Source organism: Chionomys nivalis, chromosome 5, assembly GCF_950005125.1.
Source record: "Chionomys nivalis chromosome 5, mChiNiv1.1, whole genome shotgun sequence".
Lineage (NCBI taxonomy): Eukaryota > Metazoa > Chordata > Mammalia > Rodentia > Cricetidae > Chionomys > Chionomys nivalis.
Window position 1 is genome coordinate 21,420,766 of NC_080090.1, and position 125,700 is coordinate 21,546,465.

The following is a 125,700-nucleotide window of genomic DNA, read 5'->3' on the forward strand; positions in this document are numbered from 1 at the left end:
GTCTCTCCCTCCCTCCCTCTCTCTCTCTCTCCACCTCATGCTTGCAGAATGAGATGTGAGCTGTCAGATACACTCCAGCGCTATGCCTGCATGTCCACCTGCCTGTTGCTATGCTCCCCAATGAACTCTGACCCTCTGGAACCACCATAAGCCCCAAATTAAACTTCTTATTTTATAAGTTATCTTTGTCATACTATCTTAGCATAGCAATAGAAAAGCAACTAAGACAGTCTCACACATATACACACATACAAGAATTAAGTCAAAAACCATTATCAATTAGAGGAGGGGTAGTTAGGACATGCTAAAGCCATTCCATTGAGCTTATGAAAGGGCAGAGAACAAAATGTAAAATAGAAAGTCTGTCTTTAGAAACTTCTAGTGATTCCAGTCCAAGCTCCCCCCACTACCAGCGCCAACTTCTTTCATGCTTGTTATTTTTATTATGCAATTAGCTTTGACTATATATTATCTGATTGTCAGATAATGACAATTGCTTTGGTGAGCAGTTTAGTACTTATTATATATTCTGGGAATAATTATATCTGTGTCTAAATCCCCCCAAGTATGTCATAAATTCCTTGAAGTAGGAAAATTACTAAAGCTTATTGCTCCCCAAAAACACATCCCTCAGCACACATCCATGTACTACCAATACACATATAACAGGGACAATGCCCATAACGACCAAGAAATATGGCCCTTTTACAAAAATAGTAATTAAATGGAGAACCTCATTCTTAAGGGAGAGACAGGAAAAGGACATCTGCAAGGCAGAGACCACCACCCCCCGCAAAAGAGGGAGGTGAGAGGGTGACAGGGGATGGGTGTGGCCACAGTGCTCTGTATGAAACTGTCAAAACGAATAGTTATAAAAGAAATTGCTTTAAGCCTCTTGGGAAAATAAAAGCATAAACTCAAAAAATAGTCAAATTAATAAGGAAAAATGTTCTTTATCTATTTTAATTGGTGGCTGTGTGAATATATACATGTGTAAAAATTCTCTGAAGTGCATATACGTGGCATGTTTTAGTGTGTGAATTACATTGCAATAAAAAGATGAAGTTTTAAAAGAAGTTGTACATAAAATCCAGCACAGTCCTCCCGCAATTAAGGAATCCACAAACACCCTGGAGACTCAGTGTCTTGGAGTATATCTTGCCGATGCATTCTGTTTATTTTTCCATCCATTTACTTAACATTTTGAACACCATAATCAGGCTCCAATTAAAATGAAAATATTCAGCAAATCAGTCCTGGTACCAATGAAACCAGGAAACCCGGCTCAACAAAGTAACTCCACAGTGGGAGTGAGAATATGCAGAGCCTAAGTCCTCCTGAGGTCCAGATAACTTCACTCTAATCAGAGTGAAGGATTCTGTCGGTGTTGTGTAAAGGGCTGACTTGGTTAGTTAGTTGCAAGGGACCTAGTCAGAACTCTGGGAGAGGCATTTCTTACAGAAACACTCAGCCAAGACATAAAATTAAATGAGGCCCCTGGCATTGGGACACAGGTGAGACAGGGACCCTGAGCCCTTTCCTCCCTGGAAGGAGAAACCGATGAGCAGGCAAAGGAGAGGAATGTTTAGGGAGCCAACTGGCCTTTCCATCAGGAAACCTGGGTGGGAATGAGGAAGATCTTTTTAGCCTTGCAGAGACTCACAGGAGAGAGCACACCGCCATTAGCCTTGCAGAGACTCACGGGAGAGAGCACTGCCAGCAGTTCAGGGGCTGGAGAGAAGAAACAGTCTCCCCAACAACTCTTCCCACTGGAGAAGACAGGCTTGGAGCTCAATAGCAAGGTGATAAGGGGTGGGCACGGAGATGTGTGGGAAGTTCTTCCCTAACCAGTGGAAGGAACAGAAGGAGAGAGAAGGCAAGGACCCGAGAAGTGATGCCCTCAAGGGCAGTTTGTGGACGTATCACTTCCAGAGGCAGCACAGCCTGATACCTTGAAGAACGTCAACTAAGAGAAGTGGGGTGACCGGGTGGCTCACAGGCTGCACAACTCAGGAGGAAAACTGGCCAGCTAGGGGATAGAGAACACTGAAGGCAGTACCAGCCGGGAAGTCTTTCCTTGGGACTCTAACGGAGTGGGAGATCTGGCGGCTCCCAACACCCGAGAGACCAATTGTCTGCATAGACTGTCCACTTTGGGGAAGAAGAAATCCTCACATTTTGCTGAAGCCATAGGGACAGAGGTGTCATAGGCAGGAATGAAGATATTCTAGAGACACTTGTGTCCCTCTAATGCTGACTCCAACATACTGGAATTTCCCCAGGAGTCTCATGTTGGGGTAGGGAAAGGCTGGCATCCTAATGTCTGCGAGATGAAGAACTTGTCTCCCAGCAAGATTTCTTGCCAAGTTCTGACAACTTATCTCCTTGTATGAGAGACAAAAGCAGAGGCTACAGAGATGGGCAGGACCACACCTTGTCCAGGAATGCTCAGGTATGCGCGAAGCCAGGACCCCAGAGGTAGACTTGGGGGAGGGGACCAGATCTCTTTTTCCCCTTACTAATGCAGCCACTGAATAAGCCTCCGCCTGCTTTCATTATCAATCTGTCTATTTAATGTAATTATTTATTTGAGGACAAGCAGTCACGGTTGGCTTGTCATGGCTGCCAAGCCCCAGGGTCTCACCCTAATGACTCTAGAAGCAAAGGAGGGAAGAGCATCTTCATGGCCAGATGCTGCGGGCTGAGGTCAATGTGTCCTTGGCCAAGCTGACCAACTTCTCTAGGCCTCAGGTTGCTGGAGTACAAAAAGGATACGAAAATAGCGTCCATATTTGGTTACTGAAGAAAGCATACCATACAGACAGGGCCCAGTACAGGGTTAACACAATAATTCCCACAATTACCTGCAGTCAGATTCGCCAGTGCTTGGTTCAAAAGACAACACACACTGCTGTGAGCCTAGGAGAGACACGGCTCAAGACCGAGGTCTGCACACACACCCCCAAGAACAACACTGACAAACCCTGTCTGACCTAGGCTAGAGTGGCTGAGGGAGGGGGACCTTATAAGGAGATGTCTGAACTGAAAATGAAATTAAGAAATACTCGGGGTTTTAAACAAGGCGGTGTTTGGAAAGGGTGCTAGGGCAGTTGTGTGGCCAGGATGGCATTTCCTGTTTGACTATAGGAAAGTGTTGTGTTGTTGAAGATTCTAGAGAACCTTATCCTTCTCGATGCCTCAGTTTTCTCATCTCTGAAATGGGGTTGCTTTGACCATCTATCTTGTGACAATTCATTACCATATTAAAGGTGCTTGCACAAGTACATACCACGAAACAAATGCTCAGTTATTGTTAGCTCTTATGATGTTGACTGTAATTACCATATGCGGCTTCAAGTTGCCACATGTCGGCCCTCCCCTCCCCCCACCGCCACACCCTTTTTTAACAGTCCCAGCAATAGGAAAATGAAAACAATAGCCCTGGACATAGTAATTCCCTCGTACTACAAGAACTCAAGAGGACATCAACAATGGCTGCTTAGTCAATTAAAGTGATTACCACTTAGTGGGTAGTGCCCAGGCGGAAGTAGTTTTGTCACCTATTTAAACCCTTGTGCATAAACAGTGGCGATTATGCCCTGAAGAGAAGAGACAGGGGCAGCTGGCCCACGGTGCAGTAACTACAGCACACCACCAGGGAGCAGCAGAGCCCGGCCCTAGGCTGTTTTATCTCCAGGAGCAATTAATTTGTCCCAGGTTTCCTTCCTGTATTCGCTCCCAGCTGCAAAGATCGAGCTTGTTGTTGATTATCCAACCTATCCACAAGGGCCCGGCTCCCGACCACAGAACTTCTGCTAGACAAGGAGCCGCCTTAGCCCCGCCCCCACCGCTCAGCCAACCCAGGGCGGAGGGGAGCGTCACGGGGGCGGGCCCCAAGGGACCACGTGGCTGGGGCAAGTGCAGAGCAAGGACCAGAAGCCAGCCCCAGGGGGTGACCAGGTCGTAAAGGCGGAAAAGCAAAGGCCAGCCTCACCCTGAGTGCCCTCCCCCCGCGATGGGCGTGCAGCCCCCCAACTTCTCCTGGGTGCTCCCGGGCCGGCTAGCCGGGCTGGCACTGCCGCGGCTTCCTGCGCACTACCAGTTCCTGCTGGACCTGGGCGTGAGGCACCTAGTGTCCCTGACGGAGCGTGGACCCCCTCACAGCGACAGCTGTCCGGGCCTCACGCTGCACCGGCTGCGCATCCCTGACTTCTGCCCGCCGGCCCCGGAACAGATCGACCAATTTGTGAAGATCGTGGACGAGGCCAACGCCAGGGGAGAGGTCAGGAAGTGTGAGCCAAAGCAAGAGGGTGGGGCCTGGAATGAACTGAGTGGGCGGGGCCTGGAGGGAGGGTGGAGTCAGAAGGGGAAAGGAGAGGCTGTGGGCGGGGCGAGAATGGATGGGGCGGGGCCAGGTGGGGCCGGGCTGGGCTGGAGTTAGATGGAACCCACCCACTGACCAGAGAGAGACAACTGTGCTGCTAGAAGGGAGGGAAGGTGATGCCAGGATTCTGGTCATTTTCTAAGGGCCATATGTCATGGAGATACACTTATAATTTTAAATTTTACTAGCAGCTACGTTTTTTTTAAAAAAAAAACGAAAAGAAGCAGATGGAGTTATTTTTTGCTACTAATCCAATAAGTCAAAAATATTATTTCAACATAGACTCGATATGAAATAAATTATTAATTAATAAGGCATTTCCAGTCTTCTTCACATGTCACATCTTCAGAGTCTGGTAAATATTTTACACCCCATCTCAGTTTGGACTAACACATTTCAGGTGAAAATACCACCACAGGTGGCTGGATGTTGTGTACCGGACAACACAGGTAGAAAGGGCAAGCGATGCAGGCTGAGAGCCCAACTTGGGAGCCAGCCACTTCAGAGGCCTCCTAGTCACCCAGATGCAAGGACAGTCCTCAATGGCTTTGAGGTCACTTGTCCTCTGAGGGCCTGCAATTTGGGGGAAGAACGATACCTTTCAGTGGGGCCAGGAGACGGTGCGGGAGGGCACTGGACTCCATGAATTTCCTCTTGACAGGCTGTTGGAGTGCACTGCGCCCTGGGCTTTGGCCGCACTGGTACCATGCTGGCCTGCTACCTGGTGAAGGAGCAGGGCTTGGCTGCAGGAGATGCTATCGCTGAGATTCGGCGCCTGCGGCCAGGATCCATTGAGACCTATGAACAAGAGAAAGCCGTTTTTCAGTTCTACCAGCGAACAAAATAAGAGATTCACCCGCTCTCCTGCTGCAGATGGGAAATGTGGCCAGGGAGGAAGGGAAGTGGGCTAAAGTACCTGCATCGTTCAGCTCCCTTTGCCTCCCGCTGGACAGAAGTAGTCTTTCCCTGAAGCCATAACCTGATTGACAGAGTGGCTGAGACCCCATGAATATGAGTTAATATCTAATTAGAACTCATTTACGCTACATAGAATTTACATAGCACTCCCAATACATCAACTCCATGTAGCCCTGGGTCATAGAAAATATAAAAACCATTCTGTTCTTTGGATGGGGTGACTAGAGCTCGGAAAGGCTTATGGTCACAATTCTGGAAAATAGAAGTATGGGCCAGGACTGCAACACACACCTTTGTCTCCTTGAAGATGCTGAAATTCTAGGTGCTGACCCCTGGTCTTAGGGTTTCTGGAGAACTGGTCAATGAAAGAGAGCTCCCAGTCTACGGCCACCCAGCTTCCAACAGTCTCAGGGCCCTACACTGCCACACCAGGGGTGCCCTTGTTGGTGTCACCTTTGTTCTCTCAGGGTACAGAAGACTTGGATGTCACAAATCTCCTTCCACACTCCCTCCTTCCCTGTCTCCCCCCAGAGCTGGCCACTCTTACCAGCCTTAGATACACTCGGCTCATCTGTTACCTCCAGCCCCTGTGTCATCCCCAACCTCAGGCCCAGGAATGCCGGAACTGCATCTTGGTGGTTATACAAAGTGGATATTAAATAATCAAATAAATAACTCCGGGGCTATGACTTTTGGCTGTCTTTCCCAGGTTAGCGCCACACTTGGGACTCTCTGAGAGATGCGGTGAACATCGTACATGAGCCCAATGGACTCTTGTATAATGTCAGTCTGAACTCTTGCCCTGTCTTCTGCCATATAGGCTGAGCTGAATGAGGGAAATTCACCCTGAGATACACATCGAGTGCCTGTGTGAACTTGGTGTGCCTGTTAGAGGAGAAGTGACTCAGCAAAGTGAGACATGTTCCTATTCTCAGGGGCCTGGCCTTTCTGGAGAAGATGGGTAATGACAGTGATAGTCCATTCCCACATGATGGATGCTAAAGGCCATCTCTGCTATTCCAAGCACAGGACAGAGTAGGCAAGAGTTCCCCTATAGCCTCCATCTCTCGCATCGAAGGCCAGAGCTGTGCCTCTGCCATCCCCTCCCCAGGACTTCTTTCTCCATCCTCTGCTGCCCCTAACTGCACATTATCCAGCTTACACAAAAGGCTTAGTTAAGATAGAAATGGAAGCTGCACTCACCCAGAATCCTTTCTGTATCTCATGTGGGGTATGCACTCCTTAACTATTTCCCTGGATTCTATCTAGCCCTCCCAGGGAAAATAAATCAGCCAAAGAGAAGAAACTCAAAAGTTCCAGGCATTCAGCCTGTGATGGAGGAAAAAGGAAGGCCTTCCTTTTAGTGGACTTCCTCCCACCAAAAGCGCCACCCACCCTGCCACTCCCACACCTGCCCATGATGCAAGCCAGACCACCCACCACACACAGGGTGTGTGCGTGTCTATGTAACGTTTTCCTGAGGAGGGCACGGTTCAGGAAGAGAGCGAAAGGCGCATTTCCTCCGCCATTGTCGTTCAAGGCAGAGCTTACCCACACAGGGAGGAAATGGGAGGCGGCAGCTGCGCCCAGAGTTGCGTCTCCTCACCAGCACTGATTGGCTGGGCCCTAGGACCCGCCCTCACCCTTTCTGAGGTCTGTTCCTCCTCATATCCTCTTCACTTCCAGAGCAGATTCTGCTCTTACCTTCCTCCCAAGGCTCCTTGGAAGGAGACAGAAAATTTTTCTAACCCCATTAAAGCCCTGTGTGCAGTTCCCTCCCCATAATTTAAGCAAGTCTCCTCTGCCTCAAGAGTTCCTTAGGGAAATAAACATATAATTATGTGCTTAAGGAAATCGCTTTTAAATAAGTACGAGTTGACTTCAAATGAAAAACTCTGCCCTTCTCCTTCTATCTACCTTGAGGGGTTAGCCAGGAACTCCATTTGTGCTCATTTATGCCCCCCAGAAGTTTTAGCTTTTTACCACCCTTTCTCCTGTATTTTTCGTGCTCATTTATGCTCCCAGAAGTTTTACCTTCCCACCACCCTTTCTCCTGTATTTGTCACCAATGAAAGTTCACACATCAGCCATGGCCCCTCCCTAGTACATCCTGCACTGGTGCCAGGAACACACCTCCTCCATCTGAGAAGCACATCTGCATTTGTACCAGACCAGGGTTCCTCATGCTCAACACTTCTAACATCATTTTTGAACTGGGACTGGATCATGGTGAGGGGAGTATCTATACCATAGGATGTTGAGCAATGTCCCTGGTTTGTACTCAGTAGACAGTTACACAACCCTCTCTGGCTATGACAACCAAAGACGCCCCTCAACATTGCCACATTTTCCCCATGGGAACAAAACCTGCCCTGGTAAGAACTGTTGCAACAGATCAACATGCAGGTCTCGTTCTCTCTGGAGCAGAGGAACAGATTGGGGTCTTATGTATATGCACACATCATGATAGGGGAGCAGAGACCAATCACATACTGCCACCTTTCCAACCAGTGACTAGAAGTCAAGTTATTCCTGTAGCTTGTGTCAGGTTGGCATACAACATCAGTCAGTATGAAGGAAGCCAAGGCAGGAATGGGAGCAGGAACTGAAGCAGAGATCATGAAGAGGCACTGCTTATGGACTTACCTTCTAGGACTTTCTCAGCCTTTTTTCCTTTCTTCCTTCCTTCATTTATTTATTTGTTCTTTAACCTTTTTGTTCTTTGTGGATTTCACATCATGCATTCTGATCCCGTTCATCTCCCCATGTCTTCGTATCTGCCCTCTGCCCTTGCAATCTCCCCTGCCCCCCCCCCACACACACACAAAAGATTTAAAAGAAAAATGAAAAGCAAAAGAAAAAAGTCTCAGCGCGGAAGCTGTAGTGCAACACAATGAGTGCCATGCTTTAGAGCACACATCCTCACTTGCAAGTGTGCATTCAGTAAGCCGTTAATCTGCTTTGAGGCCTCTGGCTTCTGCTACACTGCATACACTAGACCCTCACTGGAACTTCTCTTGGATGTCCTGTTGTTGCCTTGTGTCATGGAGATCCAGCTTTGGATCTGCAGGTCCGGCCCCTTCACATGTTCCAGATCACAGATAAGGTGGATGTTGGGGTGAACTAACTCAGAGCCTTGGTTCTGGGCCTAGGTTGGTCATGCTGCCAGGTTTCCCTCATCATCACCACCAGGGTGAGCTCTCCAGCACTGCCCTGGCTAGCTCACCCAGTGTGACAGACATCAAGGAGCTGGGAGTTCTCCAGCTCCCATGCCCTCAGGACCAGCTCCTATGCCCCCACACCACCGGACCTAGCTCTACTGATTTACCAGGTGAGGTGCAGGGCCCACTCTTCCAAGTGCTGCAGTTGGTGAGGGGTAGGGTGAGCTCTCCTGCTCTCATGCTTCTCCTCAGGACCACTCTCCTGCCTGCCACAGGGAGGGGAGGGGTGAGCCTGCTTTCTTAGACAACCCAGGACCACCTGCCCAGGATGGCACTACCCACACTGATCTGTGCTCTCCCACATCAGTCAGCAGTGAAGAAAATGCCCCCACAGACATGCCCATAGGCCAACCTGACGGATTGTTCCTCGATTGAGGTCCATTCTTCCCAGGCTGACAAAAGGTAACCCCTGTGTTTTTAAAGTTCATTCATGTTTATTCCCCAGTACATGACAGGGCTCTGCCGAACAGAGGATTTTCTTCTTGGAAACCTTTGTTCCTTGCTATCCTGGCTCTGCACTGACCACCTGGACCCTTCCCTGGGAAAATTGTTCAGATCCAGGAACAGCTTGCATCAAGACAGAAAGAAGCCAACCACAAGCTTGGTTGTCTGAGAAGATTTCTCCCTAGCCTGGTTCTCCTACCATCATTGCCCTTGCAGGATGCCCAAGACAGTGCACAAGACAAACTTATCCCTGCCCCCCACACTTCATCCAGCCCTAGATCGAAATGTCCGAAGGTGCTAAGGATGCAAAGCCCTGGTTTGATGCGCTCATACGTACCCCTTGTACTTTCTGAGTTCTGAGTCCCAAGACTGCATGAAAGGCCATGTGTCTCCGTTTCATACTGCAGAAGGAACCGCAGTGAGGTCGTAGGCCCACATCTGCAGGCCCGTGAGCCTGTTCACACCTCCTGTGGAGTTAAACTCAGTCCGTGCCTACCCAGTCTGCCCCTCTCAGCCTACCCTATTATAGAGCGATACCTTAGGAAGGGCAATTCACTGTTGACCTCCCCCTGCTGAAGAGGTCTGCTCCCCTGCACACCCTCCCACCTGCCCAACATTATCCCCAAAGTTGGTTTTCCTCAGAGAAATGATGGGCATGTTCCCTGGGCCAGAGAGTGGATCTCAACCGTAACTCCTTTCTCCGCGTGAACTACACCCGCTTGCCAGCCTTCAAGTCAAAGCTCCTGCTATCTATGGCTTATCATTCTTTGTGAGAGGGAAACTAATTTGGTCTCACAGGAATTTTTGTCACACAACAATGACAGCTACCACTAATGCATTTCACAGTTTGTCACACCCGAACTTTGCTTGCTTGTATAAGCATAATTGCCGTCATTTATGAAGCACTTACCATGTAGCTGGTGGTTTACATACCTTGCTTTATGTAATTTTATCACTGCAGCTCGGCAAGTCAAGTGATTTCTCCTTTCTATAGAAGGAGCCGAGATGAGAAAGGTGAATAATGTACCAAAAAAATATATATATCACAATTGCGCTAGAGTTACTTTTCCCATTATTGAGCCTGCTGACCTGACCGGAAGCAACTTTAAAGAGGAAGGGTTTGCTTTGACTTCAGTTCAAAGGGATACAGTCTGTCAGTCATGGCGACAGCAGGCATGACAGCAGGAGTGTCAAGTGGCTGGACACCGAGAGAGGACATGAAGTGGGGCTCGGCTGCTGAACTTCAAGTTCCACCCCATGGACTCACCTTCTCCAGTTAGGTTCCACCTCCCAAAGGTTCAGTGGCCTCCCAAAACAGCTCTACCAACTGGGGGCCAAGTGTTCAAACCCATGAGCTTGTGGGTGGATACGGAATGGGAGAGAGGCATTTCACATTCGAACCATTTATACCAAAGAAGCTGGGCCGTAAATCCAAATCATCTGTCCCTCCAAAGTCCAGAGGTCGTGTTTCTTTCACCAAATACCCTCCTGACAAGACTTACCGTGATTCTAGGGACACAATAGAGTCTGTCTGTATTTCAGAGCTCAGCCCTGCTGATTGTCTGATCCACAGACCCCCAAGGACCCATTTCTTCCTCCTCGGCAGCCGGAGAATAATCCTTGCACCTAAACCTAAAGTCAATTGCACCTGAATTATGTGTTCTGCTTCACAGAGTGGCCTGAGGCCAGCAGGATTTCTCCGTGGGTGTAGACACCTGATGCCGAGGCTGACAACCTGAGTTCGATTCCCTGGGCCCACATAGTGAAAGGAGAGAACCTTCTCCCCGCACACATCTTGTCCTCTGGCCTCCACACACACACACGTGCATGCACACGAACACAATAAAATTTCAACTGTAATTACAAACTAAGGATCAAATGCAGTGTGAGCATTGGACCAAGGACCAGAAAACTGTTCTTGTCACATCTATTGTTCTTTAACTCAGGGCATACAGATGTCCTCGCCCAGGACGACAGTCCTGAGGCTTGTGTGGCTGCCATGGAGCCCTCAAAAATGCCTTTTTTATGTCTGATGATTTCTTGAAAATCCTGCTACTCTTTATGGTTTTGTTGTTTGACCCCTTAATGTATGCCAGGCACTGTGCCAAGCGCTTTGCAGACATTATCTCATTCACTCTTCGAAGGGAAATCGTATAAAACTCCATGCACAAAGTACTACCCCAGTAACCAATACACAGCGAACACACTGACACCCCGAGAGTTTAATATTGTGCCCTGAGGAACTCACCAAGGCCAGCTGGCCGGGGACTGAAAAAGCATGGGACAAAACCGGTCTCGCTGAACATAATGGACAATGAGGACTACTGAGAACTGAAGAACAATGGCAATGGGTTCTTGATCCTATTGCACGTAATGGCTTTGTGGGAGCCCAGGTAGTTTGGATGCTCACCTTAATAGACCTGGATGGAGGTGGGTGGTCCTTGGACCTCCCACAGGGCAGAGAAACCTGCTTGCTCTTTGGGCTGAGGAGGAAGGAAGACTTGATTGGGGGAGGGGGAGGGAATGGGAGGTGGTGGCGGGGAAGAGGCAGAAATCTTTAATAATTAAATAAATTAATTAATAAAAAAAATAAAAAAAATTAAAAAAAAAATATTGTGCCCTGAGTCACCCCCCAGAACAAGACTGGAACCTGGAGTTAGCAATCAACCACCTTCCCTTCCATAAAGCAAGAAGGGAGACCATTGTAATGAGAAAACAGAAGTACCTTGTGCAGAATTGAGGCATTTGGTCTCCCAGGGCCATCTGTGATGCCCTCTGATCACAGGGTTTCAAGGACACTGCTGTCCAGCTAATATCCGCACTGCCCCCACCCCCGTCACCTCTAACAGCCTTCTGCCTCAAGTATCAAAACTGGAGTCCCCTGTTGATTGAAAACTTATTTACATAAGCACATCCCCCATGGTAGCCTACGTTTTTCTAGCCATTAAAGATTCAAGGCACACTTCTAAGAAGGCAGCATGCTTGTCCAAGCAAACAGAAATTTGAAAAACACTTTGGTGCACACCCATGCCTGAAACTGATGCCTTATTTGCCGCCTTGATAGCTGAGTCCTTTGTGCCAATAAATTGCTTAAATTGCTGCCACCACCCCCTTGCCCTATTTCTCCCTTGACTTATTCTGCCACCATGGATATGTGATCATGGAACAAATTAGCGATACCACCTCTGAATTTCCAATGTGTGGCACCGAGTACGGCAAACAGCTCTGGGGTGTGACCCCTCCAGCTTCTCTAACGACCACACTCATCTTCATTACTCATATACACTGAGTAGTGACTGTTGGGAATCCGCGGGGGCCCATGGGAAACGGCAATGGCTGCAGACATCCCCCAGGTGACACTGCTGATCTCTTCGGGTGTGTTGTCTACGCTACTGGTCTCCCTTATCCTCATCCCAAAAGAGTTCATTGATTTGCATGTTTTCTGTGACAGGGTATCACACCTTCATGATTCCTAGATAGGACTAAGTTCTCGGTAAAGCCACACTGGGACCCAGCCCACAGTCAGAACCCTGCCATAACTCATAGAGATCTAAAACATCCGATGGTTTTATGGAAGTTCAAGAATGCAGATTAAAATCTGAAAGTAGGGAAAGGCCCGTGGGACAGAGTCCCGGAGAGACCAGACACGCATTTCCAGTTGTCCTCTACCAGGGGAAGTCATATGGGCACACTTCTCCTAGCAACAATGTGTAGAAAAACATACAAAGTATTGCCAACCGCAGATGCTCCCTTGAGCTTTGGTGAGCAGAGTTTTATTGGGGTCAGTCATGCAGGCATGCAGAATGTACACTCGGTCTCCAGCCCCAGCAGAGGTCAAACTGAAGCAGCATGTCCCAACACAACTTAGATATATTTAAAATTACAAAACAAGTGTTCACCATAAGTCACACTGTTGGCAGGAACCATCTGGCCAGCCTGAGGTCTCAGGTATACAGAAATACTCTTATCATGCAGAGTATTCCAAAGGTTTGATGTCCATCTCACAGGAACTAAGCAAGGGAGGGACTGAAGATTTTTGGGATGTGTAGACCGGGCATCCCCAGCCTGCTGGGTTAACCTTAACTGCACCCCATCAGATACTTAGTGTATTAATTACTTCTGTTACTGTATAAAATACCATGACCAAAAGCTACTTAAGGGAGGGACAGTAGCTTGGCTTACAGTCCCAGAGGTATGGAGTCCATCATGATGCAGAAGGCTTGGCAGCACAAAGGTGGCTGATCACACTCATCACACATGGAGACAGAGAACAGGAAGTGAAGCGAGGCTCCAAACCCTCAAAGTCCAACACCAGCGATGTTCCTCCAGCAAGACTGGAAGTCCCGTAACCTCCCCAAGCATTACCACCAGCTGGGGATCAGCTGCTCAAGTACATGAGCCTATCAAACCCCCACATTCAGTGTTTCTCTCCATTTGATAATCCGGGAAGCTGTTGGTGTACTTTCCTTGGCTCTAACTAACCCCCAGTGGTCTCTATTTACCCATCACCCCTCAGGAAAAGGTTCCCAACATCCATGCCCATGTCCATACTCCCAAAGCATCTGCCCATATTTACCTATAATAGTCATTCAATAGCTTCATCTCTTGCGTGCAATCTCTCTCTCTCTCTCTCTCTCTCTCTCTCTCTCTCTCTCTCTCTCTCTCTCTCTCTCTACCAGAGACTAAGGACTTTTTAGCCCATACTTCTAACACTTGGCACAATGCCCATCACATAGCTATACAATTAGCATAGAGCAACTGATAAACCAATATGCTGTCATGTTAATGAAAGATAGAAAAGAATTAATCTAAGGGATGGATAATTTGGTGAAGGATTGTATGACAAAGGTACTCTTAAGTATAAACACAAAGATGGAAATATGCAGTGCACTGATACTTAAACAATGCTACAGCTATTAAAAACATAAGAAGAGTAAGTCTGCTAAAAAAAAATATATGTTTGATTGAATCTTTCAAAGAGATGTGGTTGTATAACCTGGAGAGACAAGTGTTGAATGTCGTTAAACATTCTAAGGTTATGTGCTGAGTGCAAAGTCCATTCAGGGAGGCTTGGATGAAGAAGAAGAACAGGACGTTGTGTATCCTCTGGGAAAGGAAAGATAAAAGACATCAAAGGGCATGGAAGAAGTAAAATCCCCATCCAGTGGGAAGTGGAGGATCCATGGTTAGGTTAAGCTAGTAAAAGAACAGCAGAAATTCTTGCCACAGGAAAGGTCCCCATCTGCTCCCCAGTGTGGACTCACCACGGGATTCTGAGCAGAGGACACATCACTGGGCTCCATTTTTCTCAAGTTCTGTTCTGACAGAATGGCCCCATGACTGAGTAGCTGTGCAGTGCTTCTGATTTAACTTTGTCAAAGGCAGACGAGGCCGCACGCCACTGGTTTCTGAGACTTCTCAGAGGATGAGAGTTGAGTAAGAACCCGCTTTCTCCTCTTGCTGGAAGTTAATGACGGTAATGCTTCGCCGAAGGAAGTGGAAGGTTGTTAAGTCAGAGAGCTCACCCTCTGGGCTTGCAGGTTATGATTTTTTAATGCTTTCGAATGGGAAAAGAACTCAAGTGAGTGTCATCCCTGTGTGCTGGAAATATGCCTTTCTCGTGGTGACTGGCTCAGGCTTCTGCAAGCCCGCTCGCTACTTTGCCAGGTTCTCTGAAGTCACGTTTTAAATCACACTATTGTCATATTCCAGTTGATAAGTCACATGTCTTCAGGAGCACCCGGCCCTGGGGCTTCACTCTGCCCAACATTCTGGTATTTCTCCCTGTAGCCCCAAGGCCAAGAAGAATCCTGAACGTTCCAGCCTTCTGCCTCAGTTGTCCCCCATACTCGTCAGCACTGCATGCTGTTACGTCTTAATTCAAGCCTGCTTTCTCCTTCAAATAATGGCCAATTTGTCAGTTCAGGGAGCCAGTCAGACATTTTTCTGTATATCTTTCCAAAGGCGAATGAGGCATCCTAAAGACTGCAAAAACAGTTTTCCTTGTTGGGAGTACGCAGGGTCCCTAGAGGAATCCATGTAGCTGCAAATGCCAGAACACCTGGATCTAGGACCCTCGTGCCTGCACCTGGCCTTCTTCAGCTGGGAGCCTAGAAATGGCAGCGTAGGTACCTGTAGAGCCCCATCCCAATCTTCATGAGTACCTTCAGAACTCAAGGTACACCTAGACAATAGGGTGGCCCGGGTCCCCCTGCTAAGTTCTTTTGTCCTGTGAGATCCCAGGTCTCTCCTGACACATGTGTTCAAGAGTCTGTAGGGAAAGGGGGAGGCCAGGGATGGATAAGGACCTGCAGTTCCACTGAGGAGTCAGGTCCCAGCCTTGGCAGTGTCCCTCACCCCACTTCAACCCTCTTCTGTTGATTTGATAAACTGGAAGCCACAGAAGATGTGAAGGGGAATACTAGATGAGGCTATCAGAAAGGACTTAATATAATACAAATTAAAACAATCATTATATAATTTTATATACAGCGGGGCTGGACATATACCCAATCTCAAACTAAATCTGGCAAAGCGGTGGGAAATTCAACCTCTCAAGGTGCTGATGATGTATGATTTAATACAGCATCCTTGGAGGGTGAGTTCACCCCAGAACCTAACATATAGATATATAGACATATATGCAAATACATATCCAACCACTACATATATATTTATGGACAAACTGCATTTGAGCAACTTAGAAACACATTGGAGGCTGTCCATTTATTTATTTACTTAATATATATTTACTGGACAGTTGCTATATGCCAGACACAATTCCAGGAACTTAAAAATTAAGCATGCGCAAACTCCAAGAATATCCACCTTGGCAAAGTGTATACCCACCATCGTTTAAATGGTCCCAAACTTCAAACAACCTAAAAGATACTCTTCGAAGAGTGGGAGAGCCGTGCCCTGCCATACTGCAACAGCAACGAACATGTGTTCTGGGATCCATGCTGGGTGTGCAGGAAAGAAACTTGTGCACTATTAGGTAAAGAATAAAAACAGTCCTGGAGATTCTTTATGGAGACACACATATAAAAATAAGTCATTTGGAGGCCCCCCAAACTCGGGAATCATAACTGAACCCAGAAAGAGAGGAGGGAAAAGATCAGCAAAGTTACTTTGTTTCTTAAACATCTACAACAAATAGATACGTGAAGTTAGCCCTGTGTGTACTTATATTGCATGTTAAGCACATGAATGTTTATCAATATGGGTCCGTTTTCCTTCAAGACGGGTACGTTTTTGCTTTTATCATTATTGTGGTTTTGTTTTGCTTTTGTGTTTGGTTAGGCCCCCATCTCTGAGCCATCTACAAACTGAAGTCTATCCTGTGCACTGCAGGGATCTTTCTAACAAGAGAGCAGGAGGCTGCCCAGGCAAGGTGCCTGACGCCCCCTGGCGGCACAGACCAGACCCGCAGCTCCTAGGAGTGTACGTGGAGTTCTGGAAATGCTGAGCTAGTTTAGGTCTGGGAATTTGTTCAACCACTTTAAAGACCAATGTGCCATTATCTAGCACAGTTGGGAAGGCATGTCCTATTTATTATTCAGGAATGCTGTTTTTAAAGGTTTACCCTAGAGAAACTCAAGCAGGAACGCAAGGAAATGTGTGCAAATGCCCTTGCAGCTTTGTCTACGATGGCCAGAACTGAAAAGGGCGCCATTATCCATAATCAGGAGAACATGTGAGTTGGACATCCACACCCAGTGAAATCCTCCACCACGGCAAATGACAACAGAAAACCACATGTGTCTGTCACATATCACAGCCCGTGGGGGAGCCCTGCTGGACCAGAGTTGCAGCCCGCCATGGTGGGACAACTCTTTCCAAGCTCAGCGCAAGATGGTAGTCTTCCCCCAGGACGGGCTTCCCACTCTCTGCCTGACCCTATGTGGAGACTGGTCCTGAGCCTGGATACCAGCATTGCCTCAGGCATGACCTTTGACACAGTTCCCTGCATGCACTCCCCTCTGCTGCTGTAATTAGGCTGTGTTCTGGCTGTTCTGATAGGAGCCTGCTGTTTAATGAAATCAGGTGGTGCCCCAGCCACTGTTCTCCTCCTCTGAAATAAAGTTGAGCTGCCTCCCCGAAGCCGTCTCCTGGAAAGCTGTTTCTGCAGTACTCACAGGCTGTACATAGCCCTGCACGCTGCCTCTGGTCCCTTTGTCCTCCAGGCCTGGTGGCCAACTGGCCATGAGGAAAAAGGAGACCCCCACAACAACCCATGCTGAGGAAATGGGGGAGCCTTGGAGTCTTCCCTCTCTCAAGCACCAGTTACAGAAAATTGCAGGTAGGCCAAACACTATTGTGGGTGGACACACACACACACACGTCATGACTGCAAAAACAGATGTGAGAAGAATAAATACCAGATACAGGAGTGGAGAACCACATGGGCCCTTGGCTGAAACATGGGACTTTATTGCTTTAAGAGAAAGAAGAAACAAGGTTAACTACAGTAACCCCAGAACTCAGGAGGCAGAGTGGACCACTGGGAAACTGAGGCCAGCCTGGGCTACCTTGCAGAAATGGTGAAGAAAGAAGGGAGGCAAGTAAGTAAGGAGGAAGAAAGAATTACCCAAAGTAAATGTGACCAAAATTTATAATTAAATAGCTGGGCGGTGGAGGCCTAGACACCCCTTGTAGTCTTCTATTGTTTTATAATCTAATGTTTTCATTTATTGTTTGCTGTATTTGATTTATTTGTGGAGGAAGAGATGGTGGATGGGGTGGCGGTGAGATCCATGCAAATGAAAGTTACAAGGAGTGTTCAAAGCCACTTGACTTGAGAGACAAGACCCATGGAGAAGGGGTGTGGCCTCAGGGAGGAGGGAAGCAGTGCTGCAGGATACTGTAAAAGGGGGTGCATGGATGGGATGGAGGCATTGTTCCCCGTGTAATGCAGAGACCTTGGGGCTTTAGGCAGAGGAGCCCTTATATTGGTCTGTTAGCACTATGGGTGGGTCACTCTTCTGTGTGAAGTGGGGGAAGCAGACTAAGATCAGGGTGAAAGGACACACGAAGATTTCTTTATAGTAATGGGTGCAAAAGGCTGGAATCCCAGTCGTGGTGCCTGGACATGTATCTGTGGTATCCTCTGAAAAAGGAATCGATGGAACTTGGCTGGAGATTCGATGTGGAGCATGTGTGAGCAGTAGGCAGAGAGGCCCTGGGATGAGAAAAGTAGTTAAAGAAAGGCAGTAAAAAGGGTGGGTCAGTGGGTGCTTCCCAGGATGAGGAATGTCATCTCATTGTTTGTCGACCACAAAAGTGGAGGGACAGAGCTGGCAATTGTGTGTTCAGTTCAGAAGTGCGTGGGAAAGGTCAAGTAGGGTCAAGAGGTATAAATTTAGGTGTCACCGGTGTATTCTTCAGAGCCATGCCATCAGACAGACAGTGTAACTAAAAAAAAAAAATAAAAAAAAAAAGGCTGGGACCAAACTCCAAGCACCCCACCATTTAAGAGTAGGGAAAAAAGACTTAACGAGGCAGAAGAACAAATGGGGCTGTTGGAGGCCATGAGAGATGCCAAGCCAAGAGTATGCTTCAAGTTGGAAGCCGTGATCAACTGTTGAAAATGCTACTGCATAACCAAATAAACAGAGCCAGGCAGAGAATCTCCCCCTCCCCCTTGGAGCTGCCAGTACAGGAGTCTTTGTGGCTTTGATAAAGCAATTCAGTAGAATGGGGGCACTTCAGGAGCACGGAGGCCAAGGGGCCTGTGATTGACAAGGGAGAGGACTAAAGGGTGTGTCTCTTGAGAAGCTTAACTCTGAGGAAAGGAGGACAATGGGGTGAGCACTAGGGACAAGGACATACAGGAGGAGATTATTTAGGATGTTTCTCGGCATCCCTATGCAGAGGGAAAGAACACAGGAGAGAGAGGAAAGGGAGCAGTGGGTGAGTGGATGCAAGAGGGACTTGGAGAAAAGGAAGGAGACTGGAATCCAAGCCCCACAGCTCACTAGACTGAGCTGGGATGCTCACGCTGTTCCATCTGCTCCAGGTCTCAAGCTGTTCCCCAGACAGTCATTACCTCTCCTATTGTTTGCCTGCTCATGGGTGTCACCAGCTCCTGGGGTCAGTGTGCTAAATCATCCACTACCATCTCCTCTGAATACACAAGTCTTACCATCTTCCTCGCCCTATCTAGGTTGTGCATCTACCCGGGGACCTGGAGTGGAAAATAAGCAAACTGAAGAAAATTAATTCTGGACTATTTTATACATTCTGTATAAATGCATGAAATAGATTATGTTTGACAGCAGTAAACAGAGAAGCCAAAAAAATCCAATTTATCACTTTAATTATATATGCTTTTCTTCCTCGATCTCCAGAGAAGAATAAGCCTCCAGCAGTATTCAGCCCCTTCTATGAAGCCAGTCCCAAATTATTAATGCTGCTCTTAGTAACTGCGTGTTCTTCATGACAGGTGTCCTATCCGAAGCACACAGGCGATGCTTAGCATGCTACCTGCGGAGTTGCACATGAGGAGGGGCAGAAAGGGTGCACAGAGGAAAAGTGAGGAACACAGAACTGTGAGTCCAAGAAGCTGCACAGGCGAAGTTCAAGTCCACTCCAAACAGGCGCTCTCCTACTTTAGTGATGGCAGCCTCACTCCCCAAGCCCCAACAATTTAGCAGCCATCCACACTGTCCCTATGCAGAAGCAGGAACGCAAAGAGGGAGTCTCTACATTAGCCATTGTTTTGCTTTGGTGAACACAAATTCTGCCAGACGTCGAGGTGCAGCAAGGACCAGGACACACCTGGTCTGTGCCTTCTGGAAACACACAGCCCTGAGGGAGAAGGAATTGCAAGAGGCGGTTGTACTAACAGATGTAGGTGCCAATTGCTAAGGTGGGTTATACATGCGCCCAGCAGAGGCAGTGGTCAGGACAGGAAGAGGCCTCTAGAGAGACAGAACAAATACAATGAATGTACAACACAAAGGGGATTTATTAGATTATAGTGTCTGGTGTGTTTGTGACAGCATTTTCGCTGGCTCATTTGCATTTTGATTATAGCCAAAATCAAGGCACTGGATTCCTGACTTTGGAATTGGGATAAGTGGTCCTGTTAGCTCACACAGAAAATTTTAGGAGAAAACCAGATTAGGAGGTATATTACTTGTATATTACTTTTCTCATTGTGGTGACGATATACATCACAAAAGCTACTTAGTGAAGGGAAAGTCTGTTTGGGCTCGTGGTTTGAGGATACAAGCCATCACGGCAAGGAAAACATGGCTGCGGAGGGCTGAGGTTGCCGATCACACTTGTCTGCCATCAGAACCATAAAAGTTTCCTGCCGCTCCATGCACTTCCTCAGGCTGGACTCAAGACCCTGGGACGGTGCTGCCAACTTTCAGTGTGGATATCCTTCTTCGGCTAATGTTTGGGGGAACATCCTCAGAGGCACACCCGTATGCAGATAGATTTCCATGTTGATTCTAAATCCAGTTCAGTTGACAGTGAAGACTAACCAGGAAGAAAGGATTCAGTCTCTATAGGTTGAGTCAAATGCCTGCATGCAGCTCTACAGAAGTAGCCGGACAGTCATATCTGACATCTGGTTAGACTTGGGACTAGAAAGACATGGTGGGGAGTCCCTGGACCACAGATAGTAATTTAATCTGTGGCATAGGAGAGACTGCTTAGAGAACATAAAACGGAAGGAAAATGGACCTGTGACCATAGTCTGCACAGCTCTTTCAAAACCTCCAGAGGAGGGAGGTTGTGCCTGCAGGGGATGGTGGGAAAGTTCCCTACAGAGATGGGAGACACGTGAGAAAACAATTGTGTCCTGGTCTTAAAGAAGGGAGCAACAATGAACGGGAACAATGTTGATGTTCCCTCAAATGACATGAGATCAAGGCTGATGACTTGATAGACTGGCGATGTGTGTGATGGAGACCAGAGACTGACAGACAGGCTGGGTTGACAGGGAGGCAGCAAAGACACCTAAGGGTTTCCCAAACATGCTTGCTCTGTGGCATATAAGACTGTCTTTTTAAAGTGTTTTCCCCTTCATTGTGTGTGTGTGTGTGTGTGTAGGTGTTTTGCCTGTATGTTTGACTATGCACCGTATGCATTCAGCACCCATGGAAGCCATTAAAGGGCATTGGATCCTCTGGAACTGGAGTTACAAATGGTTCTAGGCTGCCATATGGATGCTGGGAATAGAATCAAAGTTCTGGAAGACTAGCCAGTGCTCATCACTGCTGAGCCATCTCTCCAGCTCCAAGATTATCTGTATCACGAATAATAGAAACCCAGAGACAGATATTGGGGTTCAAGTTGAAGATCAGAAAAGCAAAGCAGTCTGCCACTAGAGAGACCTTTTACCTCTACCAAATCTTTAGATCAAAGGGTGAGATCCTGTCTCCACAAATCCTCAGACTCCACACTCCACTGAGTTCCTGTCTCTTCCCCTTTATGTTCCTCTCTCCGCCCAGCCATATCACTCCTGTTTCCACCTCGCTAGTTCTGGGATTAAAGGTGTGAGTCACCATCATCTGGATCTGTTCCTAAATCGATCTTGGATAACCCAGGGTAGCCTTGAACTCACAGAGATCCATCTGCATCTGTCTCCCAAGTCCTGGGGGATTAAATGTGTGTGCCACCACTCCCAGGCCTATAGTAGCTTAGCTTTGCACTCTGATATTCATGCAAGCTTTATTTATTAAAATACAAATAAAATATCACTAATAAATATAAAAATATAAAATATATCACAAATAAATTATCTTTAAATATAACATTTAGTAACTGAGTAAAGCTGACCACAGCTAGAAACATGGCCTTACCTAAATGCTCTGAGGACTGAGAGGACCAGGATCTTATAACACCTATAGTCATTTGAGGCATCTGGACACAGAATGGCTACATCTGGAGTGTCACAAATATGACAACAAAGAAAGGGCAGCTGGCTTGTCTGGAGTGCCCTTTGGGTGAAGAAAACATGAGCATCTTTCAAAAGCATCTACTGAAAAGATCCAGTTGAGATGGCATGACTGAATTCAGGGGAGGCAAAAGGTAGGGTATCCTTGGGCGTGTACGGCTCCTAAGGAGGCATACGAGAGTCCAGTTGCAGAAGGTGACAGGGACAGTGAAAATACAAGATATTCCATATGTAAAGTGAGTTCTCTGCACAATATTAAAAGCTGGGTGTCATTATCACCATGCTAAAAATTTTAAATCTGACCTTCAGTAAAGCTAAGCCACTGTCTCAGGTGCTCCCCGCTCTAAGCAGCTTGGCCGAGACTTTAGCAGATATGTTTCTGTCTCCAGCACTCCTAGGAACTACGCCTTGATGCATCTTGAATGTCACACACTGTGCTAGGACTAGAGACGCAAAGATGAATAGGATCCCACATTTGACTTTGAAGAGACTGAACATTAAGTAGAGGAAGATGACAAAACAGGTTCAATACCATATGGTGAACAGAATAATTGGGAAATGCCTTAAGAAGCACAAAGACTGTCTTCTAATATATGCCTGTCTTTTTCTGAGCTCAGGGAGGCAAAGATGGACTGGGAATAAGAGAAGATCTTGAAAAAGTTTGTTGGCTGGAAGGACTGTTGAAAAGACAGGTGGAAGGAAGGGTAGGTGAGTGGTTGAATGGATGGATGGGTGAAGAAAGCCATAGCATTTGGATGTTGATTTAAAAAAAAAAAAAAATCCTCCTTAGGGCAACTGTTCTTCAGGTAGCCACAAGAGGTTGCTGCAGACCTGACTCAAACACAGTTTTCCATTGGCCCTTCCAGGTTCTGCCTCGCTGCCTCAAAGGGAGGAGACAGGTGGAGGAAATAGAGGGAGTTGACCAGGTTCCAATCTGGCTCCTTCTTTAACCTTACTCTTCATCTCTCTGCTCCTACCCTAAGTTCTAGGCATTTAATACACGTCTCCAATTCATCCTGTCTGTAGAAGCTAACTCAGAAATGTTCAAGGGGGCGGGGGTCTTTCTTGGAGCTCTGCTTCCAGCAAGCCATGTGGTTCCAATCACAAGCTGAAAAACCGAGTACCTCCACTCAAATTGCTTCTTCTTTTTGGACCTCCCAAGAAGTGCGGTTTGGGAGGAAGTCTAGTAGTTCCAGACTGCCTGGTTCACTCTTCCTTTAACAACGACAGCCTTCATCGCGTTCTTCTTCCTCGTGTGGCATGGCGCTCGTCCTGTGATAATCAAGAAGGCAGCCAGCAGCCACATGGAACACTGAATATTGAATTAACTGAAACAAAAGCAAATACAATTGTTGTTCCTCGGCCTTGCCAGCCAATTTCAAATACTTGATAGCCACAATGCAATCAAATACTACTACAGGAAGCAGCCAGGGGACGTTTTCGGCATCTCGGAGCACTCCATGAGACAGCACTGTCTAAGCGCCTCCTGTTTTTTTTTTTTTTTTTTAATCTCAGGTAACCTTCTTTACACTTTTAGCGTGAAATATAATCATTTATTCACCTTAGAGATAAGGACCCTGAGACCCAAACTGTTGCACAACTTAGCCAAGATCTCTCAACAGATTAGGAATCAAAGCAAGGGGGCTGGAGAGATGGCTCCGTGATTACAAGCATTGGCTACTCTTCCAAAGAATCTGGGTTCAATTCCCAGCAACTCCATGGTGGCTCACAACCAAGTGTAACTCAAGTGCTAGGAGTCTAATGCCCTCTTCTAGCCTTCAAAGGTGCTTGACTGAATGTGGTACACAGACGCACACTCAGGCACACAGAGACACATAAAATAAAACAAGACAAGAATCTAAGCAAGGATTCAGGTTTGGGTGGCTGACTCCCCAGCTAGCCTGCTGCCCCTGAGCCTAGAGCTGTCACTAGTGACCACTCTCCTGAATTCACCCTCTGACCTCCTGGGAGTTAAACTGATCATTGGCCCTCACAGCTCTTGTCCTGACAGTGACCTACACAATTAGGTACCTGGGCTTCCAGCCTCTTTTGTAAGAGAGTCCTCCCGCCTTTCTGTCCAGTCCTCTGCAGGTGCATCTTACCCGCAGCCAACCAAGGACATGAATACAGCCGGACAAAAAAAAAAAATTATAAACCTACTCAAAACATTTGCAGTTTTCTTTTTGTAACTCAATTGCATGGTTCTTTGGCAGACTTCGTTAGTAACAATGTCATGTTGAGATGCAAGAAGGTGTGACGGGTTTGGAGACTTTCACTAACTAGTTGCGGTCTCCATCTCCATTCAGGGTAGCCTGGGTCCTAGAAGATGAATGACCTAGGCAGGTGTGCAACCTATCGCTACTCTCTCCAGTCACCTTCATCCATAAGGGGATGCTGGGCAGCCAGATGAGCTGAGAGAGCCGATTCGTTCACCTCTGAAGGCACAACACCATGTCCCCTGCAGGGGTGGCATGATAAGTTGGGGTTCACTTCACACTCTCATCTGCTGGGATGCAATGACAGTAAATGAAGCCAGAGAGATACTTTGGCCATTCTGTGGTCACAACCTCACAGGCACCTTGTGTGTGAGGACGTTTGTGGTTACCCGTCACCCTGTCTCCTTCCCCTGTACTGATCGGCCCCACCCACTTACCCATTGCTGAACAAAATTGAAGAAAACCCTAATCTGGAGTCTATAGGCAAAGAATGACAGAGGAAAACATGGGTACCCTCTGGGTGAATGGGCAAGACATGGCACTCTGTCTCACCTCCTTACTCCTTGAATACAGGAGCAGCCTGGTGACCAGGTCACTGCCTGTCGGTGTCTAGTGGATTCCCCATTCCCCCTGAGTCAGAGAATCTGTGGTGAGAATACAGGAAGCTCACTCTCTCTGCTCTTGCCTTCAGCAATGAACACATGGAGACGTTTGCCGACCACAGAGAACTTCTCATTTAGACTTCCTCAGAAAGCCTTACTGCCAGAAAATCCCACCTTCTGCTTTCCCAGATTCCTCCATCTTCCACCTCAGAGCCATGTGCTCTGTTCTGTCCTCAGAGTCGATGGAGATCTCCGTGAGAGGCCTTTGAGTTCTTAAATAAAGCTTTGTGTGAGCACACTCTGCGTTTCTTTTGATGCCCATACATAAACGTTCTCAGGGAGATGCTGGGTCATCGCATATCCACTACTCTTAGTAAACCCTATCAGGCCTAATCCCAATGTGGTTGAATCTGTTTCTGAGCCTAAGGTTCAGCAACAAATAATGGCAGGGAGCACATGGTGGTGCCTGTTACCTCAAGGCTGCTGGGAAGCAGGGAAAGAGGAAGAGCCCATGTCCCACAATGGCTCTTTGAGGACATGCCCTCCATGACTGTCGCCTCTCACATTGGCCCCACCTCTTAAAACAAACCAGGGACAAAGCCTTTAATCCATGGGTCTTTTTGAGAATCTTCTAGAGCCAGACTATAGCAAGGAAGGACTTCATCTCTAAGGGATGGAAGTTGAATGATTAGTGGTTCCAATATTACACAGTTACTGACGCTTCCCAATAGGAATAATCCACAGTTATAACCCATCCCGGTTCCCTGGCATGAGCTTTGTGAAAACACAGGAAGTACTTATTAATGGTTTACCTAACTCCTTCATATTTTGTGTTGGATAAAATCAATATATATGTAACCAGAGAAGAAACGCCATTTGAACTTACCAAATTTCTTCCCCACTTTTTTTAAGCTATAACACTTCTAAGGTCAGAAGGACTACCCACACACTCAAGAGGGCTAATTGCTCTACCCCCACTTTAAAGTCTGCCTGCTGTCTGGCCTGCTCTGCCTCGGGAAAGGCACCATGCGGTGCTGAACGGTTCTGCTGCTCCCTGCAAGTGGTCTCTGGGACATGGCTCCTAACCACTCCTTTTCCAGACTCACAGTTAGTGCCTGGAACTTGAGAAAAGTGTGTGCACACTGGCAAGCTGAGGGAAGCGGTATGGGGTGGAATTTTCTACAGTGTTTCCTAGCTCCTTTGCCAAGGTTCTTGGCAAGGCAGGCCCATCATCAGAAATAAACTAGACAAGAAATAAACTAGAGAAACAGACTGAGATTCCGGTATTTCCCAAAATCACTTTTACCCTGTGAAATGATTTGGGGGACTATCCCAAAAAGAAACAGTTACTGAAGGAAAGGAGTCCCCTGAGAGTATCGCGGGGGTGGGGGTAGATCAGAGACGGGGTGTAAGTTCACACCTTTTGTGCAGTCACAGGAGGCAAGACTTGGAAGGCAACATCTTTTATGACGCCTTAGCCTTCTCCAAGAGCTGCTTACTGAAGACCAGACTTCTCACTTGGTCAAAAGTCCTGCACACTGGCTCTCCAGAGCTCTTCTCAAGCTTGCCTTTCTCTTCTGCCTACCTTGTCCCTCTGTAGGGAGTATGGTGAGCTTTGGGGTCCTTACTGGTCCTCAGGGCTGGTGTGAAGAGTCATCAATCCCTGTCCCTCTCCTCTTCACTTTTCCAGCCACATTAGCCGGCCTTGTTGTGACTGATCCGAAAGTCAAAGACCACCATGCAGAGTGTCTCTGATCCCCCTAGACTCAACTGAGTCTCAGCTAGGTTCATCCTGCTGTACCCCAAGTCATAAATTGTTATGTATTTTATTTCCATAGACAGTTTTTTTTAGTTGACTTTTTTGGGGTGGGGAGAGGAAGAAAGTGAACCTGTTTTTAATGGTCTATTTGTTTGTTTATTTCTTTTTTGTTTGTCTGATTTATTTCATGGAACAGAAAAGCAAGATTATTCCTAACTGTGACCTCTTCCTGGGCAGAGTTTGTGAAAAGTTAAGCCTGAGAGGAAACCGTCTGCTCTGTTTTGTGTTCTTCTCTCTTCTACACCATCGTGCTACTCTGTTCTGGTGGAGAACTAGACATAAGCAGCCCACACTTGTTGCCTAGGGATCCCAGGAAAACATCCTAAGACACATACCCACCTCCACCCCCACCGCCCACCCCCGGGCTGGGCATGTGGTAACAGTTGCAGAAAGTGCACAGCTGCTATTTCCTCTCAGATGTGGACAGAGACGGAGAAGAAAACCAGAGCAAAACCACTGAACGTCTGCTTTGTAGTTTCTAGCCATTAGAATTTTCTAGAGCAATGGGGAAAACTAAGGCTCTCAGAAATCTTCCTGGAGTTAACAAGAGCAAAACAGGAATGCCAACACCTACCCATTAGAGGCTGAGTCCCGTGCTTTCCCCATTCCTCCTTCCTGCTCAGACATAAGTGGCTTCTAATCAGCAAACTAGAAAATAGGAGGATTGGATAGATGACCCAGGGGTTAAGAGCACTGGATGCTCTTCCAGAGGTCCTGAGTTCAATTCTCAGTCATCTATAATGAGATCTGGTGCCCTCTTCTGATGTGCAGGCATATATGCAGAAAGACCACTGCATATGTAGTAAATAAAACTTTAAAAAAGTAAAGTAAAAAACAGAAATTTATTTTAAATAACATGGGGGGTCTAGTAACGATAATGTGCAACAATGAGCCATTATCAGTTATCAGATGTCTAGAAAGCTAGAGGTCCAGGCATCCAGCACGTAGGCTTTGCCTCAGCATTAAATATGGAAAAGCTTAGGGGATGGTCCTTAGCTTTCGTCTGAGGCAATAATTACACAAGTTTTCTCTCCTTGTGGGGCCCACTCACACAGCTTCCACGGCAGGTGTCATGGGACCTCCACACACTCCTCGGTGCCATGGCAGCCATGGCTTGACAAAGCAGCATGCTCCTCCCTAGAAGAGACCCACTGTGGGAGAGTTCTTCATGTTGAGCTAAGTCTGCCTCACTGATCCCTCTAATTTCCAATAATTCGTCTCCTTTCTGTTCACAAAATAACCCACAATAAATCTTTCCCTCCTCTTCAGAAGAATGACTGAAAGCTACTGTTGTCTGGGTGCTCTATTGTATCCTTATAGATAAATTTCTTCCAAATCCCTCGGCGTTCCGATAAATGCAGATGGTTTCCAGACCCTGCCCCTCACCCTCATCCGCCTTGCCTTGCTTGATGTGCTCTGTTGGTGTGCTGGGACCTCAGCTTTCTTTCCCCTCCCACTGTGAAGCAAGAAACTCTCAGCTGCTTCCATGGTTCGGGGCTCCATAATACAACTTAGTCTGACAATAGCTCTTAGGTGTCTTGTCACATTGTCACCTCAGCTTCAGCCTACGTCTAAGGTCCCTGGGCCCTCTTCATAGGAACTGACGCATGCAAGTGTCACTCAGTATGGTCCCAGTCGGCTACCATCTTGATTACAGAGGCCTCTGTAATCACACTCATAACTCCAAGGTCCTGTTGGCCAATGGAGCAACAAGTCATTGGGACGTGGAGACATGAGGTCACTTAAGTGACTCTGCTGCCTAAATGACTCCTCTTTTGTTACAAGCTTCAGGACTCTCAATCCTGTTTGCTCAGCATTTTGTAATGACAAGATCATTTTCCAGTGAGAAAGAAAGGTAAGGGAAGCCTGTCTACAGAGCAGCCTCTCGTCTACTCTGAGGTCAAACCTTCTTTCCGCTTTCAGTTCGTGTGATAACCAGTTCCCCAGCAGTGGGTCTGTATAACCTTTACAACCACCTAGTTAAAAAAAATTACTGTTATCATTCCCAATTATATGATGTGACAAAATGAGGAATTGAAAGCTCTTGGAATCTGGGCAGTTTGTCCAAGCCCACATGGAAAGAGGCAGATTTGTAAGTCCAGTCAAGATGGTCTGCTTCCAAATCCTGCCTACATTTTTACAGCTTGAAGCTCACAGGTGAGAAAGGTCGGGGAGATGGAAGGAAAGAGACTTCTATAGGTCTGCAAAAACTTGAAAACCTATAAATGTGCTGACCCTGAGCTGAGTGCAAAATTAATTTGAAATTCTCCATCTGTATCCAAAGTGGCACGAAGAGCGAGGGGACAGCAGGTGGCATGCGAGCATGCCAGTTGTCCACCCAGCACCCTGCAGTAGTTAGCTTTTAGTTACGGGTCCAAAATACTTGAGAAACTTGACTTAAGGCAGGAAAGGTTGTTTTACTTTTGCTGGTGGCTTCAAAGGATTCAGTGTATGGTCAACTGGACCCATTGCTTTTAGATGGTAAAGGAGGTTCACCATGGTTGGGAAGCATGACGGAGGAATGCCGCTTGCCTCATGGTAACCAGGAAGTAGACAAGGAAGGGACAGAGAACAAAATATCCCCTTCCAGGGCACATCTCCAGGGAACTACTTTGCCCATACATCCTATTTCCTACTTTCGGCTCCTCCCGATAATGCTGTCATATTTTAAATCATCAAAGGATGAATCCCTTCATTGTAACAGAGCCCTCATGACCTAGTTATCCCTGGAAATGGCCTCACAGACACATCTAGAGGTGTGTTCTGCTAAGCTCCTGGGCAGTCCTTAATGCAACCACGTTGGTAAGACTAGCCATCATACTTACTGCTAATTCAGTGTTCCAGGCACGGGTCCTGGGTATAAGGAACATAGCCTTGAAGACATGCAGTCAGATTACATTCTAAATAGAGGAGAATCAGCAATAGTGTGCTGGCAACTTAATAAGACAAATTCAAACCAGATGTGGTGGCTAAGATTTGTCATCTCAACACCCAGGATGTTGAAACGGGGGCATTTCCACAAGTCAGAGGCCAGCCTGGGCTACATAATGAGTTCCAGGGCACCTTGGGCTACAGAGTAAGACACCGTCTCACAAATTAATTAAAATACTCTGAGTGAGCAATCATTATGCAATAGGATTCTATGAATGTGAAAATTCTTTAGATTGTAGTCTGAGGGAAGGGCAAAATTTGACCAGGTGCAAGGTAGAGGAATGCAGGGAGTGTGTCCATTATAAATGTTTGCGGGTTAAATGGTTGGGAGAAGTTACTGAGTGGTTTAGTGATTAAGTGGATGAGTAGTAGGTGCTGGGTATCTTGGGAGCTGGTGGTTGGTAGCTCAAAATGATATAAATGCCACCTGTTAATGGAGAAGTTTTTCTGTGACTTAATTTAATTTTATTACTTTGTTCTCTTGCAGTTTCCTGCAATGGGACAAATTGTAAGTCTTAGCCACTACCCTCCTGATTCCAAGTATTCTCCTGGACCAACATTTTAATGAGAAGGGATATGATAATACCACTGGGGCCCTCACTTGCAAAGAAGACCCAGGCTAGGTCCTGTCATCAGAATCCCTAACTTCTCTTGTCCACATCAGAGCACAGAGTGCCTTTTAGGAGGACAGGCAGAGAAAACACATCTCTCCTAGACTGGCAGAAGATGGAACTCCCTTCAGAGAGCAGAGATGAAAGCTAGGTCTGGGAAGCCAAGACAAAAAGTTGTTTGTTGTTGTTGTTGTTTTCCTGGTGAGCATTAATGTAGCTCTCATTAGGGGTCATGGCTGAAGAAAATGCCACACTGGGGGATTTGAACCAATTGAGGAAAGTAGGAACAAAATCAAGAAGAATGAGGTCAGACAATGGAGAGGATGAAGCCAGCTTGGAAAACTTGACAGTGTGGTTGGGGAAATAAAATGGGAAGAGGAAGACGGGAGGGAAGAAAGCCAGAAAGAAGGCACAGGATGGGATGGGTCGGGGGAAGCGGAGGACTGAAGAGAGATTGGTAAGGAGCAGGCCAGCAGAAGAAAAGGAAATTGAACTCCTGCCCCACCCTGGTCTAGCATGAAGAAGCAGAAACAAAGGTACTGCACAGGAGTCTCTGTCCCTAGTGTGAGACCTACATCTGGAACAGAGAGAGAACAGTAAAAGCAACAGAACCTGTCATTCCTGGTTCTGTCCCCATGTTTCACAGCTAGGGTACATACATCTCCAAATCTGGCCAAACCCTGTGCTTGAAGGAGGCACACTGACTCTACGGGGCTAGGCAATGAGCCACACACTGTCCCAGGTGAAATTCTACAAAGATGGAAAATTCCTTAATTTCTCTGTGACCCAGCCTTCTGTCCATAAAGATAGCAACAGTGAGAAACAGCGGGAATTACAGCTGCAGCGGGCAAATGGCGTGTTTTGAATAAGCCTCAAAATCAGCCAGGATGGAAGTCCAAGATGAGTTGCCAGTTAGAGGGATCTGGTGGAACAGTAAGGTACTGTTCAGGGATCCTGGAGGCCAGTGGCTCGAGGACCCCTCACTCTAGATGATGCTGAGCCTTCATCTGGCCCTGAATATTGCAGTGATGTCCAACATGTAGCTAGAGGATGCAAGGAATTTGGAAGAGTCCTGGACCAGCACATCAACCCATTTTTCCCCTCTGAGGACCACAACCACTATGGGGTCTTCTGGCTTTGACTTTCTGGGACTCTCACAGGACCAGGAATCATTTCAGGCTCACTGCATAAGGACAATGGACAAATTCTGAGGATTAAACTCTCTTCTGGATCTCATAGTTATAGCCGGAGTGATATGGAAATCAGTTTTCAGTCTCCAGGGCTACACTGTCTGGGACTTCCTTCCTGAGCCTTGGGCTTGTGTCTCCCCAGAGTTGTTCCAGACTCCTGGGCTGTGCCGGGCGGTGGTGGCGCACGCCTTTAATCCCAGCACTCGGGAGGCAGAGACAGGTGGATCTTTGTGAGTTCGAGGCCAGCCTGGTCTACAAGAGCTAGTTCCAGGACAGGCTCCAAAACCACAGAGAAACCCTGTCTCAAAAAACAAAAAAAAAAACAAAAAAAACAAAAAAAAAAAAACAGACTCCTGGGCTGAGCTCTGTCCTCCCTCCAGACCTCCAAGAGCAGAGACCACTGCTCCTGTGGTGTCAGAGGTGCACCCCCAGAAGTCAGCCTCGTGGTCCTTTCGCTCTTTTCACAAGGACAGTCATGTCATTCAGAACAGGAGTCACAGTCCAGTCTGCCACATCTCAGAAGTCAGGAGGAAGACCCTGGGCTTTACCAGTGTATGGTGGCCACTAAGGATGACCTAGCCCAGAAACAAAGTCAACAGCTGGAGATCTAAGTACAGGGTATGCAAATGAGGGAAAGGAGGCACTCCTGAGGGGTCCAGACATAAAGGCAGCAGGCTCCAGGGGAGAAGGAATCCTGGAGCCAGGACAGTCCGCCTGATTCTCCCATCCCATGTGCCATCCAGTGCTTGTATCCAACTCGGAGGTTACTCTGCGACACGAAGCCACTAACCCTGCTGTAGGATACACAGTGGAGTTTCTCTGTGAGACCCAGAGGGGCTCCCTTCCAATCTTGCACTCATTCTACCTTGATGGAGAAGTCCTAGGGGAGTTCCGGGCTTCTGCTGATAGAGTGGCCCCACTCCTCATCTCAGTGAAGGCAGAGTGGTGTGCTCAGAACTGTTCCTGAGAAGCTTAAAACAAGGTCTCCAGAGAGAGGAGTGAGCCAGAGAAGTTCCCCTTGGCTGGTTTGTTTTGTCCCACACCATCTCGGAGCCCCAGGGATTGCTGGAAATCAGATCTCACTTTTCTGTCCCCTCCCACCACACCTAGCACAACAATGACTTGTGGCAGGCTCTGCCTAACATGGACCACAGACCCCAGTCGGAATGTCTATCCTCTGAACCGACAGAGTTGGGGGAGCCCCATGGCGAAGGAGCTACATGGCCAAGCATAACATGATCAGTCATTCCAGCACCTTCTGAGTCGTCTTTCTTCCCCACTTACAAGGCTTCTCCAGGCCATAAGTTTTGCTTTTTGGTTTCTGTTATTTTGTTTTTCCCCCCGAAGCTGTCCATTGTGTTTCCTCTGTCAGTTTAGAACGTTATTTCTGAATTTCTACAATATGCATAGTTACCTCCCATTCTCAGGTTCTCAAGACTTCTCTGCCTCCACCAACAGCAACTGGTTAATTGCCTGGCTACCTGCAAGCCTGCTTGGTAGGCTGGTCCTTGCCACCGTGCTTCTAATTTACTTCTTCAGACCCTTTAAAAAAGATGGTTAGTAACTCTTTTTGGATCCTTACTTACGAAATCTCTGGCCTTTAAGAAACCACAGCCTGACAGACATAGTCATTCTCATTACCTGAGTCCCGTGTGAGAAGAGAGAATTTTTTTCTTCCCAAGTTCCACAAAGAAGCACTCAGAAGGACATATAGAGTTTTCAGTACACACAAAGAGATACACAACCTCACATGAGCACAGTCACAGAGGTACAAGCCCAGCATTGCACACGCAGGCGTGAATAGAAGAACCAAAGGCTTCTTTCAAGGTCGATACGATTTATATTTGTGTCCTTTGCATTGCAAAGATAATCTGTGGCACTGGATATGGCCAGAAGCCTCTCTCACTAAACCCAGCAGTCCTCAAGTCTGCTAGGAGACGGACAGTAAACAAGAGCTGGGATGCACAGATCCATACTCACACCCGCCCTGAACAGTGTGGTACCCAGGGTGAGTCTTCACTGGATGCTGACACATCAGAGGAAATACAATAGAGAAGTCAGATCAATGACCAGCGCCCAACCCTGCCACTCTGTAGCTTAATCCAGAGCTCTCTGAGGGTCTTCAAATTATCTCCCTCTCAGGGACGTTGTGAGGCTCCAAATTAATGAGATAAAATACAGTTACAAGTAATGGGTTCAAGTGGTCCATTAAGTGGCTGTCTGGGAAGTTCCCATTCCGGGACAAGCAGATCACACACCAACTTCCTCTCGTGTTTATCTTCTGAAAAGGCTATTGAAAATTCTGCTGGGGGCAATTCTGTAGAGAATAAGTAAAAGCAATCAGATAGTTGAGATCTGTGAGCTTCTCTGTAACTTTTCTTGATGATGAGATTTAAAGCATGAATGCTGGCTTTCAAAATAATCACTTTGCACATGTACGGGTTTAGTCCCCTTGAAGCCTCGTTTCCTCCCAGCCACACTTAAAGGACCGGCTATGGGTTTCAAAGACATTCGTTTCTAGGTCTCTAAATCTACCTATAGATCTTTAAATCAACCCGCCTCTCCCTCCATGGGGACAATATTCTTCTTTTCTATTTAGTCTAGGGCAAAAGTGATTGATTTAATAGACTTCTAAAGCAAGATGTATTTATTCAAGTTTGTAGCTCCTTCTGCTAAGAAAGTTTTGATGAGCATTCTGGAAGCTTACTTAGTCATCAAGGTAGACCTCCCCCACGAATCCAAGATGTTCCCCTCTGGCTAGTCCAGGAGCCTGGATGGTGCTCTCTCTAAGCTCAGGACCGGTTTCTACACTCACTGGATACCCAGTTAAGGTTTGGGAGAGTCTTTAGCTTCTTCTCCTTTTATCAATATAAGTCTTTATCCATCCAGCTTCCCATCAACTCCTCGTTCTTTCTCATCTAAAGTCTAGAACTTATTCAAATGACATTTGCTTTCAGACATTTCTGCATGGTAAGAGAAAGACAGAGTCGGGTCAGATTCCCAGGTCAGATCCCAACCCCTAATCTTTCCTGTTTCTAGATTCTGTTTAGAAGTCTGTACTCTCTTGGGGAAGGGCACTAGCCAGGAGGTGGGCAGAGATGAGTGCAGACACCCTGACCTGGGTGTTTCTCCTTCCACAGTCAGAACTGAGGAGCTTACCACAGAAGAATAAGTAAGCAGGAACCCTGCCCTGCCTCACCCTTTGTCTTGTGTCTGCTTCCCTGGACTGACCTAACTTTCCTGCAGGACAATCATATATCATCAATGCAAAGGAGAAAAAACCCAGTTTGGTGAGATTGCCACCAGCGATCTGGATCCAAACAGCATGACCTACCAAGACCATCTTAGTGTCTGATGATGCTATATCCCTATTAGTGCAATGTCTCTCTCCAACATATGTCCATTTCCAGCCTTGGCTCTCAGGTTCCAGCCCCCAGTGCTCCCCAGTCTCTCCCAGCTTTTTCTGTGGGTCATTCAGTTCCTGAGCCCACAGTGGGGGAGCCTCTATGCCCTCTATTCCTGGCCAGGGGAATGATTCCCACCTTCACACACACACACACACACACACACAGAGAGAGAGAGAGAGAGAGAGAGAGAGAGAGAGAGTTCCAGAAGTAACATTGGACACAGAGCCACAGATATCTTCTTTCAAATGGGTTTTCTTCCAGATAGACAGACAGACAGATAAATGATAGACAGATGATAGAGATAAATAGATGATAAATGATAGATAAACAATAGATGTATAGATATATAGTGATAGATAACATAACTGACAAAAGATAATAATGATGATGATAGATATGATACTAGATAACTAAACACAGACAGATACGTGTGTCTGTAGATAAATACAGACAAATAGATTTTATACAGAAAGAGAATATGCTTATCTTTATCCTGAAAGGAAGGGATGAAGCTGTGCCTGTAGAACTAAGAGGCCTAAAAGTTCAGCAAGACCAAGGTCAGTCAGAAAATTGGTTGCCAGGATAATTTCACAGAATCTTGACAATGAGACCAGAGCCCTGAAGCCAGCAAGGACTGTGCCTTCACCTGCAGCTCTGAGCATGTTCAGCTCAGAGACAGAACTCAGCTTGCCCCGAGCTCCAGACTGAAGAATGCACCAGAAGAGTCTGTCGTTGCTTTCTTGATTTAAAAAAAAAAAAAAAAAAAAAAAGGTTGTAAAATCTACTTTGTTAAAAGAAATGCATACATGTGTTGTTTGCATCAGTCCTTTGAAGCACCTAGCAGTTCGTTGTTGGTTTGAGGCAACCATACTCAGTAAAGGATGCTAACACTTGCTCTTTTAGGCCCTGGCCCAGATTTACTGGCTCCTGTGTTAGACAGCAGAATCTGACTTACAGAAAAGAACCACATCAGACCCCCACCCATCTTGCCTGTGAAGGAGATATCAATGTTATCTTCCAGACCCGCTAACATCTTATATAGTGGCTCCCTGGGCTCCCCAACATCAACACTATTGCAGCTACCTGGTGCTTTTTAGACAGGCAGATGTTCAGACCTAGCCCCAGACCCGCTGGATGAGAATCTGAATTTCAATATGATCCCCAGGCAATTTGCAAGTGCTTTCAAATGGGCTGATCTGTTTACAAGACGCATTATGGAAACGCATCCATCCCCGTAATTGCCACCATAGGTTCTGCCCTGAAGATGGGGGAGCCAGAAAGACCGCCCACACTATCACTTACTTTTTCACTTCTATTCTCTTTTCCTCCTTCCCTTCTCCCACCCCAGCCCCTTTCCTCCCTATCACCAATCCAGGAAACACCACGCCCCTCTCTCTTTGCTGAGCGGTTCAAGTCAGACGAGCTAGGGGCAGAGGACCCCTATGGGTCAGTCAGAGTGTGCCTACAGACCCCAAGCCATTACTACTCCCTTGATAGACAAACTGTCCCCTTCATAAAAGATCAAAACACAGATACGTCAGCTCAGGAAGGAAAACACTGTTGCTAAGGTCCTGGAAACCTCCAGCCCTTCCAGTTGCTGTCAAGGACCACAGGCCACCTCCTTCCTGGGCTGTCCCACTTCCCCTACACCAGTGACCCAGGCTGGGTCCAGTCTGTGAATCGCTGTAGGAAAACTGTGACAAATTCAAAAATTACAGCAAATATTTAGAAACTTTTATAGCAATCTGACAGTAATTTTATGTTTGTTTAATACAATCATAAAAAATTAGAGCTTGTATTTGGTAGGTATACCTCTTTTATTTCATTTTTCTAGTAATTTACTTTTATTATAGTCTACAAAAGTACAAGTCCACAATGGATTGAAAATTTAAGAAAAAAAAACTAAATACAGGTTGTTTGGCTCAGACAACTGAGAGGCTGATCTACACACACTTCTGGCTACTCTGTCTTTATAGACATAACGGAAAAAGTGAAAACATCCTTTTCCCTTAGTTTAGAGAAGTATAAGCTGAAATTTAAAAAAAAATGAACCATTACTAAGAAGAAAGAATAAAAATTCCCCCAAAAGTGCAGAGAGCGGAGCTATCTGAAAATGTCCATCCTTTTCAGCCTGTGCTGCCCCTGGTTTGTGGAATGTTAGCATCCAGGCCAAAGCCCCACATCCAAGCCTGGGGAGGGGGTGTATCTCACAGGGGGAAAGGGAGAGATGCCATCAGTTCTCAAGGGACAGACCCTGCTGACACTGAGGAAGGGCACTGGAGAGTACTGGAGGCTGCCGCATGCCACAGACATGATGTCACCGATCACAGGAGTGCCCACCTGCAGCCTCTGCATGTTTCTGTGCTATGAAACATCCTTTTCTCTCCAAGTCAGAGTTCAATGCAAACCTTTTTGTATCTAGATGAACGTGTTGCCTGTGCTTTTTCCAGTAACTTGGGCTCTATAGATTCATATTACAGGATAAAAGGGCACAGGGAAGGGTACAGGGAAGAAAAGACTTCAGTGTCTGTGTGGAGGTTAAGTACAGCAACCCGAAACTGTTCCTTAAAGGAGAGAGAAGGAAGCCCACAGCTGGAAGCCGTGTGACTGCCCTCTGCTGATCCTCTCCAACACTCAAGAGCGAATGTGCCACCTAACTCTCAGTCTGACCCACTCATGGGAAAACTGTGTCTTAAATACGGGGACTGGGGGTGCAGCTCAGTTGGTACTGCTGGGTGTGCAGAAAGTCCTGACAGCACCTCGGAAACCAATGTGGCGATGACCGCCTGAGGTCTCAGCACTAGTGAGGTGGACCCAGAAGGATCAGAAGCTTAATGTCATCTTCAGTTACAGTGGGAGTTCCAGAACAATCCTGACTATATGGGACCCCATCTCAAGCGTACGTATGTACGTGTGTGTGTGTGTGTGTGCGTGCATGTGGGTGCGTGCGTGCATGCGTGAGAGAGAGAGAGAGAGAGAGAGAGAGAGAGAGAGAGAGAGAGAGAGAGAGAGAAGAGTTGAGCAATACAGTACCTGGTCATTGTTTTGTACATGGCTATACAGTTTAGTTACAAGACAAAATGAAATCAAGAGGGTTGCGTGCCTTGATATCCCTTTCAATTCCGGTTTGGTTTAGATTTGGCTATGAAATAATGTCTACATTTTTTTTAATGAGCAGCTCTATGTCCTTTGTGGTCTCAGTTCCTTCTGCACTGCTGGAAGCAACAGCAGCATGCAGGACCTAGAGCCCTCAGCAAGTCTGCCTCTGCCTCACACACTGCTGACAGGGCCTCAGCAGAGACTAGGGGGAGTTCCTCAATCAGCTCAGAAAGCAGTCCATTTCTTTCTTCTTTCTTTCTTCAACCTTTCTCGCGTGAAGAACATCAATAGTGACGGTCACTTTCTTCATCAATACAAGACTGTTGCCACCCAGGTTGTGATCCCTGACCTCACAGGGAGTATGCATCCTGAATGCTCTATAAGTGTTTGTTTGATGCATTGGTCTGCACAAGCTGAGACCCCGACAAGTGGTAAAAGGTGAAGACATGAATGAGCTTTCAGCTCCCTCTCTCTGCCTCAATTAAACTCCACGGTGGCTTTGTTCCCTTTCCTGCAGCCTTCCTTCACGTCACTAGAAAGGTTTCTCAAGGCCCCCAAAAGTAAAGGGGCCCTAAGATGGATGCCCCACCACCCACTCTCCTGCAGGTGTCCTCTCCCACTGGTTCCTTCTCTCCCACCTGGGTACCACACCCTTGGCTCACTAAAGACACTGTCCCTTCCACCTCTTTACAACAAGCTAGAGCCAGGATGAGGCAGAAGAAGCTAGGATGAGGCAGAAGAAGGTGAATGTGATAGAATTGAAGGAGACCATGCCGGCACCATCTCGGGGGCAACCAGTGGGGTATATCCGATACACACATGCAGAAACAGTGACGGTAGCTGTTTCTAGGAAGTGGCTGAAGTAGTGCTTCCCCAGCGTGTTTTGCCTCAGGCTCAGTCTTCCTGCCGTACCACAGCTGCCCAAGAAGGCTGGCTAGGGAGAGGCCACTGGGGCCCAGAGGCTTGGCATCTGCTGACAGAACTCGCAGATGTGGCTTACAAGGTATTGAAAAAGAAAAATTCAAACCTGGATAGATGATCTATTAACAATTCTTAGAGCAGCAACCCACCGACCCGGAAGATTAGTAAAGGCGCCTGATGAGCTGAACACAGAGAGAGCTGGGCTCCCAAGACAGAAAGGGCCAGAGAAAGCAGATAGTGAGGAAGAAAAAGGCAATCAGACATTTCAAAAGTTATAGTCCCGATAGGATTGAAACTGTGCTGGGACCATAGCTAGGAAGAGAGCTTGCCTAGCATACACAAAACCTACGGCTCAAACCCCTAGTAACCCACAAACTGGAAATAATGGATATTGTCTGTAATCTCATCATTCAGGGGGTAAAGACAGAAGGGTCAGAAGTTCAAGGTCATTCTTTATTATCTGTGAGTTCAAGGCCAGCCTGTAACACAGGAGACAACACAAGCTAGACTCCTTCCGACTGAATGATTAAAGGACATCTTGGTTTTGAGAAACTTGCCTAATAGGAATAACTCCAATCTGGTTTGGTCTGGTCAGGATCACAGTCTTATCACCCTCCTTAAAGTTTGGAGGATCAGTAGAGTTCTGTCTACCATCTTTATTGTCAACTGTACATTTCCCCTCAGAGCTACATCTAGAGGCTACCCATCCTGCAGTAACACCCGGGTCCTTTTCCTTCACCCTTGGTTCCCTGGGAGTTTGTTGGATGTCTCCTCCCCCACAGCCACTCTGCCTTAGCCTCTTTCCCTGCCATGCTGTCCTCTCTCCTGGTTGAATAGCCCTCCACCCCCCATCTTGCCTTCTCTCAACCTTCTCACTTTTCCCTGTAGAAGAAGCATGGCCCCGTACTGCCTGTGCAGACAGGACATTTCAAACACAACATGGCTCACCCTCATCCCATCCCTCCCAGCCTGAATCTCTGCACCAAGCAGCCGTGGGTGGGTTGTTGCTTCTGTTCAGGCAGGTTGCTTGGCCACCTGCTGGCCCTTCCTGTGGTCAGTGGCAGAAATGGGCTAATGGTGAGGCTGCGACTGCACCCCATGGCCTAGGAAGCGACTTCTCTCCATCCTCAGTGTGCGCAGACTCCTCCTGACTCCAGCTTCCCAGAAAGGCCCCAGGGAGACAGGAGTCGCAGCCACGGCTGCCAGCTGCTCTCTTAATTAAGGAATGCAGGGAGTGGCCCCTTTGAACTCACCTGCTAATTTACTTGAGCACACTCCCCCCTGTGGCTGGGTAATTAATGTGGTGTGAACCAGTGATTAGCAGTAGTTCCAGGGAGAACCTGCCTGCCTTAACCCTTCCCGGCACCTGGAAGGCAGCGAACGCCTCCTTCTTGAGTCTGCCTTTCTCCACTGTCACATAGCAGAAGGAAAGATTATCCCCTTTGGGGACGTAGGCTATTTTCTGTCAGCTGGCAGGGGGAAGTGTTAGAGGACCACTAGGGGTGACCGTGTCCTCCAAAGGAATTAAGGATCCGGCCCACTTTGCTTCACTCTTGCACCCCACAAACCATGCTGGTCTCATGCACTATAGAATCACCCCGCACAATCTGACGGATGCTTTCAGGTCATCAGCTCACGCAAAGCCCATGTTTGGCAGCACGGGAGATGAAAAGCGAAAGAGACCTGCTCTGATGAGATCGGGACTCCTGCTCAGCATCAGACTATCTCCCTCTGCAGCCATCTTTCCTGTCTCTGGCCTCTTGCAGGCGGGGTTAAAACCTGAGCCTCACTGTGGACCAGATCCCTGTTAAACCCTGACTGGTGCTCATCGCCAACACTAAGAGGGAGATCCAGGTATTGGCCCCACCCCCACCCCTCAGGTGAGCACACGGAAGAACAGAAATTACTTTTCTGATGGTTTCATGGCCAAACTTGGAAGCAAGACTAGAGATTGCGTTCAAAGATTGCGTTCAAAACCACTACCCCCATCTGGCTTGTACTCTAAGGCTCACTCAAACACCCCTCCTTCATCTAATGCCTCCCCAGCCCTCCAGCCACCCAGGCCTTTCTTTGCCCATGGCATCCTGTGCACACTTCTGGCATTGTTCACGTTGCATTGATTGTAATTATTGGGTTACACACCCCATCTCCTCCTCTAAACTTCGAACTCCTTAAGGGCAGGGGCTAAGCCTTTCATCTCTGTGTCCCCAGCACCTGGCAGCTAAATAGATGCTCAATAAATGCTTGATGAATAGACGACAAAATTGACAAGAGAACCATAAATGAGTCCCCTCCCTTGGCTTCTCTGTCCCACAGCCAGAAACTCCCAAACCCTGTTGGGACTTCTGTCCAGCAGACCTTCTGTTCTCTGGACATTTCCTTCCTAGTTCAGGCCCTCCTGTATCTCAGACTCCCTTCCTCTTCTTCTCCCAAGCTGCTCTGCACAAAAGCAGCCCCCTGCCTCTAACCGGGACTTCTTATGGCATTTCTTCTGTCCATCAGTGGCACATTCACCTGGTGCAATGCTCATTAGAACTAAGATTCCTGGGCTCATCTCCACGCACTAAGCCAGCAACCCTGGGAACTTGAGTATTTAACAAGGAGAGCCACTGCTGTCCAGAATATCTGAACCCAGGGTTCAACCTGCATAATCAGACTCCAATGTCCCCTTCCACTCTTCCCACTTAGCCTTTCAGAGACTGTTCCCGGACTGCCCCTCGTTGTTCCTGGAGCCTACTTGGTACTTTCCCACTACAGACTCTTCACACACTCTACCCTCTCCTTGTGTTCAAGGCCCATCAGAACCTCTGGCCTCCTTTTTCTCTTGCTATCTAAATCATGCTCAAAGTCTCCTGCTCAGGACACAATCCCTGCCCAGGTCCACAGACACCTTCCCCCCACCCCTCACGCGATGCTGACTGCCTGTGTGCCAGAGGCCTTCACTCTTCCTGGGGTGTCTCTTTCTACAGGCAGGGACTCTCTCCCCAAACCCTCCTACTTACCAGCTCCCATCCTATATGTCTAACTCCTGATTCAACAATACCAAAGCCTGAAACCCATTTGAGTGAGAAGCCAGAGGCTATGCAGGACAATACACAATGATCCACACCCAGGACATTTAGAAGTCTTTCTCAAGGGCAACATCTTAAAAAAACTTCCCTGCTATTGATAGGGGTGATCAGTAATAGAACATTCCAGAGGCCTTCCATTCCATCCCTAGTACTGAGGGAAGAAGGAGGAGGAGGAGGAGGAGGAAGAGGAGGAGGAGGAAAGAGGAGGAGGAGGAAAGAGGAGGAGGAGGAAAGAGGAGGAGGAGTAAGAAGAAAAAGAGGAGGAGGAGGAGGAGGGAAGAGGAGGAAGAAGAGGAGGAGGAAGAGGAGGAAGAAGAAGAGGAGGAGGAAGAGGAGGAGGAGGAAAAGGAGGAGGAGAATAAGATAAATAACTAAAAGCAGAGAATAAGAGTGAGGAGGGGTAACTGTGACAGAGTAGACCTGTGCTCAGCCCCTCTGTGACCCCAGAAAGCTACCTAACCTCACACTGGCTTTAAATTCCTTCTCCACTAATATTTCCACCAGGGCTACAAGAAGCTCAGCTCTGAGACTGGTCCTCAGCCTTACATCAAAGCAAAAGGGGTACCTGTGTCTAGCAGTCATTCACTCATTTAACAACTGTTTATTAAATAATGAGCATGTTCAGCACAGAAACAAATGCAAGCAATGCTGCTTAGCAGCTACAGAAATGATGAAGCTATGACCAGCTACGTGTCAGGGGCATAAGGGGAGAGTAAATGCACATGGGTACAGAGGCTTGTCACCCTGCCGTAGTCAGGAAGCCTTGAAGGTTGCCTGACTGGGTGCAGAGCCAGCCTGGGTCTGCCGGGATAGATGGAAGAGCACACCTGCTGGGGAAATCAATACAATATGCACAAACCTCAAATGGGTGCATATGGTTCTAAATAGAAGTAATCTGGCTGGGATGGCCAGAGAGGACTGGGGATGTGGGCAGCTAGCCTGGAGAAGCAGGGGAGCCTTACATGCCAAGCTCAGGGTTTAGTCTTTATCCAGTGGGCAGCAGAAGGCATTCAAAGATTTTTAAGCAGAGGGGAAGTGGCGCTCAGAACTGCAGCTCAGAGGGCTGTTTGTGGCAATGATGGTGATTAGACACAACCACGGGCAGGGCTGGCTGCAGAGAGGCCTGGTGACAATCTGCAAGGAGCACATGGGCTGTGTGGGTGTGCTTGTCACCATGCTTTGGCAAGATACATACATGCCCAGAAAAGGGGCTGACTTACAAGAATCCGCTCCTGAAAGCCCAATTAGGCCCAGCCGGGACAGAAGCCAACTTCCACTTTATTCGGGATGCTTTCACTTTCAAGACATCTTGTTTTGAGTCAAGATTCCTCCTTCTGGCCATGGGACTTTCCAGCAGGACCACAGCTCCTGCCCTGCACTCATTTGGCCCAGGATATACTGATTTGCTGAGGAAGTCTTCCGAAGGAGGACGTCGGCCATGTGGTGCCTCTGGGGTCTTCTTCTCTGCGAAGGTAAGTGGAGCAAATGGACAGACAGCCTGTCCTCTGGGGAGCTGAGAGCCCCTACCCAGCTGCCCTCATCAGACCTCTGGGCAGCGGCCTCTCAAAACCAAGTAAGAACCCAGAAACTAAGGAGAAATAGAGAACGAAGCAAAGTCTGTGGCAGCCTAACGCAGGGTTTCGGATGAAATGGGGTGGCAACATTAGTGGCATCTGTAGCCAGGAGACGCCGTCTGTTCTAGGACCCAGGATAGCTTAGCATGATGGCAGTTTTGAGAGGAAGTTGGTGCAGGGATGGTGGAAATCTGTCGGTACTGGCACATGGGGACTCTATAGTCCAGGGAAAAGAGGGGAGGGTAAAGCAGAGCGGGGCTCCCTATGGTCTGAGGAATGTTTCTCAGCCTGAAGGAGTGCTAGGGTCCCTCTCTGTATCCTGTACAAGAAGAGACAGACATTGGGTAGAGAAGAAAGATGACAGCAGGTTAAACATGGTCCCTGTGGGCTTGAGAATAGTCTCCAAATACTCAGTGGCCCCTTCATCCATCTGTGCCTGAGTCCCCCCTCTTTGATCAACAAGTAGTCAACATGACAAGGTAGCTGCTGCAGGGCCAGGATGGAGTTCACGGACCCCAAGACACTGTTGCATCCTTCAGGGACTCATAAGGACTAAACAAGAACTCACCACATTCTCAGACCTTTGATCATTGTTAGAGAGGCTCTTACTGGCAACAGAGGATGGCACACTAGCACTGATACAGCCTCCCCGTCCTGTTTAGAGGAGGAAGGTGACAAGATGAAGGTCACACAGCTGATTTGTGGCAGAGTCAGAACACAAGAGAACCTCAGTTTTAACTGACATCTCCCATTAACACTTATCCTGTCAGGATGGAGATGGCTGGGCCCAGAGATGGCAAGGATGTGGATAAGGAATAGAGTTGCAGCCAGCAGAGTAGCCAGGCTGAATAGGTCTCCTTATCCCAACTCCCAGCCTTGGGTACATTACATATCATCCTAACCTTTCCCTGTATCCCAAGGTCTGCTCCTACGCCAGGCTTGAAGTCAGTTCTCCGCAAACTCAGTGCAATTTACTGGACTCCTGTAGTCGGGTATTAAACCGGGGCACGACAAGTACATGGATGAAGACATTTGCTCTTGATCTGAAAGAGTTCATGGCCTGGTGGGACATGCTGATTCAGAAACAGACAATAATAAGACAGGGGTGCTGATCCCTGATCACTGTGGGAAAACAGAAGGAATGTATACCTGCAGTGAGACAGGAGAGGTTAGAGGTGATGGTGATCTTCCAGAGAAAGAATGAACAAGGCAGAAAAAGAGTCAAGAGGGCAGCTCAAGAAGGGTTGTCTTCCTCATACTTCACACTCAAACCACTCCTCAGAAAAGTCAGCATCCTGCTCTCTCACCTCCTGTCTGTCTCTGTCCTTGTTTCAGATGCAATGGTATGCGATGGATCCCAAAGACCTGGGTACATGCTCTGAGTTCTCAGTTCTCTCCTTCACTCTCCGGACCTAATCTAATCCCAGCATTTGCACTATTCATCTCTCTGCCTCAATCCTCCCCTTCCCCCACAGTTCCCTTCCTTTGTTCAAGTTGCCATCACCTCTCTCTTGCATTAATATAAACAGCCTTGAACTTCCCCCACCTCCAATGCATTCTCCATGCCTATGTGAGACACCACACACACACACACACACACACACACACACAATTGTTTGGGGCTTTTCAGCCCAGAAACCAATGCCGCCTCATGGCATAGTGTGATCCCGCCAACTCTTGCCGACACTGCCTACTTCCTCCCCTCCACAGAACCAATTTCATTTCCCCATGCTCTCTCCCTTGCTTTGCTCCTGGTGCTGCTCCCTCAGCCTGTAGACCTTATCCATCCCTATTCCTGTAGCCACTGCTTGACTGGCCAATTCCTATCCCTCCTCTGGGTTGTTTCTTCTCCGAGGCCGCTCCAGGCTGGGTGAGGACCCCTATTAACCTACTTGTGTGCAGCAACTTTTTCTCATCATGATCCTTAATTTATTTTAGTGACTGTTTTGACGTCTGGTTTCTCCATGAACAGAGACTTAGGTTCTCTTCCTGTTTTGTTCCCCCATCCATGACACACACTACTACACCCTCAACTCAACGCAGCTGCTGGGTGGTGGGGGTGAGGGGGCCAATTCCAAGCAGTTCTGCTGTTTGCCAGGAGTAGGACAAAACACCTACACAGGCAGATTCACCATGGTTTCTGTCCTTACAGCACTCCTTCCCGTTGTGGTCATCAGTGTCCAAGTGCTAAGCAAGGTGGGAGACTCCGTGCTGCTGGACGCAGAGTGCCCTCACGGCTTCCAGGTGCGGGAGGCCATCTGGCAATCTCTCTGGCCATCGGAGGAGCTCCTGGCCACATTTTTTCGGGGTTCCTTGGAGACCCTGTACCGCTCCCAATTCCTGGGCCGAGTCCAGCTGCATGGTAACCTCAGCCTGGAGCTTGGGCCCCTGAAAACTGAAGACAGTGGCAACTTCTCTGTGCTGATGGTGGATACAGGGGGTAAAACCTGGACCCAGACCCTGCATCTCAAAGTGTATGGTAAGTGTACCCAACACCGGTTCCCCAACTCTCCTCCTGAAAATTGCCAGCCGAGCACCTGAAGCCATGGCAGCTGGGGAAGGCTAGGTTCCAGAAAGGCATGGCCTTTGACCATGATGCTAAGTCAGAGAAGAGCTACTCTCTAAAAGTCACATCTACACTTCCCAGGGGAGCACCTCATGAAGCAGCCGGCTTCACCAGTCCACCAACCTCATCTGTACGCTGTTCGTTCTTTCCCTGGCTCAGCAGGCTTGGAAATGATGTTTACCCACCAGACCGTCACCTTTTTCCTCATTTGTACAGCGAGTCTTATAGCACGTACTACGCACAGTGCCCACAAAGATGAAGCACAGTGGTATGTGGGCAAAGCGGCCTGTCGATCCACTCTAAGATATCATCATAGACTACAGGTGGTGCTATTATTTTATCTACCACTAAAAAAAAAAAGAAAAATGTGGCATAATACGTAAATAGTTTTTACTTACAAGTTAAATTCAACTTGAACTATAATTAATTATAGAATTTTTGTTTGATATTTCTGCTTTTTCAATTAAATTTATTTTTTTAAAACAATCTTTTCTCATTTTACATACCTATCCCAGTTCCCACTCCCTCCACCTTCCACCACCACCACCACCACCACCCCCATTCACTCCTCAGAGAGGGTAAGGCTTCCCAAGTGGACTCGACAAAGACTGACACATCACTTTGAGACAGGACCAAAGCCCTGCCCCCTTTATCTAGATTGAGCAAGGTATCCCTGCAAAATGAATGAGTTCCAAAATGCCAGTTCAAGCACTAGGGATAAATCCTGGTCTCACTGATAGTGGCCCCACAGACTGACCAAGCTATACAACTGTTACCCACATTCAGTGGGCCTCGTTTGGGTCCTATGCAGGTTCCCCCACTATCAGTCCAGAGTCAGTGGATTCTCACTAGCTCGGGTCAGTTGTTTCTGTGGGTATCCCCATTATGGTCATGAGGTCATGACCCCTTTGCTCATATTACTGCTCCTCTCTCTTGGACTGGTCTCTGGAAGCTCGGCCCAGTGCTTAACTGTGGATCTCTGCATCTGCTTCCATCAGTTGCTGCATGAAGGTTCTATGATGACAATTAAAGTAGTTATCAATCTGATTTCAGGGGAAGGCCAGTTCAGACACCCTCTCCACTGTTGCTTAGTGTCTTAGCTGGGGTCATCCTTGTGGATTCCTGGGAATTTCCCTAATGCCAGGTTTCTTGTTAGCTCCATAATGGCTCCCTCAATCAAGATATCTCTTTCCTTGCTCTCCCTCTCTGTCCTTCCCCCATTCCCTCATGTTTTCTTTCTCCCTCCCCTCCTCCCCTCCCTCTCCCCTTCCATTCTCCCTTCTCCCACCCCACCCCACCACACTCCCATCATGGAGTTTTTGTTGTTTTGTGGAGGTTTTGTTGCTTGCTTGCTTGCTTTTGCTTTTTTTTTTTTTTTTTTTTTTTTTCATTTCTGTTGTTCTAAAGTTAGTGCTAAGGATTCAACCCAGGGCTTTGTACACACTAAGAACCAATTCTAACAGGGATCTAGACCATTCCCAGCCTTATTTTTCCTAGAAGATACTTACCTGGCTGTGGTAGGTAATACATGCCCATAATCCTAGCACTTGGGAGTCTGAGGCAGGAGGATTGCTGTGGGTTCAAGGCCAACCTGAGCTGCATTACTTAAGAGCTAAAAATAGTCACTATTTTTATTTCTTAGGGTACATGGGGTGGGCTTTACTCCACAATGCCAGCATTGCCTCTTGTGCAGCTGTGACTGTCCCTGCAGCTGGAGTGGATGAATGAGCTGAGGATAGAATGAGTTCTCTTTCTCAGTCTCTCTCCCTTCCTCCCTCCCTCCCTTTCTCTCTCCCTCTTTCCTTTCCTTTCTCCCTCCTTCCTTTCCTTCCTCCCTCCCTCTCTCCCTCTCTTTCTCTCCCTCTCTCTTTCTCTCTCTCCCTCCCCTCCTCCTTCCCTCTCTCCACTATCTCCATCCATTTCTGCTGCTCCAGGCCTTTTTAACTCCCATTTACCTCCTCTATCTAATGGCATGAGACAAAAATGTGAGTGGCCCCACACTGCTGGCTCAGTAAATACTCAAAAATGTGGAAGGTTGCCGAGAGTCCAAATTCAAGGATGGAAACTGGGGAGAGGTCAGGGGCTGGAAAGAGGAGGAAGGAGAGGGAGATGCTGTAAGCAAACTGGGAAGATTCTCAAAGCCCTGGAGAAGGCTGTCTTACCTGCCCTTGGGCCAGCCGTTCAGGATGCTGATTTACAGTTAGAGGGTGCACGCCCAGAAACGCCAAGGCCTGAAGCAAGTTGTGCATCTCAACAGCCAGAATGCTGGCTGGATCTCAGCACTATGCAGCCCCCCACCCCAGTGCCCTTGTACAGGGAATAACCTCCACAGCCATGCAGATTCTGGAGCCTCTCTCCTCCTCCACGTCTCAGCGGCCACACATGGACATTGAGCGTGGTAATGCATGCAGCACCCACACCACTAAGCCCTAAAATGCCTTGTTCTCAGTATCTGAATTACAGATTTTAAGGAAATTGCTGTTTTATTGCTTCCAAATACATAGCGTGATTAGAACTAATTGCAGGAAGCTGCCAGGCAGCCGTCCTTAGGAGCTCGGTTTTGACAATAGATAAGAATGATTTGAATTAGCGGATCGGTTACCAGAAATGTCGATGGGTGTTTCTACTGTGCCTGATAGTGTTTGGAGGCAGCTTGTCCTCTTAAGTGGTGTAAATATCCCCCCTGTAATCTCTGTTTATACTATTAGTATGCCCAGCAAATCATTTCTTTTTCATATCACAAATCCCACCAGATTGAGCTGGCATTAACGAGGTTTTACTCTGCTTGACTTTGGAATGCTGTCAGCGACTCGGCCCTCCTGTTGTCACTATAATGCTCTCCCACTGGCCCCATTGCCGGAGATTCGGGATTTACTCATCAATCTATAAAGGAATGAGGATCCGCTGCTTAGGATGCCAGGACACTATTAGTTAGCAGTCCAGGTATCCAACACCAGTTTGCCAGCACTAGAGAGCGAAGGTTACGGCGATGACAGAGCCCCTCCCTCCAGGCTCCTCATTCACTGCATTTTATGCCCTTCCAATTATTTTCTTGTTCATCAGCACGTGTCAGTGTCTGTCTCCTTCACCCAAAGTGCGGGAATGTGGGTTCTTACCTGAACTAATAAATGCTCGTCATCCCTTGTTGACTGACTGGCACGCTCTGAAAGGAGACATGAGCAGAGCGCCTGGAGAGTTCTGAGTCACACCTGAGCTATCAGGGAAGGTGGCCCAATCAAGACATAAAACAGTGTGTCTGACAGGGGTAGGGGGGCTCTTAAAGGATGCCTAGGAGGGCCCTAGGTGGGCAAGAAGGGGAAGAATAGGACCAGGCTTGGTGGCACAACCCTGCAATTTCAGCATTCTGAAAGCAGAAGCAGGAGGATTGTGGGTGTGAGGACAAGCCAGAATATAGACTAAGACCTCCTTTAGAGGAGGAAGGGAGCATTTATGTGCATAGATGAGCCACACAAAAGCATGAAATGTACGAAATAGTACCTCATGGTTGGGAGAACTGCAAACCAATGGAATAGACAAGGAAGACCAGCAGAGAGTGTAGCTAAAGAGATTGACATATATCATTCCATAAAAGCTTTAGATACCAAGCTAAAGAATCAGTAACTGGAAGGTCAATGAGACTGAAAAACAAAAGAAGCATCTAACCAGGCATAGAACCCAGACACCGAGCTGTGGACTCCGCCCAGCAGCCCTCTAACCTGCTGTCATTCTTACACAGACACCGTACCCAAGCCCATGGTTCAAGTGTTCACTGCTGCAACAGAAGAGACTCAAGCCCCCAATACCTGCCAAGTCTTCTTGTCCTGCTGGGTCTCCAACATCAGTGACATAACCTATAGCTGGCGACGGGAGAGGACAATGGACGTTGATGCAGAACTGCACAGTTTTTTCTCAAATGGACAGCTGCTAAGTGTCTCACTGGGACTGGGAGACCAAGATGTGGCCTATACCTGCATTGCCTCCAACCCCGTCAGCTGGGATATGGCCACAGTCACTCCCTGGGAGAGCTGCCATCCCGAGGCAGGTATGCTAAGGACCAGTAGGCAACACTTTGGGGATTATGGTGCATCAGACCCGTTTCTGACTCTGCCTTCCATGATGCAGCCTCCGGGAAGGCTTCCTACAAGGATGTGCTGCTGGTGGTTGTGCCCATCTCGCTCTTCCTGATTCTAGCTGGTCTCCTTGGGGCATGGCACCATGGCCTCTGCTCAGGTAGGAGTCTGAAATGTGCAGAACATGGGGGAAGGGATGGGAATGCCGGGAAGAAGCCGGGGCTGGACCTCCTCCCACTTGGATTCAGAGGCCTGCACCTTTGCATCTCCGGTCTCATGTCTTGGCCCTCCCCTCACACTTTGGTCTCCAACCAGAACAACTTGATCTTCCTTCTTCAGTTCCTCAAAGGAGCCACTCTCTCGCCTTCCCCACTGTGCACACTCTATTCTCTCTGCCTAGAGCGCACTTTCTGTGATTTTCCCTTTCCATCCGGCCCTCTCTTGCTGAGTCTTCAAGGTGAGCGTGTTCCAGGAAGCCTTCCCTAACTCCCCCCCCATCTGCCTCCCTTCAGTCTGATTAATATCCTTCCTTTAATCGCCTTTACTAACTCCATCCCAAGGACTAATTACCTGTCTGCTCCTGTTGACTTTTGAGCCTCACCAAAGCAAAGGCTGGGTCAAGAGGAGACATACCCGGGTTCGGGGGAGGGGGGAGTCCCTTGAGCATCACGGTTCCTGAGACAGGAACAGCAGTGGTAAATGGTTATTGAAGGAAAGTATTGATGAAATCGATGAATCCTCCTCTCTTCTTGCCAACCTTTTTTTTTTTTTTTATGGTTTTTTTGGGACAGGGTTTCTCTGTGTAACAGTCCTGACTGTCCTGGAACTCGCTTTGTAGACAAGGCTGGCCTCAAACTCACTGAGGTCCACCTACCTCTGCCTCTCAAGTGCTGGGATTAAAGGCTTGACCCACCTCTGTCCAGCTCCCTGTCAACCATTCTTAGGAAAGGAACGCCCAAGAGAAGCCCCACCTCCACCCCCCACCCACCCCACACTCCCGGCCAGTGGCTGACAACACCAACTTCTACAGAAGAGCAGTGAAGAAATCTGGTCAACTCAGGTTTTAGGCTTTCTACACAGATAATCATCCCTGCATCTGCCCAGATGCCCTCTACCTTGCCCCGGAAGGAGCATCTCAGATGACACAGGCTTCGTGGCTGTTTTCAGGCTGAGCTTGGTGGCCTTACTATATTAGCTGTGTCCTGGAAGAGCAGGATCTTCTCCTGTGATCAGGCCTTGGGTCCAGGAGTGACAGGGACTTGCACATTTTTCTCAAGAGGCAGGGAAGTTGAGGTGGAGGTGGACAGCTTAGACAGCACTCCATTTAGGGGGTCCCATTTGTGAGGAAGAGGGTCTGTCCCACACCCTTTGTCCCCCAAGATTTGTGGTAAGAAGGTAGAAGCCAAGAAAAGATCAGTTTTAAAAGACTGTTTTATTGAGCTATAAACCATACATTGTACAATTCACCTAGTTAAAGTGCACAATTTAATGGCTTTAAGTTAATCCAGAGCTTTACCTCCCACCCACAACCAATTTTAGAACATTTCTCTTACCTCCCCCACCAAAAGATTATAACCACTTAGTCAACACTCACCAACTCCCCTGTGCTTTCCCCAGCCCTAGGCAACCACGAGTCCACTTTCTTTATCTATTATGGGCAATTCACGTGAATCGAACCCCACTATGCGGTTCTCTGTGATAGGCTCCTCTCTCTTAACCTAACATCATAACATTCATAAAAGAACAACTTGTGGCCACCTGGGTGATGTAAAAGCTCCACACAATATGTCCAGGGACTGGTCCTAGCTCAGCCACATGACGTCTTGTCATGTAACCAAGCGCGGTATAGCCCTGACTCATGGTATGGGTGCAGACGATGTGTAGACATTAAGAACATCCTGTTCTTAACAGACATCTCCTTTCCTGTGAGGGGGGACTGGGCTCAAGACATCTAGTGTTCAGGGCCTGAGGACGAGTATGCCAAGAGGCCAAACACTGGAAGGGTAACCTTCTGATCTTCTCACCAGGGAAGAAGAAGGATGCTAGCACTGACCGAGTGGTTCCGGAGACGGAGAATCCCCTCGTGTAAGGTACACCATGAGGGACAGCATAAACTGGCGCTTGAATCATGATACGAGGCTCTGCCCAGTCACATGATGCTCCGCACCTGGAAACTTCCAGGATCCTCCTAACTTCCTCAAGTCTCCTGTCTGCTGCTAGAGAACAGCCAAGGAAGCCATCACCCTGGTTCCAACCTCCTCCCCCTCCCTCCTCTTCGCACACGCTGGTTATTCTCTGGGCAAGGTGGACTGAGAAGTTGCTTCTTTAAGAGCCCTGGACATTCTCTAGAACCCACAGAGACATTGTCTATCCAAAGCACCCATGCTTGTAGCACTATATAGAAGGAATTATCTATCAAGAGACTGCCTCTAGGTCAGGTACTGGACCCTAAACAATATCAGATGTTTGAACTAACAGGGAAATTGCGCCAGCCACTGCTAACTCCAACCCCAACCCCTAGAGTCTGAGATCCTTGTGTTCAAGATGCTATCAGAAGAAAAGTTACAGACTAAGGAAAGGTGGAAGGCAGGACTTTTTCTTTCTGGCCTGAAGGACTTTCAGATCTTATGAGCTCAAGGTCCCTCAATGGTAATTTGAGGTTATTAAAATGACAAAGAATAGCTGACATCCCATCTTGAGATGGAAGTCATTTTTCTACCCCCACCCCAGACAGGACTTCACCTTGTAACAGTCCTAGCTGTCCAAGAACTCACTCTGTAGACCAGGCTGGCTTCCAACTCACAGAAATCCATTTACTTCTGCCTCCAGTAGGCAAGGATTAAAGGTGTGAGCCACCATCACCTAGCCAAAAGTCATTTTTCTGGTAGCACCCTATTAATAGACCTCTTCATCACCATTAACTCTCATGCCTCCTGCGTGATCTGGAATGGTGTTTGAGAGTCCCTCTATACACACAGTTGCCAGAAAGGAAAAAGAGAGAGAGAGAATTTGACCCAGCCAACAGTAAGGTCTTGCACAACAGCAAGAGAAGCAGCTAAATTCAGGGTAAATCTGTCTTTCTGAAACTGGGAAAATGGAGAACCATGAAAAGCTACAAGGGAAGAAAATTGGAGGGAAGGGTGCCGAGACATTTTAGAATCTGCCATGTTCATTTTCAGGTGCAAGTGTAGAAGATCCACCTAAGTTCAGGGGGAGAGATAAAGTCCCTACCACTCAATTGTAGGATTGTCAAGGTCGCTTTGACATATGCCATAGAGGATATTGTTCTGGCCATCTTTGGAAAATGTATCCTGCCATTGAATGATTCTGTTTGGAAAACGCCTTGGCTCCTTATTGTTGCTTGGGAAAACAAAGCACTTAATGAGTTAAACTTATCCTCGGGGAGTAGGAGCTACCAAGGTTCATGCTTATTCCCATCCAAACGAAATGGGTTTTATCCTGGGGCCCCACCCAGGCCTTGATAATAGAGAGTAAGGAGGCACTGAAGAAGCAGAAGTAGTTTAGAATATGTCTCTCCACCCAGGAAGTCACTCCTGCCCTGGCACCTTTCCTCTTCTCTCCAGTATCAACAGAGTCACTTTACCTGGGACAAATGATGGGCATAGTCCATTGGCTGTGTGTTCACACTACACACCCCCTCTCCACTTACCCTGGATCCCCTCTTGCTAGCTTTTCTCAGGGTCCCTGGCTTTCTCTCTCCCACACTCACTTTTCTTCTATGCCCTGTCCTCCAACTTCCTCCTGTAGAGCGCACGTGGCACATGCCCACTCAACCTGGCAGCTTGGGCTGCCCTCCCCTGCCAAGTATAAGCATTTTCTCACCACATCATGGAAAAGCAGCCTGTCCCTAAAAACAATGTGAAAGGGGAAGCCTGGGATTTAGTGATGAGACACAGTGGTTCTGGGATGGAAAATACACGCTGTCCCCCATCTTCCCTCTCTTTATCCCCACAGCCTCACCTCAAATCCAAGCATAGTTCTTCTCTTCAGGAGGGGACTCTTGGAACAGGCCCATGCTACTCAAACAAGCTACTGCTCCCCTCCCCAGTGACTCACTTGTCAACTAGTAGACCTATTGTCCTTTCTCTGGAAAACACAAAGTGCTCCGTGGTACACCAATCTTATTCTAAGAGACATTGGGAAAGATGCTTCAAAAGTTACACCATCCCAAGTATGAACTGGATGCTCAGCGTATGTTGAGAACTCTTTGAGGCACTGAAGAAATCAATTTCAGATGAAGCAGAGTAGAGTCCAGTCCCATGTTCGATGGCATATAAAAAATTATTAAGTATGTGATAGGTGTTGGCAGGTTCTCTTTAAAAGATAAGGCAGGCTGGCTTTGTGGTACAGGCTTGGAGAAAAGAGAAAGGCCCAGAGATGTGGCCTGGGGCCACCTCATGTAGGACCTCATGATCTGAAGAGTAAGAACTATGAAGTTTGGGAGGCAGAGGGGACAGTGAATGGAGCTGTCAGTCTCTTTGGGGGATATTTATTTCTAGCACGCACAGGTCAGACCAGAACCCTCCTCCCGACTGCCTTTTCTCTTCTTCATTCTCATTTTCTTTATCTCTAGTGATAGCATTTGAACTTATTCTTTTTTATAGAAAGGATAAACACAAGATCTGCTGAGACCAAGAGGTCCAATGACAGAATACTAGAATATAACTGAGCGTGGTAGCTTACACCTGAAATCATAGCACTGGGAAGGCTGAAGCAGAATTGTTGTGACTTTTAAAGGCTAGCCTAGGATATCTAGTGAGGACAAAGGCAGCCTGGGCTACAGAGCGAGACCCTGTATCTCAAAACTAATATGACAGAATGGGCGAGAGGACAGCGCAGGAGTCAGTTTGAAGAGAGCTCCATTCCCTTTATGGAGATATAAATACTCAGTGTTTTAAAGAGGGGAAGAATGGGGTGAAAGAAACTGCAGCAATCATCAGTGGCATCCCCCCCCCAAGCCTTTCTTTCATGTTTATGACATAGTACCTTGCTATGTTGACCAGTTCTTACTGATCTCTCAACAGTCCCTTCCCGACTGGACTCATATATCCATTCTGCATGTAGCCTGAAAGAAAACCTATAGACCTTCAGAACACACCTTCCTGGGTCTGTGAAAGGTTCAGCGGCTGCCTCTCCTTTGGGCTATGCGTTGGTGAAAATCAACTGCCGGGAGTGGCAGACTGAGCATGTGGCTGGGTAGTACGGATATGCTATTGCACAGCTAGCCTGGCTCCCTCCCAGGAATTGTACTTTTAGGGAGACACAATAAACTTCAAGTATCCAGAGGAGAATGGCCAGAACGGTGAGAAGTCTAGAAGCCCTTCTCCCATGAGAAATGATTAAAGAAGCTGGTTGTGTTTGGTTTGAAATAAAACGACAACAGTAACAAACTCAGATGGATGCAGATATACAAATATTTGAAGGGCTTTAACGTAAGCCCAGACTGTGTAACCAGAGCCAATGGAGCATGTTACCAAGAGGTAGATACTGACCCATGTGAAAAATAGGACATCACAGCGAGGAGGCAGGTCTGTGGTTACTCAGTTCAACTTTTTAGGTGGAAAGCTGAAGCCAAAAAGGTGGAATTAGTCAATGTGAAATCAGAATTAGTTCTAAAATTAGTTTTCTAAAACAGTTCTGCCCCTCAGACTGCACCACATCACCAGGAAAGAACTGTCTAACTGATGATGAAATACAGTTATGAAATGAGCTGCTTCAACAAATGTCAGTAAGCAGAAACTGTCTCAGAGCAAGATCATAGACCAGAGATTGTTCATATTAGGAAGTTGTACTAGGAGTGAGAAATGCATTGGTGTATAGACAAATTTCTGTCATCCAGGGCCATGTCAGCCCCAGCGCATAGATGCTAACACACCTTTCCCAGAGAGTCTAGATGCAATGTTGACATGACCCCTACCAATCAAAGTTGATTGCTGGGATGAAAACTGTGTGCTATTCCTACCCCGAACAATCTGCAGCAGCCTTTCAATAGTGAGAATTCATTACAATCTGAGGAAAGAATGAATGAATAAGCAATGAGATGAAAGAGGCCAGTGGAAGGGTTCTGCCAAGGAATTGGAAAGCAGCCGTGCTTTGTGGAGGAAGATTTATCTAGCTTCTCTTTTGTTGCCATTTTTCTCAGTGTGTTGCTTGGGGGAAATATCAGCACTGTAAGGGGAAAGTAATGGGAAATAGTTACACTATTACCAAGAAACACAAACCAGCAATCATACAAACAAGTGAATAATACACACAGCCATTGAAACCGTCATGTTTTTAGAATGTCTAAGAATAAAAGCGAAACACTGGCATTACTCAGGATTCTCCGGGTCTATGCAAAAGCAAAAACAACAGCAGCTAAAACAAACCTCTCTGGCCTTAGCTAAAGCAAATAAGGAATTCATCCTAAAGTTGTGGCTCGCTCAGAGATTCCAGGAAAATTCTAACCAGACTTGGGGTCTCCATTCAATTATTTATCTTTTTTTAAATTTTATTTTATGTACATTGGTGTAGAGCTGTCAGATCTCCCAAAACTGGATAGTTTCCACAGTTGTGAGCTACCATGTGGGTGCTGGGAATTGAACCTGGGTCCTCTGGAAGAATAGCCAGTGTTCTTAAACACTGAGCCATCTCTCCAGCCCCAGAATTACAGTGACCTTCAGTTTCCTCTCTAGGCAGGGCAGAAAAGAGAAAGTGGCGCTGGGACCAGAGCCACACTTCCAGCGCAGGGTGACCCTGTGACCTGGGATTGTTGGACTGAGACACTCTCTCACTGTCCTCCCTTCAAGCCCATCACACAGCCTTCCTATTGCATCTCTCTTACTGGGGCTCCTTGAGGATCTCCACGGTCAGGTAAAGCCAATGAAACTTAGGCTGAAGAGGAAAGTGAGGTGGTCAGCACCCCAACTGTTGCTCTCTGCCTGACCATTGGCTAGCCTATTCACCACCTGACCACATGCTGCCAGCATAGCTGCAGGAGCTCAGAACACTGGGCGCTGAACCATAGTCCTGCCCATCAGACCCAGGAACACATCATCCCCAGCCCTACAACCCATAATCTACCTGTGATCATCTGGCCCTCAAATATTGGGGAATCCTCCTGGCTCTTATTGATAACAGTAGCCTTACAGCCTAACACCCAGAAAATTCCTAACAGTCCCATCCTCCAACACTCTCACACACCAGGCACACAGAGGCACAACACAGCACACCACACACACACACACACACCACAGCCTTGGCTTCTTCCCAAGCCTTGAGCACACATCCCACATGCAGTAATGCCTCAGCATGAGAAGGTAAGAGAAAATGTGGCCTGACCATAGACTAGACGACTACAGGGAAAAAGAAAAGGGGGTACAGAGGACAGAAGGAGGCTCACAGATTATCTGAAGCCTGGGCAGTCAAGAGAAGACAGATCAGTGTACTCATCTGCCAGAGAATTCCATATCAAAGGCCAGAGTTACCACCCAGAGTGTCAGCCAAGTTCAGGGAGTGGCTAACTCAGAGTTTTGTTCTCTGGAAGCTATGTCCTAAAGGGACAAGAGAATGGAAGGCCTTCCAACCCATCCCCTGTCAGCTACCCCTAGGAGGTCATGCTCAGAAATAATATCACCCTGCACTATTGCTCTAGTCTAGGCTCCCAGGGGCCTTCCCTGGCTCACCTCCACCAGTAGGGAGATAAGGGACGCTACCTGGAGTTCACTCTCCTTCTGATCCATACTCTGCAAATTCAAGATCCAGGAAGTCCCTGCCCACACAAGAATTCTGAGACTTCTGTTCTGGATTCATCCTGCCAAAGCCAGGTATAACCACCCACATATGTGGCCCTATGTCTGAAGTTAGTTTTTGTGGGGGAGGGCATTGTAAGTATTCACAGCTTGTGAGTGTGTGTGTGTGAGTGTGTGTGTGTGTGTGTGTGTGGTGTGTGTGAAGATCCTCCACAGTGAAGGATGCAGAGGATGCAGTTACAGATAAGAAAATAAAGGGTCCACCCTCAGGCCCAAGACAATGAGCTGGTTTTTCCCTTACAAACGTAGGCTGTAGAGTATTGGTTTGCACTGTATGAAGATGTGGGCCAAAAGCTACGCAGGAGGGAATAGGCAAGATTCTGGGGAGAAGGAGAACTCTGAGAAGAAGAGCAGCAGGAAGATGCCAGGGAGGCACTGAAGACATCAGACATATAGTACAGAGTAGAGGTAACGGAGCCATGTGGTAGGATGTAGATTAATTGACACAGATTAATTTGTTATAAGAGCTAGGGGGACAAGCCTAAGCTAAAAGTCAAACTTTCATAATTAATAATGAGTCTCTGTGTCGTTATTTGCGGGCTGCTGATCCCGACGAAAAAGTGTGACTACAACAGTGCTTTGATATGAAACCCCAGAGTTGCTCAGTCCAAACTCCCCGGTCATTTTGAAAGACAAAAAATAACAATTTCGAGTAACAACATTTTTATTGTTTAAGAATTTTGTATATGTGTGTAATAAGTTTTGATTAAACTCGCCCACATTCCCCTCCCTTCAAATCCTTCCACATCCTCCCTACCACTTTTCCTCCCAATTTCACGTACTCATTTTTTTAAAGCCCACTGAGTCCACTTAGCACTGCCTGTATGTATGAGACCATCTATTAGAGCATAAGCGCTCTCTCACAGGCCACATCCTCGTAAGAAACTGACTCTTTCCCTCCCCAAGAAGCCACCAACTGCCAAGAGTTCCTCAGCCAGGGACAGGACTTCACGAGCCCTTCCTTGATCTATACTGGGATTTTTGGCTTGCTTGGTCATGTGCAAGGAGCATGCATGCAGGTACAGCCTCTGTGAGTTCACGCATGAGCTCACATGTGAGTTCACATGTACAATGGTGTCATCTTGTCCAGGAAGCACTACTTCACTGCAAATGTCCCCTACATTTCTCCTGCTCCCTCTTCTCCAATGATTTATAGTTACCAACGTTAAGACTGGGCTTACACGGGAGGACCCTTCCCCTTGGGCTTTTTTTCCTGTCATAATTACTAGCCAATCCCATCTTTGCCTACAGCTCCTAAAGATACACAATAGAAGGCTGTGAATTCGAACTTGGCACAACAGACTCTGATGTCCCAGTCGGCTGAGCTGTCCATCTTCAGGATTCATTCTCTCAGTGTGCCTCTAAAGGGCACTGAGAAAGGGCACTGAGAAAGCAGCTGCCTCTGCCTCTCACTGCGCTCAGGAAGCAGCAGTCCGCCAGGCGGAGACAGGCACGGGACGAATAAGCACAAATGGTTAGCGAGAATTGTACCAAGTTTCTTCAGAAGAAAATAATTGAGAACCACAAGTAAGTAAAAGAACCGAGGGAGAAAATATAGCTGGCAGGAAAGCAGCTCACAAAACGCCTCTCTGAGGAAGGGATGTTCAAGCCACAAGCAGCAGAGAGCGGGAATTGGTAAAGCAGAGTAGGGAAGGCCTGCAAGCTCAGACACTGGCAAGGATGGCGAGCCTTCTGGAAAGATTTTGTTATGTGTGAATGTCTAAACTTTCAGCTCTAAAGGAAGGTCCCTGTGGCCAATAGGTAATGAGCAAGAGGGGCCTTGAAAAGAGCCTATTGCAGAGGTCAGGTCAGGCGGGGTCTGGTAAGACACGGTCAGACTTACATTTTAATTATAAAGGTAAAAGGAGGCCACTGGAGAGCTCTAAGGGAGGAAATGACATGATCTGACTCGCATTTTTAAAAGGCCTGACTGGCCCTGTGTGAAGAATCGAGCTAAGGGGAAAATAAAAGCCCGAAGACAAAGCCACTGCAGTGATCCTAGCAGAAAGAGGCGCAGCCTCGAACGGACCCAGAGCAGTGGAGAAAGCGGATAGATCTAATAAGCACCCCGTACCTAGAATAGACACAGCTCTGTGTCCAAGGCCACCACAGGGGTACCTGGTCTGAGTAGACATGATGGGTAGATGGGGGTGTCATTCATCAAAACTGGTAATACCGAGAGCTGAGCACATCGTAGGATAGAGTCAAGAATTCCTTCACCCTTAATTATCAGGGGACAGGAGCTAACGAAAAATATGAAAAGGATGAGAAATATATTGGTTTGGATCATATGAAAATTGTCAGAGATACAAGCAATACAGATGATTTCATAGAATTCAACATAGTAATTTCAATATAAGTCAGCCTAAGGAAGAAAAATCCCTCCTTTGCTCTGGTTCTACGCCCACCCAGGATCATAGGGATATATTATAGTCGGGGACTTTTTACACTGCACATCTACTAGGTTCCTCAGACATGAACTTGAGAATTGAGGTTTATGAGGTATTTTTAAGATAAAAGCAGCTCCCAAAGAGACTTCGGCCCAAACTCATCCAGACCCACAGTGTCCTCTCTCCTGGCCTGGATCCAGACTTAAAATTTTCAGAAAAACCAAGAACACCCAGGACCTGAAATCATAATGATAAAGAGTGCTGGAACTGCCTACCCACAGAGACTCCTGCAGTGTTGGGGTCACACAGAAACTGTCTGGATGGAGTCCCTGCGAAAAACCTTTCCGAGCAATGGTAGTGACATGGCCAGGTTAAGTCAGACACAGAAGGCTGGTGCTTCACTTACTACAAAGCATCTGTGTTGCCCCATGCTATGATTGTCCCTCAAAGGTGTCACACAGGCCAGGTCAGAGGCTCTGCAGTATCCTTTCATGAGAAGGACATCAAGAATTGCTGCCTGTCAGGAAACTGGGAAACAGAGGGTGCAAAACGCTCTTGAAAGGCAGTTGGGAGCTCACTGCTGATTAGTGCCCGGTGCCTGCTGCTGATGGCTGGCAGCTGGCTGCAAACAGCAAGGTTAAAGGTCACTAGATGCTCAGCCACTCTGGCCTAGAGATGCCCGAGTCACTTCCGAGGGCTAACAAGTTGTCTGGGGAAGGGGAAGAGAGAGAGGGATTCCAGACCACCCCAAGTCTGCACGGAGAAGGAGACTGTGGTTTATTGCATCCTATGCCTTGACCCTGTAGCCACTCAGCCATCACTATCCCAGCCGGCATCTTACCCCCTCACCACACAAACATCCCATTACCAAGTTGTCCCCTTGCCTCCAACTCCCAGCCAGGTCTCGGTGCTGTTTTCAGAGCTAGGTCTCATTCCTGGAGGCTGAGTCAGCTGGGTTCTACACACTAAAGCAGGGTCTCCTTATACTGTCTGGGTTGGGAATGTCTAGAGAAAATGCAGAATAAGCCAGAATCCCTCGACTCTGGCGGAATGCAGCTTCAGAGGACTGTTTGCAGCAAAAGAAATAAAAGGGCCCAGGTTAGAGGATGGATCCCCTGCTGGGGTGCACAGGCAGCTAGCACAGACAAACCTTCCTCAGCCCTAGACACAGGGGACTTAAAATGAAGGTGACGATCGTGAGCGGAACCCGCTCACACCCTCCATTCCAGACAAGCAAGGCTCTTATCTACCCGAGAATTCTGACACATTCGCTGCTCTATCCCTTAATCCCAGCACTCCTCCCTCCCTCTCAACCTGACATGCAATCCTTCATCCATCTTGCTTTCCGAGCAAGTGATTCAAGGCCCAGCCCTGGGCACTCCTACTTGCAGAAGCCTTTCCTCAAATGATCTCACAGCACCCGGTCTCCCAGCTCACTGTCCGCTGAATCAACAGCTGTAGGCATCATTCTATAAATTTTCCAAATGAACTTAATCATCTCCCTTAGGAGGTTGGCTGCTCCCAAAAGGATCAGGTTTCATATCCCTGTCCCATCGCACACATTAAGCAAATCCCCCAAAGCACACTGTTAATTAAGAGGTTAATGTGGGAACTAGGGGCAGACATAACCATTGCCACAAAGTCTCTCTACTGCGTGAGCCAAGGGTCTTAGTTGGGGATGTTCTCCTACTCTTGTCTCCCCTTCCAGGCAGCACAGTCAATAGTGTGGACCCAGGGAACCTTCTAGAGCCTTCACGAAGCTCTACATCCTGGACAAGAGTCCTGGACAAGACTGTTTATCCCCTAACTTCTCACCTCTCTAGGAACTGACACCAACAGTTAACTCCTCTTGCCTCAAGCAATCTGTACCCTCATCTCTTTTCTTTCCTAGAAACAATATGTATTGAGTATTGTCTATATACCTGGCATTTACTTATTTACTGTATAAATACTATTTATTTATGTATTTGTGCATGTGTGTATGGTGGGGGTATACATGTGCCACAGCACACATGTAGAGGTTAGAAGACAGTTCCATGGAGTTGGTTCTCTTCGTCCATCTTTATGTGGGTTCTGGGGATTGAACTGAAATCGTCCGGCTTGGGCAGCAAGCGCCTTTACTGGCCACACTCGTTCATGGCTGTTTTCGGAGTTTAAGTACACTAGTGAATAAAGCAGGGAAAAATTCCTCTCTTGGACTTCCTCCTTCTAGAGCTGGGAGGTAGACAACGCAGGGTGAATCAATTGCCAGCAATCACGAGTGAATGAGACAGGATGTGAGACAGTGTGCCCAAAGACTGCCTCTGGTGTGCAAATTAAAGAAAGGGGTGAAGGGGTGAAGGAGGGCAAGCATACGCAGAAGATGCAGTCTTTAACAAGGTGGCCATGAAGGACCACACTGAAAGGGGCCACTGTTCAGAGAGAGTTGAAAATGAGAACTTGCATTGGGCAATCTGGAAGCCAGGGGATCTGCAGGGGTGAGAACCCTAAGGTGATACAATGTGGCTAAAGTGGAGAGAGCTGGGGAATAGGGATGAACAATAACTCAAGTCTCCGATGGTACAAAAAAGGCCTGGAACAGTTAAAGAAATTTGACTCAGTCTGGCTTCTCTGCAGACAGTGAGCTGTGGTGGATGGGAAGCAAGCAGGGCAATCACCCAGGGTCCCGCTGAGGTAAACCAGGCGAGACGAGAGCATGCTCAGGAGCTACAAAGCAACAGTAAATTACGGCAAGTTCTAGACTTACTCTGAGGGCAAAACCAGGATCTCCTGACCAGGGGAGCTGGTAGGGTACAGATAAGAAAGAAATTAACAGACAGAGTTGCCATCTGCTGGCAGAGGGAGGTAGCAGAATGGATTTAGGGATGACGATAGGCATCTTTGGGGCGACAGTGAAGTCTGTCCCCGGTATATAAATGAACGTGTGTGTCGTTGCTGTGCAGTTCTCGGGTGACTCGGTAGGGAGAGGAAGGGTACCAATGGAGAAAACTGCCTGCTCCTTTATTTCCCTTTTTAGAGCCTATGCTCCGTTCCTGGAAAGGCTTAATGTACTGAAATAAAGGGATCCGATTTCTCCACAGAAGCAATGTGACAATAGCTGGTTAGACTCTGCACCAAGGACCAGTTGCTCAATTTTTTATAGCAGCAATCATAGACACGGCATTTCCTCAAGTCCTTCACAAGCTGTAAATGAGAAGCCTACATGCTGCACAAGGAAGCACTTTAGAGACAAGAACATACGACCTAGCTGGGAGACACCGCCCTTGGCACTTGCCTTGGAAGCCCAGGGCACTAGGAACAGTTTCCCCACTCACCCCCTTCTCTGTTCATCCCCTTCTCTCAGGAAGAATTAAGCTCCCAGGTGCCTTCAAGAAGGGGTTGAGAGGACACATGAGGCCATTCCACACCACCTCTCTGAAATAATCACAAAGCCTTGACTATTTATTGTCTTTACCAAATCGGGAGAGGAGCAGTTAGCACACTAATTTCATCTCTTTGCTGAGCCTCTGCGCTCCAAGGCAGAAAGGAGGAGACCAGGCCACACCACCCTCAAGGGAAGCCTAAGTTGGTAGAGCTGGGAACAACAGGACACACCCCAAACAGAAAAAGATAATTGAGTAAACACCCTTTCCCCCCAGGTCCAGCAGGAGAGGAGAGGCTGGAATGAAGGGGTGGGGCTAGTCCCACCTGCTTCCTGTGAGTCCAGCTGAGAAAGGGGTCAAGGGAGAAGGCAGGGAAGTTTTACCAGCAAGGGAACGGGGCCTTGACCAAGAGTTGAGGCAAGTTGGGGGCTGGGGCTATAGCAAGCGCAAGGAGTTTTGGAGATTAGGGTCTCAAGACAGTTGGCATCCTGGTAGAAGAGAGGCGGGGGCAATCCAGAGAATGCTGAGGAGATTGACCAAAGAAGAAGCAGGGTGAATGGCTGGGTGGTGACCAAAGCAGCCCAGTCCTGAACTGAGTTGATTTTCGGGAGTGGGGGCGGGGGAGGTGGATAAAGGCGGCAATAGCTAATCTGCACCCACCCCGCCCTGTTGGGAAGGCTCCGAGGTGCTAAAAGCTGTATGGAGAACCCTCAGGAGGAATAGGCCACCTGGAAGAAGCTGTCATGCTCAGGGCAACAGTGGGTACCCCAGAGGGCAGCATCTGTGGGCCCAAGTGACGGGAAGACACGCCCTGGTCCCCCCGGTCCGGGGAGGCACCAGAGGATTCTGGAAGCTGGTCCAGGCCCCTGCCGAGCTTGTGTTTCAAGTGCTTCCTGTAATTATGAGTATCTCTGTTACTAACGAGGACTGTTGTCGGTATTAGTGGACTGCAGGCCTCACAGGCTAGGCCCCGTTCTCCTACTGAGCTACTGGCTGTTCACAGAATTCCTTGCCCCTTCTCTCCAGATGGCAAACTGTCTCTAAATTCAATCACAAAACATCACCTTCCCCGTGGCCCCTCCAACCACTCCAGCCTCCATCCCAACCCCTGTACAGTTAGGTCTAGGCTTCCAGGACTGCCCTTTGGTGGAAGATGAGATTACACACTAGATATAGAGGACTCAGGACTCAGTCACTTGCTGAGTCCCTACTATGTAGCCGTGTGTGTGTGTGTGTGTGTGTGTGTGTATGCGCGCGCTATGCACATCAGATAACTTTCTCCGTGTCCCATTTCACAGATGAAGAAACTGACACTTTGGAAACCTGCTCAGTAGCTATGTATCTAGTTCTGTCTGACTCTAAAAGCACAGGTTCCTTCTGCATAGGTGAACAAGACAAACTTGTTATTTATTGTAATAAAGACAAACTTCTTTTCCTCTTCTTTATCTCCTACCCCCCCCCCCAAGTTCACACAAGACTCACCAACACTGTACTGGGCCTTTATGAAAATAAGTTCAGTAATTTGACCCCAGTCCTCTTCTGCTTAGTTCCTTGTCATTGTCCAGCACTTCTGTCCCTTCCAATGCTAAGGGCAGTGGCCACAGGGGCCAGCAGGGCATCTTGTCTACTCTTCACCAGTGGGCACAGTGACCAAATCCAAAGCTCTCCAGAGTTCCCAAAGTTACCACTTCACCTGTCCTTCAGCACACGCCGACTAAGAACAGAGATGCTGATAAAGATTTTTATATAAAATCAGGTCACGGGACAAATTTGACCCTTGAGCTATACCTGCCAATCTGTGATTTAGGTCACATTACCTCAAATACACTGTAATCCCTTTCTGTTTGGCCTCTACAATTTTACATAAACAGAGGCTGTTGTACAAAAAAAAAAACTAATTTAATGAATAAGAACAAGAAACTGGGTGGAATTGGTTTTGTTTTCTCATACCAGGAATAGATGAAATTATTGTTTCCGATGGGAAAACACATAGAGCAGAATTTCCCAGGCTCCCACTAACTCAGGGGACCAAGACAGGAGGAAGGTCCTAGGAAGCTTTGAAGACAAAGAGTGAGTTTGGCTGGACCTAGACTTGACAAAGGGTAGAAAAATGCAGTGGTCAGCCTGTGTGGCCATGGTTACCTCAGAGGAATAAGTAGGTGAGTCATAGGATCCCTCCTACCCGCAGGCTTGGGAACGGATGCTATGCCCCTCTAAGAGCTGGGGAGGAAAATCGGAGGGGCTGAGTAAATGAAGGCTCAGACGCATTTCTAGCCGAGGTGCCCCACCATCAGATGCAATGGAAGGCAAAACTCAAGAAAATCTTGTGGATGCCAAATTGAGTTTCTAATGGCTATCAAGAGAAGGATGTGTGTTACCAAGGAGATGTCGAGTATCTACATAATTCTTCGGTGGCCCAAAGAACTAGAATTCGGTCCTGGCAAGGTTGGGAAGAGGTGCAAAAGACAGAACTGGAAAGAGGAATGGAAATGGGTGACTTTGCGCTATTTGAGTCTCTGGAGAAACAGCAGCGAATCAGCACCGTCTTTAAGATTTTTCTTGGAAGTAGCATCTAGGCCTAGCCTGCTGTTTGTCTGACACTGGAGTTTGGATGAGTGACTTGATTTTAGTCTCTGCCAGGACTGGGGGAAGGTGAAGTTAGTAGACGGAAGTTAAGACATTCGGGGCACGCCCGATCCCTTCGCATGCTTTTTCTCTTTGCTTTCCAGCTCGAAGAAATGAACCTCTTCCTCTAGTGTGCTTTCACAACTATGTGCTGTCTCATCAAAGGCCTAAAGGCGAGGAAGCCAAGCAACCACGGACAGAAATCTTCAAAACTGTGAGTCAAAGTCAGATTTTCCTCTTTCAAAATTCATTATCTCAGGAATTTGTCACAATGAATAAAAGCTTACTAGCAAGAACGGTGATGTGGCCCACCTAAATTTGGTAACCCAGCTACAGATCAAAGCTTCTGTGACCCTTGCTCCAGTCCAGCTCACCCCCAAATCCATTGTTCAATGTGTATCACCACCACACGTGCCCTCTTCCTACACCAGACAGGTTACAAGCAAAAGAAAAGAGGAAGAAAGACCCCAGATGTTCTTGTAGTAAAAGCAATTGTTGGAAAAGTAAGCTTCCCTCACTGTGCACTCGGAAATCTCCCTCGTGTCCCAGCTGACTCACCCCTAACAGAAGTGCTCTGTTCTTGCCAGAGCCTCACAATCGCCACTGCTCAAATGAACGCTGAGTCTGACTGAGCATGGCTCCTCGTCTCCCAGAACAGGGATAAGAATGTCCCTCAACACAACCAGTAAAGCCACATGGCTGCCTCAACTCCTCAGTATCTTGCAGCAGGCTGGGCTGGCAGTTCCTCAGAGTGGGAACACCTTTTCCTCGTGTCTGCCTCATCAGTCACCTGCCTTAGGGCCAAAGTGTGCCTGGCACAGCGCCCTGCTGAAAAGCTAACTCTATCGATGAATAAATCATCTGGAAGGCACTCATAAACATGACCAAGTGATTGCTGGCTTCTGGAGCTCGCTACTCCCTCCCTACTTAACTCTCTTCCCCTTCATCTCCACCCCCATTGCCCAGCCCCCCAGTCCCTAGGTAAGCGGTCTTTGATTCCCTTTGTCCTGGCATTCATCTCTCTGTCTGTCTTGCCAATACCTTCAGGACAGAATGGACAGCACCCTCTGACAGACCCCAAACCATTTCAGTAGTTTCCAGGTAATTTACTACCAAGCAGGAAACTCTAAGCCTTATGCATATCTACTTTATGGTGCCCTAGGACAGGAGAAGGACAATTAGGAATGACCAGTTTCTTTTGAGGAAAGGAGAAACAAAAGAAGAATCTAGGATCTTAACTAGCAGTTAGCTGGGGAAAGGCAAGCAAAACTAGATCCTTAACCCACTGACACCAGATAGGTATCCTATGTGGATTACAACCATGTGGTCCACAGAGGCAGCAGAGCCAACATAAGATGCTCTTGGACCAAAGAATAAAAGATACACACAGTCAATAGAAGTTTCCTAACAGATCCTCACAACCAAAGGCTCATGTTTAGGGAGGCTGTGAGATGCCATTGAAGGTAGGTAAGAAAGGGGTTGGGATAGCCTTCACCAGGAATGCAATAGAAGGAATTCGGTTATCCGAGAACAGCATGGTATCCTGGAGTCAAATATTCCTAGATCAAATCCTGAATTGTTGGTTGCCTGGGTTGAAATGCTTAATCCCCTGAACCTCAGTTTCTTTTGTGTATAATGGGAATGATGCACGGCCTCACAGAACCAAAGTTAAGTGGTAAGTAAAACACTTGAAAACACCTGGTACTTCTTGGGTGTCTAATAAACTTAACCTGCCCATCAAAGACAGGGCTGAGCTAGATATCCTCAGTTCTTCCTATTCCAGAGTCTGAATGAGTTTAGATCCCTTCCTGGCTGCTGGAAAGGAAGGCTTATACCTGGGAAAGATAAAGGAGTTCAGATTAGGTAGCTGGATGGAGAAATGAGGATGCCCAGAACGTGTAGAGGTCACCTCTAACACCCCTCCACCCCTGCTCGTTCCCTCTTCTTAGAATAAAGGGGGAAACAAGGTTTGGAATTTTAAAATCCATTCTGAAGGACCTCAGTTTCCCATGTGTACTGTGAGGGAATAGGACTTGGTGTCCCCTTCCAGCTGTGGCTTCCGCTATAGGAAGGGGAAGCGGAGGATTCAGACAGGAGGCAAGGCAGTAAGGAACAACTTGTCAGGGTTTCCCACCCCACGCCCAGCCCTCCGTGGAACGCGGGACAGCCACCTCGGTGTAGTCTTTAAGCTTCTTTATTGTGCTAACACTGTTGCCTCGGAGCTCAGAACTCACACACAGAACAATTCAGTCCTGACCCCCACCTTCCCAGGGCTGGGGGCTCTCTGCCTTGGCTGGGGACACCTGGCTTGTTGTACCTCTGCGGTTCTGGGATACCGACTGCTTCCCTCCCTTCCTCTTCCTGGAGCCCAGGGGTGAGGAAGGGTTCTGAACTGTCTTCCTTCGTCCCCCTGCCCCCTCCTACTTCAGAGCCACAGGAGGCTCTGTCTCCCTAGGCATCTCGGAGGGAAATTCCCCTGAACTCTCTGCCGCCAGGCGGCCGGTGAGAGCCAGGTCTGCGCCCGCCCGAGCCTGTCCCCAGCTGCGGGCGGAGAGCCCCGAACCGCCTCCCAGCCGGGGCGCAGCCCGGTGCTGCGCGCTCACACTAAGAGGCCGTCCTTGCACGACCGCTGCTCGACCTGGGCACAGTCGGCGCAATCGGCCGACTCCGCGCTCTTGACCTTGATGTAGACGGGGGAGGGGCCCGCTTCGCAGGCTGCGGAGGCTGTGCGGGGCACTAGGGCCACGTCGTCGGGGCCGCCGCAGGGCGGAGGCGCGTACTTGCGGCGCAGGGAGCGGCTGACGTTCTGCGTCGGGTACCCCAGGAGGTGGGTGACGCGGCTGCCGCGCCCGCTGGCCTTGCACCCGGGCGCCTCGGCGTCCACTCTGGAAAACAACAGGCGGGCGCGTGAGCTGGCTCCTCCACGGCGCGGCGTTGGCACGGCCTGGGCAGAGCTGGGGGCTCTTGGCAACCTCTCATTTCCCGTGCTCCCCTCCACCTGCCCCTCATCTCTCTCTCTCTCTCTCTCTCTCTCTCTCTCTCTCTCTCTCTCTCTCTCTCTCTCTCTCTCTCTCTCTCTCTCTCTCTCTCTCTCTGCCTCACCCTACTCTCCCCCCTCTGTACATTCCTAGACGGGCGACCCTGCAGCGCCCCCATGCCTCTCTCCCCATCCTTTAGACCCCGCTTGTGTCCCAGCAGCTCAGGGTCCCTTTCTAGTGTTTGGCTGGAAGGGAGCCTTAACGATCGGGAGTTGTGTCTCTTTTTTCCTTGACTAACCCTCACCTTGCGCTCTGGCAAGCTCTCATTGCCTCCTGTCCCTCGCTCTTCTTTCCCTCCGTCCCCAAGGCATTGCAATCATTAGCACTGCTATTCTTGTTCTATTTTTATTTCTACTTTGCTTCTAGTGTAAGTTATTAGCACTACTGATGTTAACTCTTCTTAAATAGGCATGTTGAGGGTTTTGCCGGCGCAGTAAAGGGGAAAGGTGAAAAGACATGGTCCCTGCCCTCCAGGAGCTTACAGTCTAGGCCAAACAGCCCGAGGGATGCATAGACAACAGAAAGAAAAGGGAAGGCAGGGAGCAGAGGTGAAGACTGGAAGCGGGAAGGGGAAAGACAGAAAAGCCATGCGGCGAGTGGGCAGGTCGACATGCTGTAGTCCCAGCACTCCATGGCGATGGCGGGCAGGTTTGGGGTAGGATTCCCAGCCGGCTGATGGCAGACAGGGGTGAAGAGGACAGGGCGCCGGTCCCCCGCCGTGCAGCAGCATGCAGCATGCATCAGGTTTTACCTGATCTCACTAGCCAAGTCGCCGCCGCAGGCCCCTCCGCCGACCCCGCCGCCGACCCCGTAGCCGAAGGCACCGCGGGCACCACCCCCGTTGCCTCCACAGCAGCAGGCGATGATCCCCCAGATGCCTAGTGCCAGGCAGGCCAACATGAGCAAAGAGCCCAGCACTGAGCCAACGATCATGCCTACACGCTGGGAGTCTGTGGAGAGAAGTGGAAGCAATCAGGGTTCTCACAGCATGGCACATGCCAGGGCAATTGTCTGTGGGAAAGAACCCAGGGCCCCGGGAAGCCCGATGAGGAAGATATGGGAAGGTGCAGGGTAAGCGAATCTGCAGATGGCTTCCAACTGCCCTAGACAAAAGCCTAGCCTGACAGCAGGGCAGAGGCTACAACCCCAGGTACCTGCAATCTAACCCTCCCAGCCAGGGGACTCTCGGGGCTGAGGTACATACCTGAGACTTTCACTTCCACCACGCATACACTATAGCCCACATGGTTGGCCACTGTGCACTGATACAGCCCATCATCATCTGCATTGACATTTTTCAACACCAGGTCCCCATTGCCAATGCCTGAAATTGGAAGAGCATCAGAGGGGTAGTGAGACAGAGAAGCCTGATCTCTGAGAGCTCCTACCTTGCCCAGCCCCTGTGGGATGCAGGATGAAATACCACTCAAAGCAAACAAACAAACAAAAACCAGAAATGTGTATGCAAGCATTCAAAAGTCCACTCCACTCTAAATACTCCCTTTGCTGAGACAGAAAGACGGGGAAGAAGGACCCCTCTCTCAGAAAGAAGACAGAGTCACCATTAATTCTCTGTGACCTCAGGGAAATACATCCTGAGTCTGAGCACTGGTCCTGTCTATTATCCAGTTTCTCTAAGTGCTAGGAGCCTCACATCCCGGTGAATGGTAATTACTAGTAAGTATTCCTTTTTTCATCTGTTACAGAAGTGGTAGCCACTTGCCTGAGATTTACCACCAATCAGCATCCTAGCCAGGATCCTAGCCCAGCTCCTCCTTGGACTGTGTTCTCTCCAAATTAGCCATGCTGTTTTTGACTGACATCCCATTTATGCCTTCTCTCCTTCCCTCAATAGCAGCTGCTGGGATATGCCCAAATGAGCAGTCTCTCCAAGACTTGGTACCACTGACAAGTCATGGAAGTCCCAGCAGGCTCCCTTTCCCATCCTCTGCTTATCTTCACCCTCCCCTGGCTAGGCCCCCTCACCTTGATTGATGGAGCTGTGGAAAGATTCTTGATAAGAAAGTTCAGAGTGGAAGCTGTGCTGGGAGTGGTAGGACCCAGCTCGGTAGGGGTAACTGTGCCCACTGATCTTGGCCCACTTGTAGGACAGGGGCTGAGAGCCTCCATTGGCAAAGCACTTCAGTACCACATCGTTGCCCTTGGACATGTGGCCTTCGGTCCAGCACATGGGTACCGCAGGGCGTGCTGTAACAAGGCAGGCAATTATAAACCCAGACCCAGCCAAAAGACAGAGCCAGGCTCACAAGGGCCAACCCATTCTGAAGCCTGGGAAAGGGGAGCCCAGAATAATCTGGTCATACCTTGGACAGTGACAATGACCTTCCTGGTGGCCATGGTGGTCTTCTTTACCCGACACTCGTATGTTGCTGTGTCAGATACCTGCAGGTTCATGAGGTTGATGGAGGCATCATACTGGCTGGGATCTGAGGCTGCAAAGCGGACCCTCTGCTGCAGATGAGGGAGGTTGCCATGGCCGATCCTCTTGTCTTGATAAGTAAGAAACTGTTAAGAAGCGAAAGAGTGTGCTGTTGAGATAAACTGAGCCAAGGAGGGTCATGCAAGTTGAATGGGCAGTTCACTGACCTTCTCTAAGACTCAATTTGCTCACTGAAGAAATAGGAAGGATAGTGTCAGGCACACTGATCTCTTACAGAATGAGTGAGAGCTAATGATATTAGATATTCTAGAGAAATATAAGGTCAGACCAGGAACTTCTAAAGTTGGGGGCCATACTTAATCTCCCTCTTAATATGGGGTAGAGGGATGTGGAATCTGGCTGGCTGGATTCCCGGTTGGAAAGCTCTAATCCCTGTTGCCTCATTCCCTAAAAGATCTTGGAGGAAGTTCGAGGCCTTGGTTTCCTCACTTGCCTTCTTCCTTCTCCCTCAGGATGTTGGCTTCCCACCAGGTTTTGACATCACAGAGTAGACAGAGTAAAGAGAATCCTGTGCCAAGTACTTACCACATTCTCCCTATGTGAGGGTTCTGAGTTGACTTGCATCCACTCAATGTCCAGACCATTGGGACCATAGTCCTCAGGATCCAGGATGTACGGGCAGCCTAGCCTCACATTATCACCTTCTGCCAGATACATGACCTCCTGGCCATCCCCGTTGATTCTTACAGCAGACAACAGTGCTGGTGAAGGGGGAAGTAGGTGGGGAAATGAGAACAGAAACAATTCTTGAGTAGTCAGTCAGTCTCTGCCACTTTGTACCTGTCCACCAGAACTCAGTGGGGCTTCCAGAGGAGTGTGTGTGTGTATCTGTGTCTGTGTCTGTGTGTCCCTGGCTGTTGTATCTCTGTGTGTCTGTGTGTATATGTGTATGTACTGGAATTAGCAATACTTAATATTGTTAGTTTATTCATATGTCAGTCTCTGGGCATCCTTGTAAACTTGTATATATATTCTAGACTTGTGTAGATGTGCATTTGAATACTGTTTACATACATAGCTCTTGTGTTATATTTATGTGTATACACAATGGTGCATATGAATATATATGCACAAATATGCATTATATGTTTATTAGTCTTTGTAGCTACGAAGATATTCATGCACATAACCTTGTAGTATATCTACCTACATATTTACATGATAGTGTAGGCAATTGTGTGTGTGCATGCATGAAACACCCAAAGTTGTTAAATGTCCTATTAGAAGAAACAGGCTGTTTAAAAACCACCTGTATGGGCTGGGTTTGAGCCCTATCTGGGTCAAGTGAAGTGCTCCAGCCAGAAACAGGAAAGTAGATACAATGACTCCTGGCGTCCCTTTCCATCCTGAAGATCATAAGATTAGGTCTATCTGTGTGTGTTGGTATGTTTTATGTGCTCTGTGTGTGTGTGTTTGTGTGTGCTGCATGATAATGTAGCTAGCTATGTAAGTGTTCTAAGTGACAGCATATGCCTTGGGCACGTGTAACCTAGAGCCTGGCCGTGTTCATGTGCATGTCTTTGTCTATGGCAGCTTGTATATGTAGAATAAGCCTTGTATGGCAAAGTGTACCATTGTAGACTGTGTGTCCTCCTTGTGTGTTTGTGTGGCTCCAGTATAGCTGCTCCCACTTGCTTGCTCCCTTTGGGGCCCCTCCTGTCACTGAGTCAGAGTAGAAGCCCAGGGTTTGGAGCAGGATCAGGAAGCTTAGAAGTGAGCTCCTCCCCCCACCTCCCTACCCTGAAGCCTCAGGCAAGCTCTAGCCCCAACCGGTTAGACCTAGAGAAGAATAAGGGGGGGAGTGAACCCAGGGCCCCACCCTAGACACTCAGCTCCCTGCCTCCCCAGTCTGCAGCACTCCCTCTACAAACCCCTCACCAAACTTCTCTATTGATGGCCAAGTTCTGAGTAAGTGTGCTCTTTGGGTTCCATCCCCAAAACTCAGGAAGCCTCTCCCCACTCCCCTATCCCCCCCCTCACATACACACACAGGTATACCCTGTCCTGGGCTAAATAATAGACGCAGGTGTGTTCTTTCAAGCCCTCAAATGTGAATATATGGCCATGCAGTCCCTACTTTATTACACACAAGCTATTAGATCTATACACGAACACACATCTACAGACAGAGTACACACTAATCTAAGACACACCCACTGCACGCTCTTGTGGCTTCCTGCGCGTACATTCAAGACCAGACATATCTGCAGAAGCCCTGAGTTCTGTGTGTGGCCTCTCTCTGGAGAAGCCAGCGAGGGCCTTACATTTCCCCCCAACATCTCGAGCATCACCAGGCCTGCCCCTCCTAAACCATGGCTAGCGCACAAACACGTCCTAATCCAACAGACTCTGAGTTATCCTCCAACAGGCAGACTGGCTTGTGGGACTCTAACGGGACCTGGAGATGCCTCCTCCAGCCTTAGGCCAAGAGAATACCAGCTCATTCCTAAGATAAGGATCCTGATGCCATCTGCCAGATCCTGAGGCGGCAAGAGGCAAGCCAGGGATGAGCCAGAATTCAGCTCCACCCCGGGGATGAGCCACTGGAAACAGATGACAACAGGGAGGATTCCCTTTCCCTACACCATGGATGTCAGCCAGACTGAGGGTAAGTATTTAGAGAAAGGGGTTTGGGGAGAAGGGACAAGCTGGAAAAGAATGCCGCCACCCCATGCTAGATTGTCTTGCTCCAATTGTCCTAGGCCGTGGAGCCTCACCCTAGCTCCTAAACCTCCTTAGATGCTTTCTCAGCCTCCTCCCAAGGGTTCCAGCCTTTTTGTACCTCCTCCCACCCCTTGGGAAGTTGTTCCTGGCATATCACCAGGGTTTATATTGTTGTGACACTGGGGATGAATTTCCAGGGAATGTAAGAGAAGAAGGCAGCTTGCGTGGAGAGAAGAGCCTATGCACGTCAGTGTAGAAAGAGTCCTAGACAAGACTTGGAGAGAGAGAGGGACACTGGAAAGTCAAGAGGCTGTCCAAGGAACTGATGATTGTCCCTTATAAAATCACCAGAGCTGGCCACCTTCTGTGGGGGATGTCACCCCAGCAAGTGTCTGTTCTAAGCTAAGAAAACTATCCTAAATTTTCAAGCTGATTTCAGCCTGGAAAGAGAAGCGAGAATTTAAAAAGGCAGTTCAGAAAGTATCGGACGCAACTCCACACAGCAAGCATCTAGCCCACATACCCTCAGCAGAGAGCACACACGGAGATGCCTCCAGCTCTCCTGGCACAGCCAGGGCTTCCTGAGTAGGCACTCCCTGAGAAGCCCTCAGCAGAGAAAGGGTGCAGCAGGCATTTAGCCAGAAATGCAGCCATCACACATATGCACACACACAGGCACACATATTCCCATACACAGACACAGAATAAAACAGTCCCCCTTCTCAGTCTCCTTCTCATACCCTTCATCGTACATCTGGACCCCACAAGGGGCTCATGCTATTTTCAGCTATTTTCAATACTTGATAGGATGTCCCTTGCTGAGACTTGCCCAGTCCTAGGCAGGCAGTCACAGTATCCAAACCTGAGCCCTGCCTTCCAGAGAGGTGCCCCAGAGACGTGAAGGGGGCTCATTTACCATCCATCGTGTCCACATTCTCTCAGCCTCATCCCAGGAGAGGCATCACCTGTGCACTCTCACGGCACATAAGGCACAGACCAGCGGCCCTCCGTCTGGGTTCTTACTGGCTGTGATGAAAACAGCCCAGCATAGGAAGCGCTTTCAAGGCAAACAGGTCTCCTGGCCAGTGCTCTGGCTTGGGTGAACTGGCCCTTCTCCTGGGAAGAGTCTGAACGAAAGGGATCATTGCCAGGCTCCTCCCCAACCCGCACCCAGAGCTGCTGCTCACCTGATTCATCCCCCGCCTGCAATTCCCACAACTAACTCCATATCTCCAAGCAAGCCCTATCTCCATCTCCCAGCATGGAAACATCACAGAGGGCACCTGCACGCGTATACGAGCTACACAAGCTGTCAACAACGCCATGAAGATCTACTCCAAGGCCTCTGAACACAGACACTGTCCCAAGCCTTCAGGCACAGGCTGTCTTGAGGAGAAGCTCCCTAGGCAGGATCCAAATCAGTGTCAGCAAAGTGAAGGTAGACAGTTTCTACCAGTGCCTTATTGACCATCTTTGAGGCTCTTCTGTGAGCTCTCATTCATCCCTGTCCTCCTGGCATAATGCTGTGCATCCCTGCCCAGTCCCATACCTGGGCTCAGGCACACGAGTAGTAGATGGAATGCTCCTCGAACTCCCATGTCTCTAGGCTTGATCTTTCCTCCGCCTGAGCTGGGTTCCAGTGGGCTGGTGGTGGTTGGTGGTGGGTGGATGGGGCAGGTGGAGGGAGGGGGAGCGGAGGGCCCAGACACTGCCCGGGGTGGCAGGAAGGTGCAATGAGTGCCAGGCTAAGGAGCAGCCGGAGTTATTTCTATAGGAGGGAGGGGGCCTGGTCCCCGCCTAGGGGAGGAGCCCAAGTAGCCCTAATTAGCAGGGTGACAGGATGGCCTACCCAGGCATTACACAGCCCTCACCCAAGCTCTTCCCTGTCCCAAGAGTAGCGCACGGCGACCAGCGGGACTTGTAATTAGGCACCTGTTAAACCTCCACTTCCTCCTGGCCAGGTCCTCAGGGTGACAACAGCTGCCCCATTTTACAGCGTCCACGGAGCTCCCCTCACCACTCATTTGTTGCCTGCTTCCCTGGGGGGAAGTGGGAAAGAGGAAGGAAAGGCAAGATTTGGGGAGGAAAGGATGACCAGGATTTGAAGTGTTAGTACTGACCAAAGACACCCGAGAGCAGCCTGGCTTGTGGCCCCATTGCAGACCCAGACTTCCAGGTCCAAACCCCTTCAAGCATCCCTTGCTTTCCAGGGAGACCACGCCACGTCAGATAGTGTACCAGAGAAGGGATGTGTCTCCCATGATGGGACCTGAGCCTGGAGGGAGAGTCCAGGTGACAGGGAATACTGGAATGTAGCTTTTCTCTGTCTTTACAAAGAAAGTGGGACCTCCTGGGCTGAGGAGGGAAAGAAAGGATGTGTATAAGAAGAGGATCTTCCCTTGCAACTACTTCTCCATCTTTGGTGACGCAAAGGTCATCCCCAAGTTCCAGGACCCCAGAGAGCAGGAGCTGCTATGATGGGTCTAGATCCCTACCTCTACACAAATCTAAATCAGTTCACCAAGGCTTGAAGAAGAGGGAAGAAGGGGTCAGGGCATTTGGGGGAGTGAGGGACTGTGAAGGGCAAGAGGGTGTTTGAGGTGAGCAGAACAAGAGGTCATGTGAGTGTGTGTTTCTCTCACAGATACGAAGGGAGAAGAGCTGAGCCCCACTGTGAGCTTTCTTCAGGGATTTCTTGGACTCTCAGCCAGGCCCTGATGGTTTAATGAATGCCCATGTTAGCAGGGGTCATAATCCCCTAAGAACAAAAATCTTCAAAGCCAGGACTGACCAGTGGGCAACTACAGTCATCAGGGTGACTAATCCATCCCAGTTCTATGCAGTTAGGTTGAAACTGAGGTGGGATAGAGTCTTAGTGGGCAGAAGGGGGCAGGCCAGCCACTGTTGGTTGATCCATGGATTCAGAACAGTTCCTTAACCTTCCCTGGATTCCAGGACTGTCCAACAGATGGCAAGTCACGACAAGCCACATTCTATAGGTTCACTCCCTCAACGGATCCCAGAGCCTTCTCCACAACTGACCTGAGGCTCAGGAAGGGCAGAGGGGGAAGAGTCTTCAGGAGAGTTATAGGGTTCAGGAATGTTGCCAGGGTCCACCTCCTTGGAAGAATAGGGCAGAACAATAAGGAAGCACAGGAGTCCACGCTGCTCTGTGTCCCAAATCCTTTTACCCAAACTGCCAACAATAACAGGTTGCTCGAGGGCCCACCAGATGTATACAGTGGCTATCCTCATTTCCTTAACTATTTTTGGATTTATGGGGTTGTTCTGAGCCTTCTTGGTTATTGTCCCCATTCTACAGGTAGGGACACCGATGCCCAGAGAAGCAAAGATACAGTTCAGTTACAGCTACTGGTGAAGTAGGGGATAGACAGGCATCCTGACTCTCAGCCCAGAGTGGTCCAAAAGAGGGCTTGATAGCCATATGGACTTCTGCACATCAGAGGACAAGCAGGAAGCCAGTGGTGAGTGGAGGGGAAAGCAGGAAGGGCCAGGATTAGAGAGAGACCAAATGGAAAGGGGTAGACCTGGGGTTCCACTCAACTGAGGTGCAGGGATTCATTTGAGCTCTGGATTTGAGTTAATGTGCCATGATGGCTGCCCCTGGGGTTAAATTTGGGGTTATTTGAAATTATGGGTGAGGTTGAGGCCAGATTTGAGGTTGGGATTAAAGTTAAGGCCAGTATTAAGGTTAGAATTACAGCTAAAAGTGCAGCTTGGAGTTAAGGCTGGGCTTTTGTTATGATCAGAATCCATTTTTGGTGTCATTTGTAGATAGGCTTAGGGATACAGATTGAGGTAAATCAAAGGCTGGGTTGAAATTGATTTAAGATTTGTTACAAATGAGTTTGAATTAAGTTTGGGATTTAAGTCAAAAGATAGTGCAGCTGTGCTTAAAACATGGGTGAAAATATATATGATCAAGAGGGTTCAAGGTAATCAAAAATGAGATTTTATGATATCGAAAGATACCAGTGGCTTCTTGCTGAATCCCAGCTTGACTCGGCTCTGGAAACATACTAGTGGTACATACTGGTATACTCCATGTCTGAGGGAGGGACTCAAAAGTGCATGAGCCATATGAAAGGGGATGAAGCAACTTAATCCCACAACAAATGTAACCTCTGAAGTCCTGCTCTACCACCTGCTCACAGCCTAAGGAAGCTTCCAGATGCAGGAAGCTATGAGTAACCAGTAGAGTTCTGTCACCAAAAGATGAGGCCCGTCAGAGGGATTTACTGGGGAAGGGACTATGGAATCTCAAAGAGGCTGAGGTTGAGGGGTTGAGAAGGAATAAGGACCTAGTAATCAATGCTTCTAGAAAAATCCTTTTGAGGGGATCACAGAGAATTTCTTGAAGCTAGAAAAAGCAGAGCATCAACTTTGCTCCCCCTTGACCTACTGAAGCCTAATTGTCACCTGCTTGCAATTTGGAGCCTATAAACAAAGCTGTAGGTCTTCCTGCCCTATGCCACAGGGGTTTGGGGGTGGGGTGGTGGAGTAAGGGAATCAGGCATATAGGTCCAGCCTAGTGTTTCCACCTTCTGAGACTGGGCCTCACCTTCTGCAGATGAGGAGGGTGCAAATGAGAGCCACCCTACTCTAACTCTTCCCTTGCCTTGCCCTCACCATCTGTCTCCACTCTTAACTGTTTTCAACCCCCACTTCCTTTTCAAATCTCATAAAGGTCCAAGCTGATCTCAGAAAATCTTGGACTTCTGTGCCAGGAGAGAATAGCAACCACACTCATTTCTGTTCTTGGACAGGAATAAAAAGTCAAAGATGAAAACCTAACAGAGACAGTGAGGAATGAAAGAGACCAGACAAGGATTCAGAGAAGCCAGAGTCAGCTTCTGAGATGGGGTACAATGCAACCCCAGTCCCTTTAGAATTCCGCACAAACCCCTCGCTCTTCTCTTCCTGCCTGATTTGCCCCAGCTTCTCCCCAGGCTCCCAAGGTACAGGCTCAAGACCCCAGCTGACTCATGACTACAACCTAACCCCCTTCTAGACCTTCCTCTCTCATAGCCTCTCCACCCCCTCTTCCATGCCTCCATGTAGACCTAGCACTCACCCCAGAACATCTAGGGAAGAGTTACCCAGCAGAGAAAGTCTCTGAGGAGGTTGGGAGCAGGAGTGAGGAACTACCACAGAAATAATAATGTAGGTCTCAAAGCAAGATGGTCACAGAGAAGCTGGATTCTGGATACCAAGGGGCTATAGCAGCTGCTATATGGATTTCAGTGACCATAACAGGAAGAAGGACTGCCGGGTGAGGCCAAGGACAGGGGTTCAGAGATTGTGCAGGTGGTAGAAGGGGATCACTGTAAATTCTGACAAGGAGGGTTAGAGTCAGGTGTGAGATCGGTGTGAGTGCTTAAGTTTGAAGATATGGGGGTGGGGCTGGGGATTGAAATTTACATCAGGTCTTCAAGCAATAGCTTGAAACACAGATGACCCAAGAATTATCTGGGCCCATGGCCCAGCTCCTGAGACTTTGTTTTCACTGGCTCACCTCAGAAAGAGGGGGACTGCAAGAGGGAGCCTGGGTATACCCAAATCTCTCCCATCAAGCAGTATCTTTCTGCTGATTGTGGTTCACACAGCCTTGACTTCTAAAGGAGTGGCCTGACCTACCTCTTTTAGCAGGGCCAAGAGTGGTTGACTGAACATCATCAGGTGAAATTGTCAGAGGGACAAGCAAAGTTGAGAGGGCATCCCTCATAAAGAGTGTGTGGAATTCTGACGTCAGAGCTGAGGAAGAGCTGAGAAGCCTCGAAGATAAAGGTGCCCTCACCTCACACAATTCAGCTACATCTCCATTCCTCAGACCTTCAGCACTTCCATAACTACTGAACTGCATGCAGAATGTGTGTGTGGTGGTGTTGGTGGGGAAACAAAGAAGACTCAGCTTGGCTCCTACAGCCTCCCCACTGAGAGACATGGACAAGCGAAGGGACCCTTAGCCCATGATGTGATAAACGGTGCTAATAATATTCATAGGGTCCTGTTTGGTGGAAATGTTGTTTAGGCAGAGATCTAAAACGCTATTGATGATGTGCCCATAGAGAGGACTAGGGAACCCCAGAGGTGACCAGAGTTATGTCTCCATGCTTGGGAAGTATGCCAGGGACCTGCCAGACACAACACAAAAGAATGAAGCCAGGAGGGATAGCTGCTGATTATTCTTCGACAGAGGAGATAAGATCCTTGAGAACTACACCTCTTGGAACCTTCTACTCAGTCACTAAGAGTCATAGCCAGGTCCTCTGGACAGCTTCTACAGCTCAGGCTGATTGGCCTGAACCTCATGTCCCTGTGTGTGAAATCAGATTTTGTGATGAATTAATCCATATATGCCCACTGGGACTTTGACTTTTGGACTTGTGGGAATGAAATTTTCTTTTGCCTCAATACTTGGACTTTCCAATCACGTATCTTCAAAGGGAAGCTGTGGTCACCTCAACCCCCAGAGTGGTCCCAGGCTCTGAACAACTGCCCAGAGAGGTAGGAGGTGGAGGGAGGCATCAGAAGAAAGCTAGTATCCGGTTCATAGCTTTCCCCACTAAGCCTGACCAGGCAGGCCCTCACTCTGCCCTCCCTGTTTGTTTCCTGTTGCCTGGATACCAGGATAAAGGACTGAGTGAGAGGTGGGGCTTCTCTAGCTCTGCCAGCTGGAGAGGGAAGGGTTAACTGTCAGGAGAGCCATAAGCCCTGCCCAAGCCTCACTTCCTCCCCCAGGTTCCTCCTTCCACCTTCCAACACTTCCCCTGGCAGCCTCTGCCAGAGCCCTGGATTTCCAAAACCACAGGCACTTTCCCAATAAGCCTCGCTATGCAGAGTGGAGACAGAGGGCTTTGATCTTACAGAGAGAGTCTGTACCTGTTTTGTGTAATTCCAAAGAGTGAGGCTAGGGCTGTGCATCTGATACACAGGAAGATAGAGGTGGACCAAAGACTGAGCTCTCTGAGCAGCAGGGCCTGCTCTGCAATGACGGGTTCTATTAGTGGGTAGGTAGTGGGCATCCTGTCCCTCGGGGGAGGGGGGGGATTGTGAGTCAGACTGTCCAGCCATTTGGCTAGGCTTTACAGAGAAGGCTGGAATGCTGGCAGTTCTCTTAGGTCTCTTCTAGCCTTAGTTCTCATGATTTGGTGCTCATTCCCAGACTTTCTCCAGGAGTCATGTAGAAAATAAAAATAAAAATCATAACTTCATAACTCTGGTTTCTTCCAGGCCCTCCTCCTGTCATCACTTCACCTCCTCTTTCTGGGAGTCTGAGAAAACCACTACCTCAGCTCCATCACTGTCCCAGCACCAATGTCATCAAAGCCATTGAGACAAAGGCCACCCTTTCCAAGAGGGATGTAGGCATGAATGGAGGAGTTTGTACCTCAAGAAGCATAACCCAGCAAGCAGAGACAAGAGCAGGAGATGTGGGCATTAAAGCAGAGAAAGGGGGTGAACTATTTAAAGACAGACAAATCAATCTTGAAATTCAGATATGCCAGGTAGCCTTCACACAGTATCCTGGGACGCATCTCAGTATGTAGAAGGGGATGTGGGTGACCTTTACACAGAAAGGGACCTGAAGTCTCTAGGAGCAGCTGACTTTACCACGGGGGGAGGGGGGCCAGGATTCACAAGAATATAGCAAGAGAGGTGTGGTCAAAAGAACAAAAAGTGAGGAACTCTCTGTCCCTAAGCCTCCAAGCCTGTGTGCCAGACTTCTTGTCTGAGACTTCAGCGTCTCTTTCTTCTGTCACCTAAACAGAGGCCACCTTTCTTCACCCCCCCAAATCCCTGCGGGACTTTGAACTCTGAGAGCCCCTTTCATCCGAGCCTATTCAAAATGCTTTTACTGAGAGCAATTAATGCCCAGCTGTGGCCCAAGTCACACACGGGGATGCTAAAGGGAGCACTGAAGGACATCCCAGCACCCCACTGAGTCAGGGACTACCTGGCTAGGCCACCAGAGCCAGTAGCTGAGTCATGGGCAACTGGAGCAGGTGCAAAGGCTCAGAGACTGCCCCTAGCCAGCACAGAGCATGGTGTAGGCAGCAGGCTCATGGGGCAGGTAGGGCACAGAGCCCAGGCAGCAGCTGGGGCACATGTGTCCAGAGGCAGCTGCTTGTTATACGTAGGAGCCCAGTCCCTGGGTTTCCTAGGCTAGACCAACCCAGCCTGGCATTGCAAGGTCTGAAGGATTCCAGAGGCATAAGATAGGTTAAGAAATCCTTGGAAACCAATACATACCTTTATATAAGACAATATAGATATAATATATAAAGGAATCTGACCCTGGTATAGTGATCAATGCATTTAATCCCAGCACTCGGGAGGAAGAGGCAAGTGGATCTCTGTGAATTAGAAGCCATCCTGGTCTACATAGTGAGTTCCAGGATAGCCAGGGATATGGAGAGAGATGTTGTCTCAAAAAAAAAATCTGCTACAACTAAGTTACAAATAGTTTATGCACTCAAACAAACAAAAAACTTTACATCAACAAAAACAATGCACCAACACCAGTATGCCACATACTTCTCTCCTGATCCCCCCCTCCACACACACACACACACACACACACACATTCCCCCTGCAGCCTCCCAGATAACCCCAAGACTGATCAGTGGCTTGGAGGGGAACAGAAGCTACTTGTGTCTCTGAACATGAGGGCAGTTTAAGTCTCCTTAACTGAAAAAGCTCAACAAAGGGCCAAGAGCTAACCTTTAGAGCCAAGACTGAGACTGGTCATCCCTGATGCCTGAGCCTGAGGGTGACCTAGAGTCCTCAATGCCACCAAATGCCACCACTGCTCTTCACCCCCATCCTGCAGACTGTATTTGCCAAACTTCCTGCTGACATAACCATTGCTGCCACAGACGGACTCACCAACCCCTTCTTCAGCCAGGTGACTTTTTTATGGAACTAGTCCCACTGTCCGTCGTCATGAAGAGGATTAGAGAGGGGCTAAAGGTAGATAGTAGTTTGATAGTAGAATGCTTGACTTGAGTATGGGAGGCCCACATTCATTTCCAACAACTAAAAAAAAAATACCTTATAAAGAGTGGGTAAAAGGTTTGTTCAAGATGGCAATGTGGAACCGCCCAATGCCCCTAGAGCTTTCAGAACTGCACCACTTGTAGGAACTGGGATCCGGTGGGTGAGCTCACTGATTCCGAAGGCTATAGAAGCTGTGTAGGGTGTATCACGAATATTAGCAGAAGAAATCAAATCTCTCCTCCACATCATGGTACAATTCTGACATTTAAAAAAGTTAATGGAGCCGGGCGGTGGTGGCGCACGCCTTTAATCCCAGCACTTGGGAGGCAGAGGCAGGCGGATCTCTGTGAGTTCGAGACCAGCCTGGTCTACAAGAGCTAGTTCCAGGACAGGCTCCAAAACCACAGAGAAACCCTGTCTCGAAAAACAAAACAAACAAACAAACAAAAAAAAAAAAAACCAAAAAAAAAAAGAAAAAAAAAGAAAGAAGATTAAAAAAGTTAATGGGCCAGGAGGGGCAATCTTTTGTGATTCTCTCACAAACTATCTTCTTATTCTTAGTTGATGATACTCCTTTCTCCAGAGCCAGACCTTTATCCATATGGCCTAGACCCTGCCCAGTCTGTCTCGCTCTGAAACCTTGGGCTCTCTCTGCAAGCCACAGACCTGCATTTCGCCAGCTGTAGCCTGGTCAAATGCCAGGCTTGCTTCACAATTGTGAACCTGGCCCATTTTTCTCTATGTAGACTGAGTAGTTGGTAATAAGTATGGAACCTCCTTCCTCTCTGGGTTGCCCACCAGAGAGGCCCATTTTTTTCAGCTCTGGGAAGGACAGCAGGTGTAGAACCAGCCAAATCCTGGGTACCAAGGATGTTTCTGGTTTTGCTGAGAAAGGGGTCCCAGCGGGTAACACCTGAACAATCAGTGGTGCCAGTGTGCCAGCTAGAGACAGGCTGGAGTCCTTGATGGCACTACCAATGCTTTCCCTCCTAACCTGGGCTGGGTACCTCATCTTCCAAGACCTTTAGGGAGGACTGTGTACACTTCTTTAGGTCAGAGGGCATTGGATTGGGGGGGGGCTACAAAAGTAAGGAAAGAAGCCTTTCCCCCATCCAATGGCACTTCCCACCAAGTTGGGTGAAAGCCACAGTCTTCCAGTTGAGGATGGCAAAGACAATGACTGGAGAAGCCACTAGGTCCGAGGAAGAGGAAACACAGGAAGCAGCTTATGACTCTCCTTGGGCCCTATGAAAAGGGGACTCTTGCCCCAGGCCCTTGTAACCTGGCGTTGTAAACACCCAGGACGCACCCAGCAGCCGTCCTCTCCTCATTGGTACAGGATGCATAGAGGAAGATAAGACTGGACTCTCAATCTGAGACATGGAGCAAGTCCCTGGGGATGGGGGAGACAGGCGCCACAGTGATGATTTTAGGTGGAGAGAGAATTATCTCCATCATTGAAAGGTGGCACTCCAGTTCAGAATGGAAAATCTGACACCCAAGGACCTTCTAAAGATATATGAAATGGGGTGAAGCTGAGGGGAGAATCAGAAGCGCAAATGAGAAGCTTCCAGAAAGGGGGACCAAGTCTACTGTAACCCCTGAGCGCTTTGATGATACATGACATAACAGGTATTTCAGTAAGTACCTGAAATGAATGAGTAAATGGGATTGGGACAAGGTAGGCAAAGTTTAAAACAGAACTGGCTTTGAGGAGGCCCACTTGTGAAATAAAGTGAATTGAGGATAACAGGGCCAAGAGTGAGGGCTAGCTGCATTTGGATGAGGAGCCGGGTCCAGGGCGTACCTCCATGAGAACAGGGCAAATGTCTGTGCGGCATACTGCAGGAGTTGACAGGATCTAAGCAGGGGAGGGCTGAGCACAGAACAGAGAGCCAGGGCTCACACACCGCCCCCTCCATACATGTGGGCTGAGTCACAGGAGCCCAGGATAAGCCAGCCTCAGCTATTCATGCTCCTCCCTCTCAGCTCTGCCTCCTGCAGCCCTTTCACCAGCCTTCAACAGAAGCCTATCTTTAACTCTGCCTCAGTGCCCCAAATTTTTACGAACTGGGTACAGGGGTAGGAGGCAAGAATGTACTGAAAATGGGCAGAGCATACGGTTACAAAAAGGCCAGACGCATCCCAAGAAAATGGATCTCACTGCTTAGGAGAGAAAACTTCACCTGAGCACCATCTGGTTCCAGAGCCCGAGCGTCAGGCCGGACCATGTTCAGGTCCCCTGTAATTTATTTGATCCACCTTCAAAGCCCACTAGAATCCCCATGCCCACAGTAGTAAAGCCGAGCTGTTCCTCAGAGAATAGAATAGCTTTAATCTGTAACTATGAAATGTCTAGTTAGCAGCAACTGTAGATGCCCCAGGTACCGGCAGAATGTGTGCCCTCCCAAAGACCATACATAGATGCTCCCCTTCAGTTCACAGAAGTGGTCGGCAGGATGTTGGCTTTGCGCTCAGCTTCGATGCAGTATTTCTCGGGAAGGCCAGTTGCTCTGCCGGGAGAAACACATGGCATGGATAAGTAAAGTTCCCCGCCAAAGGTGTGACAGGAGAAGGCAGGCCCTGGGCCTCCACAGCCTGGCACCCTGTCCCCCAACCTGTTCCTACCATCTACTCACTAAGCATATTCTGGCCAAGGTTCCTATCGCACTGCCAAGGAGCTATCAGTGAGCCAACGAGATGCAGTCCTAGAACCTTCTGCTAGAACCCCTTCTGCGGGCAAGCCTCAGGCGGGAAGCCCTCCCACTTAGCACCTCCTGGCACTGCCCCTTCTTTCCCTGGTCACGGTTTTCCAGCCTGCTATGCCACCTCGTTGAGGAACAGGAAAAGAGCAGAGAAAGCAAGGAACCCGGTGCACCTCAGCTCTTCCAGCTTCTGTTTCTTGATGTCCTCAATGCGTTCGCGGCGTTTCTGGGCTTCCTCCTTGAGGCGCCGGCCTTCTTCAAAGGTAGCGAGCCGGTTCTGCACCTGCTTCTGCTGGTTCTCACGCACCTGCCGTCGGAGCTCGTTGGCGTGCTGTAAGCACCCCATGGCCTTTTTCTCCTGCTCCAGCTTCTCCTTCTCGATCTGCTCTCTCTGAGCCCTGGGGAAGGAACAAAAAGGATGCAACTGGCTGAGCTCCTGGGTGACCCCTCATTGGTCATGCTTCAAAGTCCACAGCCGTCCAACCTCCAGGCCCCAGGGAGCAGACTTTTAGTTTGTGCTTTCCTCTTTCAGAACCAGATCTGTAGTCATATATCATAGTTTTGAGATTCTTAATAACTTCTAAAGTGTTTTTTTTTAATTTTATGTCATGGGTGTTTTGCGTGCATGTGTGTTTGGGCACCACTTCTATGCCTGATGCCCTCAGAAACCAAAGGAGGGCACTGGATCCCCTGAGACTGAAGTTACTGAGGATTGTAAAGTGCCATGTGGGTGGTGGAAATTTATCCTGGATCCTCTAGAACAGCCAGTGCTCTCATCTGCCGAGACATCTCTTTAGCCCGTAGTACGTTTTAAACAAGAATCCCACTGTCTAATAGTTCACTGAGCTGTGTAAATTCCATAGCTGTGTTTCACCCACTGGGAGCTCTCCCTACTCTTTGTGCTAATAATGCATTTAAGTCCTCTCTAGGCTGGCCTAAGTTATCTTCCTTCCTTTCTGCTTTGATGATAATGACATCAGCAAGAGTAAGGAACAGTGTCTGTAAGGTTAGCTCCACTTCAGTTGCTGGGAGAAGGCAAGAACTCAATCTGACATCTCCCTGTTCCTTTATTGACTGATGCCTTCACATTCCTTCTAAGGATGTCTTCTAGAAGAATACTTTGTAGACCCTAACTAATATCAGGGAGGACATCTCTAACAGCATTCAGAGAAGCTCAAATGAAATATATTTACACCTCGAAGAAATTTGGTCAGGGGCCATCTAACCTAATATCAGATGTCTTCTCAATACAATCAGAACCAAATTGTAAAACTATCTTAGGCAGGGGCTTCTCACCTGCCTTTCTCCCACATGCTCACTTGTACCAAAACGAAGATTCCTCCCCCCATACCGCCAAAGCCCACTGTCACCTACTCATCACCTTACTGCCTTACAAAACCCATCCCACATGGGGAACATTCTCAGGTCCTGACAGCTCCTCTAGCCATGCAAATGTCGCCCCCAAATCCCGCACCTCTATGGAGCCTTTCCCAATATACAGGGAGGGGACTGCTGATCTCCATGCCCCCTCCATAGTTACACACAAAATGCCCCACAGCCCACCCAGATCTGGGGCAGGAGTGTAAACCCCAACCCCCGCCCCCGCTTGTCATTACTCCCCTGTATGTAGATTAGTTCCTATTGTTCAAACTCATCTAAGTGAAGGAGTAAGTGTGGAAAACGGAGAGCTGGGTGTATCACTCAAGAGCTGCTGGGATGGAGGGGGGGTGCAGTTGAAAGGCCAAATGAGGAGGAACTTCGCTAACCTCCATTGTCAACTCCACTAGATCATAGACGCACCTAGAATAACCACCCCCTGGACATATCTGTGAAGGGGTTTCCTGGGAGCTTTAACTAAGAGGGAAAGATGCACCCTGAATTTGGGCAGCACCATCCTGTGGACTGGGGTCCTAGACTAAAAAGTTTTAGTGGAGAAAAGGAGCTGAGCACGAGCATTCTTCGCTGTCTGCCCCCCTCCCCCTTGTTTGTTTTCTGAGACAGGGTTTTTTTGTCTATTCTTGGCTGTCCTGGAACATAATCTGTAGACCAGGATGGCCTCAAACTCACAGAGATTCACCTGCCTCTGCCTCCTGAGTACGGGGACCAAAGGCTTGTGTGACCACCGCCTGGCTTTTTGTCCACTCCTTGACTATGGATGCTATGTGACCAGTCACCTTGACTCCCCTGCCATGACGGACTGCACCCCCTCAAACCATGAATGAAAATAAGTCCTTCCTCACATTGCCTTCACTGGATGTGTTGTCGTGACACTAAGCAACTATCATGCTGGTCATGGCACAGGGTGAAGGCGACAGCCGTGGATACTGATGGAGTGTTAGGATCACCTACAAGATTTCAAAGCTACTTGCTCCAGAGTGTTTAAACCACAACCTGTTAGGGTGCAAACCCAAATGGCCATGGTTTCTGGAAGGTCCTGACTTAGCTCTCTTTGCTCAATCAACAGCCTAAAAGTTCAAGACCTTCTACCCAGAAGCAGGAAGTCCATATGTAGGGCGTCCTGGAGGTCAGGCTTTTGAAGTAAGAAAATATGATTGCTGACTGTTGCAGAGACACTCTGGAAGTGAAGACATCTGTCACGAAAGTCACATGGTTTGGAGACACTAGGTCTGGAGGCTAAGCTAGGGCAGCAGGTGAAGTTGGACTTCTCCAAAGGACTGGACGAGTTTAATAGCTTCCTAGTGTATATGCTTCAGGCAAACAGCAAAACAGAAGCAAGTGGGCCAGCAGCAAAATTAGGACTTGGAATTCATCCCATTAATATTTATTAGTGCCTGCCAAAGGCACACAGCTGTCCAAGGGCATGGAGACAGAGAGGAGAGGGGAGACATCTGGAAGACAATCTGGAGCCCAAGGGCAGGCTCTGTGGGGGATTTGGGAGGCTGTCTCCATTACCAGGTGTCCAGTGACCACAGCACAACCCCGGGGGCAGGAAAAACAGAAGCGACAAAAGGTGTCCCAGCCAGCGGGAACAAGCAGGGACAAGAACCTGTGCAAGTCCAGGAGTCTGGTTCTGGTGGGAGAGAGGTTCTACAGACCTGCTCTGCCTCCAGCAGGGGTGCGGGAAGTCTGGCCTGGCCTGCTCCTGACTGAGACAGTTCCAAGAGGAAGGACCCAGGGACCAGACATCAAGATGCCAGAGTGCTGATCAGCCTTGCTTCCTTTGCTCATAACTTCTGTGACTTCATTCTCCAAATGCTAATTTTATTTGGTTTGTTTCCTCATTTTTTTTAAAGCTTATTGTACAGAGGTTGAAACAAAGCAAAAAGGGAGTTGTTCCCAGTCAGATTTGGTCTGGCAGTGAATCTGGCGGCGAAGATCTGACCGGGAGAAGACAACAGAGAAGGACGCCTGCTGCTCTGAGGGAGGCTCAGAAGAGTGAGCAGTGTAAGTCCTGGGCTTTCGTGGACATGCCCAAATCATCAACCAAAAGTAAAGGTAAGAGCTGCCAGGCACCAGGGAGGTGACGGTAGACGAGGTCCACCCAACCAGGAATCTCTGAAAGCCTTCTACAGCACAAACAAGAACAGGGTTCACTCATAATGAGCTTGATGATACCCAGACAGAGTCTTGAACACATGTTGCTTAACAGCTATGAGTCAAGTCAGTGGCAAAGACTCCCTCCGAATTTGGCTCCAGCGACAGAAACCTACCCTCTGTCTCCCCTGGGCTTCTCTGATTGCAGTTTTCCCTAGTTGTGGGGGAATGTGGGATCTAGAGGGAGGCGGAACAGACCAGGTGTGTACCTTTATTTACATCTTTACTGATACAGGATAAATAGCCCTTAGTTCCTTAAACACTTCCAGATGCTATTTTCCAATTCTCTAATCATAAAATGTCTGGCTCGAATGACTTTGAAATATTTCAGGCATCCATCTAGTCAGAATGGTTGCGGCAACACGATCAAGATGGATGTACCTTTGCCGGTTAACATGGCAGAAAGGGCCCTTCCATCCAACACACACAATCCCCTGAGCACACTCAGCTCTCCTTTCCACGGCTCTATCAACACAGCAGAAGGAAGCCAAGGTTCTGCGGGCCCCTCCTACCGAAGGATCCTCTCGAACTCATCTCGGTCCCGCTGCACCTGAACGGCCAGCGTGTGTTCCTTGAAAGCCACCTGCTCCAGCCGGCTTTTGCGCAGCTTTTCCTCTGTCTCCATCTTCTTCTGCGCGTTTTCTTTTTCCTTTTGGCGCCATTCTCGATCCGCAACCTCCTGGTTGCGCTTGGCCCGCAAGGCATCCTGAGAAAGCAGGCCGAGGGGCATGGGAGAGGGGAAGGAACGATGAGGGTACAAAAGAAGGAGACAGAGCCACGGGTTACAGACTCCAGTCTGCTTCGCGAAGCACCATGGATTTCTCTCGCAGCAAGTTCTTGTCAAAAGAAGAAATGGAATCCTGGTACAGATCTTTGGGGTCAGAATATGTCCTGAGGGGGTCACCTTGCCCTGCCTCTCTCAACTTTATTCTTTCCCCATTCCTCAGGCACCTCCAGACACTCCTACAATTGCTCCTAATTTTAAAAAATGCTAATGATAGAGATGCCATATTTTCCTCTGCTTCATTAGTCAGTTAAAGCTGAAAATTCTTCTTTGTGTAGCAGTCAAAAACTTTCTCCAGCACCTAAGTGCATACTTCTGCTCTCCCGCTGCCACCATGGACAATGGGGACAGGCCCACCCTTCCTTCTCAGATGGATTTTGTCAGAGTGAATCCCATCATTAAATGACATTTGTCTGCGGTTAGATTTGGAGGCCACTTTGCCGGCTGTCAAGGAATGGCAACAGGAGTGGGAGGGACAAAGGAAAGCCAGGAGGAAGAGGAAGTGGATACCTGCTCTGCTCGGTAATCCTGGGCCTTCTCCTGCATGGCCCTCAGGCGGGCAATCTCCTTCTCTTTCTCCCTTCGGATTCTTTCCTGCTCAGCCTCAAACTCTGCCTCCCGAGCCTGCCAGGAAGAAAATAATACTGCAGCCCTCGGGAGACTCCACAGGCCTGCAGCTTTGCCCAGAGAAATGATCTCCACAGCAAACATCCCTTCCAGCATCTCCCCTACCACTTCCTCGCTCTGTCTGTGATGGGGCCCTATTTTAGCAGTGCGCAAACATAGGACAGCTAGCATTTGTAAAAGGAGTCTTTCTCAGGCCTTTTGCTAGAGAGCCCAGGCAGCATCTCCAGAGACTGAGACTGATAGCAAATGCAGGAACCTTGAGCCAGGTTTTTGTTCTCCTCTCCTTGCTCTGAAGATAATTTCAAGTTGTAAGGCCAGGGAGCCAAGAAATACCTGTGGTTCCCTGCCAGCCTTGTAAAATGCAGCAGGTGGAGGCTGTCTCATTAGTCCCCGGGGGAAACCACCAACTGAGCTTTGGGCAATCCCACAGTGCTTAGCAGATACCTCAAGAGTGAACCATCCCAACTTGTTCCTTTTACCACCTCTGTGAAAGAAATTTGTCCCACACTGGGGAACTCTATCCATCCATAGCTATCTACAGATATTGCTTCCTGGGTGACAGCTGTTTTTAATACCCAATACCAGATGTCCTATATGAGAGTTTTTACAAAAAAAAATTATGGAGAAGCCGCTCTTGGTTTCTAGGGTATTCAGACATTGAGGAATTTACTTTAATCAATTGTTTTCGTTTTCTTTTACTGCATGTGACCCTGATCCCAACTTTTAAATGAAGGTATTAATAAAAATAATGTCATCCTGGTTTGTGGAAAGAAGTGGTCTCTGAAGCTATACAATCTTAATGAATAAATTATCTGGCCACGATGAAGAGGAAAAGAAACCAGGACTATATACTTTAGAATGAAGACACAACTGCCTTCCGCTAGAGTTCCATTATTGCTCAGGTCTGTTGCGGACACGTCACTCCTAGACACAGGTCCCAGCTCAGACGCCAAGTCCCTACCATCTTCTTCTTGGTGAATTCCATCACCATTTGGTCTGCCAGTTTCTCCTGCGCCAGCCGCTCTGCTTTCTGTCTCTGGTTTTCATCGTTGATCCGTTTGATTTCCGCTTGCATCTTCAGCTTCTCCTGATGCCTCCGCTCCAGATCCTGCCAGCAGAAGGAGACAGCCTCAGAGTAGAAGACAGTAAGACAGAAAGCTGCCGGCGTGTTGGTATAGAGAGATGCGGAGACAGGAGGCAGTCCAGCTGCCATCACCAGCCCCGAGTAAAGCTGTCTTTCAAGAATGACCAGTAAGCAACTTTAGTATCAAATAGCCTCTTTGCAGTCTTCATCCAACTCAACGTGGTGGTGGCCCCTGACGCTGTTCTCTCTCTATGCTTTCTGGAAACAGAGGCTCTTGAAATTCTCTCCCTCTTGCCATGCTAATGTCTACCCCTGTGACCTCACCACCCTCCCACTTTCAATTTTCTTCTCCTATAAAAACTCAAATTCGAGGTCTCATTCAGTAGTGATGACTAAAAACTAAACATCAATCAGATTGAGTCGTTTCTACTCACTAGACATTAAGGCGGGGGGGGGGAGTTGTCACAGATGAAAACCTAAGGTCTAGCATTTAAGTGGCTTCCCCAAGGCCACACAGCTGGTAGATTCTCTGCCAAAATTGACATTTCTGCCCTCTCTGGAAATCTTGCTGGACTGTTGGGCTTTCAGTTCTCCCTAAGTTTTCTACACTTGAGGCTGGTGCCACACCATTGGGAAGTGATTGCCTCCCTTTCGTTCTGTCCCTGCTAGAGACGGGACCTTGTGTCATTCCCCTCCCTCCCCCAATGGTGTGTAGCCCACTGTGAGGAAGACAGCAAATACCCAACAAACTATAGCTAAACAAAACAAAGACCAAAGCAAGTAGTATGTGATGGGGGGGGGGCTTAGATACAGAGCCCCAAAGCAGAGCGCCAACTGTCAAAATTTTTTCTAAAAGAGAAAGTCTATATTTTTTTCCCACCCTAAGCCATCATACTCAAGTATTTTTAAGCCAGGTACATGTTTTTTTGTAACTGGCTTAAACCCTACTACCTAGAAGGGTCCCACTACCATAACCCTAGCAGGCACAAAACTGCCATAGACCAGGCTGGCCTCGAACTCACCCGAATCAGGTGCCTTTGCCTCAGGAGTGCTGGTGTTAAAGGCGTGGGCCACCACACCCAGCATATTCCTGAGTCGGCAGAGACACTGGAATCTTGTGCATCTGGCTGCCCTTCACCGCCAATGGATCTCGGGCTCTGCTTCAGACGTCTTCCCACCCACTTGCTCAGCTTCCCAAGCTGCTCTGGGCTCCATTTCTTCAAAAGCGGTACCTCCCCAAAGCCTTGCAGCTTCTCTGCAGCCCAGCTTCAGCCTTGATCCACTCCAGTCAAGGCCTTGCTGCCCTCAGCCTCCCCTAGAGCTGCTCTCTGCCAATTCAGCAGCCAATTTACTGCTTCTCTATTCCAGGAAGCTTCCTGACCAGGTCCCCACAGTAGCTCTGCGGGTTGCAGGCTCACTCTCTCCTGACTCTTCCCTCACACCACTTTTCCCTTCTGCCCGTCCACCCCCTTCTCCATTGCTTCCTTTCTATCTTTTTCTCACCCATTTCAGGACTGCCATTGGTTGCCCAGGAATTATTCACACTGATCCTCATAGCTAAATAAGCTGTCCCTGCTGATCTAGGACATTTATATAATCATGTATTTATTTGCTTCACTGCCTGTGTATTTACTCTTTGGTTCGCTGTTTCTGTTGGCTCGTTTGACTTCCAAGGAACCGAAGGGACTTTCCCTGTTTCTTGTCATCGAAGCCCTTCAAAGCAACCCAGGAAAAGTCCCTTGATTCTTCTCCATCTTGCTAACAGAGCGACAAGAGCTGGCCTGCTCCCCAGGGTGCTGACAGACAGCTCTAGGGCTGGTGAGGGACAGGGCTCTACCCTAAACTTGCCTACTAATACTTCCTGGAGAGTTGGGAGTGTCTTGTGGAAGGACATCCAGAGGACAGTGGCATATCAGTGCAATGATGTTGACTCACTGACCGCTGGGACTTCCCAGCGAGCCCACCAATTCCCAGCTCCCCACAATCTAGCTGAAGTCTTTGCTTCCCATCTCATTCCCTGCATATTTTCCCCATAACTCGCCATACCTCTCTTTTTTGACTCTTTCCCACACTTCTCCCCTGAGCCAGTATTCTGACTGGGTGCATCTCTCTTCTTGGTCTCCTTTACAAGAGGTTCACGAGGTTAAAGCCCCATCTTCTCCCCCAGAGATCTGCAACTTACTCTTCAGAGCCGTCCTGATACTGGAGATGTTCTGAGAACCTGCTGATGGTACTCTTAATGGTCCCCAGTCACTCACCAACACCCACTGTCCTCCTGGTTAATGACAACTCAATCATCCATACACAGGGGGCAGGGGACACAAAAATAAAAGACCATGTGTTCCATGAGTTAAATGGCACCACAGAAAAAAGAATTAGGTACAAGAATGCTGTTGGATGGGAGGAATAATTGCTGGTGTTCTATGGCACAGCGGGATAATTATAGTCAACAATAATCAATGGCACATTTGAAAATACTAATAGAAGATATTCTGAGTGTTCCCAACACAAAGAAATGTTGACTGTCTGAGGTGGCAGACACTTGCATCACCCTGACCATTACACATCCTACATACAGAACTGTCACATTGTAGACCACAAACACGCACAATTACTATGTGTCACTTAAAAATAAAAATATACTAAAGAAACAAATGAATCAACAAATAGGGGAATGCTTCCAGATCAAAACAGACTAAAAAGGTTTAACCAAATGCAGCCTGCAAGGCTTATTTAGAAGCTGGTTTGGAAAAAGAAAAATACATTTCTGTGCTGACTAAAGAAAACTGAATATAGGTGAATACTATGGGGTCTTTGGAGGAGTTTTTTGATGGAGGCTATGTAAGTGGGCCCTTGTCCTTCAGAGATGCGGGGCGAAGTACTTACCAGCAAAGTGTCAAGATGTCTAGAGCTAAAAGTAGTTTATGCAAATATTAAGGTAATAGGTTAATCATTAAACCAAAGAGAAGTGCTTATGGATATGGTTACAGTTCTTTCAACTGTTGACTGTGTGCAGGTTTTCAAAAAAAAATGGGCAAAGGGATGAATATGATCAAAACCCATTGTACAAAATTATCAAGGGACTAATCAAACATTAATGTGTGTGTTCTCAAATGCTTGCTCCAAGGCTAGCAAGACGGCTCGGTAGCTAACGTGCTTGCCACATAAGCGTGAGGACTGTGAAGACTGGAGTTTAGATCCCCGGAAATCTTGCAAATATTGAGTGGGCGTGGTGGTCCGCTTGTAATTGTAGCCTGAGAAGACACAGAGAAGCTCCCCAGAGCAAACTGCCTAGCACGACCCGGCTTGACTGTGAGCAGCCTCCGTAAAGCAGGCAGAAAAGTGATGGAAGATGATTCCTGACATCAACTTGGGGCTTCCCACAGGCATGCATGCACACACATATGTCTATCACATGCACAAGCGTGTGCACCTACAGACATATGTGCATATGTCTCTGTTACATGCTTCATGTGTCACAACAGACCAGATAAGGCAAATAAAAGACCATCTTAAACTTTATAAGGTTCACATAGGTGTGTCATCGGGCATTTTGTTTTATTTTGTTTTTGGTTTTGTTTTCTCATTAAATGGTCCTATTAATTTTATCGAAGCTAATAGGGATAAAAGGTTTGGCTTCACAACACAATTAATAACAATGGGATATTGTGTACTTTGAATGAGACAACAGCAGGGAGCAGGAAACTGAGCTAAACTGAGCTACCGTTCATCTGTGGAGTGTATAATTTCCCTCCGTAACCGAGGAAAGGATTGTAAAACATCCCAATGTTTACTTGCGCAAAGCATGCAACCATATATTTCCTTTATGCGTCTGTTCACATTGATATGCCAGTCTCAGACCCCAAGTTCCCTGGGAGGCAAGGATAATATTTATCCAAATCACAGCTCATCCCCAGCATGATGCCATGGCCAAACAAATGTTTCAGACAGCAATTAAGAAGCTTATGGTGATGGTGTTGTGAAATGAGCGTGTGCCTTGTCACTCCATACCCTGAGCCCCAAAATCTCGGAGGGCTCTCCTGCTGGCGGTGAAACTCAGCATGGCCCCGATAGCCTGGTACCTGCAAATCCTCCTCCTGGAGCCGCTCCATATAGGCCAGCATCTGCTCCTTCTCCTGTTCACGGTGCTCTGCAAGCAGCGATCGCTCCTCTTCGTTCTTTTTTATCTGTTCCACAATGTGCCGTTTTCCCCTGGGAGAAAACAGGGCCAGAGTGGCTCTGAGATCAAGAGTTCAAGTTTCCACCCCCACTTCCACCCACACAGTCGACGGATGGTCTCACAGGCATCACTTGACAAATGTCCCTTTGGCACACTGACGCTTCCTGCACTAAAGTCCTTCCCTTGAGTGTCCAGGGCCAGAAGCCCTCGGTTTGCTATTTTCTAGTTCCAATTCTAGTTCTAATCCCTGCCTGATATTCCTCTTCTTTATCTGTCTGCCCAGGAGTTACCCTACATCTTAACCTATCTCTCCCTTCTAGCAGTTAACAAGCTTCTGGAACGCAGCTTCCCCCCAAGTCTTCTAATGCTGTGGGAAGGCAGCTTCCTCCCCAGCTTCACAGGGCACTGTAGATTTTCAAAGCCCAGGATCTCGAGTTCCTTTAGTGCCTCTCCTCTGTTATCTCCCAGCTCTCATGCCTACTCTGCCCACTGTCTTTTTGTGTACATTCTTACACTCTCAGCTGCTGATAGACAGGGCTGAACCCCCGAGCTCCGCTCAGCAAAGCCCTCCTCTCAACAGTAAATACAGGGCTACTCCATCTACAATCAGTGCTTCCTGCCAAGTGACCCCGGGTGCTGGAAGTGTATCATCTAGAGCCTACGGCCTGAGTAAAGGCTGCAGGAATGGGAGAAGACAAGGCAAAGATATGAACCAAGGAGAAATGTTCAACTCATATTCAGACGCTGAATACTTCGTATGGCAGATGATGTAAGGAGGGGCAGAAGGAGTTGCCTGGAAAGAGGGTGTGAGATCAATCAGTGTGAAGATCAGGTCAGGACACTAGAGCTGTCTAACAAGGCAGAGCGTTCCTTCATTAGGTCTGCTTATAAAGACTTTGTAGATATTGGGAGAGGAAAGCAGAGTGGATGACAGGAAGCACTAAGAACAGACACCGAACTGGAGTCTACAGAGAAGCACCCATTACAATCCTGTAAACAAGCTGTCCAGGTTGTGTGTTTCCCTGTAGCATTCCGTAAGAGATGAGAGACATTGGAGCCTCACCACTGCCTCTCAGTTCTTCCCTTTGCTGGGCTACTTGGACCTGAAGATAAACAGGAAGGACTTAGGAAGGGGAACTGCCAAACCCACATCTTCACCTACCGTAGTCTTTCCTCCTTCCTCTTCTTTTCCCGATCCTTCTGCCTTTGGAGGGATTTCTGCCGGTCTTCTTCCATCATCTGATCCAACCGCTTCTCCTCCTCTTCCAGTTCCTTTCGTATCTGCTGCTTCTCCAGGATCTGGGCATCCCGGATTGCGTGGCACTTGGCATTCAGAATAATCTAGGGAGTGAGGGAAAAGATTGTGGCATTAGGCCCGGGGGGGGGGGCGGTAAGGTTAAGGAAGGAGGCATTATGTGTGTGTGGAAATCTAAAGGGGGCAGAAATGGAAGCAGAATGCTACTGAACGTGCTGGAGATGGGCAGGGTCGATCACAAGCTCAGAGAAAAAATAGCAATTTTTTTCACTCACTTCTTAACACAGGATAGCTCAAATATTTATCGGGTTCTTATTAGGCACTAAGGTTTATTCGAGAAGAGACAGCATCACTCAGTATTGTAGAGTTTGAGAGGTAATGGATCAGCCTTCTGAAATATGATGAAGATCATGATATCCACCTAATAAACACACACAAAGTCTCCATGAGACTTTAGCAGTTCCTTTGCAGGGACCCAGGAACACCATGTTATGCTTAGGGGAGTCAAGATCTTTGAGCAGAAATCAAACCACTAGTTTTTTTTTGTTTTTTTTTTTTTTAATCGAGAAGGACCCAACATGACATAAAAGAAATGAAAAACCACGGTGTCATCATTAAGACCCAGAATGTAAGAGTTTGGGGAAAATAAAAGCAGGTATGAGTGGAGAAGATTTAATACCTAAGAGATGGGAATCAGAGATGAAGAGGTTGGGGAGTCAATAAGGGAATCAGGCACAAATGAATTACAGAATAGAATTGCAAATGAGCCCCTGATCTTTATGCTTTCTGCTAAAAGAAGCACTCTGGGCACATCAAAAAGAATCCTATTGTCTGCACCACCATTGGGGCCAGACTTGAACTACCAGAATAAAAATAAAAGCGAGATCCTTATCAACCCCGGCTCACAAAGGCTGTCCTACATCTTGGTTTATTTAATACCGTCAATAATTCTGCTGTAGAGTGAGTTTGTGACCAGTGGCGGCGGAAGCAGCCCTGGACAGGGAACTCTGAAGGTCCTCATCCCCTCCCTATACTCCCCGGGCTCCCTGCAGGGGCTCTACCCCCCCATACTGCCTCTCTCTTCTTGTCCCACCCAGCTTGCATCCAGAACCCTTCTTCCTTCTGTCCCCTTTCCTCTTTGGGCACATAACACCATCCAGCTCAGTCTGTCTGGCGCTGGGGGCAAACCCTCAGGGCAAGTAGGCAGGCGAGACCTCCTTTGTCTCACTGGCCCGCCTGCACCAACCAAGGTAGGCGCTTTGTTTACGAACTACCCAACCTGCACGGAGATCTGATCTCGGCACCAGGAGAGACAGCAGGGCGGTGAGTTTGTGACCAGTGGCGGCGGAAGCAGCCCTGGACAGGGAACTCTGAAGTTCCTCATCCCCTCCCTATACTCCCCGGGCTCCCTGCAGAGGCTCTACCCCCCCATACTGCCTCTCTCTTCTTGTCCCACCCAGCTTGCATCCAGAACCCTTCTTCCTTCTGTCCCCTTTCCTCTTTGGGCACATAACACCATCCAGCTCAGTCTGTCTGGCGCTGGGGGCAAATCCTCAGGGCAAGTAGGCAGGCGAGACCTCCTTTGTCTCACTGGCCTGCCTGCAACAAGCAAGGAGAGACATCACTATAACACCAGGAGACTAGCACTGCAGATAGCCATCACTGGGAAGGTACATCAGTAGGCAAGGAGACCTGATCCGGTAAAAGAAGATCCAGAGGGGAGCATTCGGAGAAAGAGATGGGCAGGCGCCAATGCAAGAATTCACCTAACAATCTGAAAAACTATATGAAACCACCAGAACCCAGCGACCTCCCAACAGGTGGACATGAACACCTTAATCATGAAGAAGTAGATAAAATTGACTTTATGAAAGTGATTGACGCCCTTAAACAACATGTAAAAAATGCCCTTATAGAAATGGATGAGAAGTATAACAGAAAGTTTGAAGAATTGAGTAAATCAGTGAATGATACCCTAGGAAACCAAGGAAAAACAATCAAACAAATAATGGAAACAGTTCAAGACTTAAAAACTGAAATGGAGGCAAAGAAGAAAACACAAACAGAAGGTCAGCTGGACAGGGAAAATCTAGGTAAACGAATAGAGACTACAGAAGCAAGCATAACCAACAGAATACAAGAGATAGAAGAAAGAATCTCAGATTCTGAAGATACCATAGAGAAAATAAACACGCTGATCAAAGAAAACAGCAAGGCCAACAAATTCTCATCACAAAACATTCAGGAAATATGGGACACAATAAAAAGACCAAACCTAAGAATAATAGGAATAGAAGAAGGAGAAGAAGCGCAGCTCAACGGTCCAGAAAATATATTTAATAAAATTATAGAAGAAAACTTTCCCAACCTAAAGAAAGATATACCTATGAAGATTCAAGAAGCATACAGAACACCGAATAGGCTGGATCAAAAAAAAACATCCTCTCGCCATATAATAATCAAAACACAAAGCATACAGAATAAAGAAAGAATACTAAGAGCAGCAAAGGAAAAAGGCCAAGTTACTTATAAAGGTAAACCTATCAGACTTACACCTGACTTCTCTATGGAAACCATGAAAGCCAGAAGGTCCTGGATAGATGTACTGCAGAAACTAAGAGACCATGGATGCAAGCCCAGACTACTATACCCAGCCAAGCTTTCGTTCACTATAAATGGAGAAAACAAAATTTTCCAGGATAAAAACAAATTTAAACAATACGTAGCCACAAATCCAGCCTTACAGAAAGTAATAGAAGGAAAATCACTAACCAAGGAGTCCAACAATGACCACAATATCTCAGACAACTAGAGACCCTTCACCAGCGCAACACAAAGAAGGGGAACACACAAAATTTCCAACTTAAAAAATGACCGGAGTTAACAACCACTGGTCATTAATATCACTTAATGTCAATGGACTCAACTCTCCTATAAAAAGGCACAGACTAAGAGATTGGATACGAAAACAGGATCCAACATTCTGCTGTTTACAAGAAACACACCTCAACCACAAAGACAGGCACCTACTCAGAATAAAGGGTTGGGATAAGGCTTATCAAGTAAATGGACCTAAGAAACAAGCAGGGGTGGCCATACTAATTTCTAACAAAGTTGACTTCAAACTTAAATCAATCAGGAGAGATGGAGAGGGACATTTTCTACTCATAACAGGAACAATTCATCAGGATGAAGTCTCAATCCTGAATATCTATGCCCCTAATATAAAAGCACCCAAGTACGTAAAAGAAACATTGTTAAAACTCAAGGCAGCCATCAAACCGCACACATTAATAGTAGGAGACTTTAATACTCCTCTCTCACCAATGGACAGGTCAAGTAGACAGAAACCTAACAGAGAAATAAGAGAATTAATGGAGGTAATGAATCAAATGGACTTAACAGACATCTATAGAATATTCCACCCAAATAGGAAAGAATATACCTTCTTCTCTGCAGCTCATGGAACCTTCTCAAAAATCGACCACATACTCGGTAACAAAGCAAACATCCACAGTTACAAAAAAATATTAATAACCACCTGTATCTTATCAGATCACCATGGATTAAAGCTAGAATTCTGCAACAATGCTACCCCCAGAAAGCCTACAAACTCATGGAAACTGAATAGTCAACTACTGAACCATTCCTGGATTAAGGAAGAAATAAAGAAAGAAATTAAACTCTTCCTTGAAGACAATGAAAATAAAGAAACAACATACTCAAACCTATGGGACACTATGAAAGCAGTTCTGAGAGGAAAGTTCATAGCACTAACTGCCCACTTAAAGAAAACAGAGAAAGCACACATTGGAGACTTAACAGCCCACCTGAAAGCTCTAGAAAAAAAAGAAGCAGACTCACCTAGAAGGGGTAGAAGACTGGAAATAATCAAACTGAGGGCTGAAATCAACAAAATAGAGACACAGAAAACAATTGAAAGAATCAATGAATCAAAAAGCTGGTTCCTGGAGAAAATCAACAAGATTGATAAACCCCTATCCAAACTAATCAAACGGCAGAGAGAGAATTTGCAAATTAATAAGATCAGAAATGAAAAGGGAGACATAACCACAGACACAGAGGAAATTCAGAGAATCATTAGATCTTACTACAAAGGCCTGTATGCCACAAAACTGGAAAATGTAAAAGAAATGGACGCTTTTTTAGATAAATACCATTTACCAAAGTTAAACCAGGACCAGGTGAACAACCTAAATAGACCGGTTAGTCGTGAAGAATTAGAAGCTGTTATCAAAAACCTCCCTTCCAAAAAAAGTCCAGGACCAGATGGTTTCAATGCAGAATTCTACCAGAACTTCCAAGAAGACCTAATACCTATTCTCCTTAATGTATTTCACAATATAGAAACAGAAGAGTCATTGCCAAATTCCTTTTATGAAGCTACAGTAACTCTGATACCAAAACCACACAAAGACACAACCAAGAAAGAGAATTACAGGCCAATCTCACTCATGAACATCGACGCAAAAATCCTCAACAAAATTCTGGCAAACCGAATCCAAGAACACATTAGAAAAATTATCCATTATGATCAAGTAGGCTTCATACCAGAGATGCAGGGCTGGTTTAACATACGCAAATCTATCAATGTAATCCATCATATAAATAAACTGAAAGAAAAAAACCATATGATCGTTTCATTAGATGCTGAAAAAGCATTTGACAAAATTCAACATCCCTTTATGATAAAAGTCTTGGAGAGATTAGGGATACAAGAGTCATACCTAAATATAATTAAAGCTATATACAGCAAGCCGACAGCTAATATCAAATTAAATGGAGAGAAACTTAAAGCCATCCCACTAAAATCAGGAACACGCCAAGGCTGTCCACTCTCTCCATACCTCTTCAATATAGTTCTCGAAGTTTTAGCAATAGCAATAAGACAACATAAGGGGATAAAGGGGATTCAAATTGGAAAGGAAGAAGTTAAACTTGCATTATTTGCAGATGATATGATAGTGTACATGAGCGACCCCAAAAACTCCTCCAAAGAACTCCTACAGCTGATAAACGCCTTTAGTAATGTGGCAGGATACAAGATCAACTCCAAAAAATCAGTCGCCCTCTTATACACAAAGGATCTGGAAGCAGAGAGAGAAATAAGAGAATCATCACCTTTCACGATAGCCACAAACAGCATAAAATATCTTGGGGTAACTCTAACCAAGGAAGTGAAAGATCTATTTGACAAAAACTTTAAGGCATTGAAGAAAGAAATTGAAGAGGATACCAGAAAATGGAAGGATCTCCCTTGCTCTTGGATTGGGAGAATCAACATAGTAAAAATGGCAATTCTACCAAGGGCAATTTATAGATTCAATGCAATCCCCATTAAAATCCCATCAAAATTCTTCACAGATCTTGAAAGGACAATAATCAACTTTATATGGAGAAACAAAAAACCCAGGATAGCCAAAACAATCTTATACAATAAAGGAACTTCTGGAGGCATTACCATCCCTGACTTCAAACTCTATTACAGAGCTACAGTAATGAAAACAGCGTGGTACTGGCATAAAAACAGAGAAGTCGACCAATGGAATCGTATAGAAGACCCGGATTTTAACCCACAAACCTATGAACAACTGATTTTTGATAAAGGAGCTAAAAGTATACAATGGAAGAAAGAAAGCATCTTCAACAAATGGTGCTGGCACAATTGGATGTCAACCTGTAGAAGAATGAAAATAGACCCATATCTATCACCATGCACAAAACTCAAGTCCAAATGGATCAAAGACCTCAATATCAATCTGAACACACTGAACCTGATAGAAGAGAAAATGGGAAGTACCCTACAACATATGGGCACTGGAGATCGCTTCCTATGTATAACCCCAGCAGCACAGACATTAAGGACAACATTGAATAAATGGGACCTCCTGAAACTGAGAAGCTTCTGTAAAGCAAAGGACACTGTCATTAAGACAAAAAGGCAGCCTACTGACTGGGAGAAGATCTTCACCAACCCCGCAACAGACAAAGGTCTGATCTCCAAAATATATAAAGAACTCAAGAAACTAGACTTTAAAAGGATAATTAACCCAATTAAAAAATGGGGCACTGAACTGAACAGAGAATTCTCAACAGAAGAAGTTAAAATGGCCAAAAGATACTTAAGGTCATGCTCAACCTCCTTAGCGATCAGAGAAATGCAAATCAAAACAACTTTGAGATATCATCTTACACCTGTCAGAATGGCTAAAATCAAAAACACCAAGGATAGCCTTTGCTGGAGAGGTTGTGGAGAAAGGGGTACCCTCATCCATTGCTGGTGGGTCTGCAAACTTGTGCAACCACTTTGGAAATCAGTGTGGCGGTTTCTCAGAAAAATTGGGATCAACCTACCCCTGGACCCAGCAATACCACTCTTGGGAATATACCCAAGAGATGCCCTATCATATGACAAAAGCATTTGTCCAACTATGTTCATAGCAGCATTATTTGTAATAGCCAGAACCTGGAAGCAACCTAGATGCCCTTCAATGGAAGAATGGATGAAGAAAGTGTGGAATATATACACATTAGAGTACTACTCTGCGGTAAAAAACAATGACTTCTCGAATTTTGCATGCAAATGGATGGAAATAGAAAATACGATCCTTAGTGAGGTAACCCAGACCCAAAAAGAAGAACATGGGATGTACTCACTCATAATTGGTTTCTAGCCATGGATAGGGGCCACTGAGTCTATAATTTGTGATCCTAAAGAAGCTAAACAAGAGGGTAAACCCAAGGGAAAACATATAGATATCCTCCCAGCTATGGGAAATAGTCATGACTGATGGGCAAAAAATTGGAATCTTGGGGGTGGGGTGGGATGGGGATGAGGGGTGATGGGGAGAGAAAAGTGTGAAGGAGAGGATGAGGGGAACTGGGGGAATCGGGGTGAATGGGGATAAAGAAAGGTTGGATAGGGGAGCAGGGAAACTCATACCTTAGGTAAGGGAGCCACCTAAGGGGTGACAAGAGACTTGAACTTGGAATGGCTACCAGATGCCCAGGGCAATGTCCCCAGTTAGTTCATTGGGGCACCTGAGGATAGGGAACCTGAAATGAACCTATCCTATAATCTTACTGATGAATATCTTGCATATCGCCATAGAACCTTCATCTAGCGATGGATGGAGATAGAGCCAGAGACCCACACTGGAGCACCGGACTGAGCTCCCAAGGTTATAATGAGGAGCAGAAGGAGAGAGAACATGAACAAGGAAGTCAGGACCATGAGGGGTGCACCCAACCACTGAGACAGTGGGGCCGATCTATTGGGAGCTCACCAAGGTCAGCTGGACTGCTACTGAAAAAAACATGGGATAAAACCGGACTCTTGGAATGTGGCGGACAATGAGAGCTGACGAGAGGCCAAGGAGAATGGCACAGGAACTTTCATCTGGCGATGGATCGAGAGAGAGACAGAGACCCAATTTGGATCAACCGTCTGAGCTCTTAAGGTCCAAATGAAGAGCAGAAGGAGGGAGAACATGAGCAAGGAAATCAGGACCACGAGGCGTGCACCCACCCACAGTGACAGTGGAACTGATCTATTGGGAGCTCTCCAAGGCCAGCTGGACTGGGACTGAATAAGCATGGGTTGAAACTGGACTCTCTGAACATGGTGGACAATGAAGGCTGATGAGAAGCCAAGGACAATGGCACTAGGTTTCGATCCTAATACATGAACTGGCTTTGTGGGAGCTTAGCCTGTTTTGATGCTCACCTTCCTGGGCCTGGATGGAAGTGGGAGGACCTTGGTCTTCCTGTAGGGCAGGGAATTTGGACTGCTCTTCAATAGCGAGAGGGAGGGGGAATGGACTGGGGGGAGGAGAAGAGGAGTGGGGATAGGGGAGGGGAGAGGGGGGAGGGGGCAATGTGTGGGAGGAGGGGAGGGAAATGGGAAACGGGGAGCAGTTGGAAATTTTAATTAAAAAAGAATAAAAAAAAAAAAAAAAAAAAATAATTCTGCTGTATAGTGTTTCCGTCACCATTTTACACATGGACTCAATGAGCCTCTGGGAGGGCAAGTGACTTGCTCTAGTCAACCAGCAAGCAGGTCAGTCCTCCTCCTCCTGCCAGCCCCGCCCACAGCAGTCCCTCACTGAGTCCGCCTGTGAAGACAAAGAGGGAGTGGCAGTGAGTCCTGAGATAAAAGGAGGAGACCCACCTTGCTCATGTCCTTAAGCTCCTCCTCCTGCTCCATGCGAAGCTTGTTGGCTCTCTGCAGAAGGTTCTGGGCCCGCTCCTTGGCCACCTCCTCCAGGTCACTCAGCTTCTTGTTGTTGCTCCAGGCCATTTCTTTCTGCTTCATGATCTTCTTGCGGATTGTCACTGCTTCCTAAGGGACACCAGCCTGCATTGGCGGGGGTTATGCCCTGTGAACTTGTCTGCCACAGGTAACCTGGGAAGATTTCGCCTCAGTCCATCACTGTATCGCAGCGGAGAGGTTTCACAACCCGACTTTGCTCGTTCTCCCAGCGGCCCACATAGCCCTCCCGTATCTCAGGGGTTTCCTTCCAGTCTTCCTTGTCCAACATCTCTCATTTAAATGCACATGCACACCTTATTTTAGCATGCCTTAACTGGGTTTATCCCCTCTGGGACGAGAAGCTGGCCTCCCCCTATACTTTCCTACCCTGCCACCCCTCCACCAAGCACAAGGCTATGAAGGTGAGTTACCAAGATGGCTTCCTTCTCCTTCTTGAAGGCCTGCTCTTTGGCCTCCAATTCTTCTTTGGTCAGGACTTGGGATGCCCATTTGATCCGCTCAAACTCCTCAGGGCTGATGATTACGGATTCCCCAGAGGGGTCCTCTGTAGGAACACTGACACAGGAATGACCAGGGTTAGGGAGGAGAGCAGGCTCCAAGCTCCTATGTTCTCTTCTCCCCATACTACGCTGAGGGAGGAGAGTCAGCAACTTCATGGACCGCTGGAGTGAAGGGTTTCAGGTAAGAAGTAAGTGATGCTGCAGATTAAAAAGAGACTTTTTACACCTTTCTCTCTATGGTCTGTCTCATATGCTGCATTCTCTGTGTAACTGTCCAGGACCCTTCCTTGTGTTTATGTATGGCCACGATGCCCCCAAGCATTTCCCTCTGAACCCCACCACATTCCAACTTCGTTTTACTGCCCACATCAGGACCAATGGTGCAGGGCGTGTTTCAAGCTTCTTCAGGATGAAGCTCTATTTTAACTACATCAGTGACTTTAATCTCTGACCCAGAGTTTGGTACTTAGCACTCACAATAAAGCTGCTGAGTTGAACTTTGAAAAGAGATTATTCCCAATACATAAAGTATAAGGGAATGCTGGGCGAGGTTGAAATGGATGCTGGTGGGAAATCTAAATCTTCCTGCCCATCCAGCCTAGATAGAAGCTTTGAACCCTAAATATTAATTAAAAACTCTGATCGACAGCTACTGGAGACATGTCTCTTGAACTCTCCTTGTGGCTACCCAAACACATTCAACAAACCTATAGCTAATTATAATGATTAGAAACAAATAACATATATTAAGGGTGGGGGAGGGAGCAGCTGAGAGGTGGAAATAAGGCTGCTTCTGGGTGAGGTCATTTAACAGGGGCATGGCCAGAAGACGCAGATGATCTGCGGCCGAACGTGAAATCTTGTCTATTAAAACTAGTGGGGATTGTCCAAGAAGTAGATTTACAGATTAGTCAAGGTCCTACACTACACCAAGTGGTGTGGCTCCAAACAACGGAGGGTGTGAAGGGACCAAGAGCAACCCTGGATCTGTGACAGTGGACCGGAAACACCACCAGTGTGTCTGCAGAGAGACCACTCCAGGAAGCAGCACCAGCCCTCTTAAGGCTACTGCCCACATCAGGCTGTCAGATGCTCAGGCTGTCCAGTCTCAGCCAGACAAAGGCTGTAGTCAAATCCAGCTCCTTCACTGGGATCCAGCTGTGCCTCTTCAACTTAAGCCATGAGTCAAGGGCTTCGAATTCTGGGAACTGACGTCATTCGGCATTCAGCAATGGAGCCAGAGTGGTAGGAGTGGGTAGAGAGTGTGAAGCATTAAACACAGTGCTAAATCACCAAACACAGCACCGGCTCCTGGCACTTAGGAGGAGTCCAATGGCGCTGCTCCAGACAGGCAGTAAGACTGATGTAACCCCAGAGGAACCTGGAGAGGCCCTGTGAATTTCCTCTGATAGCCACTCAGTCTGGGAAGGAGCCAGGGTGCTAATTAGGCATCTGGTCAGTTTCCCTTTGCTTTGGATTCCTGATGGAGGCAGAAGGAAGTGACTCATCTGGTTCACTTCCCTTCACCACGTGCACTGCTGAAGACCAAGAAGCATTGCCCCCCTTGACCAGTTACTTTTAGAACCCAAAGCTCATCCTAAGAAAGGGAGGAGAGAGAAACTTTGGAGTGAAGGTCAGTGTACTGGTAACCACGAAAGGGAAAAGAGGAAGGCCAAGAAGGAGAAGAAGGAACTCTCAAACAAAACATCATGGTTCTTTTCTCTTTCACATGTAGACGTGCGCACGTGCGTTCATTCATGCCTGTGATCATGGAAATGGAGGACTTTAAGGAAGGAAGAGATTTTTAAGTAGAAGAAGGGAACTATAGAGGATATCGGCATATATGTGTCATGATAGCAGAACAGGACTATTTGGAGGAGGAAGGGGACCCTCAAGAAGGGAAGAGGGAGGACAGGAAGGTACTGGGGAAAGGACAAATAAGAATAAAGTATACAGATATAAGAAAATGTCACAATGAAACCCATTTCTGTGTATATTAACCAAAAAAAAAGAGATTTAAAAAATATCTATACAGGGCAAGCAAAACAAAAAGCCCAAAAGTAAAAGAAAAGAGGAGAGGAGTGACTAGGAAGGCAGCTGGAACTGGGCTGGCTGGCTGGCCCAGCCTGGTTTCCCCATCATCCTGCGCAGAGGCACTGGCTGAGTAGGCCGTAGGGACTCACATGAGTTCTCGGACCATGTCTCGGGTGATGAGCTGGATTGTCTCTGGCTTGTGGTCCAGACCCAGAGCAGTGAGAGTTTTCCGGACAGCATGCTTATCACGGAGCAGCACGATGGGGCTGTCACTCCTGCCCTGGGGTGCAGGCTACAAGATCAGAAAGGAAGACTTTGAAGCAGGTCACTCCACTTCCCACTGACCCATCCTAACCTCAGGGGTAGCTTCCCTGGGGCTCCCACCCCATCCAGCCATGGGGCTGCTAAGAGGAGCTGGCTCTGGTAGAGACTGCTGGGCATCAAGAGGCTAGGGCATTGTAGTGCCTTCTATTCTCGGGCAGGCATTCCTCTTGAGGATGCCAGAGAGTGTGCCAAGGGGTGGAGAGGAGAGGGGGGAGAGAGTGTGTATCTATTCCTATGTTAAAACGCTTAGGAATGAAAACGAAAATTCTGATGTGTAGTTATCTCTTTATGAACATTTCTGGTCTTGTGAAATTCTTGGGTCACAATGAGTTTGAAGCAATACATGTTACAGATTAATCTACTCTTTAGAATTAGTAATTTGTAATCTTTTTTAATGATTAATGATTTAAAAAAAAAAAAGAGCCATATTGAGGGAGTTAGACATGCTTGGTGACCTAACAGGAACCTGCCTTTAAAATCTAAAGTGTTTGGGCCAGGCTTGGTGGCATACTCCTGTGATCCCAGCAACTGGGAGGCAGGGGCGGGAGGAAGGCTAATGTGAAGCCAGCCTAGACTCTTAGCAAAGGAAAAGTGCTTAAGGAGATGGCCGAGGATTCAGGAAAATGAGCACAGATCGGGTGTATGTTGGTTTTCAGATCTTTTTCTAACTGTGAAAGAATTATAGAAAAAATACAATCACCCATTTCAGGGAATTTCTAAACACAGGAAAATGGAGGCGGATATAAATGTAGTAACTGACACCTGCCTGGTGTCTAGGGGGGGTGGCTTGGACTCGTTCGCTTTGCACTGTCCCCTGAGCACTGCTGCCACCTGCTGTCCATCTCTGCTTCCGGAAGGGCACGACTCAGTCACGCCACAGGCCACTTCTGCCCCCTACTGCCCACTTCCTGGACTCTCTTCTACCCATGAGGCCAAAGAACTTCTTGGGGCCAGGACAGGACTAATCCAGGAGCACTTGGCCATTTCCCATCCTCCTTCGACCAGAAACTTCCGTGAGGACCCTTCCCCTCAAAAAGAGTCTCTAAGGGTAATTATAAAATTGCCTCCTTTTGATTCTTGCCTTAACCAGTGGGGAAACCACCGCAAAGTGGGAAATCTTCCAAGGGACCCTCAGGAAAGCCGTCTTCAACACACAGTGAGGCCAACAAAGAGCAGGAACAGACACCAGCTCTCTACTCCCCAGCCCACCTACGCTGCTTCCAAAAGTATCACTTCTTTCTCCCCTCGGTCTTCCTCTCTCTTAACCCCTCCCTGCTCTGCTCTCCAAGTCTCACTCTTTTTGCCTCCTTCCCATCGTCCATCACAGGCACCAAAACTGTTCCAAACAACTCGCTACCTCTCCTTCTCTGCACTCCAGGAATTGTCATCATCCTAGTCTGGGTCCGTCTTGCTTGTCTCCCCAAGATAAGCAACTGTTTTAGTTCAGCACCGGCTGTCGAGAAAGACTGTTTGTGTTGTTTTGTACTCTGACGCTGTGAAGATGTGGAAATTTTCAGGGGTGAGGAACCAGGTACCCCTGCTTTTAGAACATACTAGATGTCAGAGCTGGACAGCTAGGGACGCAGAACTTCCCCCTTTTCCTTTGGGGTGAAATCTCTGTGGCTAGCACAAGCTTCATCCTAAGCAAACTGGTCTAGACCACTGCTGTCTGGGGGCAGCTACGCAGGTGGGGGACCTGCTGATGATTGGTTACCTTGACACCTCCAAAAAGGCTCTCATCAACCTCCGAGTTCACGGCTTTGGTCCGATAGCGAGTCCTATTCCGCGACCTGTTGGAAGCAGTGGAAGCGGAGCTTGAGGCATCCCCTGTACTTAGTGGCTGCAGGGAGAGGCAGAGGATTGAACATCAGTATCCAGTGACATCCAGACCACAGGCCACAAACGTTTCTCTAGCTTGTGATGAGAGCTTGAAGGGTGATTGTGTGGGAAAACCTCTTGCAGAAAGTATCTGTATAGGCCCTGAAATGCAGGGGCACGACATCCCCGAGGGGGGCGGGAATCTCTTGACAAGGTGCACGAGCTCTTCCAAAGACCATTTCTGTCATCCTGGGAGCTGATGAAGCCATGCCAGTAACAAGGTACAGACGAAAGGATGGAGGAAAAGACGCCAAGAGGAACAGAGTAACACTGTACCCCATTGCCTGCCCTGCTGTGGCAATTCCCACAAGAATGGCCTTGAGAGGCAGCTGCACATGCCCTCTTCACTACTGTCTTCTCAGCCAAGCTCTAGCCCCCCTTCACTAAGGACATACCACAAAAGGAAATAAAAGATGTAGAGATTCATTGGGCCATGGCTCGGCCTGTGATGACTGACAAACTTTAGGTAGTGGATAAACGATTGATTACCCACTACAATCAGACAAAATTATCCAAAGTGTAATATACACCATACCATTCAATGTACCATAGCGTCCTATGTTTGGCAGATTTCCCGACACCCCCCCCCCGACACACACACACACACAACACACACACACACTAACAACTGTGAGAGACAAAGCTCATTCCCAACAACAAAAGCTGCACACATCCTGTATTTGCCATCCTAGTCAAGCAGGAGACCTAAGCTGAGCCAATAAGATGCCCCCGACCTGACAGCGGCTAGAGAACTGGTGATGCAAGATGCAGAACAAGCAAAGCCTTTCTGACACGCATGGCGAGAGCAGCCACAGTCAGCATCTGGGACGATGCTGATAAGGACACCACCAGCACGCAAAGCTAGCACTGCTGGGGAGCATGCGCCAGAGCAGTCCCCAGTTTTGATTTTGGCCTTGGTTACAGCTGAAGAGGCACCCTCTGTTCCTATTTTCCAAACCTGGCTTCCCTCTGGAGCAAAATCAGCGGGCTTTCCTAAATCCTCTCGGGGTGTTCCATCCTACTTAAACAAGAGTTCTCACTCTGCTGCTTACACCCAAGAGCCCAGCTAATCACAACCTCCAGTCCCAGCGGTCAGTACAGCTTTGGCTCGGCCTCTGAGAGTAGCTATCTGCATCCAGGAAGCCGTTTCTGCAAGGACTTCTGGATAACGGTAGCCTTAATCTAACGCCGATTCATACATTACTTTGGAGGAGCCCACACCCGCCTCGACAAAGCGCTTTAAGCTGAGATATCTTGGGGAAATGGTCTAGACACACTGGGTCCCTCCAAGTCTGGGAATCAGAAGCCACCAGGGGGATGGAGTAAACAGAGACGTGGACTTCGCAGTCCAGTCCAGCTCACTAAACACTGGCCAGTGTTTTACAAGCTCTCAGTGAGCTGCCGTTCCCAACAAGACCGCCTTCCAGTCCCTATAGCACCTCTGTCAGGGTTTTACTCTAAACTGGGCAATCATTCTCCAGCTGGCTCTCGACCAAACAATGAGAACAACTGGGTGTGCCTTCGCCTCACTGCCTGGCATCGCTAGCATAGGCTTACAGAGGGAGCCCCCCTTTATGTTTTCAAGACAGCAGAACAGACAAGCCTGGATTTATTGAAAGGCAAATATGGTAGCCCCAGTCAGGTGATGGTGGTGCATGCCCAGAACTTGGGAGGCAGAGGCAGGTGGATCTCAATGAGTTCAAGGCCAACCTGGTCTACAGAGCAAGTTCCAGGACAGCCAGGACTGTTACACAGAGAAACCCTGTCTCAAATATATATATGGCAGTCCCAAAGACGCCGCATAGCAGCCTGACTGGCTGTTAATTGGTGGCGATGAGGAATATGCTCCCATTTCCACTGAAAATAGAACAAGAGAAATGAACAGAAACTTCAGTAGATAGGATCAAGGCTAAGCATGGTGGGGGAGGGAGGAAGGATAACAAAGGGTGGGGTTTAAGTTCTCTATGCAATTAAGGAAAAAGTGCAGGACCTGGCATAGAGTAGGAACCCAACTCACATGTGATGCAAAACAAGGAAAGAAACTAAACAAAGTGACCTTGCAAGGCGTCTAGACCAGACTGAGACTGGTGTCTCTGGGAAATGCTTGTCTGACTCCAAGCCACTCCGCCATTCCACGTTTTCCAGGTCACGTATGCGGTCTGCACTGTGGATAATAATGTATATGAAAGGGCTCCGGAGTACAGATGGAAAGTATTATTATTGTTTTCGCATCTGTTTTCCTGTTTCTTTTCAAGGGCTCCTTGTGTGTGGCATTGTGCACCAGACTATAGGTCCCTCAAGGCAGGGACTATCTCCCCTTTCCTGTGTCCTTGGTACCCAGGTTGGAGGAAGTCACCACAGGAAATAATCCACTGCCTGAACCTAGAAGTCTGAACAGAGGAAGGAAAGCAAATGACCACAGAAAAAATAGCCACTGAGCAGGCCCAGGGGAAGCTATGAGCACTAGTGTTGGGTATCTAAAAAAACCTCATTTGAGAACCGCTGACTTTGAAGCCACAAACCTTACCCCAGGGCTAGAATAACCAATTTTGCCAAGAGTAACAAGAACTAGGGAGGTCACTGTGTAAACACACTAGGAAAAAAAATGAAGAACCAAGCAGAAATGGAAAGTTGGATCCCTCTGGATTGGAGACAGTAGCCAAGTGGTCCTCTTAGGAGGTAAAGGATTGGTTTTATTTCTTGCGTGACCAAATAAATATCCCCACAACTCCGAGCTGTGGCTAGGCAGGAGCTGCCTGTCCCTGCTTGGAAAGAGACAGTGTTGGAAGGAAAAGCAGTTTGCTCCAGCTGCCAACAGCTGAGAAGGTGAGGGGGGTAGTGATGGGGAAGACAAAGATTGGTCAGGAAACAGATAAACATGCAGGCCCTGCATTAATATGCTGATTGTGGTAACCCAGCAGCCCCTTTCTCTTTATAAACCATCTCGTCCCAGGAGCATGAGAATCTGTTCCAAACAAGGGTGCTCTAATGGAGATGCTGAGGCAGAAAGATTAAGTCAAATGGACAGAGTTTAAATAGGGAGATCTCCATAATATACGAATGTTGCATGGAGCAAGGCTCTTGTTCATCCTGGCAGCCCAGAACCGAAATAATCACATTGAAACTGTATTTATTAAATCACTGCTTGACCCATTAGCTCTAGCTTCTTATTGGCTAACTCCTACATCTTAATTTAACCCATTTCTATTAATCTGTATATTACCACAAGGTCGTGGCCTACTAGCAAAATTCCAGCATATCTATCTCCGGTGGAGGATCCATGACGTCACCCGACTGTGCCTTCCTTTCTCCCAGCATGCCATTTAGTTCCCCCCCAACACCTACCTAAGTTCTGCCCTATCAACAGGCCAAGGCAGTTTCTTTATTCATTAATGGTAATCGCAGCACACAGAGGGGACTCCCACATCATACGAAGTCTTTAAGAAACATGTCTTTTTCGATAGGATAGAAAGGAAGATGTGAGAGGAAAGGGGGAGGGGCATGAAATGACTAAACTTCATTATATAACTATAAAACTGTCAAAATTTTATTGACGAAAGATACATTCTAAGAAATATGTAAGTACTCCTGGGGAAATATTGGTAGAGAGGGCTGGCTTAGTTGCAAAATGCTTGTTGCACAAAAATGTGAGGGCCTGAGTTTGGCTCTCGGACGCTCAGGTAAAAGCCGAGCATAGCATCGCACATCTGTGATTCTGCCCCACGCCTCCCTGCACTTCAGGTGGATATTACCATCTGAAGCTGTTTCTCATATTGAGCAATTTTCTGCAACAAGTAGGTAACTATTTAATGATCAAGAAACCTAACAATAAAATAAAAACAATAGCAAAATAATTTTCCTAGGTGAAAACCAAGTGTAACCGTGGGACAGGGACCTGATTCTGAAGGTGAGATCGTGCAGCCCCTGAAACACGAACTCAGTTTTGTTTATATAGATGGCAGGACCTGGGGTATTCGACTTAAATTCAGCAAGCCGGTGCTAGCAGGGACTGGAATGGGTTGGTGTGGAGTTTCCCTGACGTAAGTCCAACACCTGTCAACTGAACAAAGACAAAGACAGGCTCATTCTTAGATGTCCTTTCTACTCTGAGAGCTAGTTCCTCTTACAGACAGACAACAGGGGCTGGCAAAGTTAGACTTCAGATCCTTTTCCATAGACTTGGCTATTAAGGAAGGAAGAGCTCCCACACACATCAGGCCCCTTGCCTTCCACACTGAGTGATCCAGTGATTGTCCTCTATTTTTAAGTGGACGAGATTGCCCATCTGCGGAGGATCGCCTAAACATTACAGCAGAGTTGGTAATGAGGCTCCTGCCCCTTCCTCTAGAGGATGATATCAATTATTTTCTTTTGAAGTGATTAATAGCCTGTCTTTGATCCTCCCTACTACCACCTCTTCTCATTCCTCCATGCTCTCAAAAAAAAAAAAAAAACACAAAACAACAACAACAAAAAAAAAAAACTTTTAAGAGTAACACTATAGACACACACACTCACACATGTGCACACTTGGCCTGCTGGAGATTATTCAAACCCACTACCTTCCCAACATGTCTATATATCCATTCCCATCCAAAGGATTTTATAAGGGTCAAGTAACTCAGTCAGACCCTTGTCCCGAATGGTCTTTGGGTGGGAATCTCTGGGCTTTGGGAGCTATGCAGCCCATGTGTCTAGCTAGTCCAGTTGCAACTTACTGATTTATGAATACTTGGGGAAAGGATACTTTTAAAACAGGAGCCACAAGTTAACATCTAGCACTTGTCCTTAGATATCAGGCATGGTGTCAGGCCATCAAACACACACACACACACACACACACACCACAGTGTTGTGCTGAGAGGAGACATCAAATAAAATGTACAACTGAAAGGCTGAAAGGGATCCCCATAGCTCCATTTTAGAGGGTCCCTGAAAGTTGGCAACTTGAAGACTTCCTTTTTTCATAATAAACCAGCTTCTTCTGAAATCCACTAAATCCCACAAAAGCAAGGCAGCCTCTGAGCCTAAAATGTGTCCACAAATACAACCCAATTACCCCACTTAGCCGCCCAGGTTGCCAGACATTCTAAGTAAGTTCCAGGAACTGTATGCTCCAACACCTATCCGCAGCCTCTCCCTAACCCCTCAGAACCAACACGCTCAGGCCCAGGCTTTCATGGCTCCTACCAGGTCTCGCTGGTCTTCTCAATCTATGGCCATGGTAGCTCAAGGAATCTCAGGACCGTCCGGCTTATCCCAACCATTCCCCAGGACTTTGTAAACCTGGGATCCTCCTCATTCATTCATTTGTTCGTTCGTTCATTTATTCATCAGTCCATTCATTCACAAATGCTTACGGCGTGCCCACCGAGTGATCCTAAACCATTCTCACACAAGGGAGAGCCGAGGCTCTTCTGGAACATTAGGTGTCTTTCCTATGATCACTGGTTAGCCACATAGTGGGTCGCCGAGCCCATCATCTGGCCTTATCGGAGCTTTTCTCCACATCACATCCCACAACCCAAAGGACCCAGCCCAATGGATGGGGAAAGATGCAGCACACCCCCCATTCAACCCCATCCGAGGTTGCCAGCCAGTAAGTAATAAGTCTCTTGAATCCGTCTCTAGACTTCCTTTACTCGGTTTCCACTATGGTCCTGTCCTCCCTCCCAGAACTTCCTCTCCTCCCCAGCCTCTCAGAGAAAACCCCAGCTTTCCGCCTCAGAGCCCCAATCGACTTCAGGACTCAGGAACTATATAGCCTCAGAGCCTCACCATCTCTGCCACCGCTTCAGCTGCAGGCGCTTTCACCAGCTCCGCGGGAGCTGACGCGTTACCCTAGCAACCAAGAACCCGCAGTTCGCGGTTTAGCCCTGCCCCCTGTCCCGCCCCTTCCAATTCCTGGGACAGTCACAAGGTAGTTTAAAAGCAGGAACCCTTTCCCTCAAGCTTTTCCAGCCCTACAGAGGATCAGGAATGAGTCTCTTGAACGTTGAGACCCTCGGATACGCCCCTAACGTCCACTTTGGCTTTCCTTCAGTTTAAATCAGGCTCAAACTTTTAAAGGACCTGCTTTCCATGGGCCCAGGAGGGCTCAACTACAACTGAGCCCAACAGCCAGGCGGATAGTGGTTTTCCCTCACAGACCCTTCCACCCACCCTAGGTTACCATGGTTACTGCTACGGGTTTCCAGGAGGAGCCAAACCAAACCTGATGAGAGTTCAGGCTGCTGAGAAGCAAGCAGCATTAAACCAAACAAATTTCACAGTAGGAGGGATTCTGAGTAGACCAAGGAACGACCTAGCCCTGAAGAGGTGTATGTAGTCTCACGAGCTCTGAGATCCGTGGAGAGTTTACTGAAACCACTGGAGTCTGAGACAGGAAGTTCAAAACCTGCCTCGGCAACATTATAGCATGCTCCATCCAATAAATACGTAAGTCCTACCTAAACCGCGTCAAAATCCATAGCTCCAGCTTAGGGGGCCTGTCTTTCACCTACTGTGAATGTTTTCAGGAATTTAAGATTCACCCAGTTTGGTCTTGTTCCCCCATGCCTCCCCATCTGCAGGACGGAACTGGGTTGATCTGGGATCCTGCATGCCCCACACCTCACAAAATGGTCCACCAACCAGGTGAGGGTTTTTTGTTTTGTTTTGCTTTTTGTTTGTTTGTTTCTCAGAGTTTTATTTTCTGAGCTCTGGGTCTCTCCAGGCCCCCAAATCTCCCTCCAAACTCTGACCCTTAATCCAACCTAAGCATCGGAAAACTGTTGACGAGGCCTGGGGAGTGGAGGAAGGAAGACAGGGCCAACTACCCACCACCCCCACCACTTCCACCACCTCCTCCTCTCCTCTTCCACCACCACCAATTCCTCCCACTGCTGCTGCTGCCTCTGCTGCTGTTTTAATCCAGAAAACTGCAGAGTTTATTCCCTGGATTCTTCCACTCTTATCTCCTTTGGAATCCAATTATTAACCACACCTCCCTGAGGTAGCTATTAGCCCCCACCACCACCAAAGATGAAAGTCAGGCCGAGAGAGGCAACCGCAAAACAAGGCATGTGTTCCTTTCACGACTCAGACTGCCAGCCAAAGGGAAGGTGTAAAGGCAGGGAGGGGTGGTGACAGAGTGCGCCCTAAGGAAGTCACGCCCCAGTATTACGTCTGAATGTGCCTCACAGTGAACAGCGCCTTGCTCCAGGCCTGAGGCTTGCATAGGCGCTTAAGGCTCATAGCTAAGCCCTGAGCAATACGTCTGCTTAGTCACGTCTTTGTGCAATGTCAGTTGATGGTTTAAAGAAACATTTATTCTGGATTCCATGACACATGATGGTGTGGTTTCCATCACTTGCGCGTACAGTTAAGACTCTCCTTTAATAGGAAAGCTTCCTAGAACGCTCCTCCCACCAGGCTACTAAGTCAACCTATTGGACATCCAGACCTCAAGTTATCAGCCATAGTCTCCATATGGCTGTGTTGTGAGACCTGATGCAACAATCCAAAATTGGGGTGGGGTGGGGGGAACAAGGTTGGGAATGAACAAAGCCAGAAGCCAGTCTGTGAAAACTAGTCCTCTAACCATCCGTGCTGTAAAGCCGTAAACGTGGGCATGGGGAGCTGGATCACTGGATAAAACTGTGCCACACAAGCCTGAAGAGCAGAATTCAGTTCCTGAAAATCCACATAAATTCCTGATGGGCAGGGCCAGTATGACAGTCCCTAATCTCAGGAGGCAGAGATGGGCTCTCAGAGCAAGATGGCTTCCTAGATCAACAGAATCAGCAAGTTCTGGGTTTAAGTGAGAGACCTTGCTTCACTATATAAAGAGGAGAGCAACTGAGGAGGATAACCAACACCAACCTCCAGTCTCTGCATGCATGCACACTCATGCAGTGTATCTGAACACATATGTAAGCACACATACACACATGCATGCACACTCATGCAATATATCTGAACACATATGCAAGCACATATACGCACATGCATGCAAACTTATACAATGGAACTGAACACACATGCAAGCATACATACATGGATACACACCACACACAAACACACACAAGTAAAAATAGGACAAAATGTTAAGTGGGGATTCCATTTATATTAATTCCTAGTAAAAACCAAAGTTCTTTGTGTCTAAAAAGAGACACAACAATATAATATATATAGTTACATATACATCATATGGTTCATTAGAGAAAAACTGCCCTCAGGGCACCCAAACCAGTTGGCTACTTGCGTTTCTCCTTCGCTGATGTTTTCTCTTTGCATTTCCTTATTACAGTTCCTGAAATACACCTGTCACCCGGATTTTCCTACACATAATGAGGCAGGCAGTGTTCTCATTTTAAAACTACCCAAGTCCTGCGTATTAGTTTTCCACAGCTGCTATAACAAATCACCATGAATTTAGTAGCTTAAATAACCACTAATTTATTACAGTCTTAGTTTGATGTGGGTTTCACTGCGCTAAAATAAAAGTATCAATAGGGATGCCTTCCTCTTAAAGGTTCTGGTGTTTCTAAGGCTGCCCCTTTTCCTTGGCCCATGACCGCTTCCACTTTCCACAAAGGCAACATTGTTGACTGTTTCCAGCAATTCTGCAAGTCACACCTCTCTCTGCTACTGAAAGGTTTTCAGGACTCTGTCTACCCAGAACCAGTGAAGATCACCCCTAACTTTATCATTTCTGCAAAACCTCTTTTGCCATGAAGGTTAGTATTCACAAGTTCTGGGGATAAAGAGTTGGACAGCTGGGCAGTGTGTCAGAAGGGTGTGTTTCATTCTGCCTACCACACCGTGAAATACAGCAAGGATATTTTAAGGACTCTCTGACATATTTTCTTCTTAAATTTTTTGAACATTTTTCTTATTTATTTTCATGAGTATTATATGATTAAATTGTTTGTGCAATACACACCTGCAGTACCCCTGGGGGCCAGAAGATGGCATTGAATCCCCTGGAACTAGAGTTACAATCTGCCCTATGGGTGCTGGGAATCAAACCTGGGTCCTCAGGAAGAGCAGTCAGTATTCCTAACCACAGACCTATCTCTCTATACCTTGCAATAGATTTCCAAAGATTTGAAAAATAAAATCAAACTAATTGAAAATACTGAATCATTGAATGGGCTGCTTTAAACCCCGTTGTAATTTATTTATGTTTTAATTTGGAGCTTCTTTTTTCTTGAAAATAATTTTTAATAAACTATATCCTGATATATCTCATCTCCTCCCAGATCCTTCCCACTTCCCCACCACCCTTCCAACTCAACACTTTCTCTCTCTCGTTAGAAAACAGGTGAATATAATAAATAAATAAATAATAAAATAAAAAAGGAAGAAAGAAAAAGCATGAGAAACACACATGTACACACTAAATAAATAAATAACAAAACTCATCTGGGTGATAGTGACACACACCTTTAATCCCAGCACTTGAGAGGCAGAGGCAAGGGCAGGTAGGTCTCTATGAGTTTGAGACCATTCTGGTCTACAAAGTGAATTTCAGAACAGCCAGGATTGTTACACAGAGAAACCCTATCTCAAAACAAAAACAAAACAAAACAACAAACAAACATCAGAAACCATAATATACAAGCAAAAGACCAGCAAGGAGGTAAAATGTCCAAACAAATATGAGAGGAAAAAAATGTTATTGAGTTCATTTTGTGTTGGCCATCTAGTGCTGGACCTGGGGCCTGGCCTTCCGAGTGATCTGTATATCCAGTGAGACTCTAATGGAGAAACTAATTGTTCCTCTGTGACCGGTGGTCAACTAGAGATAGCTTCTTGGTTAGGGATGGGAGCTCATATCCTTTTCCCGCACTTGGCTTGGACCTGTGCAGGCCCTGTGTTCACCACCACAGTCTCCGTGGGTTTGTACATGCGTCAGTCCTGTTGTGTCTGGAAGACAGTTTCCTTGGTGTGAGTTCATGCGTGCGTCAGTCCTGTTGTGTCTGGAAGACACTGTTTCCTTGGTGTGAGTTCATGCGTGCGTCAGTCCTGTTGTGTCAGGAAGACATTGTTCCCTGGTGTCATCCATTCCCTCTGGCTCTTACGATCTTTCAGTCTGCTCTTCTGCATAGTCTTCTGTGCCCTAAGGGGAAGGGGTTGATGAGAACATTCCATCTGAACTGATATTTTTGTCTATTTATATATTTGTGGCACACACACACACATTTGGGCAGGGGTGGGGTGGCGTGATTCCTGTCTCTGCCTTCCGTCTCCATATACAAGTACCATGAATGCCAGCGTTAGCTACGACATCCAGGGATCAAGCCCAGGACGTCAAGCTTTTGCCTTTTACCCACTATGCAATCTCCTTAAACTGAGGCTCAAACTCAGGGCCTCAGGCATCCCAGGAAACTTCTCTACCACTGACCTAACTCCCCAGCAGCCTACTTTTCAAGGTGTCAATCATGCAAGTCAAATTTAAAAGATTTCTGATTTTGATATGTATGGACAATATATTTTCTTCTTACATCATTGAGTGTATGTATTTAAATACATTTAAATGAACTTAAAATGGACAGCTCATGAAACAGAAACAGAAAACACAAGCCCTGAAATCAGTAGGAATTACTTTGAAATTGAGAAGCAAATTAAAACAATTTTTAAATTATACCTAAAAAGGGATAATTCCAAAAGAGGAATAGATGAAATTTGGAGGAATAAGAAGACTAAATTTAGGGTGTGTAGTAATCCATTTAACAAGACGAAGGAAATGACACAAACATTGGGAGAATGTTAAATTCCTTGTTGATTTAATACAAAGCGTTGACATTGACAGAGAATGCATGAAACCCATATTAGCACAGCAAGAGGAGGACCAGCTACAATCTGATTAATGGGTATCATCAATTCAAAGAACACTTAAGATTAATTACTGAACGATGCTCTGAAATCTTACAGTTTCTATAAGAAAGAAATTTAATACAAATTTCCCCAAATTTGACAACAACAATAAAAACCAACATGATTTTGCCTACAACAAACTGTGAAGTGAAACATTCTAATCTATCTATAATAATAAAAGTGTTGATCAATCCATATCCCAGGAAAGGTTGCTTTACTCAGGCTGTGAAGCCATTATCCTATGTAGAGACCAAGAGGTGGGACCAAAAGTCATTCGCAAAGCATATTGCTCCTCTAGGAGTGGAGATTTTTTGTGACATTTTCTAGAATGCTCAAAAACTTAGAGTTACTCCAGCTTTGTTTATTATTCCAAGTGTTTGTTTCTGTATTTAATTTTGGATTAATAATTTTGTGTTGCTTATCTCAATTGGAGCTTCCAAAACTACATAAGCCTCACAAAACCAATAACTTTTTTTTTTCTCAGCAAAACTTGGCCCAAAGCACAGCAAAACCCTATCCTTATCTGGTGAGGCTTCAAGCAATTACCTCCCTCCATCAACCCTGCCCACTCATCCCCCCCACATCCTTTTCTTCTTCTTCCAGCTATTTCTACTCACACATCTTCAGAGTCTTTTCCCTTCTACCTTCCCCTATAAGCAAACCTCTCACCCTCCTCCCCTCTGTCCCATTTTCATCATGTCCTCACTGTCCAGCAAGCCCAGAGATGAGAGCTAAGAGAAGGGGCAAGAGACTAAGTAGTTATAAGAGGGAAGTCCACCACTCCCTGGGAAGTCCCAGAATAAGGCCTGGGTCACTAGCCAGGGGTCAGGATCCAGGAGAGAAGCGAAGGCAAGGGGCTGGGGCATAGCCTGTCAGTTCTGGTTGGGACTTGGCCCTGGAACAGCCTACTCATCCCTCCAAGCCTTAAAGGGTGCCTAGCCAGTCACCCCGCTGGCCCTTGAGACGTTCCCCCACACTGCCTAAGCCAGGAGGCACAGGAAGTTTGACTTTATGATGAGTAAGCATATTTAGTTGGAGGATCCTGGAAGACATGGTCAGGGGAGCTATTAAAATAAAGCCTGGCTTCTCACTGAAGCGTATCTCCTTTCTCGGAGCAATGCTGTGCTACTCTCTGTCCTCCCCTACCTCTGGCCCCTCTGAAATGCATGGAGGAACCTGGCCTTCCAGCACTAGGGTGACACATGCTGAAGCTAGACAAGAAAGGAAATAGGATGGGGTTAGTTGGGCATGCGCAGTGAATGCGATGGGACTCCACTTTCCTGTAGAGGGGTTTGTGCTCCCTGCACAGGGTTCTGCAGCATGGTCTTTCTGAACCCCTATACTCAGACCTAGGCATTCCTGAGGCCAGGAGTCACCTCCATCCCCTGGACCTGTCCCATCACATCACCCCATTTTAAGGGTATCCATTTGGTCCTCAGTAAAGCTGTTTCTTCTAAGTCTGGTTCCCAGCCAAAATCCCATCTTAGCGGGCCTGGAGGAAGCTCTCCCATGCTGTGTTCCCTGGGGGAACAGAATGGAAAAGGACAGCAGTCATTTGAGAGCCTCCCAAGGCCTGACCCTGGTCTGGGCCTGGTTTCCTCCGGGGAAAGGATAACAGCCCCCACCCCAGGGGGCGGGATATGTAGATAAGACTGGGCTCAAAACTCAGTTTGCAGTCTTTTCTTCCCCAGCCCCCCACTTGCGGGGGCAGCAGGGGGAGAGTCCTTGTCCTTAATGTAGTACAAACATCAGGACTCAGGAATGGACCTAACCCTCTCTACTAAGCTGCACGAAGCTTGGGAGCTGCGTCACCATCCCCTTTCCTGGAACACTTAAATTCTCCAAACCACCCTAAATTCTTTTGAAATCAAAGTAAGGCTCAAAACATAAATAAGCGCTTAGATGAGCGAATTACTTTCCTTAAATTGCTAACTGCTCTCCATCCTCTTCAAAACTCCCCTTCTCTTTCCTGTTCTTAACGACTGCCCAAGAGACCCAGCCAAGGCAGGGAGAGAGTAGGGCTGACATAAAACACAGGAAGCAATCTGGAACCAAACAGAAAGAAGTCCCTAGAACTGGGGAGGCAGGGATGTCAGTGTTGGGGTGGAAATGGGGTCCTTAAGTGCTGGAGACTTTGGGTCTAGAGAGGAGCACACACCATAGGGGTTGATGAAGATGCGTTGAGATATCAGTTAGGCGGAGACAGATCCTTTTGAGTCACCACCACCTTCCCCCACACCACCATTTGGCAGGTACCTCCCAGGCTGTAGAGAAAGACATTAATGAAATGGTGCCCCTACCCACCCTCCCAGACTTCTTGAACTTCACGCCTCTACCCTCCAACCCATTCAGTACTTGGGCCAATGTTCCCTGGGTGTCCTGGACATGCCTGGCACCAGCTTCCCCTTCTACGTGACCAGTACACAGCCCTGGACTGGGTGGCGGATGCTGAGATAAGGCCAAGGAGGGGGAAAAACGCCAAAGCCAGGAAGTTGCACAGGCTGGTTCCCCTGGCAACCCCACCACAGTCACCAAACAGAGCTAGGGTTGAGGGGGTAGGGACAACAACTGTTCCTGGCTCAGGCCAGCGCTCTTCCGAGACCTCAGTTTTCTTGTTAGAGAAACTTTTTCCAGTCTTCTAGAATATACTGCCTAAAAGTTAAGGAAGAATCCATCTGAGATGCAAATTAAGCTCCACCCAGGTTCTGTGACTTCAGCTCTAGTAAGTAGGCTGGAATCTGCATTGCTCACTGCATCCCACTGAGTCCCGTGCTGGAGTATGAGGAGTCACTTAGAGAATGGGCTGTGTTCAGCAGTTGAAGCTTCTGTCGGGTTAGGAGGATCCACCAACCTGTGTTCCCTGAAGTACATAGCCAGCCCCAGCTCCAGGGGTGCTGGGCTTTCAACATCAGCTGTTTGGCAGGAGTTTCTAGAAACCTGGATTCTAGTACATGCAGCACCAGTTCAAAATCCTGAACTCTGGGCTCCTTCTGGCTTCAACACTTTTTGCTTCTGAGAGCCAGGAGCCGAGGGGAGATATGTAATGTATGCTTTCTGCTCTGGGGAACCTGAGGACCCCAGGCAAATCACTCACACTCCCTAAGCTTTGCTTTTTTTGTTCTCTCCAAAGGATAGGAAAATATTAAAGTCTTACCAGGAGGTGACAAACCCCTTTGGGATCAATAAACATCCGAGTGTCCTGAAAGCACACCTCTCGGGTATTGTCCTGTGGTTTCTGTCTGCTGGAGGTAAAAATGGGGCTATCTGAGGGAGGTCTAAGAAGGTCAGGCTGCCTTGAGCAGGGAACCTGCAGAAGGCAGGATCCAGAGGCTGCGCCTCAGGCGCTTTTGTCCGTTCCTCTCCAAAGCAGCCAGATCTCCATTTAACTAGAGAGGTGGCTGCCGCGGAGCTGAACTTCCTGTACCTCTTGCCAAGCCTGACCTCTCCCTTCCTCCACTGTGGCCCCAGTCTCTACTCACAGGAAAACCACAGCTCGAGCCAGCTGCGGGCTGAACCCTTCTTCAGGGTCAGTCATTTCACAGGGGAACCCCACAACAGGGAGAGCAGTAGCTTGGCCTTCTGCTATCTAGAGTTTGGGTTTCAGTCGATCCATTAGTTTCACTGGGTAGTTACTGCTACTCTGTGAGCTCAAGTAAGCTCTGTAAAATGGGAATGATTCATATTCTGTGTTGGCGCGCTCTCTTCGTGGATTTCTCAGCTAGCACATACATGAGTTACTCATGCTAACCAATGTCTTTCTTAACCCCTTCCTCTCCCCTCCAAGTTCTACTGTGAATAAGAGTCACAATTTTCAACTTCATTATCTTCTTCTATCCTCATTGCCCTGCCCTTAACCCAGGCCTCACTTCAGCCTAAACCACCACAGCAATCCTTTTCCTAGTTTAGACCATTCTTTACTTGCAGCTTCTTAGAACTTTCTAAACAAAGCACAGTTTACAACTTCGTTGTCTAGCTCGGCATCATTCGGTGGCAAACACCTGGATCCCAGCGTGTGGTAGGCAGAGGTAGGCAACTTCGAGACCAACCATGTAAGACCCTGTCTCCCGGAAAAGCAACCAGTAACTTCCCTTTAAGCTCCTCCGATGATCTGATCCTCACTTCCCTTCTAAGCATGTTTCTTAGCATCATCTCTAAATTCAAAGATCTATAGTCCAGTTCGGCTCAGCCTTATCTCTGCATCTTACCACACCGTGATTGGGAAGCCTTACCACCCCTGGCCTCCCCATATGCTTCCAGCCACCCTTCCATCTCCAGATGTACCGTCTTCC

The 125,700-nt window shown here is 47.7% G+C and overlaps 5 protein-coding genes across 6 annotated transcripts; 3 read left to right on the top strand and 2 right to left on the bottom strand.

Moving 5' to 3' along the window:
- The first annotated feature begins 3,905 nt into the window (after window positions 1-3,905).
- On the top strand, window positions 3,906-5,978 carry Dusp23 (dual specificity phosphatase 23). Its single transcript, XM_057770277.1, has 2 exons — window positions 3,906-4,282; window positions 5,046-5,978. The coding sequence occupies exons 1-2, from the start codon at window positions 4,016-4,018 to the stop codon at window positions 5,229-5,231; spliced, it is 453 nt and encodes a 150-aa protein (XP_057626260.1). The 5' UTR covers window positions 3,906-4,015; the 3' UTR covers window positions 5,232-5,978.
- Window positions 5,979-16,616: 10,638 nt separating this feature from the next.
- On the top strand, window positions 16,617-32,483 carry Fcrl6 (Fc receptor like 6). Its single transcript, XM_057769960.1, is given in 4 exon segments — window positions 16,617-16,663; window positions 31,630-31,769; window positions 31,772-31,867; window positions 31,993-32,483. Coding segments are annotated over 4 exon segments (774 nt in total).
- A 10,498-nt stretch (window positions 32,484-42,981) lies between these two features.
- Window positions 42,982-53,774, top strand: Slamf8 (SLAM family member 8). 2 transcript variants are annotated; one of them, XM_057770248.1, is made up of 5 exons: window positions 42,982-43,219; window positions 45,474-45,800; window positions 49,624-49,929; window positions 50,010-50,117; window positions 51,985-53,774. In XM_057770248.1, the coding sequence occupies exons 1-5, from the start codon at window positions 43,186-43,188 to the stop codon at window positions 52,044-52,046; spliced, it is 837 nt and encodes a 278-aa protein (XP_057626231.1). In that variant the 5' UTR covers window positions 42,982-43,185; the 3' UTR covers window positions 52,047-53,774. The 2 variants fall into 2 exon arrangements, with proteins under 2 accessions (XP_057626231.1, XP_057626232.1); XM_057770249.1 differs by lacking the exon at window positions 50,010-50,117.
- A 14,794-nt stretch (window positions 53,775-68,568) lies between these two features.
- Window positions 68,569-75,906, bottom strand: Vsig8 (V-set and immunoglobulin domain containing 8). Its single transcript, XM_057770633.1, has 7 exons — window positions 75,858-75,906; window positions 72,170-72,345; window positions 71,508-71,709; window positions 71,170-71,391; window positions 70,388-70,507; window positions 69,935-70,133; window positions 68,569-69,030 (listed from the first exon to the last, which is right to left on the bottom strand). Exons 1-7 carry the CDS (start codon window positions 75,904-75,906, stop codon window positions 68,745-68,747), a joined length of 1,254 nt encoding a protein of 417 aa, XP_057626616.1. The 3' UTR covers window positions 68,569-68,744.
- A 9,808-nt stretch (window positions 75,907-85,714) lies between these two features.
- Cfap45 (cilia and flagella associated protein 45) lies at window positions 85,715-117,784 on the bottom strand. Its single transcript, XM_057769961.1, has 13 exons — window positions 117,731-117,784; window positions 116,327-116,389; window positions 110,385-110,510; window positions 108,496-108,638; window positions 106,223-106,367; window positions 105,711-105,881; window positions 97,427-97,605; window positions 96,167-96,296; window positions 91,962-92,108; window positions 90,884-90,997; window positions 90,102-90,295; window positions 86,208-86,432; window positions 85,715-85,842 (listed from the first exon to the last, which is right to left on the bottom strand). Exons 1-13 carry the CDS (start codon window positions 117,782-117,784, stop codon window positions 85,764-85,766), a joined length of 1,770 nt encoding a protein of 589 aa, XP_057625944.1. The 3' UTR covers window positions 85,715-85,763.
- Window positions 117,785-125,700: the final 7,916 nt, after the last annotated feature.

Coding starts and splice junctions, on each gene's coding strand:
- Dusp23 (XM_057770277.1), top strand. CDS start 4,016: ATGGGCGTGCAGCCCCCCAACTTCTCCTGGGTGCTCCCGGGCCGGCTA. Junction 4,283..5,045: donor AGGCCAACGCCAGGGGAGAG/GTCAGGAAGTGT, acceptor TCCTCTTGACAG/GCTGTTGGAGTGCACTGCGC.
- Cfap45 (XM_057769961.1), bottom strand. CDS start 117,784: ATGAGCCTTAAGCGCCTATGCAAGCCTCAGGCCTGGAGCAAGGCGCTG. Junction 96,297..97,426: donor AGGAAGGAGGAAAGACTACG/GTAGGTGAAGAT, acceptor GTTTTCTCCCAG/GGGAAAACGGCACATTGTGG. Junction 86,433..90,101: donor GAGTTCGAGAGGATCCTTCG/GTAGGAGGGGCC, acceptor TTCCTTCCCCAG/GGCTCAGAGAGAGCAGATCG.
- Vsig8 (XM_057770633.1), bottom strand. CDS start 75,906: ATGGGAGTTCGAGGAGCATTCCATCTACTACTCGTGTGCCTGAGCCCA. Junction 70,134..70,387: donor GGTGGAAGTGAAAGTCTCAG/GTATGTACCTCA, acceptor TTCTCTCCACAG/ACTCCCAGCGTGTAGGCATG. Junction 69,031..69,934: donor GACTTGGCTAGTGAGATCAG/GTAAAACCTGAT, acceptor GTTGTTTTCCAG/AGTGGACGCCGAGGCGCCCG.
- Slamf8 (XM_057770248.1), top strand. CDS start 43,186: ATGTGGTGCCTCTGGGGTCTTCTTCTCTGCGAAG. Junction 45,801..49,623: donor CCTGCATCTCAAAGTGTATG/GTAAGTGTACCC, acceptor ATTCTTACACAG/ACACCGTACCCAAGCCCATG. Junction 50,118..51,984: donor GCACCATGGCCTCTGCTCAG/GTAGGAGTCTGA, acceptor TCTTCTCACCAG/GGAAGAAGAAGGATGCTAGC.